The following is a 144179-nucleotide window of genomic DNA, read 5'->3' on the forward strand; positions in this document are numbered from 1 at the left end:
TGGAGAAGAAAAGCTTATAATATTTATTATTTTTCATTTCATTTATTATATTCCATAGATCTTACATTAGCAATGAAGCTTTAAGGTGTGGAAGAAGTCAAATCTTACAATATTATAATTACAATTTTTACATTATTTTACAATTTTGCAATTTTTTTACAATTTTCTACAATTTTTTTACAATATTTTGGCGAGATGTGAGATGAGGTGAGGCCCGAGGATTCACCAAAAGATTACCTGGCATTTGCATTATGGTTGGGGAAAACCTCGGAAAGAAACCCAACCTGGTAATCAGATCAAAGGGGGTGAAATGAGTCATTCATTTTAATTGTTTTTATACAATTTCTAGAAATAAAATACTCATTCTCAGTTTTTTTGGCGGAACGTGCCGGAACACCTTATTGTTATGTTTTCCATTAGACCAATGAAACTGAGAAATATGTTATTAATATGTTTTAAAAACATAATTATTCTTCGAGCTCCGCTTAGGCTTTGAAAGTTGGACGAAAAGAAGGTTAAAAACGACAAAATTCCCGTGGACTGAACAGTAATCATCTCCCTGTCCGCCATATTATATTTTACATAGAGTTCCATCACCTTTTTCTCTAGAAGAAAAGCACTGCTCATTTCATTCATACACTAAAATTTCCGTTTTACTTAAACTACTAGTATTTTTGAAAAGTGTGTTTCAAGAAAGTCTTCCCTGGATCCCAATTTTGCAGAAACATTGTGACAGGTCATGTTAAAGCTGGTTAAGATAACAAGCATGACTCTAACAGTTTCTAAAGTCATTTCGCATTTTTAGGATGTCCACATCATGTTTAATTAAGAAAAAACTATCTCCTACTGTTTGTGTGACACATAACCTTTAAAATGTATTAATATGATTATAAGAGTAAGAAGATCTTACTTACTTAATATATTCTTATGCACTATGAACAACGACTCCAATGGTATTTTCCTAAGTGGGAGGGGGTGGATGATGAAGATCACAGTTATCAGATTGGTGTTCAGTAATATGATCTTGTGAAAGCAATTTTAGATTAGCTGAAAATAATAATTATTGTGAGCTATTAAAGATCCCGGGACCTCTGGTTGAACGTACCAGCACTATACCAACTGAGCTACCCGGGAACTCCCATGTAACTATTCAAGTCTGCTTCACAGGGAGCATTACCTGAAAAACTAGACTTGCATAAAGGAGATTGATAATTTTTTTTTAATCTAACTGAAAGTAATTGCAATGGAGGGGGAAAGCAACTAACCACCCTATCCCATTATCTTCTGGCCTCATCAGCGATGCCTTACTGGTGTCATTATGAGGTTCCAATCTGCCTTCGGATAGCTGACTAAACAACAATGGCTTTGTAATAAATGAAAATAATAGAAATTGATACATTTTTTTAAATGAAAAAATACATAAAAAGAACGAAAAACAGAGTAGCCTAACCCTGTCAGAGTTTCAAATTGAATTAGAAAGCTTCTATTTATTTTTGAGGAATAACCCCATACTTTTATTTGTATGGATGACCTCAAATTTGTTTGGCTATTGTCGCTTATTTACTAATGCTTTTAATTCTATATACAAAAATAGGGTTAAAACATGGTTAGTACTGTCGATAACACAGCTCATCTGCCCTGAACCTTGGGGAAGTTAGGGATGTTGTTTAGAGGGGTGTGAGGCTAACTTTGGAGCAAGCGGCTGGCTAACTGTACTTTTGGTGTGAATACCCTCTGCTTAATCACCTTTATATTTTCTTAAAAAAAAAAAAAAAAAAAACATTTGTCTCTCTTCATTTGTACTTTGAAGACGAAGGTGAACGTTTGCTTAATAGAATTGCTGGTGTAAATATATATTCAAAGCTAAGACTTAGCAATATAACTTTCATGTGTAGTGTACTCCATAGTAACGTGGCGCGGAATTGGTAAATCAATGTTTTTATAATGCATGCTACATTGTACTTCTAACTTTCTCTCCAGTACTAGTGCGAGTCCACATCTGTGGAGTAACGGTCAGCGCGTCTGGCTGCGAAACCAGGTGGCCCGGGTTCGAATCCCGGTCGGGGCAAGTTACCTGGTTGAGGTTTTTTCCGGGGTTTTCCCTCAATGCAATACGAGCAAATGCTGGGTAACTTTCGGTGCTGGATCCCGGACTCATTTCACCGGCATTATCACCTTCATATCATTCAGACGCTAAATAACCTAGATGTTGATACAGCGTCGTAAAATAACCCAATAAAAAAAAGTACTAGTGCGAAACTATTACCCCAACTCCGCATTCCTTCCAGGGCAGATGAACTCTGTCACTGACAGTAGTAGAGTAGGTCTATTATTATGACTAGACGGCGGGCTTGGGATACTTTTACGGCGGCAATAGGTTGATGCACAACGGAGCTTAGACATGTGACGTTACTCTCGTAGGTACATTCTGTTAAGAACGCAAAATGACCTGTCAGCCGTCCCGTTGCGCACTGTAGGAACCGAACCTAAGCCAGTAGAGTAATGTGCGCAGTCATAGTGAACAGTAAGTCTGACGTTAGTGTCGAGGTTGTTTGCCACAGTGTTTATGGGTACAGAAGAGCGTCTCGTTTAGGCACAGTGAAAACGTAAACAAAGTGCAGGTAACGTGTGGGGGAGGTCGAGCCGTACGATAAACACGAGGAATGCACAAGGTTTTAGTTACAATTAATTACATTAATCAACATTAATTGACATATTTTCCAAAAACACAAAATAAAAGAACACAAATTGCATAACATTATCATATACACATTTTAACAAACAAGGAATTGTAATGTTGAAATAATTCAATATAACAAATGAAATTTTGCTACTTAGTCTATATGATTTTGTTTTCAAGCAGCATTTTTACGGTCATGAATTTCATTCTCTGTATGACTAACATAATAATATCACCGTCTTCTGTACTGTACATGAATAAATTGAACTTTGAGAAGGGATAATAATTATTATGTTTAGGAAATAGTATTGTCACTTCAGACCAATATATTGTAGTTTTGTTAATTCAGCCACAGAAGACGGTAATATTATGTTAGTCATACAGAGAATGAAATTTATGACCGTAAAAAATCCTGCTTGAAAGCAACATCATATAAGTAGCAAAATTTGATTTGTTATATTGAATTATTTCAACATTACAATTACTTGTTTGTTAAATTGTGTTTATGATAAAGTTATGCAATTTGTGTCATTTTGTTTTGTGTGTTTTTGGAAAATATAATTTCAATTAAGCTCCGCCATAAATGTTGCAACTAAAACCTTGTGCATCCCTCGTGCTTATCGTACGGCTCGTCCTCTCCCACACGTTACCTGCACTTTCTTTACGATTTCACTATGCCTAAACGAGACGCTCTACTGTATTTGGTAACGTGTATAGGTGCAATGTCGAAACACCAGTCGTATTATTTGGATTCACCATTGACATCCTGTGATGTTGAACGGTCGTTCTCAAAATATAAAAACTGTTTGAGTGATCGCCGCAGGACGTTTCAGTTCGTAAACCTTCGGATATATTTTGTTGTTCATTGTAATGCCGGCAACGAAACCGAAGAAGACGGAACCTTGCATGTATAAGGTAACGTATTCATGTACTTTATTTTCAATCATAACCAGCTGTATTACCTTTGTTTATGTCCGCAGTGAGTGCCCAGTACCGAGTGTGTAAAAGCTATAGTCCAGTGTTCCGCAACCTTTTTATACTCACGGCAAAACCTAGATGGGCCTAGACTCAACACGGCACACCAAAATATTAATTCCTTCAGAAACATATGATGCGACGCTCTTAATATAAATACGTAATGTAATTAAATTTATTAGTAATGTTGTTGTTAAATGTTATGTTTTATTTAACGACGCTCGCAACTGCAGAGGTTATATTAGCGTCGCCGGATGTGCCGGAATTTTATCCCGCAGGAGTTCTTTTACGTGCTAGTAAATCTACTGACATGACCCTGTCGCATTTAAGCACACTTAAATGCCATCGACCTGGCCCGGGTTCGAACCCGCAACCTAGTATTATTATTATTATTATTATTATTATTATTATTATTATTATTATTATTATTATAAAACAGAAATCGACTCTTGCATTTCTTAAGAATTCCTGAACTTTAATTCACTGTAGAAAATGCGCATTTTTATTACTAGTATTAAAGTAAATAACTTTACTCATACCTTCAATGTGATACTAGGGCCTCCTTAGCTGCAAGCAGGTGGCTGATCCGTGGCGGAATCGTTAACAGTGCAAGCCTCATTTCTTCATCGATGGATTTGAGTCTCTCCCTCTTTGATGTTTTAATTTTCTCTTAACGTCGAGAAGCCCAGTTCACAAACATATTATGTAGTTGAAAATGGCAATAACATACTAACTGTCGTCTCGAAGATAGCCGGATAGTCACTCCTTATTGACAACCAAAATGTTTCCAAAGGCATTTCGAGAAGTTTTAATTTCAATATTCTGTCTGCTTTTAAGTCTGCAAGTACAAGTATATTATACGGAAGATGTTTTGAATTCACAACGAATGAATCACGAACCCAGTAAAAATCTTGAACACTCTCTTCGAAATAATTCTTGAACTTCTGCTGTAAGATTACTAAATGTTCTTTAATTAAGTCCATCAACACTTTATTACCGTCAGCAAGGGACCATACAGTTGGGAACATCTCAAACGACCCATTTTCAGGTATTAACAACGTTTCAGCTGATATGTGTGTACGTGTTTTTTTTTTTTTGCGATAAGTTCGGCTACCTTCCTGTACTTTTTGTTAAACCTGTACCGACATCGTCATGAGCGTCACTTGTCTTTTTTTTTTTGTTCCAACAACCGACGATAATAATATAGGCTACATCTTTGTTTGACAGAAAAGAATGTTTTGTTACCAAATGTCGTTCAATTTACTTGGAACCATAGCATTACTGAGATTTTCACCACACACAACACACTCGGGGATTGGGCATGTTTTGTCAACACACCGTTTCGCGTCACACCTTTCATCTTGTGAAGACACACCGGTTGCGGAACACTGCTACAGTCAATGCTTGCGTACATTGATTGCTAAAGTATACCGGTTCCACCTTCTAATTATGACTATATCAACATATTTTGTTGTTTTTTTTAATTCACTGATTATGACGATATTTTAGTTGTTTTTAAGACTCATTCTGGTTATGTGAGTAAAGAGAGTAGTATACAGATTGAACCTTAAGTACTGTCATTAATTTTACGGGTTATTCTTTGAGATATTTCAAACAAAAATATTTAATACAATTTCGCTCGTTTTTGCTTCCTTTTCAAGATAAAAACAAAATTATTTCATATGAATCATTTTATAGGATTTTTGGGAAAGCCATTGATTGAATTTCTAATATGCTCAGTGAATTTAAGAGAGCAGTGTATTATAATAACCAATGATTGAAAGAGTATTAGTTTTGTCCTTCAAATGTGCAGAAATTTGATTCGAACAAATGTAATTTTTCGTTCTGCAAAAGAAGTTTTGAATATTACATTTGCTCGGATCAAATTTCTGCAAATTCATTCATTCATGCCCAAGGGCAGGTCTTTCACTGCATTCTCCAAACTTTTCTATTTTTTGCCTTCCTCTCTGAACCCGCGACCTACTGGATTTGATTGATTTCATGAGGGCTCGATCCGGGTGGATCCTTGCACTTAGCCGTTTAGGCCTATTGTACACCCTATATGCGATGATTGTCTAAGTCCGACGGATGGTCTGGGTGGCATTCGTGAATCCGACGCTGAAAGGCGGAATCGAACCCGGGCCGCCTAGATGGAAGGCCAGCGCGCTAGCACTGTAGCCACAGACGCGACAGCGTTACGCCTTTAATAGCGCTGCTACTGCGCATCCTCAATACAAAGCAACAAATATGATAACTCGAATTCTGTAATATGTATTCTTTAGACCATTTCCCCATTATTGCAGTTACGCTGTTTTTGCACACAACTGTATATACAGTAATTAATGTCGCCAATATAAAAACCAACTCGTTAAAAGCAATGCTAAAATATGTAGGTAGAAAACGTTGGTTAATATGACGGAGGTTAGGTTTGGTTTGTTAAGGTTTTTAGAGCTTGTTCTCTTTCGAATAATCAGATAACAAATAGGCCTATTGATAGATGAATTATAGGATTTTTTTTTCCACAGCCTGCATTAATTTGAAACTGACATCTTTATTGCCCATTATGATATGACGGAGGTTAGGTTTGGTTTGTTAAGGTTTTTAGAGCTTGGTCTCATTCGAATAATCTGATAACAAATAATGATAGATGAATTAGGGCCTATAGGAATTTTTTTTCCACGACCTGCATTAATCTGAAATTGGCATATTTATTGCCCATTACGATATGACCGAGGTTAGGTTTGGTTTGTTAAGGTTTTTAGAGCTTGTTCTCATTCGAATAATCTGATAATAAATAATGATGGATGAATTATAGGAATTTTTTTGTGTATCATATGCTGATTATCGCATAGTGTCTCTATGTTGCTTCTGTTGGTAACGCAAGGAAAGACAACATGGCGGATGTCAGTGGGAAATGATCTAAAGTTACCTATTTATTATAAGCGATTCTGTCATGATTTGCCAATTGATGCCGATTAACTATTGAGTCTACTTCTGTGTTGCCAATAGTTGCATGTGTAAATGTATTATTCAAGTGTGTATATACTCGTTAGATAGACAAGTCGTAATAGAGACACTGTCAATGACAAGTCCACCCCACTGTTAGTGACAAGTAACCCCACTGTCAATGACATATAGTCCAATATTATGGTGCCCATAATTTTATGAGTTGAAAACGGGGCACCTAGAAATTACCGTAAATAAACTTTTCACGTTTTTGCACAAATATAATTGAGTGTTGCTGTCTGTTATACTATCAGATTATAGCCTACTAAAATAGGAAAGGAATTGTTAATCATTCTATTAACAAGGCCAGTGATAAAACAAGAAGAACAGGTTTGTAAAATATAAGCTTTCAACAGATAAGAATGCTACGGCCTCCAACCTCCATAACGTTAGTTCAGTTTTCACAACTAAAAAGCATTCAGGAGAGTACTATATTAGTATATAGTATATTAAATCCGATGAGCATACCACATACAGTCGTAACCGTAACTCTCTTCTCACTACTTGCTAATTGATCTTTCCTGTTGGGAATTTGAAGTAGAAGAATGCCAGAAGTATTTCTGATGTGCCAGTTTTTCGGAGGACAGCCTTGTTTTTCAATATAATGTCATAAAACTTTGAACAACTATGAGAGAAATTCACCCTCACCATCAAAATAGATCGCAATGTTGAAACTGAAAGACGAGATTTTTTATCTGTCCAAACACTATTCATTATCGAAAATACACGTTCTACTGGAGTAGATGTGCCTGGTAAGCATAACACCATCTCTACTACTTTCTGAAGAGTATCCTAAAGAATTTGTCCTTCTTCCATTTTTCTAGAAACCAGCACCCATTACTCTCCCACACCACATATCAGACCAGGCTTGAAGAACTGGGCGACAATAATTTTATTGTGGCGTTACGTCACTCATCGGATACGTCACTCACCCCTTCCTTCTATCCCCGCGTCATTGACTTGGTAGGGGAGGGGATTTGTATTCAGTGTCTGTCTTAGGCCCATAACACACTTGAAGAGTTTTCGCTAGCGAGAAATGTGTTACGAGAAAGAGGCGAAGAGCCTTCCTCCACACACTTGGCGAGTTCTCGCTATCACAGATCACACCTCGCTATGATCACCTATGCACTGCCTTCATGCAGAAAGCATTTTTCTGATTATAGTAATGACTCGTTGGGATAAATATTATAGGTTATGTATTTACGTATATTGTCGTACTTAAATATATAACCTGTAAGTAAATTGTCGTACTTTACAAATAACGTACGAACGCTATGTTGAATCTGAGTATTCAGATGATGAGGAAATGGAGTTACATGAACATATGTTGTTAATGAAAAGAAAAAGTAGGCCTAAAATTAAAGCCAGAAATATCTGAAAATCACATTGTATCTCACGAAAATAAGGGGGAGTTTTGGACACTGGTTTCGATTTGAATGATGATACGTATAGGCATTACTTCAGGTTGAATGGACCACAGTTTTTTGCCCTTCATTATATGATAGAGGATTCTTTGCTATGTTCTGATTAAAATTATGTAAACGTTAAGACATATAGATACATTATTTCAAATGTTTAATTAACACTATTAAATCTCATCAAAATAAAATATGGCCCTATTTATTTTCAGATAATCTGATATTTGTCTCCAGATTTCTTCTTTAAGTTTCGTGTTTTTATAGTTTTCATCCCGTGTATCCTATAAATAGGCCTACGGGTGACATCATACAAGTTCGATAAGTTTCTGACTGCAATTATCAGCCATCTTTCCTCATTTTCAAATAAAAACAATACAATTCATCGCCACCTGTGATATTTTCTCTACATTCAATCGACATAAGAAGTATAAATGTCAAACATCTTTGATAAATGTGTCAAGAAAATTCGCTGAGCTATCGATCCCAGCAAGAAACTCGCGCGAGGTTTTTGCCTCGAACGAGAATCTCTTCCAGTGTGTGGACGTCCATTTGAATCCATGTTATCAATTTTTTAATTTTCTCGCAACACAATCTCGCTGGCGAAAACTCTGCAAGTGTGTTACGGGCCTTACGTGATTGCGTACGAGCCACAGATACGTCATTCAACGCCGGTGGACTGTGGACGGGGGAACCAACGCTTTCCCCATGCTTTCCACCCCTCTCTCGCCAGTTCTGTATCCCTGTATTAGACAGTCGATGAATTTATCTTGAGTTGTTTTGTCCAATAAACGTAAAATTTTATATTCGTTTTGCAAGGTTTCATTAAAATATTCATCGACCCTTATTTTGGTCAATTTTTTTATTTTAATTATTTATTTATTTTTTGCAAATAGGCCTATGGTAGCCCGATTTCTGTAGTTTAAAAAAAATATACCGTTTATTATAATTATTTCACTAATTGGAAGACTAATTTATATTCTTCATAACGTGTGCGCTGGTCTCTGAGAGTTGTAACGAGGGAGCAAATAGTTGGTGCTTGTTTCAGAAAGCAGTGGCCAATGGACGACGTGACACCTACAAACATAAAAATGGCCTCCCCATAGAGATAGTACGTGCAGTAAAGCCTATACCTACTGAAAATGAAATGTTGTCAAAATGCCTACATGGCAAAACACAAAACTGTAATGAGGCATTCAACGGTTTAATTTGATAGCGTTGCCCCCTCCAAAAAAAAAAAACTTATGTAGGACATACGAAATTGAAATTTGGAGTAATGGATGCAATTTTCCATTTCAATTGTGGCAACAGAATTAAATTAGACACCCTGCAAAAGCTAGGAATCTCTCCTGGGAAGTACACAATGGCTGGTGTTGATGCTGCAGACCAGATGCGAACCCAAAGAAAACAATCCACTCCACAATACAAACAACGCAGACGATACGTATGAGCAAGGAAGAAGATGAAACTTGGCCTGAAATCTCAAGAAGAAGGCACCACCAGGAGGATTTTAGGATGAAAAAAGTAAGATTTGAACGTTGTAAAACATATCTAATGTTTAACTCAATTTTTCTCGTACTTCAAAATTTTCAATTGGATAAACGAAAAGTACACTTAGAGTTGTATTGACTTCACTCAAACACCAAAATGAAGCTAGATAATGCAGCTATGTTCCTTAGCAAAGTCACATAAATCAAATGAAAAGCAAAACACTAGCCCCTTCAAAACATTTTTTTTGTGTGATGAAATGTTTAAGGTCTTTATTTAAAAATTAATATTTTTAACGAATGGTTGAAGAATAATTAGTCTGATTTACAACATTCTGTAAGTATATTAGATAATTTTGGAGAAAAAATGAATGATCTAGGCCAAATAGAGAGTTATGCTTCCCTAAAGATTTATAATTTTTTTATACTTTTTTATTCCGATGTGTACCCCTAATATTTTATTTTTGATTTTATGTGTGGGATTCTCTTATTTTGGCCCCAAACAATATATGGAAAGTTTATATATTGGACTTGTAGTATAGATTTTCACCCACAGTGTCGATGAATACCTTGAAACTACAAGTTCGTTTCGGCATACTATACTTCACTTTTCACGATATTGATTTCACTTAGAAAAGAAATCCTTTCCTAACAACGCAATCTACAACCCTTATGAGAATAAAAATGTAGACTGTGTTCAAAATCCCAATGTATTACAGTATAAAATAAATAATGAATTTAATCCCACGTGTTAATGTACAAAGAAATCGCAATCGTGTTTGTGTTTGGATCACGTTTAATTATTTGGTTACTGTTAGAGATGTCGCCTTGTAATTTGTCCACGACGCAGAAGCCAATTTCTGGTCAATCACTCCTACTTTCAAATCACGTGACGAGAGTCTTCCCCTTTCTACACTCCTTTCCCCGATACTGCTCCAAGCCGCTCATACATGCTCAGTTCACATGCGGCTGATCAGGCTGTAAACTCAATCCTCCCGTCCGCCCGCCGTCATTTGCCCACTTCGCGGACAAACTAGGCTACATGGCGACATTACAGTACGAAGACCTTGATATGCCTGGACGATAGGCAACCACCTCGCCTCACAAGTCTGCACCTTAGCATAACTATAGCCAGGCGTTCGTCGTCATCATCATCATCATCATCATCATCATCATCATCATCATCATCATCATCATCATCATCACCATCATCATCGGCATTACGGCCCTTGTAGTTAAGCCTTGGTCTCCCTCAGAACATCCGACCAATCACTTCTGTCTAATGCTCGTGTTCTCCACCTTCTACAGTAACTCCAACTTTTATTAGGTCAGCCTGAACGTCATCCAGCCATCTCAATTTAGGTCGTCCGACTTTCCTTCTTCCTACTGGTAATGCATCTAGTAGAGCTTTGGGTGTGCGATTGTTCTCCATCCTGGCTACGTGCCCCAGCCACTCTAACCTTCTGAGTTTTATGTCAACAACAATGTTGTTATCTTTATATAATTCATATAACTCAGCATTTGTTTTAATTCGCCAAAACCCTTGCTCATAAGTAGGCCCAAAGATTTTCCGTAATACTTTCCGTTCCCAGGCATTTAAGATCTTTATTGCCCTTTCAGATAGAGTCCAGGTTTCACTTCCATATACTGCTATTGGTTTAATAATAGTTTTATATATTCTTATTTTAGCTTTTCTAGAGATACACCTGGAGTACATAGTTTTATTCAATGCCCAAAGACCTGCCAGGCGTTCGTAGGGAAAATAAATCGCCTGAAGTATTAACAAATCTAAAAACATGAGATTTTTCCATGTCTAAAAATAACTTCGAAGATTGAGAAATTCTTTACATAATGCGGTTCATATAGTACATCCAATTCCATCTAAAAATATTTACACGTTGCACTCCCAATAAAATAGTATCGTAACTCAAAAATTATGATTTGTAAAGATTTGCTATATCCCAGTAAAATACTGCTGTAAAAATATTTTAATAAATAGGTACCAAAACTTTTGATAATTTGCTATTTTATTATTAGAATTTCATACCTCCAAGTAGCAAAACAGCTTTGGAAATAATTGAAGAAAGTAACATGTGATTTTCGACATACGACAATATTTTAATGGGGGGGGGGGGGTGCGATGTATATTCGTAACATTCTGTACAAGATCTTCCCTAAAAAATCTCGCCCCCGCCCAAACAAAAGCTGAAATAATACCCTACTGCAGGGTTCCCAACCAATGTGTCGCGGAGCCCCATGAAGTCTGTCGCGAAATTTTGGAATTGAAAAATAAATTTTATGGCATTCAGGAAGTCTCTTTACAGCGCATTTTTATTTACAACGAAGTCTTTGATATGGTACATTTTGAGACAGACTTTACCAATGAAACGTGAACACCTGCAACAATGCTCAATTAAATTTTTCTGCCTGGCGATAATTCGAATGAAAGTGAATACTTGCAACAATGCTTAGTAATTCGTTTACTCTTCCCATTTATAAAATAGTAATAAACAGAGTTTAGAATCATCAGAACATGTTGGTCAGTTTCAGTGCATACTTGTGAGCAGGTGGCAGTGTGTCTATTTTATCAAAAGTGCTTTATTTAAATTTTATCAGAGACAAATTTTCAGTTCGAAAAAGATAATCTGAATCAAATTCTGCGTTAGATGATAGAGGTGAAATTCAAATAATGTGAGCGAAAATTCCCTTCAGGGTTCACAAAATCGTACTGCCTTTCGTAAATATAGTGAAGAATACTTGCAATAATATGGTTTTACATTGCGTGGACATGAATATGAAGGGGTCAGAGCCATAATGGGCCAAGCGCCATACATTAAAAACGGAGAAAACAATGGTTAAAATTAAGTGTTTACCACATTTCAATGAAACATATAGCAAATAATATAAAGTGTGCATATTAAAACTAAATCATATGTCAATCTTCATTAAATTATGGTATTCACTTAACTTTAACCCTTGCTTTCTCCGTTTTTTTTTAATAAATGGCGCTTGGCCCACTATGGCTCTGAACCCTTCATATACGAGTAAACAAAATCCCGAGTGTCTTATATATGGAAATGTTTTATCAGATCAGTCGATGGTGCCGAATAAACTGAAAAGACATTTAGAACTGCCGTTTTCAACGTCATACTTGTGTGAATCAGCATTTTCTACCATGAAAATAGTGAAATCTAAACAAAGAAAGAGACTGATGCATCTTGAAGATGATATGCGTGTTGGCCTGTTAACCATAAGGCCGCGTATAGAGAAACTCTGTGCAACCCATCAAGCGCAGACTTCACATTAATTTATATAGGCGTGTTTTCAAAAATGATAACAAAAATCTTTTATCGGATATCCAGCATAGATAGGTTGGGATTTTTTACACATGCCTTTGTTTTTTTTTTCTAATACCATTGATGTTTCTGCTGTTTTTTTAGATTGCGTGTTAACATCGTATCTACAACATTACATAAAAGTTGTTATCAGTGCTTTTTTTTTCTGGCCGAATGCGCTGAAACGGAGTTCCGGAACTTTTTTGTTGCGTTTTTCATTATGGAATCGAAATATGTGTGAATAACTATGTTTTCAATATAACTTTTCTTTGAATTCCGCTTAGACCTTAAAAGTTTTAGTTGAACGAAAGTAGGTTTAAAACGACAAAATTCCCGTGCAGTGAACAGTAATCATCTCCCCGTCCGCTATAAAATATTCTACACTCAGTTCCACCACGTTTTTCTAAAGAAGAAAGGCCTGGTTATTATTATTATTATTATTATTATTATTATTATTATTATTATTATTATAGTGTGTCGCGATATCGTGGGCATTCAGTAAAGTGTGCCGTTAGTCAAAAAAAGGTTGGGAACCACTGTCCTACTGTATTCTGAAATATAAAACGAATAGAGCCTTTCTTCTTGGAGAAATGACTTCATGTCTCGAGTTCTAGATTTAAAGCACTGTATAAAGTAGAAAATTGTTGCCACTGAGCAGGCGTCCGCCCTTTCGGCAGACTTCCATTTCTCCCCTCCCTCTCGCTAGGCGGTCTGACGTGGTGTCAGCAGTGAGCTGTACAATACGAAGCTTGAAGGATGTCCGATTGATACCTTGCCAGTGATAAGGCAGTCGTGCTTTTTTTCCGCCGTGAATTAGTTCAGTTCTGTGCGCCTGTCTGTTGATGTGAATTGTGAACATTGTGTATTTAGATCGACACTCCAAGAAAACAATGAGTTGTTGTTTTGCGAACATTTATTTGTGGGCCTTCATATTTCTGCTCCTAGGTAGGATGTTCAGTGAAGTCAGTACTATATTCACCTCGCATGATCAAGCGTATTGGATACGCATAGTAATGTGATATATTATTGTACGTACTGCTTAATAGACATGGCACAATGGAAGCCCTTTGTTTAATTTCACATAGTAACGCAATGTGTCTCACCAACACGATCAATACCCTACGAAAAGCGTTGAAGACAACACACGTGTACGCGGATGTTATAGCCTTCGTTTCTGCTCCACAAATCACTGTGCAACTTTTAAAATCTCCGTAAAATTAAAATTTCATAATGGAATATCGCGGTTTCGATCCTAGGACAAGGATTTTTTTTGCTAATTCCAACTTTTTTTTTTAACATTAAATCAATCTTGTCTTACATCACAGGAGCATGGCTCTTTGGGAAAATATTTGCAGCATGGTTAACAATTAATACTCTAGAAAGTCCGTTAGCATGATGTAGCACTGTTCTCCGAATATGAAAGAGACTTAAAGGGGAACTGCTATTTGCGCAAATACCGCCGGGAAATACTCTTTCGGTGTTATTTTAAATAAAACGTTGAAAATAGGTTTTTTCGAACCCCGACCTATAGCAGATCATCAACTACGTTTCGCTTTTTCAAACTTTTCCTCGAACATGAAAACTTCAACATACCGCTCTTGTAACGTATATTACTATTGTATGCTTTGTCTAATGGCAGTCTCTAATTTGAGGAAGCACAATAAAATAATAATAATAGATAAAAACATTGCCATCTTTTGAGTCACAAATCAATGAAACAATTGAACATCGGTACATGTTAAGCAATTGTTAACCGTTCTTGCAGCTTTACATAAGAATAATATTATTCGAGGGCTTATTGTGAAACTAACGTAAGTACAAAAATTGACATTTTTAGGTCTTTACACCAATCGATAATAATTTGTTCTTTCACCTGGCCACAAAAAATCGTAACTCAGTTCGAACAGTCTTGTATATAACGCAATTCATAACTACAAAACATGATGGTATAGTTCATCTGAAATAGTATTGCCTGTTAAGAATTTTGTTGTGAATAAAACATCTATTGTAGTTACGTTAGTTTCACATTAAGCCTTGATATTATTTCACTGTAAAATAATTTTGTTGTGAAGATATGGAAGATAAAATTCCACCAATGACAGACTATGAAAGAAACATATTATCCTGCTGACAGTTGGCAGAGTTATTCCCTGCATGTCTGCAGAAACTATTTAAAAATTATCTGAAATCAATATGCGGAAAAAAATTATTATGACGACCACAAGGATTATAAATTAACAGAATTTCCAACTGTATAACTTATTCTTTATAGAATTAAATAGTAAAAATCAATATTAAGCTATTAATCCTTACCTATAGCGTAAAATCGCGATGAAATAAGTTGTATTATTATTCCGATTGTAACCTTAGCTGCATTGAAAGGATCAATTGCTCCTCTGAAGAAACACCTATATTCGAAATCAAACTAAGTTCAGTAGCATTCTTTACTTTTTTGTAACACTTACCTTTCTAAAAATAGGTATATTTTCACTAATCTAAAAAAAAAATATTTGCAGTTCTATACTTGTAGGAATTTGATTGTTAAAACAAAATCAATGTTTTTTCATGAACTTGTAAAAATTTCTACGGTTAAATACTCTTTGTCCCTTGTGGCAGCTCACGAATGGTGAGAAGATATAAATTTATATGGTTTATTGGTGGAACAGATTATTCATCAACGAAAGTTGAAACATGACGAGGGTATTTAATACTGTCTTGCCCGGCTTCTTCAACCTTTGTTAAAATGCACCTAACATAGCGTTAATTAACTGGAAATTAAAAGTATGAATTGCTGTTAAAAATATAGCGTTTCTTCAACTTTACATTTCACATTTTAACATTCTGTTTGTTAACTCTCTGTTAGGAACAGAGATTCTAGAGTTTAATCATAACATATACCCAAGTATAGGCTCACTTCTGTTTTCTGAACTCTGACAATTGCGATTCTCATTTGTTTCCGTTGTTTGATTCAGAGAGGATAGAAGTCTTTCTATTCTCTCAGGTTTGATTTCTGCTTCTTTCCTCGTTTGTATCACACTATCACAATAGCGTGGAGCGGCGTATTGGTATTGCTGTTATGAAATGGAAAACACTGGAACAAATAGAAATCGCGGGACTAATTTCTCTTCGTTCGAAAGAAACCTTCTGCTGGAGATTATTTCGCAGTATAAACCAATTAATGAGAATAAACAAATCGATCTACGAGTAAGTTGAAAGCGAAAAGTGAGGCTTGGCAGAAAATAGCTTATACCTTTGTATGAACTTCTGGTCTGTCAAATCACAGAAATCATCCCCTCTGTTTATGTATTCATGGATATCATTTTCTAAATAATCCAGATATATAAGTTCAGCATCTAACGCACCAGCCATATTGGATACTTCTATGCTAACAGAGAGTTAAATGATTTAACTGCATGAAATTGGGCAGTTAAATTAACATAGGTTTTAACAGCCTGTTTCTACTAACAGTAATTGAAGAAATGCTTCAACTGTTAAGTTTACAGTTAAAATGGAATAACACACTGTTATAATTTAACAAAGGTTGAAGAAATCGGGCCTCTGTTTATCATAGCTGTACCTTGATTTGAATTTATAATCTGTAATAATACGCTAAGGAATATGAGCAGCTTTAATAATCTCCTAGATGTCTTCAATATTCTCGGCAAATTCAACAATTTCCAAAATATCAGCCATTTTCCGTATGTCCACGAACGAAAGACAAAGTCAAAGTCTAGATTTTCGGCGACTTCGAAGTAAAGTCACGATTGAAGTTTACTTTGCTCAAAGTGTCGACTGTGAATAGGAAAATGGTGACTTTGTACTTTCCAAAGTCAACTTTGGTCCGAAGTCTCGTCTATGAATATGACCCTAAGATAACATTATATTGGTATTATGCTCTTATGCTTCGAAAACAAATTGAAGCGGGTAACAGCTGAACAATACACTTTAATAGTTAACTTGACTATTTCGCTCATGTATCAGCCTACCAACAGAGCGCAGGAATCCTTGAATTTTATCCGTTCAGAGTCATCTATCACTGCAATAATATGATTTATTATTATGATCACTTTTGATCTGTCGCAAACGATTTCCAATTGTTTCTGCCCAAGTAGATATAACAGAAAGCTATGGTGGCCTTCGAGCTATTAATAATTATTTAACATAAACAAATATAAACAGAAATAATGCAACAGTTATGAATTTATATTCAGAATTCTGTGTTGAAATAAATTACCGGTATGAGGTTAAATAAATATCAAGTAATGTAAAAATTGCTTATGTCCTATCACTAGATAAACTTAGGCCATCTAGTTTCGAAGAAAGTGTCATAACCTCAAATATTTGCTCAAATTTGATGTTTCATTAATCATCTGTGTGATACGTAAAATGAATCCACGTTGAATCTGTAGTAATTTTTTCTGAGCCCATTTTTTATCTAGAATGTTTCGAAGAGCCGAAGTACAGTAGAGTATAGAAGGTTCAAATGCTCCATGATAAATAATACGTAAAATATCAGAGTTTAGTCCCCAAGTTGGTTTAGCAGCCCTAACTAGTGATGAATGAAATTTACTGGCTATCTTAGCCAGATTATCGAAGGGTAGCCTGAATAGCATACGACTATCAATTACAACACCTAGGTAAGTGCTGCTGCTGCTGCTGCTACTGCTACTGCTACTGCTCATAATTATAAGTACACCTATTTATAAAATGTTTATTCATGAATTTCGTATTGCAGGACGCCAAGGCTGTGCCAGCCAATGAAATATATACTATATAACTTAGTAAATTTAAGTATTTGTACTAAAACTGATATTTTATCTTCTTCTTATTAATTAATATTATTATTTACTTATTAGATATTATATTCCCAAAACAGTCTTATTAAATACTAGCCGTACCCGTGAGCTCCGCTCCACCTGTTAGAAATAAATATAAAGTAATTACATAATTAAAATAGGACGTTTGATAGAAGGATAAATCGTTTAATATGTTACTTATTTTAAATTGTATTCAAATAATTAAAATGCGGTCATTTTGGTCCAGAGAGCAATCATTTGGTGCAATGACAATTCCTTTGACATGTTTCTTAATTGTTATTACATGTAACCATAGTTTAATGAAGATTTACATATCATTTAGTTTTAATGTATATACGTACTTTATATTACTTGCTATATGTTTCAGAAGTTACTCTAATAACATTGTAGAATTATGTCCATCTAGAGAAACTACACTTTCCAATGGTGAAATAATAATTAAACAATTAATTAGCTTCCGATATTACTTCATACAAACACAGAAACATTCTCTTAGGCTATGTTTAATAGCTTTCGATTGTTGTTGTCCAAGGCCCCTTAACAACGACTTAGATACTATAGAGAGGTCAAAGGCTTCAGAAAGTTGAAGACAATTGAACATTGGTCCGCCATGTTTCGGTTAGTCAAAACAAAGGGGCGTGGCTCGGATGTTGAAGGAAATGACTGTGATGAAGTTAGTATTATTGTGAATCGAGTTACATATTAAGACTATGTTAATAAGTAAAAAGTAAAATACACACAAAACTTTACGTTTTATAACAGCTGTAGGCCTATGTTTTATTAGTTTCACTAAATATAGCCCAGATATTAAATGACAAGCTATACTCGATGCAACCAAAGCAAAGCACCTAAAGACGGATGAATTTAATCGGCAGAAGAAAAATAAATAATTTTTTGACTTCGTCACAAATTTAATTACCTTACAGCTAATCTAACCTAATATGAAATTATGTAATTCAGTGCTCACCAGGTGATATCAAGAGAGACGACGTATGTAACTAATAGTAGTAAAATATAGGAAAGGTAGTGGCGAAAATTAAAAAAAATATACCCAGTAATTAAGTTATTGAGAAAAATTCATTTGAAATTGGAATTAACACAGAGAACTTTTGAAAACTGAAATTATTAAAACTACAAATAACCTCTTAGCATGCAACATAATAATTAAAGAATGACACTTATAGAAAGTTACTCATGATCATAACTCACCACATTTATTGAAACGATAAGATACTTATGATTAACACTGTTATCAGAAACAACAGGAGCCACAGCTAGGTACTCTTCTTTTCGCGTGATGGAGACATCATGTAGTCTAATATAGTTTGAAACAAATATTGTCGCGTGATGGAGACATCGTGTAGTCTAATATAATTTGAAACAAGCATTGATCTCACATGTGTCTCGCAACTAAGCAGAGGCTTTTGCAGAATAAAACTGTTCTTACATTATTTTGAACAATAATGACAAATTGTGTGTGATGCAAGTGCTAACTTTCCTCTTTGTTAACAAAAAGAGCCCTACGCATTAATAAAAAGAAAATTGGAGTAGGCCCTATAAACACAATAAATACTAAACTCTTGATGGCACAAACTTATTAATACAGATACTTCGCTTATGCTCAGTCCGTCTTATCTTATAATTCTCTGCGGCAATGGTACCTGTATTGAGAGGGGTTAATTATCCAGCAACGAATATTATGATTTACGGTACATTTCATTTAAATCCGAGGGAATGAGACATTTTTGGAAATTTTAAAGTCTTAATTATTACTTTTTCATTTATAAATCAGCTTTTTACAAAACCTATAGCGAAATGTTTAAATTAAATATTGATGTATCTGAAAAATATAATACATGTACCAACAAGTTGCAGTGTACCTTTGATAAGCACTCCTTGCGGAGGCTGGTGGTACTATAGACCGCCATTTTTTTTAGGGAACGATCCATAGTACTGTTGGCCTCCGCAGTGAGCGCTTATCAGAGGTCTTTAGCCTCTCTATAGTATCTAACTCGTTGCCCCTTAAAGACGAAGTCATTTGTTTTTATTTCAGTACAGCGCCTTAGATGGCGCTGTTGTTGTAATTTTAAAAAACACTTATCTCATTAAATATCAGCCCTATCAAAATTTTGTATAGAATAAAACTTATCGGAAATTATTTGTAAAGAAACTTTTGTTATGTAATATTTTTCATGAAAATCAATAATAAGCGAGATATTTCGATTTATTTAATTCAGGCCCCCTTATAACCCCCCCTTTTAAATAAAGTATTTTGAATGTCATGTAGCCTAAAATCTAAGTCACAACGAACTTAATTTATATTCTAATTTTCATATAAATCGGTTCTGCCATTATCGCGTGAAAAGGTAACAAACATCCAGACAGACAGACAGACAGACATACAAACAAAAATTTCAAAAAAACGATTTTCGGTTTCAGGATGGTTAATTATACATATTAACACCAATTATTTTTGGAAAATCGAAAATTAGCAGAAAAATTTTGGCTATAGATTTATTATTAGTATAGATTACACGACATTTTCATTTCCTTTCGATAAATTCACTCGCGTTTCGCGTTCATGAATTTATCGACAAAATGAAAACCTCACTCTGATATTATCTATGATTAAGTTTACCAGATTCTCATGAGTAAAAACCGTGACAAATTGGTTAAAAAAGCAGGACAAAAAACATTTGTAGAGGCTCTATATTGCTATATCTGTGATTTTTTAGATTAAAATGGCCACTTTAGGCATCATAATTGCATTATTTGTTATTTTATGTAGGCTTATACTAAATAATTGTACAGTGTGAGACATAAATCGCTATGCTCGATTGACTGCTACGCTTTCCTTAAGGTTACTGAGTGGTATGCAATTCGCAACGAAGCTGATACTAATTCTTAAGACTGTGGTAGTGTGATGGACACTTTCACCAGTAATACTAGTCATATACTGGGTGTTCATTTCAAAGTGTGTCATGACGTCACTGTTGTTGGGTCACCGATTTGAAGCGAGTTTCAGCTTATATGTCAGAGAAGCTGCCTATTATTTAAGGCGTTCTTCAATCTGAACTTGAGAACGTGTACGGTATATCTTGAACGTCGTAGCAACAGATGGCGGTCTGTACGGTTTGTGTGCTACCATAACATCTTTCGAACTGTGTTTTGCGTGGCAAGTCGTACGCAGGGTATTTGTTATCATCGGTTGCGTACGGTAACATTCCACAACAGAAATCAAATGCTCCGTGTCCATGTTGACCGTCGAAGTTAATGTCAACAAATACGTAAGTAATCGTCTTAACCCTCTCCCCATATCCCGACAGTACGTATTTCCAAACAGTTCACATTCCTGCCACTACCGGCGTTACCGTACGTATCGGTACGTACTCTTCAGAATGAACGCCGTACTTGCTAGGTAACTTCTCTGGCAGAAAGGTTATACACCTCTGCGGAAGTGTAGGAAGATTGAATTCTCTAGGCTCATCGGCTAGCCACATGACGGCATACAGCGAGCCATGACACACTTTGAACTGAACACCCAGTATATGTAAGTTATATTGTTTTATGCATGTACAGTTACCCTGAAAAGGAATGAGACGATTCTTGGTCGTCGGAAGTTAAAGTTTACAGCGCGGTTCACTCGATATCGACGTCACGATATATAACATGACAAATAGTACAAGAATTGTTACAAGGACAAGGACCAGAATAAGGATCACGAATAGACAGCCATTTAAGGCCAGGATTTTACAACATAGCTCGAGTCACAAAATATCATTGCTTCACTGTACCGAACGGCAAATGCCTGCTAAGGAATCTACATTCTGGACTGCTGCTGTCACTGTCATGTCTCGTTAGCTCATATAGTAGCGTGTCGGTTCCCCTGTATGACCGAAACATCTCGTGTTCGATCCCGGGTAAAACTTTTTTTTTATTGAGGTGTAATTAATTTGTTCAGAGTTCCTCGACTGTCTAATTTGTCGAAAAATATGGAATAACTTATGCCCAATTTCTGGGTCTTACAAGTGGGCTGAACCTCGTCAAAAAATAAATAAATCTTACTTGGAAGTTAAAAGTATTCTTCCTCAAACAAAAATCATAAGAAACAAAAAGAGACATGTTAACTTAAAATCTTGTCCACATGCCATCAGCTTCTATTACAGCTCTAAGTCGATCCGGCATGGATGTCACGAGATTGTGGAATAAGTTCTGATCCCCGACGAGATCTTCCCAGGTGTCAACAACTTGATCCCACAATTCGTCTCGATTTCGAGGGCGTCGGTGGGCATAGGTGGCTATCCCTCTCTTTTTCAATTCCGCCCATAAATTTTCGATGACATTCAAATCAGGTGACTTCGGAGGCCAATTAATGATTTCGATCTCGGGTCTCCTTTGAAACCATCTTTGAATGCTTGCAGCATAGTGCACGGGATGGTTATCTTGCTGGAACAGCAATGTTCCTTCGGGAAAACGTTCTCGAGCGGAGGGAAGGAATATATTTTCCAGAATGTGCTCGTAAGTTCCCACATTAAACCGGCCATCGATACGTTCTATAACGCCAGGTCCATCGTAAGACATCCACCCCTAACACGATATGCTAAAGCGCCCCGATCTTTCACGTCGGTGCACATAGCGCTGATCATGTCGAAGACCATCCTCACGATAGACACGGACAGGACCTTCGTAATCACTCGAGATGGTTGTTTCGTCGGAGAAAATTACATTTCTCCAATCGAAATCCACTCGATTGGTAGCGAAGGCAAGATGGTCGACAGCTTGTGCTTCCCCCAATATTTCCATTTGCGCAGCCCTCCGGCTCCTAATACCGCGGTTCCTCAACCTGCTGATCACAGTCTGTGAAGAGCCGGGAAAGTTAGATGCTGCTCTTATTTCGTTAGCAGTCAGAAAGGGGTCCTGTCGAACTGTCTCGAATAAAAGAGCATCCTCTTCCAATGAAGATATCCGCGAACGCCCAGGAATAGGGCGATTTTCGACCTCCCCTAAATTTTGGTAACGATGAACCCACCTCGCGGCTGTACTTCCAGGAACACTGACCAAACGGCCAGCATATCTAGCCCCATATCCAGCCTCAACTAGAGCTATAACTCGCTGTCTCATGTCACGTCGGTTCGCCATTACGATGAGAAATGAGGGATGACGATAATACTTTAGTGTAGACAATGACTATTTAACCTGATATAGAATTATTGAAATAACAGGCATCTTGCATAGTAACAGTTAATAAATCAACCCTAAATTAAATATCTAAATAACAGGATATAACAGGAAGTCCAATTGTTGCGAAACTAATCAAATTAAATCTAATTACATTAAGTAAACAAACCCCAAGTTATGACACCACATTGCTACAGCTGTTAATAAAATATTGTAATAATTAATTAACAAATGACTTAACTTAAGGACTCTAAACCTTTGTACAAGTTTGTCCATTATTACATATATTTTTTAATTTCATTTTAATTGTTAGTTTTTAATATATATGCATTTACATTGTATATGTGTGTATAAATGCATTCATTAGATTAACGTTTATAATATTATAACTTGTAATTTTGTATTGTTTGCGATCATTAACACTTAATCTCAGGACTTTGTAAAACTCTATTTCAACGTTACTTAGCTATATCAACGTTATTTAGACCAAAAAAAATCGTTGTGTAGACTAAAGATCGAACTCGCACTCTTCTACACAACACGCAGAAGTCTTACCGTCTGAGCTATTGAAACGACATGAAAGCGTTCCTTTCTGTGCGGAGTGTCGATCTAGTCATGAAGGTCCATTGTCGATTTAACTACACGATTTATGTATATATTTATCTTTTATTTACGTAATATTATCATATTTTTTGCAGTTTTTGAAGTGAATTTCGGAACGATGCTAGTAACAAACCAAATAGCCTGAATTTAAGTAACTCAATATTCGTTATCTTGTGTATCAGTGCTCTGGTCTCCGATCATGCGCAGTGTCTTACATCTGAGACTTAGGAATATTCAATCGTCTCATCCTTTTCCAGGGAAACTGTACATGTGAGTTGCTCAGTACGCATTATCGAGGTAGCGACTTACGCCGCACTCTGCATAGACAAGAAAAGAAAGTTATTAAAATAGAGTTTACCCAAAAATCAATACAATTAGAGTATAGTGCCAGACCTGTATACAGATGCAAGCAGGAAAATTTCGAACCAAATTTTAACAATTTTTACATGTAATTAGAGAATACTATGCTTTGGAAATCTGTGTGCGCAGTTTGAGGGAAAGTTTGAACATCGGCTCATTATCAGCTCCCTCAAGAAGCATTACTTATATTTATTTTTGTTGCATTAATTAATTTTTTTATCATTCAGTCTGCTGTCAAAAAATCTGGAAGTTAGATTTTATAACACAGTTATATTACCGGTTGTTCTTTATGGTTGTGAAACTTGGACTCTCACTTCGAGAGAGGAACAGAGGTTAAGGGTGTTTGAGAATAAGGTGCTTAGGAAAATATTTGGGACTAAGAGGGATGAAGTTACAGAAGAATGGAGTTACACAACACAGAACTGCACGCATTGTATTCTTCACCTGAACAATTAGCAACATTAAATCCAGACGTTTGAGATGGGCAGGGCATGTAGCACATATGGGCGAATCCAGAAATGCATATAGAGTGTTAGTTGGGAAGCCAAAGGTAAAAAGACATTTGGGGAGGCCGAGACGTAGATGGGAAGATAATATTAAAATGAATTTGAGGGAGGTGGGATATGATGATAGAGACTGGATTAATCTTGCTCAGGATAGGGACTAATGGTGGGCTTATGTGAGGGCGGCAATGAAACTCCGGGTTCCTTAAAAGCCAGTAAGTAAGTCTAAGATCACCTAAGATATTGTTGAAGACCATCAGTGGCCCGTGAACCATACACTCAGAAAAATTGACTTCAACCTTTCGAAATTATGCAAATAAATAAAATGAACCTAGAATGTACATTTCTTACAGAGCTAAGGAACATAACATTAATCCGTAATTTTTATTAAGTGAAGCATATTTACACTGCAAGAAATCTCAGTAAGTCGATAACGTTGCCAGGTTAATACGAGGGTCATTTCATAAGTCATGGCAACTATGTTATATCTTCCGAATAACCGAAAATATGGTTAGTTCAGTATATACGTTTGAAAACCTTTGTACACTGAACGGCAGCCGTGGCGAAAATGTGATCGCAACTTGCATAGCACGTATGGAGGGAGACGGAAACTCGAAGGGGAAGCGAAGCAACTGTCTGACTCAGTAACGGATTTTTATTTTCCCTTATGTTAAACACTTAAATATAATTTTATACAGTAGCCTACAAGGCTACAAACTAATGTTTAGTACGTACAACGAAGAAAGAAATGAACAAGAAAACAAAGGACACATTTTCACAACCTAAAATTAACTATCTTCAGAATGCCTCTGCAACAGAGTTTCAAAATGAAGAACTATGCAATTTACCAGTAGTCGTAGTTGATCACGAAAGTGTTTGTCTGTCAGTTGTGATCTACATTTGATTTTCACTGTTGAAAATAATTGTTCACAAACGTAAGTTGTAGCGAACATGGCTTCAACAGAGCAAGCGAAAGAGCGAAACTTCGGATACTTATTTTTTGGCAAAGATTTGAAAAGTTCAACATCTGTCAAGTCCTTACATCTAGCTTTCATTGTAACATCCCATTGTAAATCTGTCAGTTCAAATTGAAGATCTAACCGCATCATTTGTACATCTGTTGAAAAAGGGTCGACGTACAGAGATAAGGCGTGCTCTAAATTTCGTAAATCATGAAATTTGTGTTCACAAAATTCTTGTTTAAGGATGTTCAGTATCTCAATGTAATTATGTAATTTATGAGGAGCAATGTCCCGCACCGTGACGTCGCGGTCTAAGGCATCCTGCCTAGGACTCGCGTTACGGAATGCGCGCTGGTTCGAGTCCTCATGGGGGAAGAAATTTTCTCATGAAATTTCGGCCAGTGTATGGGACCGGTGCCCACCCAGCATCGTGATGCAGTTGGGGAGCTGCGATAGGTAGCGAAAATTCGGTTCAGCAAACCAGCTCTAACGGCTGGGGGGATCATCGTGCTAACCACACGATACCTCCATTCTGGTTGGATGATCGTCCACCTCTGCTTCGGCATGTGAACGTGAGGCCAGCAGCCGGCTGGTCGGACTTGGCCCTTCAGGGCTGTAGCGCCATGGATTTTACTTACTTATGAGGAGCAATATTTGAAAGAGACTGTGAACAAGGAAAGAATTGCAGCTGGGACTCGTTTAAGTGTTCTATCAAGAGCGTCAGCTTTCTTATGAAAGCCTGAAGTGTGCTGTATATTGCAAGTATTGCAACAACATTTTGCTTGCGACTTTGAAGTCTCACATTTAAGTTGTTCAAAGGCTCACAAATAAGCCAAATTACAGATCTAGCTTTCGTCGCTTAATTCTTGTATTTCCATACTCTAAAAAAATAATTATACAATTATCAGAAAGTAAATGAATGAAACAGCAAATAATACAATTTAATGACACAATAAAATATGGAAGTTTACTAAATTTATCTGCTCTCACATAAATGTTACTGCTACTTCACGGAGGTCAAAGAAACGTCGTAACATCGACCCTCTGCTAAGCCAACTAACATCGCAGAAAAACTTCAGATCTTCCATGGATTCTCCAAGATCTTTAAGCAGTTGTATGAACTGTCTATGCTTTTATTTATTATCTTAACAACAATATCCAGAACTGATTTCAATGACACTGGCTTGGCGCAAAGCGTCTCTTGATGTAAAATACAGTGAATTACTTCAGCTTTATTTAGTAATATATTTTTTTCAGCAAGAAAAGTTTTCAATCTTCCAAGAAAGCCCTTCTTTTCGCCCACCATTGCTTTCGCTCCGTCTGTTGCCACTGTCACTTGACCAATCTTAATTGTGACTCTCGACACTTATTCGGAAAGAATTAAAAATCTCTTCACCAGTAACATTGCCTTGTATGGGAACTAGGTCTAGAAGATATTCCTCAACATTAACTCTTCGTCAACTTCACGAATAAATATGGCAAATTGTACCGTATCTGTGATGTCAGTACTCTCGTCAATTGCAAGGGAAAAATATACAACACTTCTGAGTTTCATGTCCATCTGTTTCGTGACATCATTAGGAAGGAAATCAATTTTTGTGGCGATGATTTGACGAGAAAGATATACATTTTCAAAATTAGGAACCTCATGTAGGCACAAAGCTTGAGCAATTTTAATCATACAAGTTTTTATAAATTCCCCTTACTGAAATGCCTTACAACTCTTCGCAATTTCCCAAGCTACCAAATAACTAGCGTGGTTCCTTTTCTGTGTTATGCTTTGTGTATTACTAGTAGTCTGGGGTTCATTTCTTTCTTTCAATTCCAGCAGTCTATTTGCTCGGTCTAGACCTGTTAACGAAATAAGAGTATGACTATTCATCCACAAATAAAGATTGCTAAAAATTTTTATTTCGATAATAATAATAATAACAATAATAATAACAATAATAATAATAATAATAATAATAATAATAATAATAAAATTGTCCACACCTGTGGAGTAACGGTCAGCGCGTCTGGCCGCGAAACCAGGTGGCCCGGGTTCGAATCCCGGTCGGGGCAAGTTACCTGGTTGACGTTTTTTCCGGGGTTTTCCCTCAACCCAATACGAGCAAATGCTGGGTAACTTTCGGTGCTGGACCCCGGACTCATTTCACCGGCATTATCACATTCATATCATTCAGACGCTAAATAACCTAGATGTTGATACAGCGTCGTAAAATAACCCAATAAAAATAATATTAATTACCCTTCAGTGTTTCATAATGTAGGTGACATGTAGTATTAATGCCGTTTTATGTTAAACAACCATTTTCCTCGTAATACTTGTGAACAAATCATAGATTTAATATTCTCACCATGTTGGCAGCAAAAAAATGCGTCCTCCCATCCTACTTGAAACTTTCGTTTTGTAGAGGTACGTTTCGAGAGAGACAATGCGACGATACGCCACTCGTAACAGGTCAGAGACAAATACAAATGGAACACAGTTTGACTCCAGTGAGCGAGAGGGTGGGGGTTGGAGGCGGTAGGAAGCAAGAGAAATGCATAGCTACCATTGCGAGCCACAAAGTGCTCGCGAGTCACATTTTCACCACGGTTGTTGTACGGGATGCCACAGTCAGATTGCGTCTGTGTGCATTGGAGGCTAGTTAACAGCACACGCAAATGTTAGTATGCTAAATGCTGTGCTCCAAGATGGATGTAGGTAAAGTTGAACAGCGGTCATACATGAAAATTGCAGTTCTTCGTGGCAGAAATGCTCGTCGATGTCATTCTGAGCTACGAGAAACATTGGGTGATAGTGCGTTGCCTTATCGAACTGTTTCACGCTGGGTGGAGATGGAGGCCATGGATGAATATATATTTATCCATGTGGAGACCTTCAAACGTGGACACGTAGCAACTGATGACCTGTCGCAGTGGACGTCCCGAGTCTGCACGTGGCTGTTATCGAAAGATGAAAGGCATTGGGCTGTGAAGGAATTATCATCACATATGGATATTTGTTGCCTTATCGCACTGTTTCACGTTGGGTGGAGATGGAGGCCTTCAAACGTGGACGCGTAGCAACTGTTAACCTGCACAATGGACGTCCCGAGACTGCACGTGGCTGTTATCGAACAGTGTTCAACACAGCGATGGGCAAACGCCGAACCACTTGATAACCAACCCGCAGAACCATAAAACGCCAAGTAGTTGGGAACGAACTGATAGATGGAGACATGAACAGACAATGAGTGCAATGGCGGACTGCTGGTTTTTAGATAAATACTGATTACGGTTTATGTGTACTTTAGACCACAGTAAACAAATAATACAAAATAACATTTTATTACTTTCTTTTGCATTAGTACGGGAGAGTCGGGTAGTATCGGACATCGGGTAATATCGGACAGTGAGTTTCTTTCATCTACCACACGATGATAGTACCTGATTGACATGGTTACGTTTCTGTGATGTCGCATAGAGAAACGTAACCATGTCATTCAGGTTCTACCATATGGTGGTAGGTGAAAGAAACGCACTGTCCGATACTACCCGATGTCCGATACTACCCGACTCTCCCGTAATTATTTCGTCAAAATCAGGGTTTACTTCAGATAAAGCTATTTTTAGTTGCGCCAACAGATGTTCGTCAGTCAAACGAGATTTGTAGGCTACTTTGACTTACAACCACGTCCATTACGTGTGTCAACATAAAAGCCAAAAGACATTGTCTCCTTTGGGAATGCGGAAAACTGTTCTTCTCATTCACCTTAAATTTGTGTTTATATATAGACTTTGAATGTGCCATGACGACTTTCCAACTGGAACTGTGTCGCTGCCCGATACTGACTGCTATTCAGGTTACGAACACCGAACTCCCGCTTTGCCATCTCTTGTCCTTTGCGGGAACGTCAAGAATCCCTCATTTCTAGTTCGTAAAGCAGTAAATGTCCATCCATGACTTAACAGATGAAAGGCGTGGACTATGGAGGAATTATCATCACATATGGGTATTTCTGCATCGACAGTGTTCCGCATTTTACGAGAGGACTTGCAGATGGCCAAGGTTTGTGCAAAGTGGGTGCCACATCAGTTAACGGAGATGCAAAAATGGACTCGATACGAGAAATGCCGTATCATCTGGATCGGCTCCAACGTGAAGGAAACAACATGCTGAATCGAATTATTGCAGTTGATGAAACCTGGACACGAGCGTATGAACGTGAACTAAAGCGTCAGTCAAATGAATGGTTCCCCACGAAGACACAAGTTTTGACAGAATCCATCACCCACAAAGGTCATGATTATTTTGGCGTATGAAACCCCAAGGTGTTCACTCCTGGACAATGCCATAATTCTCCACGATAACGCAACAGTCCATACTGCAGCTCCTGTCAGGAACCTTTTGCAGCGGTGAGGGTGGAAGATCTTGAAACATCCTCCTTACTCGCCTTATCTCAGTCCATGCGAGTTTGATCTCATTCCTCAATTGAAGAAGCCGCTGTTTGGGATGCGGTTTGCAAACAGGGAGGACATCTTAACAGCGTTTCGACGAGAGGTGGTACACACAGACGAATCGGATACAGCCGATAGTATTTAAAACCTACATTATCGTTGGCAAAGATGTGTGGAAGCTTTGAGAGATTATTTTGAAGGCTGTTAGCTATGAGTAATGTATTTTGTCTGCAATTTGGTACTAGCATTGCAAAGCACATTCCAGTGACCTTCAATCGCATATAGCGAATTTCTATTCCTCCAGCTTTATTGGCTGATAAAATATAGTTGCCGTGATTTACGAAATGATCCTCGTAGTTATTTATGATACAACTTCATAAAGGTTTTCTTTTTGGCACAAGTGGTTTTTTAACCCAATGCCGGCAAGTTGTCATTTGACATTTCTGGTCTCTCCTGGGAGTAGCTTAGGTTGGGGCGCCTGAAAGGCGGAGTTATGCTGCCTCGATGATATTATGATAGGATGATTATGAAGTGCCAGGAGAGGTCTTAAACCTAAGCCTAACCTAATTTCCAGACCATGGACTAACATAGGAACATTCCTCTTTAAGGAAAAATTCCTTTGTTCTAACCGGGAATCGAACCGGGACCTCATGAACTGTAGTCAGAAGTTCTGACCACTAGCCCATGAGGCTGCTCAAAACTCAGATTGACCGGCGTCGGGATTTGAATCCGGGCCTCCCGAATGCGAGTCTGAGACGATACTGCCTCGACCAGCTTGCTCGGTTAACACAAGTGTAGGCCAAAAAGTCTATGAAACGAGGCTATTTCACAAACACACGGGGGCCAAGAAGATAACTTTACGAATGTGTATCATACAATGTTTTTTTTCTACGATAGCACAAATTCACATTAAATAAATATTTCAAGCTGGAAAGGTTATAAGATCACAATTTCACGGCCGTCTAAACTCGGAACCATTAAGAAATAAGTATCCATGGAATGTATGTAAGCAAAATTCCCCTAAAATAGGGGTTGCCCTAAAGGACAAAGTATACCAAATATACAAGTATTAGTAAATACGTACAATTTTATGAAAATGTTTTCGTGAGAAATATAATAATAATAATAATAATAATTATTATTATTATTATTATTATTATTATTAATATTATTATTATTATTATTATTATTATTATTGTGTTATTAATTTACTTTATATATGTAATTTCTCAGAAGATAGATTGAATATTTTAGAGCTATCAGAGAAACCTGTTTAATTCATGATCACGATTTCATGGCTGTCTAAATCGACCATATAATCAAAAACGCGGTTAGGAAAAGTCAAATGTTACATCTTCATGCATTGAATACTACTACAGATGTAACTTCAGAATAATATGGGCCAAAATGTAAATATTAACGTTAAATTTGACATTTATTTATATTAGTGTAATATTTACGTCATGAGAGATTGAAGTAATGCCTTAATTTCTTACTGAATGGAGTTTGGTACATTGAATATTGCATTTTCTTTGGCAGTACGTAAAATGAATAGTAGTGCGAAAAGTGACTACTTACTTTTTTCGGCATTAGTATTTTAAAGGCTCGTTTTACACACTGTTAACAGTGGATAAAATGCACTATTTCAGAAAAAAAAAGCGTTAAAAACTCGATTTTATTTTTATATGCAGTAACGCACGTACTGTTCTCGGATTCCGCAGGAGAGAGAGAGGTGGTATGACGCGCTTCTTTATTTATTCTGAACTTTCTTTCACAGGAATCAAGATTTACTTAAAGTTAACGACTGGAAGATGTACGAGCAAGAAAAGAATGGACGGCAAAACCGTGATCGTGACAGGAGCCAACACGGGTGAGTTATAGGTCTACCGTAATTTGTGATGCGGAGTCAGTGTGACCCCTAGATCAGAGCCGGGCATGAGAGCGGCTCCATTTAGTCGGCCAGAGCTGCTCTCGCTCCGAAAGGCACTTCAATTCCAAGCCAGAGCAGAACGCTCACGCAGTGGCGGACTCGCATTACAGCTACCTTCCCTGCATTAATGTAACAAGAGCCACGGTTGTTCTAGTCATTGTCTGTCTAATAGTTTATAACAATATTACATCAATCCATTGTACATTACAGAATTTATAACACTCTTATTAATTTAAAGAAATAAACTTCGCTCTATGCACACACACAAATCATTAGGCTTACATAACCCATACGCACATACTGCAATCTCCTCACCACGGTTCTACGAGAAGGCGTATGGCTTCCACTTCCCCTACCTGCTGTGGACAGAGTTCATCTGCCAATATAATTAAACATCGCTTGATAAATTCACCTTCGTTGAATGTTTTCAATTCCTTTGCAATTTCGTGGCAAATTTTGTAGCTAATTCTCATAGCCGATTCACTAAGTGCATTATTGCCATCCTGTTAATACATAATATACAGGGTGTTTTAAAAAATACGGGGCATAATTTCAGAAAGAAAGAAAAATGTTCCGGTGAATTTCAATGTTGTGAAGGCCATAACTCGGAAATGAAGCATTTCCGGACACATGTTGTAATGAACTATTTTGATTGTCTACATGTGGGAAATACATACCTGAAATTATGCCCCGTATTTTTAAACACCCTGTATAATATAATACATGGTATGATATGATGTGATATATGATATGATATGATATGATATGATATGATATGATATGATATGATATGATATGATATAACCATAAATTAATACAACTTAAAAAACATGTTTCTCAGGTACATTATATTAGAGTATCTATTCGATATTTATATTGCATTATAAGTTATTATAGTACATTTAGTAATATAACTTTAAATTATACAAGTATTATGATATATCATAGTATAGTATATTACAGTTCATGATATATATGATAGCCTGTATGATATTATCATGAACTGTAATATATTATACTATGATATACAGTATCATAATACTTATATAATTTAAAATTATATATTACTAAATGTATAATAACTTATAATGCAATGTAAATATCAAATAGATACTCTAATATAATGTACCTGAGAAACATTTTCTTTAAGTTGTATTAATTTATGACGTTCATTACCAACATATTTGTCATATTCAGTAGCATGTTGTAAAGAATAATGTCGTTGGATATTGAACTTCTTAATTAGTTGGAGTGTTTTATGCCAAATTAAACACTTTGCTAATCCACTGCTCTCTACCAAAAATAACTCCTCCTCCCATGATACATTAAAAGCATTGGGAGTAGCGGGACGCTTAAGTGTATGAGCGGAAGCTCCGTCTTCAAAGTTCGTCTCATACTGCAGAGTCACCACTGCACCGACACTGAATGACGTACAGTATGCATACGTCACACCGCTCGCGATACCCGCTCTTTAAAGCACACAGCGCTCATTTCTCAGAATCACGTAATGTGCCCTGCCCTGCCCTAGATCGTGTTTTGGTGCGTAACGTCTGTATTTGACCTACATTTAAAAATGTTAAAGAATTCTGTGGAACGAAAATTACACTTTGGTCGCCATGGAAATGCCTATGTCGTCGTATCCGATAAACGGTACAATGTGAACGAGACATTCCTATATACAAAGGGAATCTGCATACATCAGATGGTCTAATTAAGTTGATAATGCGAAATTAAAAATAAAGAAGCGTTTTAAATATAAATGTTTCAAATAAAAGTTCACTGACTTTAAGGGCGAAAGTATACTGCATTATTTATGTTTTATTTGGAGGACGTTTTCAAGGTCATCTGAAGGTCAATCTGATTTTTAAAGGCAAGCCTATAGTTTTTATTTCTTTTATTAATATTCCTCTTACAAAAATACACAAAATTTGTGTAGATCATTTTTAAATTTATCGCGTATTTTCACTGATATTCGAAAAGTAAAAATTGATTAAAGTAATTTAAGCAGTTCATAAGCATCTGAATTTGTATTACAAAAAATGATCCTAATGAGGGCGAAATGGGTCCGAGGTCGGTCACGCAAGCTAACCGTTACTCCACAGTGGTGGACTTACTTCCTATCTTAAAGTCAATTAACGTTTATTTAAAACATTTCTTTCTAAAACACTTCGTTTTTGTATATATTTCACATTATCAACTTAAATAGTCGAACCGGTATATAGAGGACTTTCATTTCAAAACTTTCCAGTCTAAATAACTAATTATTTAAATTGAATTCAATTTAAACAAAAAAACACGTCAATTTAGATGTTGAGGGAGAAGTTTGAATCCAGGCTTAATTGCATTTTAGATTTTACCCACCCAGCCATCTCGTTTAGAAATTTCAAATTATATTTAAATATGAAACCATTCAATTGCTTATACACCTCATTAATTTATTTCACATGTTTTGTTTTATATCGTTGTCTGACAACCTCTACTGTTGTTACTGTCGATTAAAGCTGAAGCTACAAATACCATTGAACATTTCTTTTAATAGTCGTGTTCGTGTATTAAATTATTGTAAAATGATGTATGCCCTTCAAGAGAGAATAGAAATCATATTTATTTATGGAGCTGAAAATCGTATGTCAACAAAATGGCATACATAGCCAGTTTTTGTGGTGGTAATAGATTTGTTCTAACATAACTACTGAGTTATTTCCATTTGAAAATCGTCCGATTCCTCTGCCGCACCTTGTAGAATTCAAAATTTCATTCCCCTCTAATGATTGTGGAAAGTACTAGGTTTAGCGGGAACCCGCTGATACTGTCAATTATGAGAACAATTTATATTTAATCTACATCATAATTTTTTTATACGTCTCAATAATAGTTTCACCATTGAGAACTAGCGGAAGTATTTCAAAGTTTGTTAATTTGTTATATTTTTGGTTCTGACTTATCCCGTGATTAGAAAGTTCACTTATACGATCAGAAAATTGTATCTCAGATATCTTTGAACGCCAGTGTACAAAGAAGTACGCATATCTTACGAGATCGTTTGAGGGCAGCACTGTTCATAATGAGTATATAGTTCTCTTGGCCTCATAGGTGGGCATGTTCTTCCAGCATGACGGAGCCCTTGTACATTTTAGCCGTTAGGTGACACACTGCCTAAATTTCACATTCCCCGAGCGACGGCGCGGTGATCACATGCATTTGCCACGAAGGTCCTAAGGCCTTACTCCTGTCGATTTTTTTCTGTAGAGGTGAATGAAGGAAGAAGTGTACAAAAAACAAAGTAAACACAAGGGTGAAATGTCACTCGCACCATGAATAGTGCCGCCCTCATAAAAGAACGACAAGGAGACCACAGAACGCAACACTTACTGTTGCCAACAAAGCGTAAAAGTGAACTGAACTATTGAAATGTGTTGATACATTATGTGTGTGTCTAATGCCGACACCACTTCACTTGCGTGATTCGGGTTCCGCATATTACAGATAGATGGCAGGACTGTGACCCACTTTCAATTTGTACCACTTCGGCGGGCCACACTGTACATGATGTGTTTCTGTGAAGAGTTATGTCGTGTACTAGGAGATGATGTGAAGGTGAGGAAGGGAGAAGGGGAAACCTGGTGCCGGCTCATAGTCTACTCCTGTCGAATAGCACCAAGGGGGCCATCAGGCTTAAAGTCCCCATCTGATGGATCAGTCACTATAAACAGTGACATAAGCCTTCTCTTCATATGCACTGCGGAGAGATTTGGGATTTAACCCAGGCATATTGGTGCACAATTTAGTGATTAGAAGTTGCTCACCGCCACCTCTCCTAGTCCCGAGGTAGAAATTTTACATGAATAACTTTCTTTTGTTTCTTATGCGGTAAAAATGGTGATACAAAACTTCCGTGCTTCAGTATCACAATGGAACTGAAATGAATTCGACAGTACCCCATTATAAATTTTAGTCACTTTATTTTATGTCTTCCCAAACAGATCAGACTGTACTTTAAACCAATTTATGCAACAAGCTTTTCGAATGATGTAGAGTCAGGTCCGTCGGGCGCATCATCATTCGTTACGTCTATCATGTATGTACAGCACTGTATTGTATTTTTTGGTTTCCCAGATTAAGCTAAGTCCGGATTATCGGTGTCCGGATCAAAGAAGTTTTACTGTACTCTGAAGGAAAAGGGCAGCGGATCCATAATACAGAATAATAGAGCTTGTGATGTTCAAATGTTAGTTTTCGTATTATATATTTTATTTCTATTATTTTCCATATACAGAAATTAACGATAATGTGTCAATGCATTATGTAACGATATTAACGCTTTCCTTTAACAGGTATTGGAAAAGAAACGGCGCGGGATCTTGCTCGAAGGGGAGCTAGAGTCATCCTTGCTTGTAGGGATATGAAGAAAGCAGAGGAAGCTCTCAGTAAGTAACTGATAATCAAATATACAGTGTGTCTCGAAATTAGACCGACAGATTTTGGGATCGGATAGATAACCTTATTCAAAACACTTTTTGTTAAGGAAAAAATGGGCTGAGACATTTCGTTTCAGTGCAACAAATTGTGATTGCAAGGCAAAAGGCGATGTCAATTTTTGGCGAAAATGAAATTTAACTGTATGTAGTGTATTCTGATGGTATCTTTACTGTGGCAAAAGATGACATGCATATCTATTATTTTCTCTCTGACCCGTTATTATGAAACGTGATTAGTATAGGTAATTTAATAGGTACAGTCATTCAAACTTTAAATGCACGCTCCTGAAAAGCTGCAAGAAATTACATTTATCACATTTTGTATTACAGTCACAAATTGGGCGATCTTACAGGACGAGATTGAAGTAATCTGTTATTTGCGATTTAATTAATTAATTTTTTTGTACTCCATAAACAGAATTTATCAATAGCGAAAATCGTATAATATGCGACATTAAGTTTGTTCCAGCATGCAATTCAGAACGCGTTACGAATACAGAACGTCTTTCGATGCATGTGCTATATGTATCCAACAAGGAAAACTCAGTGCGCAGAAACCAGCGGGCGTGACTGTCTCGCGCAGATGACGTATGCTCCCGTTCCCAGCATGCTCTCAGGCCTACTGCAGGGGAGTAAGAGGGGTATAGCATGCGCGCTGCGAGGAGTTCGAGCTGAATTTTGCTTGTAGGATATCTATAGTTGAGTACGTTCTCACAACTATTTCCGAATTTTACGTTGTTGGAACGTTTCTTGAACTGTTCTTTCACGGCCTTTTGAGTTTCTTCTCATATTAAAATTATATTCATCTTTCGAACTCAATTCTTCGTAAGATATATCACTATCCTCTTCAAAATCATTCATGATGGACTATTCTTTTTCTTTATTTTAACCTGCGTAGTCTGGAAGCATTTTAACCGGAACTTCAGATTAAACCATCTGCGCATGCGTCAGCAGTTCAGAATTCCCAGTTCCTGCTCTTAATCGAGAACCAATTTCACTCGTTTCGAACGAGTTCCAAAGCACGTTGGAACAGGAAACTCGAAGTTCAGAATCGGTTCACAATCCGTTTAAGTTTTATTGGAACGCACATTGAGGTGCTGCGCATGAGAAGGCAGTTCAGAATCGATTCTGAACCGTGCTGGAACAAACCTATTATTGTACCACTGCCGTAAAATATTACCATGCCAACTAAAACGTCATGACTTTTATTATGAAGGCATAACTTATGTCATAAAGTTAACATTATGAAACGATTTGCTACGCTATAATATTTAAGACGTCACTGTTGTCATAGCAACCCCTTTCTTCACAGACCATAATATCAAACTACCTATTATTACACACTTTATGTTTTTTCTTTTTTAATTACTGTATAATGCTGTCGTACAAAAAATAAGGTATGAAACAAGCTGATAATGTTATACAGTTAATGCACTTGTCAAAAATAGGGAACTCTCTTCGAAATTTGATCGGAACAAATGTAACATTTTAAACATACCTCACAGCAGTACTCTTTACCCTGTCCAAATTTCACGAGAGGATCCCTGCGAGGGGAGTATCGTCCTTGCGGGGTAAGAGAAGTAAGCCAGTAACTCAGCGTTCTTGAAGGAGCAGTGGATAGGAGTGATGTCATTGGCCGGCTGGTACAAACAAGACTCTGTCAATGGCCGGCCGGTTCAGAGCAGAGTCCTGCAGACTGGCCCTCAGCGCAGCACTGTTAGTTCTAATGTTTAAGCAGCCCAGCCCACCCAAGACCAACACTGCTTGGCGCGGCCGCTTGTTAGCCCATCACGCTGGGTTTCGCAGCCCAACTTAGCCCACCGCTCTGCTCAGTGCGGTGACGTCATCCCACCAGTTAATTGCATTCTACTCTTTTCCTGCTTGCGCGCATTAGTTGTGCTTTCGCTTTTCGTGTGGCATAAGCATACAGGACACAGTACAACATTAAAATATTTTCGACTGCTGTCGAACACAGATTTAAAAACTGTCCCTATGGTACTTTTTTAAATATTCATCCGACTTTGTATTTTTAAACTTTCTAGCAGCGATTTTCTCCTTCACTACTTTTTCTCTAGAGAGTTTGTATTTTAGAAAGTATGCTTTCACGGCCGGTGTCTGTGATGAAGTTTTTTCGGGCTGCTATTACACTATCAAAGTTGTTTGCAAAGATCTTTTTATAAAATATATATTATACAATATATGACAGTGTAATGGGTTTTCTTTTATAAAAGTTCCTTTGATAAAAGATCTTTTATTAAATGTAAGTGCAGCTCGTTATCTTTGATAAAAGATTTCTATACCTTGAAACAAATATGGCGGAACGCAAATATAACTAGATTGTTGCTACCACAAAAATTCTGATATCGGAGTATGAAGCAAATGAAATGTAAATAAATAATTTTTATAATATAATATTAATATTATTTGGGAGAATCCGGAAATGCATATAGAGTGTTAGTTGGGAGGCCAGAGGGAAAAAGATCTTTGGGGAGGCCGATACGTAGATGGGAGGATAATATTAAAATGGATTTGAGGAAGGTGGGATATGATGATAGAGACTGGATTAGTCTTGCACAGGATAGGGACCGATGGCGGGGTTATGTAGGGCGGCAATAAACCTACGGGTTCGTTAAAAGCCATTTTTAAGTAAATAATATTAAATTTTATAATAATTTGTATAACTTTTCAAGTCCTCTTATTGTAGGTCTTTCAATAAGTTCTGATGTATACCTCTCTCATCACGTCTTGCAATCTATGGTTTAATCCCTGAACACATATTTGTATTGTGATCAGGAGTTTAACCCAAAGGCGTTTCTTTCTCAGTAACATGCATATTGTAATAGCCTAATTGAACTAATTGCAGCTAAACAAGCATAATACTGTTCTTTATTCATGATGTTATAAACTTAACGCGTAAATAATAGTATAAACAAATCATAAACTTAACGCGTAAATATTAGTATCAAGTAATCCACGGAAAGCGTTTTTTAATAGTACATTATGCAACGAGCCTATAATGATAGTAATTAAGAAGCGAGTATGGATGTTTATGAAACGAGCGCAAGCGAGTTTCATCATTTTCATACGAGCTTCTTAATTACCATTATAGGCGAGTTTCATACGACTTTTTATGCTCGACCATATTTCTAACTTGAAATTACAGTATTCAGATGTATACATTTTATTTGTATCTGACAAGATCGGAAGTGACCTTGTTCTAGGTCGTGAATTGTGAGATGTGCGCAGACGCGAAAGTATTGATTTTTTCCGAGGAACAATAATGTCATTGACCTTGATGTAATCCCGTTAAACTTGGTATAACCTTGATTATTGAATTCGACATTGAAAAACGAGATGACAAATTGAATTTATTTGAATATTATTTACAATTAACGCTAATTATTGTAGTAACAGAACATAACCTTCTGCGACAGTATTGGATTTCCAGCCTCCGTGACTTTTCGCTAATTCTCTTTCGATTGCATATCCGAGAATAATCGATACTTGCTGTTTTATAACGGTACAAAGCTGACTTGTCATTGGCTGAACACCTGTAAGCTGAGTTGTCATTGGCTGAAAACACCTGTACTTTAATGAGTAGGTGTACTTTAATGGCATGCATTAAAGGACTGCTACCAGGTGCATAATTACTACATTTCGGCATGGTCAAGCATAAAAGATTTTATGTAGTGTAATATACCCCAAATCCTATCTTTCATCAAAGATCTTTGTTGAAATATTTTATCATAGTATTCTTTGTCAAAGAACTTTGATAGTGTAACAGCAGCCTCACAGAGACTGTATTTCTTTGCGATGCACCATTATTTGGACTCATCTTGAAAAACAGAAATCAAAAACGAAAACGTTTGAAACAGTAGCTGATCGTTGATCGAACCGCAAACACAAGCACAAACCCGCGCCAACTCAATTCATAAGTAACTGATAGAAGCGGAAGCTTGGGCTCATGCTTTGATACAAACAAGTTCACCGCACTAAACCGCTCCACAAGCAGTCCGCCGCGACCCGTGCGGTGGTGCAGGGTGACGGCACGGGCTAGTTCCGTGCGACACTGCTTAGCAGAGTGAGGTCAGCGGTGTATCAGCCCGTGGACTTGGGCCGATCTGCTCGAGGTTCAGAGTCGGAGATAGGTTATAAGAGTGGGGGAAAAACTCGCATTCCTTGCTCGGATCTTCTCGTGAAATGCGGACTGTACCTCATTGCACCGTTGCACGGCTATTTGCGCGCGTGCAATTTTGAGCATTTGTAAAGCCATGAAGTACAAAATGATGTGTTGTTATTTGAATTGCAGAGGATATTGTTGCCAGCACGGGCAACTCCAATTTGGAGGCACAACACCTGGACGTGAGTTCTCTGGCCTCGGTACGGAAGTTCGCCGACCACATCAACAAGACAGAAAATCGCCTGGACGTGCTCGTCAACAATGCAGGCGTTGCTGCTATTAATTACAAGCTGACAAGCGACAATCTCTTGATCGGAATGCAGGTCAATCACTTCGGACCGTTCCTGTTAACGTGTCTTCTGATAGGTAAGCCGTAGGCCTACTGTTGGGAGCTTAGGATATTGTAGACCCAAGGCCGGCACCATACTACATCGGACGTTCTGTGTCAGACAGGACGATTTTGTCTCGGACCGTCCGATGCGACACGCATTGTTAGGAGTAGACTACGGAACTTTATGCACCAAAAACAAAAACCTGAAAAATATGCAATTATCCAGTAAAAGCTGTTGAAACATGTGCTAAAAATTAAAATATATGCAGTAAAATACATTTTAGAGGTTTAATATTACGATACAAATGAAAATAGTTTAAAGTAATAAGTGTCAAGAAGCCATATTGCACAAAAGACGATTTTTCTATCAGTAGGAAAATATTGCATTCAGAAACCCATTTCTTCAATATATCTTGTCTAAACTTGTAAGCAGATCGATCATGCATTGGTTCTTAGCTTGAGTGTGCAGTAAAACTTGTTGAAATGAAAATTTACACTCCACGAGACTTCATTGTCGCAGGTGTTCAAATACTTTTGTTTCTATGAAATCGCAGCGCACTAGCAGCATTGTCTTCGCAGCAATTTCATGACCTCAATAATACGTGACTTTATTGTCACACGTGTCTAAATACATTCATTTTTTTTTTTTTTTTTACGAAATTAGAGTAAAAGTGTTAAAAGTTTGCATGACATCTAGGCGACGCATATTTTCGCCCTGACTCCTGAGAAATTACACTTACACGGCTAGCATGTATGTACACGAAGCAGAAGATAGCCCCATGTTAAAGTAGAAAACGACTCAACTTACACACTAGGAACAAGTAGGCCTATCCATTGTCGTCGCAGGAATATCATGTCTTCAACAGTATTTACATAATTATTGGTTTCACTTCTGATATATTTTTCTTATGGAAATTATTCTTATTTTTATAAGGAAGAAATTTTAAAATTAGATAATAAATCGGCAAAACAAAGAAAGATGTTAATATATGCATTTAAATATACGAAATAAAAATATATATGCATTTAAAAGGGAAATCCCTCTAAATACGCATTATGCAAAATAAAACTGACTTCATTTGAACGTAAAATCCTTGATTGGCAAAGATCCGCTTTCACTTTTTCAATATGCCAAGTCAATATGTTATGTTCAACTATGTAAGCAAGTTTTAATCCTGGTTGAGTGTAAGAAAAGGCCTTACGGCCTTAACTCTACCAGGTTAAATAAAGCCATTATTATTATTATTATTATTATTATTATTATTATTATTAAAAACATGCAACTGCATGAAGTTCCACGGTCTAGTTATGAGGCTTCAACAAACTGCATCGAACATTTATGCAGTTCGGAACGACATGCACATGAAGCTAGAATTAAGCCGCTGAGGTTACTCAAAGTCTTAGTATTACCACAGTCTAGTACATACAATCACGAAGCTCAATACGTAGGGAATATGCATCCAATGACAATTGAACTTTAGTTGCTAGTCACTAGGATCGCTACTACCGCACAGCCTATTGTTCCTTGTACTCTCAGTTGCTAACCGCTTGGAGCATTGTATCGCGAGAAATGCAAAAAATCACCTCAAGCTTCGTGACTGTATGTACTAGACTGTGGTATTACGCTGTCTTTCCCACTTTTACATTCTTAAACGAAGCCATTCAGAGCGCATAGTTGAAGAGTTTGTTGAAAGGGGAGGCAGTGTTGATACGGTACCGGTACTTCGCTGCTACCATCTGACTTGTTTTGTTCACTGATGTCTAATCGCGTACTTGCAGATTATGTTGTGATGAAAATTTTCTTGACAATTTTCCCCATATTATTTTAGCTTAGTGATTTTTCTACATTTTATAAAATTGCACTGATATAATCATAACATTTTCTGAAAAACTTCCCCTTCATAAGCAGCTCTTTTTAGCTCATTGATTTTCCTAAGTTTTATAATAAGAAACTGTAATGATATAATTATAAATTTTTCTAAAAAGTTTCCCTTTATTAAGCATTTTTATAGTTTCTTGATTTTGATAAATTTTATAATACTATATTTAACTGATATTATTGAGAGTTTTTCTGAAAATTTTCCGCTTATTAAGCAATATTTGAGTTTATTAATTTTTCTAAATTTTGCAATGTGTAGTGATGTATTATTTTCTTGAAAAAATCTGATTCTAAAACGGACATTAGATAGAGATTTCCTGTTTACTCGACCGAAAAAAGCGTATTTAGATGAGATGAGTGAGATTAGATGGAGAGAACGCATGTCGCATAGCTTCGAGTGGAAAAATGCTATTCACCAAGTGCCGATTGTGGCAAATATGTATTCAGTATTGCGTAGTTACACTGTTGTACTGCTAAGATGGAGATGGAGATTGATACGAGTGCAAAATTGCCCTGTAATGGCCAGGTTTTAAAAGTGTTGTTCTACAATATACGTAAAGTAAAACTGAACTTACGTTCTAGTGCACATCTGGTTATGAGAAAGCACGAATTCCTACAAGAAAATTTCAACAGAATGTCGAAAAACTGGGAGGCATTATATGAACTTTATACCCACTACGAGTATAAGGAGTGGAAAGTGCTACAAAAGAGTTTTAAACGCAGATCTGAACTTTAAGAACAATGAGAGCAGGCATCGTATCTCTGAAGCTATTTTGAAGGGCTAGTTATCACAATTTTCAAGAAATTCCAGAAAAGTTGATCTGAAATAAATACATTTTAGTTGAAACTAAAATACTAATGCTATGAAATGATGGAAAAGTCTAGAAGGAAATATCAAAAGTTATCAGCTGAATCAAAGTTCTAAGATCAATATTTAGGAAAAGGCATTGAAAACTTTATTTCTCAAGATTCAAGGAGATTTTTTGAATGGTTTTCAATAAATTCCGACTTCTTGGAAACACATCCATCAGAATGGAAAAGTAACGAGCTTTTTCCAGGAAGGGCTACATATCGTAAAATATTTTAAAGAACTTAAAATGATGCAGCAGAACGGAGAGTGAAACTGATGACAGACTACTCGTACAACAATATGATAACAAAAGAAGAAGAAAAACAATTTATTCTGCAAACTGTAACTGAATATCGGCACCAGTATTCAGATGTGAAGACATTAACATCATTTAAAGACTTTTAAGAACAATAGAAGCATTAATGGTGTAGGAAAGCGCACAAAAGTTCTAAATAATTCACTTCTGGTTGAATACAGAAACTTAAGGATATGTTTATAACTTTAATTCAAATGCGTCATGTCTTCTTATTACCCAATCTCATTTTTCAGGGAATTATTTTCTCAATAAGCTTACAGTTTTGGACGGTGTCTTCAAATTTTTACGAAAAATAAAAATCCACCTATATGGCTAGTGTACAGTTAATGCAACACGAATTATTCGACAACTTTTTTTTCACGAAACCATAAATTCTAATACGTATGTGAAAAATATACTGCACCCTTTTTTCAGAGAACTAACACCTAATGAAAGGACCCATGGTTACTTCATGCAAGACAATGCAACAGTACACACTGCCAATCAGTTTATGGAAGAATTGCGAGGTGTTTTTGATGACAGGATACTTGATTGGTCTGCTTGTTCCCCAGATCTAAATTCGTGTGATTTCTATCTTTGGGGGATGTTAAAAGAAAAGCTGTATGCAAACAATCCTTAAAGGTACACTCAAAGAATTAGAAGTATTCTGTTTGTGATTTCAACAATTTCGACAGCCGAAATTCGTCAAGTGTTTAATAATGTGTTGAAAAGCTGACAGGCTTCTCTATCAGCAGAGAGTCGTTATTTTGAGCACCTTCTGTAAATAAAGGCAAGCTTAATCTAGTCACATTACTTCTTAGTTCACGCACAACTCATGGGAGACAAGCCGGGTCGTGACGCGGCAACTGTGCTAGGCGTATGCAGTAGAAGTGCCGTGGGAGATGTGGGCAGGCGATAGCGTTGTACGTGTTAAACCCTGTATACAAGGCTCGTCCATAAAGTAACTTTCCCACTCGTCTCACAGTTAGCAAACCATTTATTGCGCGAAGCGACTGCGTGTATGTGATAGAGTAATGTCCTGGCATGGCGCATGCGCTAGCGGAACTTCCCGAGTGCTCTCAGTAGCTTCGTTGCATTGGCTGAAGGTGGACGTTCCTATTCCAACTCCCGCCGCCTGTGAAATGCGGTTAGTGATAAAGTTTTTGAATGCACAGGGCATAGCGCCGATTGACATTGATCGTCAGTTGTGCCAGGTCTATGAGCAAGCAAATGGTGCGTTGCTGCTGTAGACAATTTTCAGCAGAACGCCAAAATGTGCATGACAAGGAGCGTAGTGGGAGGCCAACCATCATCACAGACGCCCTTGTGGAGCAACGCACCATCTGCTTGCTCATGACGTTAGGCCCATAGACCTGGCACAGCTGACGATCAATTTCAATCGGCGCTATGCCCTGTGCATTCAAAAACTTTAACACTGACCGCACTTCACACTCGGCGGGAGCTGGAATAGGAACGTCCATCTTCAACCAATGCAACGAAGCTACTGAGAGCACTCGGGAACAGGGTTGCCAGATTGGTATAACTAAAAGTAGCGAAAGCTCGCTGAAAAAGTAGCCAACATTCAGAAAAAGTAGCCCAATATAAATGGCAGATTTATATTTCGCGGATTATAATGTTTAACTGAATCGGAATGTTTCTTTTTTCAAGTCTCCTTTATGAGCACTTACTTGAATTTTATAAATTTACAATCAGCTTTATTGCTGTAGTCTTTCACATCCTGAAGCCAGCTTGAGAATGAAGTATCATTTAACCACTGCCTATTAAACGTTTTGGTATACTTCTCCCACTTTCCCATTTTCAGCAATTACAGAACGAAATAATAAATATTTCCATTTTCAGTAAAATCACAAAACAAAATATGTACAAAAACTTATTCACTATCACAATTTAAAAATGTTACTGTATATCACATCTATAACATAGTTCTCTTAAAATTATTTCACTATAGGACTCAGAATTGAATAATTAATTTCCATTATAATTAGGGTACAAAAAATGTCAAACAATTAATTCTCGAATATAACTTAAAAATTGTATATCACTTTTACAACAGATCCTAGTTCCTAATTTAAGATTACAGTAATAAACCACATCGGCATTCACAAAAATACTAACGCTTGAAGTGAAGGAAAAACAGCAACTGATTATTATCTTCAGGCTGCACTTCGCCACGGCACTGCATTACTGCTGGCACTGGTCATAGTGAAACGAGAAAATCCCCTTACACGGACTTGGTCATGTGACATTGTGCAAAATATATATATATATATATATATATATATATATATATATATATATTTCGCATAGGTAGGCCTATTTCGTTTCTCGTGGTTAAGGTGGTGGTGGTTGTGGTGGTGGTGGTGGTGGTGGTGGTGGTGGTGGTGGTGGTGGTGGTGGTGGTGGTGGTGGTGGAATAAGGCGAGACGTACACTGTAACAGGTTTTTTTTTCACGGAGAGGAATACTATTACTACACCTATTACTATTAATTTTCCACAATTTCAAATCAGAAAAAATAGCCCAAAAATAGCCCTGAAAATTTTTGAGTAGCCCAAAAAGTCGCAAGTAGCCCAATGGCAAAAATCAATAGCCAATTCAAATTTCAAGTAGCCCAATTGGCTACTTGTAGCCCAATCTGGCAACCCTGCTCGGGAAGTTGCGCTAGCGCATGCGCCATGCCAGGACATTACTCTATCACGTACACGCAGTCGCTTCGAGCAATGTATGGTTTGCTAATTGTGGGACGAGTGGGAAAGTTACTTTATGGACGCGCCTCATACATGACGCTTCAGAACACGCGGTTACAGTGGGGAAGTTTTATAGGTATTTACTGTTATTTTATATTATTTCGGATCATCAATATTCGAGGTAAAAAGGGAATAACACATACTTCTTACTATTACACAATTAGGTGTAAAGTAATACCACAACAATGGTAGTTACTATTAATAATTTCATATTTTCACTTTTCAGAACTTCTGAAGAGGTCAGCTCCCAGCCGCATTATCATGGTATCTTCAGTATTACACGCGTATGCAAAGTTCGATATCGATAATCTAAACTCAGAAAAGTGGTTCAGTAGCACTCAAGTATATAACTGCAGTAAATTGGCCAATATCATGGTGGCAAATGAGCTTGCAAGAAGGTTGAAAGGCACAGGCAAGTATAACTTCCTTTTTTTCAGAAATAAATCCTTTTGTTATTTTTTCATTAAGAAATCAATAAAATTGTATAATTTAGTTCATGATTAAATCGTTTTTTTTTATTTTAGGGTTAAAGAATCAAGAAAATCTTATCACTTTGTTCGAGATTAAGTTGTTTCTGTTACTTTGTAGTTAAAAAATCAAGACAATCTTAATATCTTGTTCAATACTATGTCGTTTTTGTTATTTAGTCGATAAAGTGTCAAAAAAATATACCGATCTTATCATTTCGTTCAAGATTAAACCGTTTCGATTCATTCATTTTTCCACTGAAAGGGAAAGGCAAGTATAACTTAACATTTCAAGAATAAGCCGTTTTACCATTTTTTCGTTAGAGAATCGAGAAAACATCAAGAAATCTTATAATTTTGTTCAAGATTAAATAGTACTGTATTCGTTATTTTGCCGTTAACAAATCAAGAATATTTTATAATTTTGTCCAAAACTGTTCTTTGTGTTATTTTGCCGTTAAAGAATCTAAGAAAATCTCATCACTTTGTTGAAGATCAAACCGTTTCGTTTCATTATTTTTTTCGTTAGGTAATTAAGGGAACACGCTACTGAGATTTCTAATCCTCACAATTTTGACGATCACTCCAAAAGGTTTTCTGAAGTTCTCAGATTATATGCCGGAAAACAATCATAATTAGAAGTTTAAGAATATAAGCTTAGTACACAGTACATATATATACAGGGACATCATTTTATTTTTACTAACATTTCTAATATTAACCTGGCTATACCTCTGGATCAACGATTAAGAACCGGAAACACCGTTTGCTACCCTCTTCCACGACTGGAGTACGATGATATTGTCGTAATATACAAACAAATCACTTTACTAGGTATAGGAGGGAAGAAAATTAGTTCATCCATTTACGTAAACTAGGAAATATAGCGGTTTGAGTTTGATAATTTTCATTATGTTTTTGTTTAATCAAAATTCAGTACAGTATTAACAATGAGTGTTTTTACTCACGAACTGAGCTATCCATGCGGACGTATTCATTATGCAGTGTATATTATACTGTCTGCAGCACATTAGCGTACACTATAGAGAATGAAGTTAAATTGAAAAATAATCATAATATGGATGTTTAAACACATTTTTGAAAATGGTGGCCGTTCATTTCGATACAGGCTTCAGTTCTTTTGTGCATATTATCGCACTATAGACTATTGTACGTAATTCCAATTACCAGGTTCGTACTTCGTATTAGTAACTCATGTTGAAATAATTCTGTACCTGCTCCATAAAAGAGACTTTTACGTACTGTAAATCCAATCTTCACTTCTGCCCGATCCGAAAAGATAAAATTACTAGACATGCTATCTACTGTCCGTCCAAGTGGTTACGTCGCAGCTCGTAGAAAGGGAGGAAATCACGTGAGAATTAATTACTTAACGAGGCCCTTTTATTTAAGTTATTTTAAACAATCTTATAGGTATAATATTACGTAGACGTCCAATTCCTAACAGAAATTAATGTTCTCAGAAAAGAGTTAAGACAGCCCAGCCACTAGCATTTACAGAGAGGCGAATAGAAGCAGGTGGGGGAAACCGGGATGCGACGTAGGCAAATGGAAAATGATGCAATATTGAAAGGTCTTTCGTCACTGGAAAACGCGAACATATTTTTGGAACGTACTGTTCACTATGACCGTAAGGCTACTATGACTGTATATGCGGTCTTGGATCTGTGTGGAGGACGGTTGAACTTCATTAGTGGAAGGGGTGGGAGTGAAGTACATTCAAAAACTCAGGTGCAATAAAAATTAAAGTAAAAATAAAATGATGTCCCTGCATTATGCTGTACACACAGGGAGTTCCTATGCAGCCCGGTCCCAGGTAGTAATGTTCCGTCGGCTTAATTAAGGTAATGCGGACTGCGGATCTCCCGTTCCGAAGAAGCTAAGCGGTGAAGGGTAGAGTGGGACCGATCTGCGTAGAGAAGTGTGTACAGACTTGTCCGTATGCCGGCGTACGACCACTCGCCACCCGCCAAAAGATTTTGTTAGGTAGAGGTTGGAGTGGAACCGTTCCGCATAGGAACTCTGTATTGTACGTATGTAACCTTTGAGTAAATTAAAATGAAACTATATACGTATAGTCTTCTCCAGCCGTTGAATCCAAGATTCACTGCTATAAACTCGGCATGGGGCAATGGATTTTGTAGGATGATAATGTCCTTAGGAGCAGTGTTGCCGACAGTTGTTCGTATAATCCCGCTAGATGGCTTTCGAAAACCAGCGATTTTCTAATAAATATCTCTAGATTTTAATGTATTCTTATTCAATAATAATAATAATAATAATAATAATAATAATAATAATAATAACGGTCAAGATAGAGCATCCACCAGCCAATGCAACGAATATTGCACACTATTATCATTGCCAATGTGGCGCTATAAAGCAATTTTGAACACTTTGATCACAGACACAACATATTTAAATTCTTATTGCACGATATATGTTACCGTTAAAACCCAAAATTCGGCAAAACCAGTTTCAACTAGTAAAAACTAGTTTTAAAATATAGATAGATAGAAAGTGAATTTCCGTAATATCTAGAATCAATGACAGATCAGAATTGGTTTGTTTAGGTTTTTTTAGGCTTTTACCAAACAAAAACTTAAACAAACCAAACCTAACCTGACATTGATTCTATATCATAAGGAAACTCCCTTTCTATCTATCTTTATTTGCTTAAACTAGTTTTTACTAGTTGAAACTGGTTTTGACGGATTTCGGGTTTTAACGGTAACATATATGGAATTATCACTACATTAACACATCCATTATTTCAAAAAACACACACTGAACTAATTAAATGTAATTATGAAAGCCACTTATAATGCTAATATGAATTTCATTTCAGAAACTTTAAAGATTTAAAACCGCTAGTATTCCCGCTAAGCGGGATGATATACTTTTACTCGCGAGACGGTTATCCAAAAAAGCTAGATTTAGCGGGAAAACCGCTGAATTGGCAACACTGCTTAGGAGGGCTTTCCCCGAGAGGAAAGTATTGTGGTCGCAAAGAAAGATACAACTTCTGACGTCTATAATAAAGCACATGAAATGTACAGACTCAAAGCGCGACGTTGCAACTAAACAGCATTCCCCTTCCCTCACCCCGATGACAGTTAGCTGAAGGGTGGGCGAGCAGGCGGACAGACAGATAAGCGCAGAAGAACATTTAGGAAATATATTATGTGACAACGTCGTGTACACTTCGTGTGTGGCTGAGGGATTCGGCGAACGGATGAAAAAAAATAAAAAACAAATACATTACGGAACTGTCAAAAGTCGCTTCTGTCCTTACAACCATAGTAATGCTAGGGGTCCCATACCATGAATTTACTGCATGTAACAGAATTCTCTCCCTGACACAGGCTCCAAGCAAAATTCGCCGGTAATTTTCTCGTCTACGTTGAATAACGACGCAGAATGATCTCTGCAGTTGAAAGCGTCGTTAAATTAAATATTACTACACGGGATTAATTTCTTTGTATGCCATACAATATTATGTAATTTGTAAAAGACACCCAGACATTATTTTGTGTTAGATTACCAATATTCTCAACACTCAATACATTGTGTTTAATAAAAATAAAGTAAATGAAAATTTTAATTTTACGACAGGTGTTACTGCTAACAGCCTTCATCCCGGTGCTGTTTTAACGGATGTGTGGCGCCATTTATCAGGAGTAACAAAAGCAATTGTTACAAGTGTCCTGAAAGTTTTTTGTAAGGTAAAGTATCAATTAGATGTTGTAGTATGAATTTACCTTATAGGTATTGATATTTTCTCTGTTTGTAGAATGTGTGTAAGATCAGGTAAAGTATATGTATTCCCTATCTTACACCATGAAGGTAATTGGAGGCCAAGCAAGTACAGCAGGCCTGCACAAGGTTTGCGCTCTCCGAGCCGGCTCACAGCTCATGAGCGAAATGCAGGTATTAGCTGCGCTCTGTATAAGGGTGGACTGGAAGAAGGGGTGATCACGTACAAAATATACACAAAAGGAAGTACTATTACGAGTTCAGTGTTTGCAAAACTGTCTTGGACTATTATTAATTAATAAAGAAATATTTATTTTACAGAAGTAATAGAAATTCTATAGCTACTTAAATGTACAATATCATTTTGTTATATTTTTATTTATCAGTACATCAAAACGAGGTTTTATGCTGTTGGCAGTTGAAAGGAACAGTAGCCTACTGATCATAATGAAACATCAGTTAGAGATGTTCGATGTCTGCCTTTTTAAAAGTTGATTATAGAAAACTGTTGCTCACAAATATAAATGTTGAGCCAAACATAGCAATAATTTTCACAGCCAGCCTGTATAGTCGTGGATATTATTGCTAATGTTTAGTCTTGTAAAACTCAACCAGGCCAGTAGTATTATTCAAACGATCTTTAGCCCTTAGGTCATATTGAAGATCAATAGGTTCGAGCTGTAAATCGTTAAATGTTAAATGTTATGTTCCGTCTTTTAGATTCCTCCATACTGTACTGTAGCAGTAGGTAAGCAACGTGAATCAGTTACTGAGAATAGGCCTACACACTGCACTCCACTAGATAACTGAGTGATCGTTTCCCTCTCATCTACCTATAGCAAGTCTATGTCATTCTGACGTATCTTCCTCTCCGTTTCGGCGAGCGGTAAACACCGCTCTCCCGCTCCGAAGGAGCGCTGTTTGTGCAGGCCTGAAGTAGAGCTTCATACTTTTTTTGGCCTCGGTTTGCATTCGGGAGGTCCGCGGTTCAAATCCCCGGACCTACCAACCTGGCTATGATTTTTCTGTGGTTTTCCATAGTTACTAGGGTAAATGCCGAGTTGGAACTTTTATTGCCACGGTCCATTTCCCTTCCTCTTCCCTATAGAAAAAGAATTTAGATTTCATTCTCATATCATTCATCTTCTTCATCTCATTCCATAGGCAAATTCAGGTCACGACCCATGTCTTCATTCACTTACAAGAGGAGCGTCCTCTCCGAAACCGTCTCTGGGTTCTAAGCCTTCCGCAATATCACTGCCAAGATTCATTCCTAAGAACACTTCGACACTTTGAAAGGACAGTTGGAATGGATCCTATGCTGCTTGGTTACATTGGCGGTATGAACTTAGGGCTGGGAGGTGTAAGAGGCCCATTGGGTGAGAGGGTGACGCAGGGGCGGTTATTCAGGTGAAGTGCGACTTCACCTATTTACGCGTAAAACACAATTTTATCTCTTATTACTAATTAATTCTAGTTATTACCGGTACCACATTCTAAAATAAAAAAAGTTTTATTGTCAGTCGTTATCAATAGTGTTTAGTTGTATAAATAGTACCTGTAATCGTCCGCTGAATAGAATAGTCAACTGTTACCGAGCGCCGAGCGTGTCTATTGGAACTTACAATACTGTAGAAGTGAAATTATTTGGGCTCCCATTCTCATACAGCACTTGGTTGCCATGGTGACGTGACGTCACGCACTAAAGAAAGATTGTATGAGTGAAGTGCGTTTCTGAGTCTTTCAGTTACGGAGAACTGTCAAGACTTGTAGGTGGAATAACCAGTTTGCAGATCTAACGGTAGAGAAGGGTTGAAGCTGGCCTCCAAGGCCGGAGGCTATTGTTTAAGGGCTGTGAAATTTTAGAGTATGTACTACCTGACTCGAGAATACTATCATTCCTTGTGTCCAAGCAGCCACCCCTGCAGCAGTAAATTAGCTGACTATGTTATTTTATCAGGAATACACCACACATACATTCGTAAAGTTTAAAAGTTATTTTCCGCAGCATCTATTATTTCTTCTCATGAACTCATGAGCTTGCCAGTTTTGTATTTGAAAGTAAATACGAGCGTTAATTATACAAATACTTAGGTACCAGTACATAGAAAATATTTATAAATCGGTGTGAAATATGTATCCCGAAAATGACACGGTTTGTAATTTATTAGAAATGCCGTTTTGTACACTTAAATATGAGGATAAAGAAGACGTTTTAAATTCTGGACGACCTACAATTCCATTTGTTCTTTGTTTTAAAAAGAGTTAAGAATATAGAGAAGTTGTATAAAGTAACTTTAAAAAAAATCTTTCGATGAAAGAAGCTTTTCTGTTTGAAGAGATCGAAAATTTCACTCGGAATGCTACATCACAGGAGAGACTTTCATCATTAGCTCCATAGCTTTGCATAGAGATATACTGTCCACCCTGAGTTAAAAGTCAGACAGTTTATGAAAACATCATCGACAGGTTTGCTGCTTTAAAAGAAGGAGGATTGACTTTGTATGCAAGAAATTGAGTGAGTCCTGAAATAAATTAATTTTCCTGTTTGCATGTGTTCTAGAACTATTAAAATTGCACGCAGTTTACGAATAGTAGGCCTATTCATCATATTGGTAAATCTGTTTATGCATTTATGTATGCGAATAACACTTCACCTTTTTTTTTACGCCGAGTCGCTACTGGGGTGACGGTGATATTATGTTAGTCATAAAGAGAATGAAATTCATGACCGTAAAAATGCTGCTTGAAAGCAACATCATATAAGTAGCAAAATTAAATTTGTTATATTGAATTATTTCAACGTTACAATTGCTTGTTTGTTAAAATGTGTATTCGATAACGTTATGCAATGTGTGTTCTTTTGTTTTGTGTGTTTCTGGAAAATATAATTTCAATTAATGCTCCGTCATAAATGTTGTAACTAAAACCTTGTGTATCCCTCGTGTTTATCGTACGGCTCGCCCTCCCCCAGACGTTACCTGAACTTTGTTTACGTTTCCACTGTGCCTAAACGAGACGCTCTATTGCAGCAAATTCCTAAATATAGATCCACTTTTTTTACATTCTTTTCCATCGTGAGGTTCATATTTAGGCTAAAAAAACAAAACTCTAAGAGTATCGATAATGTAAAACGATGACTAACTTTGCTTAGAATACGCATACCGTTAGTAAAGAGCAAATTCAAAAGACGCATATCCCCCATTTGGCTGTATTTGAATCATGGTTCATGAAATGATTGGTGGTTCTGATTTCAGGATGCTGTAGAAGGTGCACAAACAACGATATATTTGGCAGTGTCTGAAGAGGTGGAGGGAGTAACTGGAAAATATTTTGTCGATTGCAAGGTAAGCAACTAATATCAATACCGGTATTAAGCCACGATAATCAGTACCACTAGGCTACACTTCCGAATAAGATGCATAGTTTATGACAATTTGTCAAACAGACAGACAGACAGATCAGTGAATGAATGAATGAAAAAATGAAAAAAAAATATATAAATAAATGAGCCGTTCAAAGCAAAATTGGTGTAAGTCAAAATTGGATAATGAGGTTTAAAGTAAACATTCTGTAAAATACAGCGCAAACTAGCAGTTAATAAGTTCTTCGTGCTATCCACTGACTACTAATAGTTTAAATAAATTGAATATTAATTGTTAAGTTTACTTTGCGCTGTATTTTACAGAATGTTTACTTTAACCCTCATTACCCATTTTTGACTTACACCACTTCTGCTCTGAACGGCTCAAATAAATAAATAAATCAGTGAATGAATCAATCAATGAATGAATGAAAAAATTATAAATAAATAAATAAATAAATAAATCAGTGAATGAATGAATCAATGAATGAATGAATGAAAAATGAAAAAAAAAATTAATTAATTAATTAATTAACTAAACAAATGAATAACTAAACAACTAACTAAATAAATAAATAAGTAAATAAATAAATACATTTGTTGGTTAGTGGGGTTTAAAAAGGGCGCGTCAGCTACTCTGGAATTTCAAAACAATACATTTCCGGATGTAAATGTCCGAAATGTCAAACATATTAAAAGTACATATAAAACAACAAATGTAACCTCCGGATGTAAAGGGTCCGGAGGATATGTAAAACGGGTCAATAAAAAAAACTAAATCACCCTGTCTAATCCTGTATTCGATAGAAATCTCAGACCTGCATTTGCACAATTAAAATCATTTCCAAGTGCGTCACGTAGAGTCGGCCGAATTGCATATTCTCGACGGTCACGGTCATATTTCCTACAATCCAATAAAATATGCCCGACCGTAAGTGGTACATGGCATACACCACATTCCAGCTGAGGCTCGCCACGTAGAAGATACATTAATTAATAAATTTTAATATGCACTATGCGGTGAAATTAATCTATAGAAGGGTAATCTATATGTCGAGTACTCTCAATTTTTTCTGAACTTAAGGAAATGTCCCTATTCCTTCCCCCCGCAGTCTCAGGAAACAATACTTGAAAAAATGTTAGAAGAAAATCACCATCCAATTAGTACTTAAATAGCATCATTATCATCCCGTCAAGTACTAGTCCTAAAAGAATTGTTACGGTCTATGAAGGTGATTTGTATGCCATCTTTTCATGGGGCGTCCCGAGGAACCTGAAGGAGTCCACTCTAAAGACATGCTCTTTCCAGTTCTGCTATGTATAGATAATCTGGAACTGATAATATATTAAGTTCTTGTAGCACATCTTCATTTTTCTTCCGCTCCCATTTAGTATTTATTTGAAAAACAACCTCCTGAATTTACAGACTGCCATTTATTGACACCGTAAATTTGTATATATTATTATAATGTACCGAAGTACATATGATATTTCCATGCAGATATTCTGCGTCATCATACGGAGAAAGAGTAATGGAACGGAGAAAAATTCTCTCCGGCGCCGGGATTTGAACCCGGGTTTTCAGCTCTACGTGCTGACGCTTCATCCACTAAGCCACACCGGATTCCACCCCGGCGTCGGAAGAATCGTCTCAGTTTTAAGTTCCAACTCTTGGGTTCCCTCTAGTGGCCGCCCTCTGCACTACGTCATAGATATCTATGAACCTAGGACCGAAGTCCACACACTTCGTGACTTAAGACGGCGCTTATTCCGTCGGATCCCGGCCAACTAGTCACTCATCACGAGTGCACCTCAACACATGTGTGGACTTCGGTCCTAGGGTCATAGATGTCTATGACGTAATGCAGAGGGCGGGCACTAGAGGGAACCCAAGAGTTGGAACTTAAAACTGAGACGATTCTTCCGACGCCGGGGTGGAATCCGATGTGGCTTAGTGGATAAAGCGTCAGCACGTAAAGCTGAAAACCCGGGTTCAAATCCCGGCGCCGGAGAGAATTTTTCTCCGTTCCGTTACTCTTTCACCGTAAATTTGATTTCAATAAGAGAAAAGAAAAAGAGACCATAATTAAATATGTAAATGAGATTGATTTTTAAATAATTGCTGATAAGTTTAATCGAGCGAAAGATTTACTTAGTATAAAGTTGCAATTGTAATTTAAAATTAATTCCTTACTGCTTGCTGTTAAAAAAATTAAATTTCATTGCTATTGTTAAAAAGAAAAATCACTCCAATTACAATTACACTGTAAGATCTAAATTGTAATTTAAATTATAATTATTTTGAATAAATTTTATTCATCTTCCTCCAAGTGAAGGCTGCCTAGAAGACAAAGCTTACCAAAAAAATTATAAAAGTATTAATAAAGAAGTAACATATCAAATTTCTAATGATGAATAGTTTAATATCATGAAGAATGAGTTGCTATGACAACAGTAATGATTTAAATATTATTGCACGGATAATGGTTTCATAATAATAATAATAATATAATAATAATAATAATAATAATAATAATAATAATAATAATAATAATAATAATAATAATAACACAGTCTAGTATATACAGTCACGAAGCTTGAGTTGTGAGGGTGCTAGGAACAATAAACTGCTGCTGGTACTATTTCGCATTGTCTGTAATGAGGCGGCATTAGCGATCATAGTGGTGAGCAACTATCTATGGATGCATATTTACTACGTATTGAGCTTCGTGACTGTATATACTAGAATGTGATAATAATTTTATGGCACAAGTTATGCCGTCATAACGGAAATTATTACGTTTTAGTTGGCACGGTAATATCTTCCGGTACTACTAAAATTTTTATGACATATCTTGAACGATTTCGACTAACAATAATAGTAATATACGTTACAAGAGCGGTATGTTGACGTTTTTATGTTCGAGGAAAAGATTGAAAAAGCGAAACGTAGTTGAGCTTTTTAATTTCCGAGAACATGAAAACAAACATACCGCTCGTGTATCGTACATTATTTTGTGCGAAGATCGTTTATTACATACCTGAAAGACGAATTTCTAATTAGTTGCAATGAAATCTCCATCTTCGTTTATGTTTAATGACGGCAACTTTAGAAAACAAAAATATCTATAGGCCTACTCCAGCAGGCCGTGATATACGTCTGTCTTTTTTTTCCCCCAGTCTATAAATGCGAACTTAAAACAAACGGTAAGGTTATGTAACGATTTATTTTTCATTCTAATATTTTAACAATATTATTTATATAACATATTGCAGTAATAACATCGGCATCTGGAGTCTTGTTGATTTTTTCATGGCTTCCTTAATGTTACTTGTATCAGGAATACAATAGCTTTCGTGGAGTAGTAGACTTTACTTAATTTTTGCAAATATTTAAAAACAATAATTAACAGTGCAATTTAGGTGAAATTGCAGTGGTAAGTTTCCAATTTATAATTATTACTATGTTAAACGTCTCTAAAAATAATATGTTAAAAGCCTAAAGCAGTAAAATGAATGTCGGGCTTAAGCGGTAAGAAGAGGGAAATTGTTATGTGTGTTACGTTGGGAATACTGAATGTGGTATTTCACACTTACCGCGTATTGGTTCTGTGCGGAAAACAAGCAAATACGCACGATCTCGCACAAAGACTGTTTAATTAGCTGGTGAACAAAATAAAAATACACTACAATGTTAAAAATGTAGATATTGCATTTTATTACTTTAATTCTTGTACACACGTTTCACGTAATCAATGCAATTTCCATAAATCCGTACCAGTTTTATTCCATAATATTTTAGTTTTATTTATTGCGATGATCATAACATGATTTTTATGGAAAAATAGTTTTGTCTTGTTGTACAATATTTTAACTAAGGTCAGATTTATATTTGTTTCTTCAGGAAAAACAACCACGGAGACTAGCTTTGAATGAGGGAATTGCCAAGAAATTGTGGGAGAAGAGTGAGATCCTCGTCGGCCTCAAGCCTGAAGAAAATCTCTTTTAGATAAATGATTATATTCGTGTTTCCTTTCAGATTATTTCTTAGATCTTCATCAAAACAATTTCAGGAGTGTATCACTTCACCACCGCACAAAACGTTTCTTTCGTAACAAACTCGTGTTAAAAATAAAATCAAAGTGTTATTTTTATTTATGGTTTTATTTAACAACGATTCTAACTTTTCAGTAGTGATGAACTGATAGAAGACCATGAGCTGAACGTATGTTACGTTTGCATATCTACAGTTTTTTGATAGGCAGCCACCGCCTGTCCCTGATTCGTCGGAATTATCCAGGAAATGGTCAATGTAACACAATCTTACAGCAACAAATTTTGCATAGAAACTATTCAGGGTGTCTCTAAATTAGATCGACAAAATCAGGGAGCAGATAGATAACATTCGTGGAAGCTTATTTTGTTAAGGAACCCATGGGCTGCGACGTTTCGTTTCATTGCAAGAAGGCGGGAACGGATAGTCACTCTTTTCAGTCCAAGAAGGGTGTGTTATACTACTATCAATCGGTTTGTTTACGTCTGGAGCCAGTATCATTTGGTACGACCTCTTGTTATCCGTGTTATTCGTCTAGTAGTTTAGTACTTGTACTGCGCTCATTCTGTTGTAATGTTCAGTATAGTTTAATGCGTCGTTGGTTTCGTTTTTCTGTACGTATTTTTTCTTTGTTTGGATTAACACACAGAATCATGTGACACAGAATCGGTTGTTATTTGCATATACCTACTTACTTTATCCCTACCTGTAATTCCTTCTTGCACTGAAACGAAGCGTCGCAGCCCATGGTTTCCTTAACAAAATATGCTACCACGAAGGTTATCTATCTGCTCCCTAATTTTGTCGGTCTAATTTAGAGACATCCTGTATATCCAAGGTGTTTCAAAGGTGGTGGTCGATAATTTATAGATGAATAGTACGGCCTCTTGTTATCCGTGTTATTCGTCTAGTAGTTTAGTACTTGTACTGCACTCATTCTGTTGTAATGTTCAGTACAGTTTAATGCGTCGTTGGTTTCGTTTTTCCGTACGTATTTCTTCTTTGTTTGGATTAACACACAGAATCATGTGACACAGACTCGCTTGTTATTTGAACATACCTACTTACTTTATCCCTACCTGTAATTCCTTCTTGCACTGAAACGAAGCGTCGCAGCCCATGGTTTCCTTAAAAAATATCTTTCCACGAAGGTTATCTATCTGCTCCCTAATGTTGTCGGTCTGATTTAGAGTCACCCTGTATATACAAGGTGTTTCAAAGGTGATAGTCGATAATTTACAGATGAATAGTACAAATTAACCCAAGCAAAAAGAAAACATCAATACACATTAATCACCAAATTAACCGTTGTCGAGACAATGCACATTTTCTGCTGAGATTTCTCGCTGACTGAGAGCACATTCGTAACTGAATTCTATCTAGAGCAGGTGTTCAAAATGCTGCCCATGCATCTGAACGCAACGTTGTGCTCTTCTCTGTAGTAAGCTGCGAATCCTTTCAGGCAGTCCTGGATTATGTCTTATTTGATGAAAGGCATGTTCAATCCTAAACCCCAATTCCTGAAGTGTGTTGACCTCAGAAGTGTAAACCAAACCTTTTACAGGGCTCCAAACACATCCGGTGACCTAGGAGGCCACGGCACAGATCCTCCTCTGCCTAAGGGAATATCGCATGAACGGTGAATTTGCGGTCCAATGTTTATTGGAGATTTTTTTGCTTATTTCAGTTTGTACTTGTCATTTGAAAATTATTTACCATCACTTTTGAAACACCCTGTATATACATACCCTTTTCTGACAGCTTTGGTTGTATACCTGGGGTTACTGGTCACTCCATATATTTTTGGGCCTACTTTGAAGTTAAATAGGCAAATTTATTTTATAAAATTACTAAATTATAGAAATTCTGAACTTAATAGCTATAATGAAAATGTCAGTGCTTGAAAATTACTGATAACTATTTATTTATTTAATCATTCTGTATTCACGTCATGGTGGATTAGATGTATTCCAGTTCTTAATCCGCCATCACTCTCTATATAATGAATACAATTATTTTTATATTTAGATTGCTGGTAATACGATTATTTTTCATGCATGTGTTTTAAAAATTTATAACAATTTATTTGGGATATATTACAGTTTGATCCTCTGAGGTTCTGGCTGATATGTACATAATTATATTATCAGGCAGTACATCTCACTTGACGATATGTGTAAGAGGAAGAACAATCGTTTGTAAACATCTGAAGTCAGATTAGTGTAACCTGTAGCTAATCGGCGATGTATGGAATGGAGGGAGAAAGAAAGTGGCCACTCTACCCCATTATCTCCTGGCCTAGTTACCTCATAAGTAGTGCTTTTTGGTATCACTTGGAGGGTCAGACCTGTCTTCGGACAGTTAACTAAATAATAAAATTACATAATTCCTAGGGAAAAATTGTATCGGGGCCGGGTATCGCTCCCGGGACCTCTGGTTGAACGTACCAGCGCTCTACCAACTGAGCTACCCAGGGACTCCACCCGACACCATCTCAATTTTTTCCCTTATATCCACACAACTCCAGTGGGCTGACAAGACACCAGAGATCCACATCAAGTGCACACAAACTCTGTGTGACTTGGAATTGTAGTTTTCTGTTATCGTACCTACAGTAACGTAGCTATATATTATGCTTCACAGGGAGCTTTACGTGAAAAACTAGACTTGCAACAACATTACAGTTTGCTTACAAATTGAATACACCATTTTTGGATGAGACATGTTTCTAACAATATTGCGTAATTTGGAAGTAATCTTAGTATTACCTTGAGGCTTGCAGGATAAGAACATCCTCATTTTGAATATTCAACGCAGATATCACTCCTGTGTTCTGAGCATGCCAATTTGTTGCACTTCACACAAGATATTTTGTTTTCCTGTCTTTAGGGCGGGGACATAAAGCATATCGAGCCTGTTTCATTTGTTTCTGTCCACACCTGTGGAGTAACGGTCAGCGCGTCTGGCCGCGAAACCAGGTGGCCCGGGTTCGAATCCCAGTCGGGGCAAGTTACCTGGTTGAGGTTTTTTCCGGGGTTTTCCCTCAACCCAATACGAGCAAATGCTGGGTAACTTTCGGTGCTGGACCCCGGACTCATTTCACCGGCATTATCACCTTCATATCATTCAGACGCTAAATAACCTAGATGTTGATACAGCGTCGTAAAATAACCCAATAAAATAAAATAAAAAAATTTGTTTCAAGTGTGGAGAGTAACTTGAGTACCGGTATCTTCCAAGTTGAGTACCTGGCTATATCAGCCTCATCTTCTGATACAGCACTCTGTTCACTTGGATGGTCTGAATCCACTTCCACACTATCTTCACATTCCTCGCCATTATCATCACTATCATAAACTTCACAGTTCATATCTTCATCAAGCCATGCCCCGATATGTATATCAGTGTTTATATCATCACTTCTTACAGCCATCACTAACACAATGACAAGAAACAGCTATAAAAACTTACAAACGTGCCTGTATACCAGCGGATATTAACCACTCACAGGCTACTGAGGAGTGGAAACTAGAGATGGGTAAAAAAGCTGGAACAGTTTATTTGGAACTAGAGTATTACATGCTCCAAAGATGCACATGGTTCCAAGAGATAAACAGTTCAATTTCTAAACAGTTTTCCTCTTCTTTGCTGTCTGCAAAGGCCTCGTGTAGCCCTATCATTGACCTCCAATCGAAAGTATAATATATATAATATTATCTATGTTCCACACGGCCTTCGTACAACAGTAGCCTATGTAGGATCGCGCAATTTAATTGTACGAATCAAATTCCCTAATAAATCTGATATTAATTATTAGCTGCCCATTGATGGAGAATATGTTCATGGTGCCCAAACATAGTGTTAATTATTAATATACCGCGAAAAATATCATCGGCTAATGTCATCGTTATTAAACTATTTTATTATTTTTACTAAAATCGATTCATTTTGAATTGCAGTTATTTGCTGTACTCTTTAACAGTAACCTACGAAAAATAACTTTCGTCGTCACAATACACTGAACAGCTGATTAAAGACGATTCAAGGGCTTTGAAACATGTTCCTGAAGCAGATGAGAGGTTGAAACAGTTGGAACACTTGGAACAGTTGGCACTGATGTTGTAAACATATTCTTATGAAACTGTTTCTTTGAAACTGTTATTTTGGAACAGTTTCGTTCATGAAACAGTTACAGTCGAAACTGTTTCTTAAAAAGAACAATTTATCCCATCTCTAGTGGAAACTACTACTGAATGAATGTGACAGCTGTTGAAACCCATGCAAAGATATGGCAACAAAATGCAGTAGAATCCCGATTATCCGTCACTCTATTAACCGATTTATGAATTATCCGACTGTCTTTCTCTTGCCTCTTACTTTCTTTTCTCTCTCTCTCTCTCTTTTTTTTTTTTTTTTGCTACAGATATACAGTACGGTATATGAAGTAGATACTGCACATTATATTAGCACGTTTTTTTGTAGAGTATGTTATTACAATCATTTACTCTTACCCAGTGTGGTCTAACGTTCGAGTTGTACTTCATAGACTCTATAACTTATATATAAATTATTTTTCACCGGGTATGAAAAGAAACCGTGTTGTGCTAAGTATCGAAAAATGTGCAAATCATTAAATGGTTTGGGGAAAGAGAAACTGTGGTTCATCTCGCATCAGAATACGAGAGTTATAACTGTGTGCAATTTAATATAAATTAAGGAAAAGTATGTAAGTCTTCAACACGAGACCTCCACTATTCCTATCTTTCCACATACAGCCATTACAATGGATTTACTTGCCCCTTAAAAGTCGTTGTTGACAACCTAACTTAAATGAGTGAACTTCTGACCCTCTATCTAGAGTGTTACATACAAGATCATGGAGGAAAATACGAAAGTGTAAGTATTATTCACTAAATTTACGAAAATCCTTTATGGTACGGATTATCCGATTTTTTCGATTAACCGTTTAACCCATCCCCTTGGTTACCACGGATAATAGAGGTTCTACATATGTCTTTGTGGAGTGACGCGTCACCTCGGTATCTTTCCGCAGTTGTTAGGCGTTGAACATCTGAGTTTCGGACAGTCCAGGTCTCACTACCATACATGAGGACAGGTCTTGCTAGAACTTTATATGCTTTTAACCTGGTATGTTTTTGGGTTTTCGTGGTTGTGAAAACCTGGTTGATGGTTCTTCAGGCTCCATTAAACATCTCTTGTCCTTATTTATCGCCGGTTTGTCATCATTTGTGTCAGTCGGGGTTATTCTGTTCGGAGACTTGAAAGCACATAAATGTCCTACTAATCGGTTGCTGGCCGAGGAATAATAAGTTCAGTGGTGGGGTTGCCACCTTATAGCCTCTGAACCGGCTTTGGGAATGGCATTTCCTCCATTCTAGATGGAACGGTTATACCGCCGTGGCTCGGTCCGCAGAGCCTCGTTAGTATTAACAGGTTACACCGCGAGAAGGTGAGGGTGAGAAATGGGTAGGAGAGGTTATAGACATCACATCACTACCCCTTGCAATAATAATAATAATAATAATAATAATAATAATAATAATAATAATAATAATAATAAACATTACACAACAACAAACTTATCGCTGTTTTTAATCTTTGAAGCAAATCACGTCTTTCGTTTCCAAGAACATGCCCATATTAAGATTTATAGTATCTGTCATAATGTCGACTAATATTACTAACCTTAATATGCCTACTTGAAGACGATTTCAAGCATAGAAGACAATGGATAACCATTCTCTTCTATAAACAAATACTTTTCCTCCCACTGATATTAAAAATATATTCTACACACTTTCGCCTGTTTTGTACGTGGTCTTGAATTGGTGGAGTCGGACATTCTACAATCCACCACTGTGCGCATGTAACTGACGGGCTCCAACTGGCTCCGAACTCCGAGAGTACAAGTGAAGACTCTAAACTGAGAGGCGTTTCATAGTACGATCATTCATAAAACATCAGACCGTAAAATGCGTGACACATTTGTGGAAAAAGTATTAGATCAAGAACAAAAGTAAATAGGACGTTGTTTTATATGCATTTTTCTTAAACAAATATCAACATATTTGCACGTATACCCTCAACACTCTGTATATGTGGACTCACTTTGTGTATAGGAACAGACTCTTTCACTTGACATTTTATCGGATATAATGTAATGTTTCCCATTGAAACTTTAAAAAAATCCACAAAATACTTTCATTTTTCTATTAGTGTATGTCGAATATAGACATTACATGTCAAAAAACTCTGAAGTGAAAGAAGTTTTCATCGAAAGAAGCAGACGAATGTGGAGTCGTTCGCAGGTAAGACAATTTTTACAAGACTTGCTTTACGGTCGTTGTTCTAACTGTATAGAGCTAAAAGTTGGTTATATTCAATAAATAAAATACTGTCCTGAGCTAGAGGCCTAATGATTTTTTCCACAGGCTGATAACTTATCGCACATCGTTGCACTATTCTGCAATGTCTCACTCGCATGCAGAAAAACTGAAGAAACAATTGAAGGGAGTCTGCAATAATTAATACACAAGCTCTCCTTATTATACAGGGCCATCATTTTGTTTTTACTAACATTTCTAATATTAACCTGGCTATGCCTTTGGATTAACGGTTGATAACCGGAAACACTATGTTACCCCCTTCCACGGCCGGAGTTTGATACAAACAAATCACTTTACTAGGTATAGGAGGGAAGAAAAGTAGTTCATCCATTTACGTAAACTAGGAACTATTACGATTTTCAGTTTCATAATTTTCGTTAGGTTTTTATTTACTCAAAATACAGTTTAGTATTAACAATAAGTGTTTTTACTCACTAACTGAACTATTCAGGCGGACGTATTCATTATGCAATGTATAATATACTGTCTACAGCACATTAGCATACAATATGGAGAGTGCATTTAAATTGAAAAATAATCAAAATCTGAATATTTAAACAAATCGTTGAAAATGATGGCTGTTCATTTCTATATGGGCTTCAGTTCTTTTTTGTGCATATTATCGAAAAAGGTTTTAAGCATATCTTCTGAAATTGAATGTATTGTTTCTGAAATGTAATTCTTTAATTCTTCTATTGTCGTAGGATTTTTAACAAACACAACTGTTTTACAGTAACCCCAAAAGAAATAATGCAAAGTATCAGTCGACATGGGGTGGCCATAATCCTGGGCCTCTTGAAATAATAATTCTGTACCTACTCTATAAGAAAGTACCTTACTTACGCATTGTAATCACTTCACTTCTGCCCGATTCGCACAGATAAATTTACTCAGATTGCTGCCTACTGTCCGTCCAAGTAGTTTCGTCGCAGGGTGTAGAAAGGGAGAAATCACGTTACAGCTACTCAACGAGGCCCTTTTATTTAAATTATTTTAAACAGTTGTATAATATTACGTAGACGTACAATTCCTGACAGCAAATGTTTTCAGAAAAGAGCCGACAGCCCACCCACTAGCCTTTACAGACGGACCAGGAGAAACGGGTGGGGGAAACCGGGAAGCGACGTAACCAAACGGACACAGTACCTGTGCGAAAATATGATTCGATAATGAATTCACTTTATTCACTGGAAAATACGACCGTATTTCTGGAACGTATTATACTCACTCAATACTGTATACTGTATATGGAGTACATTTCGAATCTAATCTCAATTGGGATACGCATGTTAAATATACATGTAAGAAGGCATTCTCTATTCTCCATTCACTAAAAAGATTGTATCATTATCCATCTAAATTAAAACAGACGCTGGTACAGACACTCATTCTACCTCACTTCGATTATTGCGACGTTTTGTTCAGTGATCTCAGGATTGATTCCGCTCAGAAACTACAGCGTGTTCATAACGCGTGCGTCCGCTTCATTTGTAATGTTCGATACTATGATCATATCTCACCTTCTTTCAAGAAGTTATCATGGCTTAGGTTACATGAGAGGAGAAATCTGCACTCACTTTCTCTCTTATATCGAATTATGCACTCTTCATTCCCGTATTATTTATTCGCTCGATTTCATACTCTCTCTCGCTATCATAATATTAATACTCGATCACAACGCGATAACACGCTAGAAATTCCACTTCACGCATCGTCTCTGTATTCCTCATCCTTCACTGTTGCTACCTCTCGTCACTGGAACTCTCTGCCGCCTGAAGTCAAGGGCTGCCGAACATTGAATTCTTTCAAATCCAAGTTAGAAAATTATCTTATGACGAGTTGCCAAACTAACTTACTATTATGACAAGTGTTGTATTGCATGTTTCCACGTATTCACATTTTTTTATGTTCTAATGATATTCAACTTATTTTATATTTTTGTTTTCATATTTTCCGATAATGTTATATCGCTAATGTGATAAGTTGAGCTATATATAATCTTAATTTTTCTTATTGTGTGTACTTAGAAATATTGTATTCACTGTATACTTTGTACTGCACTATTTTATTACTACTATTATTATTATTATTATTATTATTATTATTATTATTATTATCATCATTATTACTATTCTTATTTATTATTATTATTATTATTATGAATAATTGTCTTTTTTTTGTATGCCTCATTTATTTTGACCTGCTGTTCACATATTATTATGCTTTTTTCTTTCTTTCTGTATGTTATATATTATGTCTGATTTCTTCTTATTTGTTGTTTATATTTTATTATTATTATTATTATTATTATTATTATTATCTTATTCAGTTTTGTGTGTAAAATTGTAGTGTAATTTGTAAATTTGTAGTGTTTTTGTAACGCAGTCTTTACTCCTGGTTGAGTGTTAGAGAAGGCCGTATGGCCTTAACTCTGCCAGGTTAAATAAATCATTATTATTATTATTATTATTATTATTATTATTATTATTATTATTATTATTATTATTATTACTGTGACCGTAAGACGACTGTGACTGCATATGCGGCCTTGGGTGGAAGTTCATTAGTAGATGGGATGGGAGTGAAGTACATTCAAAAACTCAGGTACAATAAAAATTAAAGTAAAAATAAAATGATGTCCCTGTGCCTTTCAAAGTCTTCTCTTGTGGATAACTCTGCTGTTTTAAAATAAAATTTCCACAGAAGAAATGCTACGGTATCCGAATAATGGGCTGCGCTGACACAGAAATAGTTGGATTATACAGAGCGTTCGCCTACGGTGAGGCCAGGAAAGCGGCATGTACTGATACGCCGCTTTGTGCGCGCAGTTGTTGAGACACGATCGACAATCAAGGACATCAAGGTCGACAAGTTATCAGTTGTGAGTCAGATGTTGCAGTATTTAACACGTACAGTGCAGTTTCTTGACACAGTTGCTTAAATATTCAGCGTTGTGTAAAATTTGTTAACAATGCAAAACGCAAAATTCATGCTTGAACAGAGAGTTTTTATGTATGATGCATACATGTGAAAACAGAGTCATGTAGAGAGATGCGTAGGCAGTTTGAAGTGAAATATTCGGGTGCTCCAATTCCGGCTAGAGAAACTGATGCTACAATTCCTAAGCGAAAACAAAGAGTATTAACGGAAGAAAAAATTGATGAAATCGGTGCATCATTTACACTCTCTCCTAATAAATCTCTAAGACGTGTTTCACAGGAAGTTAGTGTTTCAAAAACATCAGTCTTTACTGCTGCTAAACTTTTAAAATTAAAGCTCTACAGAGTATAGTATAGAAAGAGGGAGCTAACGGATAGACGATTTCCGCAAGCGACACCTCAGGCAGGCCGCTTTCCTGGCCCAACCCGTAGGCGAACGCTCTGGTGTACATACAGGTATAGATATACGGTACATTCAGTAGATAGATATCATATATAGACAGCTAGATGGATGGATGTATGGATAGATGGATCGACAGACAGACAGACAGATAGATGGGTGGGTGGGTGGGTGGCTAGATAGACAGACAGACAGACAGACAGACAGATAGATAGATAGATAGATAGATAGATAGATAGATAGATAGATAGATAGATAGATAGATAGATAGATAGATAGATAGATAGATAGATAGATAGATAGATAGATAGATAGATAGATAGATAGATAGATAGATAGATAGCACATTCAGAGAATCATTTATTAATTTCTGAAATTTTAAAAACTGCAAAGAGATTGCTTACGCATGCAGTCATCCTCTCCGTAGTGCGACAGGTGATTAAGGTCGGAGAACCCAAGTCCGAAAGCTCAAGGTGGCTGCGTGGACGCCGCTCCTCTATTGGATGTTCACAAGTGATATCATCCACGCCTTGATTCGGAAACCAGCGATAAGAGGCATTCAATTAACTTCCCGGCGTGAAGGACTACAGCTGCGTGTGACAGTGAATTTATCTGTGCTTACTACTGTTGAAGCGAAACTGTGATACTTTTACATATTACACCAAACACAATGAGTTTTCTCACGAACATTTATTTTTGGGCCTTTATTTTTATACTTCTAGGTAGGAGGTTCAGTGAAGTTAATATTAACCCCGATTAAGCAGAGTAATATTTCTGACAGTGCTGCGTCATTGTGATTATCACTAACGGACATAGAACACGCCCATTAATTAAATTAGTGTGTCTGTAATAAAAAAATCAGATTACTGTTTAAAACTGTGATACATTAAAAAGTTATAATTTTTAGTTTAAACCCCACAAATAATTTATAAATTATTAATTAAAATTGCAGTTTTGCTTTGAATAGCTGTGACCTCGATCCTATGGAAAAAAAAAAAACTTCCCGCTGTTTTCAAAACCAATTTTATAAAACATCAAAGCAACTTAATCATATTAAAATGAGAGCCCCATCACTGTGATAGGCTAGATTGAAGAAGACATTGGCATGTGCGAAGAAGTAGCGGAAGACCCTCGAAATTGTACAAAAAAGAAAATAATAAACCTTTCACGGGTTATCGGACACAATATAGTCATAATTTAGTAAAAAAATCTTTCCGTATAAAAAAACTCTCAGTAACTATTATGACTGCCGTGTAAAAATTAACTTGAACTCAGTTCCATTTTCAAAACCAGCAGTGCATGTCCTGTTCTTGGTTGGAACAGGAAGCACAGAACTGATATGATGTATTTCTTTATTGTCTAAGTTCTGCATATAATAAACATTTCCCTTCACACAGGAATAAAACTTTACTTCAAGATAACGACTGGAATATGTATGAGCATTAGAAGATTGGACGGCAAAACTGTTATCGTGACAGGAGCGAACACGGGTGAGTTAATGTCTGTCTTATTTGTTACTGATTACCAAGGCTAAAGCTAATATCTACTAAAAAGTACACTAAATACAGTTAATATGTTCGTACAGTGAAAGTGAAACCTCTCTATAAGGAACACTCAGATGATCATGAAACAGTGGTATCGCCTAGAAATTAAAGAGCCAAAAATGAGAAATACTTCGCAGTAATTTGCCGAGAGTCACAATGCTTTTCACAATACTGAAGCTTAACAAAATGCGTAGATTTTTTATTATATTTATTAGGTCTAGGCCTACTATTATTGCTATTTTCATGGGGCCATTATCAATTGAAACTTCGATCTCGTTACACACACACAAAGGGGACTGGCGTCTGATTTGCGTTACGTTCTTTCATGACCAAATAAAACTGAAAGATTGTACAGGGACATCATTTTACTTTTACTTCAATTTTTATTGTACCTGAGTTTTTGAATGTACTTCACTCCCACCCCCTCTACTAGTAAACTTCCAACCGTACTCCACACAGAACCAAGGCCGCGTATGCAGTCAAAGTCGCCTAGTAAACAGTACTGAGTTGGTGAGTATAGTACGTTCCAGAAATATGTTCGCGTTTTCCAGTGACGAAAGAGCTTTAAATATTGAATCATATTTTCGCACAGGTACTGTCGTCCGTTTCCCTACGTCGCATCCCGGTTTTCTCCACCCGCTTCTGCTCGCCCCTCTGTTAAGGTTAGTGGCTGGGCTGTCTTAGCTCTTTTCTGAAAACATTAATTTATGTTAGGCATTGGACGTTTACGTAATATTATACAATGTTTAAAATAACTTAAATAAAAGGGCCTCGTTAAGTAATTAACTGTCACGTGATTTCCCCCCTTTCTACGACAAAACCACTTGGGCGGGCAGTACATAGCATGTCTGAATAATTTTATCTTTTCGGATCGGGCAGAAGTGAAGATTGAATTTACAGTACGTAAGGTACTCTTTTATAGGCTAGGTACAGAATTATTTCAACATGAGTTATTAGTACGAAGGATGAAACTGGTAATTGGAATTCGGTACAATAGTCTATAGTGCGATAAAATGCACAAAAGAACTGACGCCTGTATCGAAATGAACGGCCACCTTTTCAAACATGTGTTTAAATATCCATTTTATGATTATTTTCCATTTAACTTCATTCTCTATATTGTATGCTAATGTGCTGTAGACAGTATAATATACACTGCATAATGAATACGTCCGAATGGATAGCTCAGTTCGTGAATAAAAACACTTATTGTTAATACAGTACTGCATTTTGATTAAACAAAAACCCAATGAAAATTATCAAACTCAAAATCGCGATATTTCCTAGTTTACGTAGGCTAAATGGATGAACTATTTTTCTTCCCTCCTATACCTAGTAAAGTGATTTGTTTGTATTTTACGCCAGTATCGTCGAACTTCAGTCGTGGAAGGGGATAGCAAATGGTGTTTCCGGTTCTCTACCGTTAATCCAAAGATATAGCCAGGTTAATATTGTAACTTTTATACTAAACAACAATGTAGTTTATTCTTCCAACAATAACTCTTCACCTTCTACAATTTAATTTCACTCTCGTCAACAATGGGATTTGCTCTCCACACAGTAACACAGTATTCGTTAGTGCACTCCACTGACGACAATGACAATAATTTACTTGGACTATTACGAACAACAATGAACTGTTAATCTTAGCTAATATTCACAAAGCACTATTTACAACACAGAACTGTCAGTTCTCAGTTCACAGCTCGTCTATCTTGGCTAGTTCTTCTAGCTCAGTCACTCGCGTTCACAGAATCTCGAGCCCCAGACCTTCAGAGACGATCCGCTGAACTTCGAACTCAGGTCCCCCAACTGCGGTCCACTGCACTCGAACTCCGGGCTTCAGGCTCCACAGTTACGGACACAACTCAAGTCGCGCTCTGGTCTCGAAGCTTCACTGCTACACAACACTGGCTTACTGACTGACTGACGTTCACTTGCGTCTTCTCTTTTATAACCACAGCGACGTAGACGAGAAAGTTCCACGCGTGTCCAGAGATAGCACTCTCGAACAATCCGGACCCCTCTCCTCTCTGCCAGCACCAGATGCGCGCGCAACCTCCCCTCGCCGCGTCGTAGTACACCGCCCCTCTGCCCTCTCGGCTGCAGACGCTCTGTCGGACATGCGTTCGAATCCCGACGCAGCTGACACAATATTATAAATGTTAGTAAAAATAAAATGATGTCCCTGTATAACTTTACAAATATACACAGGGTACATATTATATAATATATACAGGATGGAAGTAACGTAACACTGCAGTTTTTAACAGCTTATTTCTTACATAGAGCACAACAAAAATTCTAGTACCGTCAACGGGGTAACATTGGCCCATTAAGGGTAACTTTGGCCCAATAGAGGAAATATATTTGAATATCTCCCACAAAATGTGGTACATAGCTTTAGCTTCAACTGTAGTGTACATGACAGCTTCAGCCAATATTTTGTGACAGTTATAAAAATTCAAATATGTATTCTCAATTGGGCCAAAGTTATCCTTCATGGACCAATGTTATCCTCGTTGACGGCACCATATTAATTCCAAAGGAATACTTTTCTCACACAAAAAACTCTTTTAAGTATTAACACGTTATCATTAGAGAAACTGGTACAGGATGATTTATCTCTTTATCGTTTTTAAATAAAATGGACCGTGTTCTTGCAAATTAAAATAAAAAATTATTTCCTGCCATAAAGAAGTCTGACAATCTTACTGCAGTGACTAAGAGACGCAATGCTGCTATTCAGACCGAGTGCATGTATGTATTCGTAGGTGACTCGAAGATGCGCTGTTGCCATATTACGCAGACTTCCAACCTAATTGTTTTATTAACCACGGATTTAATTAAACATGCATACTAAGCCTAAGTTTTTGTATTTATTTTCATATATTCTATTTCCCCCTTCAGTATGCACAGTTATATCACTTTCATTCTGTACATTCCGTTTCATACACTACATTTCCACAATAATTTTACACAAGAAACATTTACGAGGTTTATACTGAAAGTCAGGAGTAACCCACTGTTATAAATCTGAATTTTTATTTTTTAGACAAACCAGACTTTTCTGCCACTTTTCAACATAGTCTCCATTTCTTTGCATACATTTCTCCCGCCGTTCTGTAAATTTGAAAGCTCCCTTGCTGTAGAAGTCAGTTTCATTTTCCCGAAGACACTGACGCACTGCTTTCCGGATGTCCTCCAGCGTCTCGTAGCGTTGGCCTCGCAGCTGCTCCTTTACAGAACCGAAGATATGGTAGTCGGAGGGTGTCAAGTCGGGACTGTAGAGAGATTGCGGAAGAGTTTCTCACCCACATGTTCTGATTTTCTTCACGTTGACACGATCAGTGTGAGGCCACGCGTTATCGTGTTGCAGGATGATCTTCTTTCCAGGGTGTCCAGAATTCATCAACTCTTTCCTTGTTGCGTTCCGTGGAGGCAGTTCGAAGGTGACCGCTACGAGGCTCATCTTGGATGCTCGTGTTCCCATTTTCGAAATGTTTCACCCATCTCCTAATACCGCTGGTGCCCATGCACATATTTCCGTATGCAGAAATTTAATGACAGCACGCTGTCGAAACGAACCATCGTTGTCGACCATTTTGCAAACATTGCCTGTGGTCACATGATAGGAGTTAATGACGTCACAATGTGTCAATACATAGTGTAAAATCTGTAGATTATGATCATATAATCGTTCCTTTTACATTGTTGAAATCGAAATTATAGCAATGTGTTGCTGTATTTTCATGTTAAATTGTGCGTTAGATATCTCAGACATAAAATAAGTAATAGTTCTGAATATATCTGGTAGATGACAGGAATACTTATCGCAGTGCTGCAAATATATGGAAAAATAAGTCAGTTTTCGTAAAGTCGATTATCAGTGACAGGTTATATTTGGTTTGGTCAGGCTTTTGATGTGACTTACATACACGGTTTTTGGTAGGTAGGTAGATAGTTTTCGTAAAGTGTAGGATTAGTGGAAGGTAAGGTTTTGTGTGTTCAGTCTCTTGGCATGCCTTGCACTTACGCTTTTCGGGAGATAGGTAGGCAGATATATTTATCCTGGACTGTAGCGAAGAAAGGAAACTTTATCCTGGACCGAAGGAGCGCTTTCTCGCTTAGTGCATTATGGAGGTACCAATGAGTCACGTGGTCATGCTATGTGAAAATTTCGAATATATTCTTCGGTCGTGTATATAAGAAGTGAAGGTATTTGTGGCGGATTGGATGGGTTTATAGCTTTCGCAGTGATCACATTGTGTCTATAAAGTGGTGTGCTACAATTATGAAGTTATTTTATATGATTTATGTGAGTTGTTTCTTTTCATGAGCTGATTAATATATACAATAATGTGTCAATGAATTACGTAACGATATTTATTTCCAACAGGCATTGGCAAAGAGACAGCACGTGATCTTGCTCGAAGAGGAGCGAAAGTCATCCTTGCTTGCAGGGATTTGAAGAAAGCAGAGGAAGCTAGCGGTATGTCACAAAGTTCGAGTATATCTTAAACTCACGAAAAGTACACAGTGTACATAAAATAATGTAACAGAATAATACAAAATATATATGCTAATAACTAACGTAAGACTAATTTTAATCAATCCTGGTTTTTGTACGATAACAGAACTTGCGATATTTTATGGATTGCCTGAGCCGTAACGATAAAATATTGAACTAAATGTCTTATAACATTTTGGAAAATCGCAGAGGGCATGTAACATCAGATCTGCCAACCTACGAGAGATGAAGTGTGGGAGATGGTAATTTATTAGAAGATATCCTTTTAATAACAGACTACTACTACTACTACTACTACTACTACTACTACTACTACTACCACCACCACCACCACCACCACCACTACTACTGCTACTACTACTACTACTACTAATAATAATAATAATAATAATAACAGTAATTCGACGAAAGTATAACATTAAACATGAAAGTTATGCGACCACCTCAAAGTCTCGGAGTTCATCGTGTCAATGCGGGAGAGTGAAACTCGTCAACTAATAGAATCGAATCGCGCATTATGCGTTTTAGTTGGTAGGTATGTACGATAATTTAACCACAAACTGGCAAGAACAAACCTACAGCAGCGACCTGCTTCTGATACGAATCATCTCTTGGTCGGACTATACTTACTTACTTACTTACTTACTTACTTACTTACTTACTTACTTACTTACTTACTTAATTACTTACTTACTTACTGGCTTTTAAGGAACCCGGAGGTTCATTGCCGCCCTCACATAAGCCCGCCATTGGTCCCTATCCTGAGCAAGATTAATCCAGTCTCTACCATCATATCCCACCTCCCTCAAATCCATTTTAATATTATCTTCCCATCTACGTCTCGGCCTCCCCAAAGGTAGTATACTTATGTATATCCTTATGGGGAAATGTTGTACTCTTGACAATTACATTTTTTGATGTGGCAAAGTTGACTAACCTAACTCCATTGTCATTACTACTTATGTGTAGCCTCTCTTTTCCAATTGTTGGTTTAAAAATATCCTCCCGTCCTACTTTAGCGTTGAAATCCCCCAATAAAACTTTCATGTGATATCTAGGTACTTTACCCGAGGTAAATTACTTAGGCTGTTGTTTAGTCAACTGTACGAAGACAGATCTGAACCTCACAAGTAATACCAATAAGACACTACTTATGAGGCAACTAAGCCAGGAGATAATGGGGTAGGGTGGCCAGTTCCTTTTCCTCTCCACTGTATACATCGCCGACTAGCTACATATTACAGTAATCAGACTTCAGATGTATACAAACAATTGTTCTTCCACCGACACATCGTCAAGTCAGATTTACTGCCTGATAATAGATGTACAGATAAGAAAATATAATTTGGAGTTGCCTTATTGTATAGGTTTTGTTTCCAACACACTGCGCATGTGCAGTAAAGAAGAGCCCCTGTATATATGCTGGGTCATTCCATACAAAATTTTAAGAATATGCCAGCGATGTCATGAAATTTTTTGAGCTTTTACTATACTAATGTTATTATGAAAACAAATTAAATTGTCAACTATTAATATTTTAGTCATACGGATGACTGAAAAATGGGTGGCAGTTATATGTTATCCATCATTTAAAATATTCTAGACACCCTATATGACACATCGAAACTAAACAGACACCATTATAAACTTGAATAACCATATTTTAATACCGTAAAGACTAATCCGAATAGTATTAAGGCATGCTCATAAAAACACCTCATTGAAAAAAGAAACAGCTTTATATTCGAATGCAACTAATTAAATTCTGCGAATTTCATTTGCATTAAAGAAAATATTATTCCTAATCCATCTCCCAAGTTTTATGACTTTATCTAAAAAACCTGTGAACAATTAAATTAATAAAATTATTAATTTTTGTTCCGACGGTTGAAAATCGCTTGCTATGTGTGGCGGTCGCAGCGATGAGTAATCTCAAACGTCCGTCTCCCTGACCTTGATCGCGCAACATTCTGTACGACGGGAGAGCCTACCTGCTGAGCTCCTTTGTTCCAGTGAGTTATTTTTATTAAAAACTGACATGATATTTAAGTCAACATTCTGAAATTTTCACAGTGGAATCAATATATCCTAAAGAATTATTAAACACATGTTTTTTCGTCTGTAAAAATTAATTGCATTTTGTGTTCTATATTTTTTTAAATTATTTTACGGTGGTTACTATTTAAGAAATTATATATATTTTTTTTCATTTTAAGGGCATTTATAAACAAGGATCTCCTTTTCCGAATTGCATTGAAATTATTTTTCCATCTTTCTTTACATAATAAGAAAACTTCAATGAATGAAACCGTGTTCTTTGTTAAACCAATATTTTAAATTCTGATTGCTGCCAAACTATGAAAGATATAAATATAGTATTGCTTGAAATTCATATTTAGAACATACAAAATAACCTACTACAATATTTTTAATTTTTGAGACATCATGGTTCAAAAACATACTTTTTTGCTTGGAATGATCCTGCTACTTGTGAACATTCGTATGAAATTGTTGCCTACATACAGGTGGACTCTCATCAAGACTCACTCCAAATTTTAATTCCGTATCAGCCAGAACCTCAATCAGAGGTAAATTACTTATGATTGAAGCTAAAACATTAGGGCTAATAGAAACTAGAAACAAAGGTGGACCTAAAAGTGATCCCTGGCGAACTCCATGTTCAATATTGCTAAATTCTGAATTAATAAATTTGAGATTATTAAAATTAAAAAGATTGTTCTTAATGTTTTGCAGACGAAATTATTGCCAGCACTGGAAACATCAATGTGAAGGTACAGCACTTGGATCTGAGTTCTCTTTCGTCGGTACGCCAGTTCGCTGAACACATCAATAAGACAGAACTTCGCCTCGACGTACTCATCAACAATGCAGGTGCTGCTGGTATGAATCACAAGTTGACACGTGACAATCTTTCTATCGGGATGCAAGTCAATCACTTCGGACCGTTCCTGTTGACATGTCTTCTAGTAGGTAAGACAAATTTACGTAAATGTTCTTTTTTATTTATTTACTCTGATACAGGTATCAGGTTACAAGTGGTCATAGGATATCCCCCAGCCTGAAGACCTTTGCCATAACGATTTCGATTCTTGGAAACGGACTTGCGGGAGGAAGAGACGGATGTAGATGTAGAGACATCATCTGTATAAAAAGAAATCCTTCGCACTGCTGAAAGTAAAAACATCCACTCACTGTCACTTTTAGACTCAATTACTTCACTGTAATAGAGGAGCAAAATGCTGGCCTCTTAATGAATATGAACAAGACTAAAGTTGTGATTAGGGAAAGGAAGTTCATGCATTTGCAGTGAGTGTGAGAGTGCGAGTGCGAGTGCGAGTGCGAGTGTGCGTGTGTGTGTGTGTGTGTGTGTGTGTGTGTGTGTGTGTGTGTGTGTGTGTGTGTGTGTGTGTGTGTGTGTGTGTGTGTGTGCAAGAAGAATAGGTGACAATGCCGAAACAAGTGTCTGCTTTAGCAGGAAAGGTTGTAGCGATAGTTCAAAGAGCGTAGGAAAGTGTAGTATGAGGAAGCAAACTACTACAGATGTGAACTAAACTTATAACTCTTGTGGACTAGCTCATCATGAGTTCTTAACCGAGCTCTCCCTTTCTAGAAAGCCTTAGCCCTTCACGGGATAAAATACTCATTCATTCATTCAATAGAGGAGCATAAACCATAATTTGTTTTTATAAGTGGCATTCATGTCGGCAGTAGACCCACTAGCTACATCATATGTTCATATTGTGATATTAACTGTAAACTTCAATTGGTAGTTATCAAAGTTGCTTTCTTAATGTTGGGCCAGTAAGCTTCCCTAACGTATGCATAATCTTTATTCTGAGGTAACAGTTCCATAGCTGCACACATTACAAAATTTTTTGTCCATTCTTTTACTTCATAATTTTTTGTTAATATGCTTCAAAAGTACCGAATATTATATCCTTTGATGATTCATTATTCATATTGATTGTGGGTATAGATAATTTGCTTTCAATCGGTGGAATTTCAGCCGAAAAGAGAAATCAAAATCAAAACAAGAAACTTAGACGTCTAACCTTAAATAACAATACCTACTAACGATTATAAACAAATGAACTCAATCAGCTGATTAGTGAATGAGATCATGTGACTAGTGAAAAATTATTACAAGTTACTAGACTGGTAAAATAGTTTGAGAAACAGAATCTAGTAGAGCTAGTGAAATATATACTCTGGTAACTAGTAACTATCAAAAGTCTGTTCCAATTCCTCATAGAAGCTATCCTTTATATGGTCGTCTTTCTCTTCTGTACGGGCATGAGCATTTATAACTACGATATCGTACCATCTACCCTTAAGTACTAAATACGATAACCTATCACTGATAAATTCGACCTTTTTTACTGCTGATTTTATTCTTTTATGAATAAAGAATCCTGTTCCTAATTGGTGATTATCGTTTCCTTCCCCATAATATAACAAATAATCTCCTATTTGTGTTATGCCATTCCCATCTAACCTAACCTTCTGTACTCCCACAAAGTCTATTCTATATCTAGCTAGTTCTTTTGCTACTAATGTTACCCCTCCTGTTCTATATAGACTTGTAACATTCCAAGTACCAAATCTCAAAACATTATTCCTTTGCTGTGGTCGTGCCAGAGAATCAGTCCCATTCCGAGGATTATTTGAAGGATTCGTAACAAGCTGTTTTTTACGGTGATGGGTTGTTAGCCCTTCGCCCAACCCCCAAGCTGGAGGACCACCCCTCATCGGCTGTCCGCGACTGCTTATTCAATATATTCACAGCTACCCTCCATTGTGTATTTAGGCTGTACAATTTATGTGTGCAATTGGTATAGGTTTTTGTGTATTTAGTTGTGTGTGAGTTAAGACTATGTATGTGTTCAGTTTGTGTAATTTTTTCTTTTCTTTTTCTTTTTATCGTGTGTTTAGTGTGGACAGTTGTGTTCAGATTATAATTTATGTGTTTAGTCTGTATTGTTTTTCGTGTTTAGTTGGTATAATTTGTTTATGTCTTTAGTTTTTGTAAGTGTATAGTGTAAGCTCTCTTGGACTGGCTCCCCAAGTGTATTAGACCTTCAGCTCATCCTACACTCTCCGGTAGGAGGCCGTTGCCCTTATGGGATTTGAGGCTTTTCATATTTCATATTTCATATAACTAGTAACTGGTGAACTATATTAAACTACCATTTTTGATAAACAGGCCCCTGGAGGTTATCTTGGTCTAGTCATGGTCATCGTGACAATCGCCTATTATAAATACATGTTCAAAGTTCTAAAAACAAAGAAATTACTATATTAAACTCATGTTAAATGTGCATTTATATATAAACTTGTTCAATGTTGGCCATGATAAGACTAAGAATGTGACGTCGCGCCATAGTCTTTGTCGTCTCTGCTTCGAGCTCCTTAAGGGGAAGCATAGCTATAAAGTAGGAGGTAGCAGCGGAAGGGATGTAGATTTAAATAGTGGAGACACAACATTACCACAGTCTACTATATACAGTCGCGAAGCTCAATATGTAGTAAAAATGCAAACATGGGTAGCTGCCCAACATTATGATCGCTACTATCGCCTCATCATCACACATCTCTTCTAGCAGATGACAAAATATGTTACACTTTCGTTCGGTTCTTTTGGAAAAATTAACACCTTCTTTCCATTATTGAAATATTAAATGGATAAAGTTCATTTATTATTTTAATGAAGTATATTAAATTCCGCCATAAACTCGAAGATACCTGCAACAAATAGGTTAATATTATTTTTGTTTGTGCAAAAAGAACTGAAATTTACTATAATCGCTTCACTCATTCAAGATTATAGCGATAATGAACTATGAAACCAATAAATATTAATTTGCATTTCCCTTTACAACAATAATACAATAACAATAATAATGGAAATATGAATTAACCCATTTGATCCCAAGACACTTTCAATGATTGGAATATAAATATTTCAGAATTGATATTAACCCATTTATGCCCAAATTATTTTTTATTAAAAATGGTGTTTCTTATATATTCCTACTTATTGACACATAAGAAACAAAATAAGATGATTATTGGTCATCTCAAATCATTTACGCCGTAAATAATGCATGTTCCCATTTGGGAACAGTGGGAGTAAAGGGGTTAATGGGAGTAACTTACGTGTACCGGTACTTGTAGTGTAGGCTTACGTAGTTAACAAAGTGGGATGAGGTTAAGCAATAATAATCACACCAGAATTGCAAATAAAACGTGATCAATACATTTTATTGTAACAGACTTACTTTTTCTACGTCTCTAGTAAAGTAACAAATAAAAATAGCAACAAAATTAACAGCTATAATTAAAAACATATCCTTTGAAAAAAAAAGTAGGCCTAAGTTGTCTGAAAATGTACAATTATTCAAGGAATCAGCTGATACAGACGTAGAATTAATGCAAAGCTTTTGTTTCTCAGCTGCAGGTAATAACAGAACAGGTTTATTTGAAACATCAAATAAAGTTCGAACTGCATTCCAGATTAATTTATTTTTGTTTTCATTCATAAATTGTGTGTTTTCGAAACGAAGAGAGCAAAACTTTATATTATTATAAAGATATGCTTCATTCTTTGTCATTAGATCTTCCCTCCTGCTGTTTATTAACCACTTTTTGCATCTAGAAGTAAAATAAAAAATAGATGTTAGGATTTTTCTTCACAAGCATCAATGCGAAATACGCAACGACCTAGCACTCGATGGAAATACGACACAGTCCACTCTAAATCCAAAGTCGACCGTGGACAGTCTATTGTTTCTAGTTGCTAACCGCTTGGAACGCTTTATCGCGAGATTTGCAAAAAATCACCTCAAGCTTCGCGTCTGTATATAGCAGACTGTGGTAGTACATCATTCATAGCTGACGACGGTAACTGCTATTATTTTGTTTTTGTGATTATGACTAAAAATAAGGTGTTTTATTGATCACACATCTTCACTTTACAGGACTGTTGAAGAAATCAGCGCCCAGCCGCATTGTAATGGTCTCATCAATACTGCATAAGTACGCGAACTTCGATATTGATAATCTAAACTCCGAAAAGTGGTTTGGAAGCACGCAAGTGTACAACTGCAGTAAATTAGCAAATATTCTAGTGGCCAATGAATTGGCAAGAAGGTTGAAAGGTACAGGTAAGTTTAACAGACATGAATTATGTAGCTTTAGTCTTAAGACAACAGAAAACGAAGTTGCAAAAGTGAAGTAAATGAAAACCTATAATAAAAAGTAATAAGATTATTACATCCATTGCTTTTTTATGTTTATTACCACACCGCAGAACTTCATGCAATAGTATATTTTCATTGATTTTCCGTATTAAAAATATTAATATAGGCTATCTTTGCAGATCTTAACAATTCTTAGGTTGGAATAAAGCAACATGATTCAGCATGAACACATATTATTCCGTATTTTAATCTTAAGAATGCATATATGTTTATTTAATTTGGATATTTAACTGCATATCTTAACACGTGTGTTTCTTGTTTTACGAAATTTTTTCAAGAAATATAAATAATTTTTGGATTGTAAAAAATACTTATGTACTGTTGTGTTTAGATAGCTTGGCTGGTGTTATGCGCTAATATTTGAGTAGGGATGATGTATAGTGAGTCAGATTCTCAGCATATTAGGAGGAGGAGGAGGAGGAGGAGGAGGAGGAGGAGGACTGCATGTATGCTGACGTAAGTTACAGCTATGTTGAAAAACGTTGGTCACGTACCTGCACGCAGTGGGAGATTACAGTTCTTCCACTCACTGCTAACCAACCGTTCGTACTTAACACAATGCAGTTTTCTATTTTCACTCTTCCACTCACAATAAACTAAACTACAATGTCTTTATTATTTTCTTTACGGTACTAATGTTTTTTCAATAGTTAGTATACTACACACTTGTACAAGGAAAAGAAGTGAACTCCACAGGAGCTGCACAGCGACTAACCATACACCCCTTTTTTCCGTATCAGTACCAAATAAATTTGTCTGGTTTATGCGCAGAATGTTATGACCGGCCAAGCCATCTAAACACAACGGTACGTTAAGGGCGATATCATTGGTAATGATCAAACATTCGAATCTTTAATTTTACTTTCATTTTATTCTCTGATGTTTAAAGATTAGATTGCAAAAATTTTATTTCAAAATTCCATCAGGAAGTGCCTCAAAATAATAAATGTCATGGTGCCATGCCATTCTTCATTAGAATGCTAAATCTTACGCTTCATTTTCTGAAAAAAAAGTAAGGAAATCTATTTTTAATTTTATTTTTATTTTAGTTAGCCTCTGATATTTAAAATATCTATCAGGTTGCCAAAATTTTATTAATAAATTCTTTCACGAAGTGCCTCAAAATAATAAATGACATGGTCCCACGCCAATCTTCTTTATGATCCTAAACTTAACGCTTCATTTTTTGAAAGATGCATTTTTTTAAGAATGTAGTCATATCTTAGAAAACTAATTGATTTTATTAAAATTTGCAAGCTTGCTTACCTTTCTATTTGTTTTATTTCAATGTCATGCAAATCTTCATAGCTGGTATGTTTTTCAATTAGCAAATATTGAATGTTGTAGAGAAAAATAAATTTCGGAAAATTATATCAATATCATAAGCTAACCCAAGCGTCTCAGAAAAAATCCTGATAAGCAATTTGTTTGATTATGAAGGCCGAGTGCACAAAATTTCATCCAGTTATCTTCATTGTTTTTTAGTGATAGATCTACATGAGAAAAATGAAAAATTACTAAAATCCTTTAAGGGGAGAGGATGGTATTTTTTGGTGAAAAATGAGTAAATTAAAAAAAATTCTTTAAAATATTCTGTGATATGTGTGGAATGCCTAGCATAAAATTTTGTGGGTATTTGTGCCCTTATCGAATGTTGAGTCGTCATTTTTAAACTTCCTGCGTTATGGATTTTTAAATCACTCGTCCATTTTTATTGTTGTTTCCGGTAAATTAAATTTTCAAAAAAAAAAATTTTTTTTTTTAAATACACTTTGATATGTGTGGAATGCATTGCATAACATTTTGTGGGTATTTGTGCCCATATCGGATGTTGAGACGTCATTTTTAAACTTCCTGCGCTATAGGTTTTTAAATCACACGCCCGCTTTTATAGGTTTCCAGTAACTTCATTTCTTTTGCTACATTGCCAGACAAAAATGGATATAATTTCTGAACTTTTAAAGATACCTGCATGACATTTAGAACACACATTCTTTAGACTATTAGGAAACTTTTCTCTGTAACAGAATTTTGTTAATTTCATTTCATTTTAAAAATACGTCCGTTTGTTTGCAAGAAAGGAAATCAGAAAATTGTTATTAAATTTTAATTGTTTATTTTACAAACGTAGGGAATAATATCAAAATTCTGTTACAGACAATTTGTAGAACATGCTTTTGCAAATACATTGCAAAAAATTGTTTGAATCTATCTTCAAAAACAGTTTAGATATATCGGTTTTAGTACAACCCTGCATTGGGCATATATTTTTTTTCAAATTTGGGTCCCCAAATATTTTTTTTTTTCGAAATATTTTTATTTGGTTGAGTTGCCACAGCCATGAGCTCTCTAAATACAAAAAATTAATATTTTACACCAAATAGGAAAAAAGTTTTAAAAAATACCATCCTCTCCCCTTAAGCCTTTCGTGCCCAAAATAATTCTTCAATTTCCATGAAAACGTTCATACATGCTTCACATGTTAACTGCTTGGTGTTAAAATTTCATAACTCTATAGCACAAACTACGAATATTATGAAGTTTATAGCAACATATTGCACTTGCTCCTCAAGTTACTAAAATGTAATTAATTTCAATTCCACGACAGGGGTCACCGCAAACAGTCTTCATCCTGGTACCGTTATTACAGATGTGTGGAGGCGCGCATCACGAATAACAAAAGCATTTGTTTTTGGTATTCTCAAGTTTTATGTAAAGGTGCGTATGAGTAGAATTCAGTTAGTATTATTCTTATAGTTTACCTTATGTAAGTGTCGAATGGCTCTAACTTGGTTTATACTACGAAAAACTGGAAATATAACTTCAGCTACATCAGCTATCTACAGGTGTCTCAGGAAGAATGTAAAATACTTCATGATGATGTAGTTTGGATTAACCCACAACGATTTAACCCGATATATCTATGTCCGAAGTCTTAACAGTTGGGGAGAAATACCGGAACGTCTTGCGATTCCGTGTACTAGACATGTTACGCCAGATGTTTTCACACGGCAGCATCTGAGCACCGCAACGCCAGCACAACACGCACCACTGAATACACGTTCACCTGGTATTTAACCCATGCATTCGCATAGTGAATATGCAGACTGCTTTTTACTTATGGATTTTGTGATGGCAATGCACTGGCTGATGTTGAGGAATTCAGACAACGTTTTCCCGATTATAAGGGTTTCATCTAGCTATCTGTTTTCCCGTGTTTACCGGATATCTGAAACTGATAATCTACCAAGTGTTTCATTGAGGTTGGAAAGAGAACAAGTATCGGTACTTGATACGAATTTACAATTCATGGAATCCATAAGAAAGACAACCTTAGTAATTTATTTTGTGTAATTATTTTATTTTATTAATGAGTTTGTACTTAATTACGAAATAAACTTATTGGAACAATACAAGATGAAGCATTTTTAACAATGTGTCATATGACAATGTTCTAAAACTTAGAAATATGTGCCTCTCTCCATGTAGAAGTTCGCCTACCAATAACTTCCCAACCGTTACATGTCGGACATAGGTAAATGAGCTTAAATCGATATAGGTTTATTTATTTAAATTTAAATATACAGAATAAAGAATATAATTACAAACAAACAAGAGAAATAGAAATAAAATAATACAAACAATATAAAACAGGAGATACAGTAGTATTAACAAAATTTGAGCCCGAATGAGCAATGCTCGTGTTCGGTCGCAGTTCAGAAATAATATTAATAGGCCTATAAGAGAAAATAAAATAAAATAAAATAGGAAATAGAATTAAAATTACAGTTACAGAAATTATATAATACAATATTAATATAAGAGAAATATAGAAAATAAAAATAATAATAATAATAAATAAGTAAAATAAAATAGGAAATAAAATTTAAATTACAGCGGCAATGGAATTATATAATATAATATTAACACTAGAGAAGAATAATATCGCACGTGAAAGGTAGAACTATATATATATATATATATATATATATATATATATATATATATATTCAAAATTATAGAATACAAATATAATATAGGTTGATTAATTCATACACATAGGCTATAAATTTATTTAATCAAATTGAAGATATTAATACGTTTCTAATTTTCTTGTTATATGTTAGTGGGTTACATGTTAGAAGTTCTGGGTGTAATTTAGTTAAAGCATTGTACAATCGAGGGCCAAAATTAATGCTATGCTTTAGACCAGCAGATGTAAGACATTTAGGTTCTACTAATGTTAAATTAATATTTCGTCTTGTGTCATAATTATATGTCTGTAATACAAATTTGTTACGATTTTTATGATAAAATTTTAACAGCGTATACTTATAAATTTGTTCAATATTAAATACATTAAATTCAGAATAAATTAATTTAGTTGGATAATTGAAATGTTTCTTCAAACAAATTTTAATTATTCGTTTTTGTAGTAAATTTAACGGACTAAGATTAATTTCTGTACTTCCACCCCAAACAATTATACCATATTGAATGATAGACTGAATAATGGCCAAATAAACATTTTGTAGAACTCTAATAGGTAAGTAGCATCGAAGATTAACGAATTTATAAATTGTTTTACGAAGCCTCTTACAAAGATAAGTAATGTGATGAGGCCATTTTAAATTCTGATCAATAATGATACCCAGATATTTGACATACGTGGCTTCTTTCAATGGTGGACATTGTTTAGATCCCAAAAGTTGTTTAGGTTAACCCGAACTACATTATTGTGAATTATTTTATATTCCTTCTGAGACACTTTATGGCCCATTACAAAGAATGTCTCACTCAAAAGCGACCAAAGGAGCGACCTCTCTTTGTAGACTACTAATAGCAAAGTCTGCCGACTTGCAAAGCTATGGCCGTGGCTATTTTGACACCAGTAGTAACGCTGGAACTATAGAGCTGTTTCTGATGAACTGCACAAGATATTATTTTTTATCATATTTCTTCACGTTCATACGAACAAAAAAAATTAAAAGTATCAATCAAGCCATTTGATCACCAAGGCTGCTTAGTACAAATTAGGTCTATAAATGTTTATAATAAAGATATACACTCGACATTTGCATTAAACCAATTTCGCTGTATTTCCTTTTAGTAGCGTTCAACAAACGACAATGATTTCCATTTCAGGATTCTGTGGAAGGTGCACAAACCACGATACATCTGGCAGTGTCCGAAGAAGTAGAGAAAGTATCCGGAAAATATTTTGTTGATTGCAAGGTAACTAATAAATATTTAATCTAACAGAGTTACCAGTAGAACAAGCGACACAAAAAGGAATATCGAATAGCATACTTAAAACAATAGTCGAATATTGTGTCAATAGGTCAATACTACAGGGTGATCCGTTTGGGTATGGGTAAAATTAAAATACCGTAAAACATTTACCTACTGAACTTTATTTGTTGAAACTTTGTGCATACAACACTGAAAGATGGGAGAATCCTCAGAGCTCAACATGACTTCCATTGCGCAACTTGCACAACTCATAACGGTGATGTAATTCAGCCCATGTCCTTTGTAACGTAAGAGGGGGTGATTTGTTGAAAAGCTTGAGTAATTTTTACTCTCAGATCATCAGTGTTCCTGGGTTTCTGTGAATAGACGATGTCTTTAACAAAACCCTACACAAGGAAGTCAGGAGGGGTTAGATCTAGGGAGTTTGGGGAACAAGCCAAGAGATAGCTGCTTCTCGTACTGGGTTTCGCCTGCGACTTCCTGCACACACACACACACACACACACACACACACACGCACACGCACACGCGCGCACGCGCACACACACACATATTTTGACACAGAACCTGTTTCTACAAAATATTCGATATCACAACATTATGGAATCGTATTTAGGTACATTACGCACACAATAATCACGTCGAAATTCCCTTTGAACTCTTTTAACACTCTCAAATTTAGCATACCAAAGAACATATTGTGCCCGCTGTTGATTTGTAGTAGCCATTTTAATCATCTACGATTTTCATTTGTCCTTTCAGATTATGCATTATTGTTTGTCATATATGGAAACTTCCATCTTTTAATCATAATATAACCAGCAAGAAATTGTTCCTATTATCATAATAGCTTTATAATAGTAAATTAATATTATTCATACCCAAACGGATCAGACTGTAGATTACCGGTATCTCAAAGTTCTTTTCCTATAAATGTTCTAATCGTATTTTATTTGCTAGCCATTGTTTACATCTGTCGTTGATATTGTTTTGAAACACATTTAAACGAACATTTAACTTCCTGTATATTATCTTCAGTTTCTCATTGAAAATAGTCTATCCCCAACGACACAATCTCAATTCGAGTGCTGCCGCTTTTGTTAAAAACATGCCTGTCAAACTTCTGCTCCGAAAGAGCAAACGAATACGGAGGGAGTGGTTACTAGTCTCCTGACTGCTTCGTGCCCCTTGCATTGACTCAACGCAAAATAGGGCCGGGCGCGTGAACGTAAACAGAGCTGTTGTACTAGTAACAGTGGCGGCTGGTACTGTGTACATACTTTACACCCCTATTTTGGTATATACTTATTACTGTAACAACTTCATCATCCTCTTCTTTCTCAGTAGGCTTATTGGTCTGTAAACTGTATAAAGGGTGGTTCACGAGCAGCTCCACTTACGGAGATCATTTCTGAAGAGTCTGAGCAAAAACTGCCATATAAACATGTGTTCTATCCTAAATATTTTCAGAGTTACACCAACTTGAAGTTGTTAAACATACCTTTTTTCTTAGTTCTAAGGGTAAAAGAATATTACAATTTAGAGAATTAGTTGGCTAGTATTCTGAAGTTAAAAATTTATTCTTAATTCCTTAGTTGCTTTGTACATTTTTTTTTTTCCCCCCCCAATTTTTAACTAAAATGTACATTATTCTTACACGCTCATGACAACAAAGAGATCACACAATTTCTAGCAACTTGATTTTTTACAGTTCAATTTTGCATTCTAATGTAGAGTCTTAAAGAGTGTACAAGAATGACGTGATTTATGGTTAAGGAAAATGTAATTTTGTGGTTAAAAATTGAAAAATAATTTCTGTTCGAAGTAGCTATGAATTTGACTACACACTTTTAGCTTCAGAATACTATATATTATTTTAATGTACCGAAGTACATATGATATTTCCATGCAGATATTCTGCGTCATCATACGATGAAAGAGTAATGGAACGGAGAAAAATTCTCTCCGGCGCCGGGATTTGAACCCGGGTTTTCAGCTCTACGTGCTGATGCTTTATCCACTAAGCCACACCGGATACCCACCGGCGCCGGAGAAAATTTTTCTCCGTTCCATTACTCTTTCATCGTATGATGACGCAGAATATGTGTGTGGAAATATCATATGTACTTCGGTACATTAAAATAATATATATGATATGCGTAAAAATCACTTCGTGATTTAAGACGGCGCTTATTCCGTCGGATCCCGGCCAACTAGTCACTCATATCGAGTGCACCTCAGCACATGTATGGACTTCGGTCCTGCGTTCATAGACATCTATGACGTAGTGCAGAGGGCGGCCACTAGAGGGAACCCAAGAGTTGGAGCTTAATCTGAGACGATTCTAACCGGCGTCGGAGTTGTATCCGGTGTGGCTTAGTGGATAAAGCATCAGCACGTAGAGCTGAAAACCCGGGTTCAAATCCCGGCGCCGGAGAGAATTTTTCTCCGTTCCATTACACCTTCAGAATACTAGTCAATTAAATAAATTATACTTCTGAATAGTTCATTGTCTAATGGTAATATTCTTTTACCCTTAAACTCAAGACAATAGGTATTTTTAACAACTTTAAATTAGCGTAACTCTGAAAATATTGAGAAATGGACCCATGCTTATATGACATTTTTTGCTCAAAATGTCTTTGGGAATATGCTCTGTAAGTGGCGGTAACTCCTCGTGAATCACTCTTTATGCATTTTACGAACAAATAGGCCTTCTGAGATAGCCGAGGATTATGATAAAATTATTACAGTAATAAGTATATACCAAAATAGGGGTACAAGGTATATGCACAGTACCAGCCGACACTGTTACTAGTACAATAGCTCTGTTTTCGTTCGCGCGCCCGGCCCTATTTTGGGTTGAGTCAATGCAAGGGACACGAAGCAGTCAACCCCTTCGTAGTTCTATTCGTTCGCGCCTTGAGAGCACGAGTTTGACAGACATAACCTAGAGATTAAGCAATCTTCAGAATGTCAATCTCTGTAACGGATATGAATCTCAGTTTTGTTTCTGTTTCACTGCATATGATTCTTACGAAATATACATATAATATACCCATATAATGACATACTGTTATATTACATTATATTGTAATATGCATACTTTTTTCTTTCTTTTGCCAGGAAGCCAAACCTTCAAAGCTAGCACTAGATGAAGGTCTTGCCAAGAAATTGTGGGAGAAGAGCGAGATGATGGTTGGTCTCAAGAGTGAAGAAAATCCCTTTTAGTTTAATAATTACATCTGTACATCCATCAAAATTACTTCCAACAGCTTCGTTCAAGACAAACAATCGCAGGAGTGGCCCACACTACTCAACTACCGCACAAAACACTAGTTTCGTAACAAATTTGTGATAAATATAACATTAATGTGATATTCTTATTTGTAGTTTTATTTATTATAGTCCTGACCTCCGCTGAGTTTGAGTTTCAAGCCATTTCAAAACTTTATATGACACGTTTATGGGTGGTAATAACATGACTGATCCATGTTGAATCTTTCGTACACTACTTTTAACACCTGAATATAAATAATTGATTAAATGGCGATCTTACTCGTGTTAATTGTGTAAGCATGTGCGGCTTACAGCTGTTTCGGTGCTTTTTCACACTATCCTCAGAGTAGCCTCTGAGGATAGTGTGAAGAAGCACCGACACAGCTGTAAGCTGCACATGCTTACACAATTAACACGAGTAAAATCGCCATTTAATCAATTATTTATCAACATGACTGAATTTTTGTTCTACAGTTTTAAAGTTATACTATGAGATTTTTATCGCAGGTTTATGGGCTTATTAGTATATGCTGTACCAAACTTGGATTATGTAGGTTTATTGGTTCTCAAGTTGTTTTGCACTTATTACCTTATGCTTACCAGTAAATAAAAAAGTTGGGGGGTTGCGATCAAAACCAGTCATTTCCACTCAAAACAAAAACTGAGTTTTTTTACGGTTTCGGTATGTTTATATGTTTCTTTCTCAATATGTTACATTTTTTATTATAACTCGGTCATTTAAATGAGAAACAGTGTGGTAAAATTAGTATCTTCAATCAAAACCGGAAAATTCAATATCATACTAATCCCAATCGCGCCGTGGCGTCGTGCTCTAAGGCATCCTGTTTAGGACTCGCGTTACGGAATGCGCGCTGGTTCGAGTCCTCATGGGGGAAGAAATTTTCTCATGAAATTTCGGCCAATGTATGGGACCGGTGCCCACCCAGCATCGTGATGCACTTGGGGAGCTACGATGGACAGGGCATGGTTGCGCCCCACGGTCAAGTAAGATGCAGCAGATAATAAAGGGTCCCTGTTTTGTGGGCATAGTTGCGCCCCGTTCCCATCAGGTAGAGAAAATGGGCATGGCATAGTTGCGCCCCAATGAAATAGGTAGAGAAAAAGACATTACGAGAACTCGAGCCTCGTAATCAACCAACCTTATTGATTTTTTATTCGATTTAATATTCATTAGCGATACCGTTAAAATGAACACCATGAAGTTGGCAGTACTTTATTAACTATTTTTCTACTGTTATGCAGTGATTATCGATAGCCTGCCGTAAAAATGAACACCATGAAGTTGGCAGTACTTTATTAACTGACATTAAAATGAGTGAGTCGTTGGAATATGAGACCTTAGCAGTCTTGACATTTTTATTAGTGATTTTCACACCATCTGTGGCGTATAGTGAGGTTAATTTAAAATGAATATTATGTTTAGTGAAAAGGGTAAAGAGTTAATAAATCACAATGGTTTTAAGTTTCGATTTGCGAAACCCTGTACCGTATTTTATGGCAATCATTTCCGTGTGTACTATGGCCTCTCCATTATGCTACCTGATTTCAATGTAGCTACCACTACAATATTTTTATAATATTTTTAAGTAATTTATTTATTTTATGACAATCACTTTCGTGTGTATTATGCCCGTAGGGAGCAACTATGCCATTTCCATTCTGCTACCTGATTTCTTCGGGGCGCAACTATGCCTAGACCTCCCAATTGACCGCGGGGCGCAACTATGCCATACCAGCTACTGTCCACATTTCACGAGATGATCCGAGCAAGGAATGCAAGGTTTTCCCCCACTCTCACAACCAAACATCGAGACAGAACCGGATTTGTGTGCTCAAAACTTGCTATCAACTACAATGAAAACATTGTCCCTCAGTAAAACATTAACTTTGTATCCGGATTATTAATTCATACAGGCTACATATTATACATTTAATATCTATAATTAAGTTAATTACGGAAAGCAATTATTCAGTGACAGTGTTATACCACACCAGTCAATGTAAATATTATATTTTTGGTTTACAATGTAGTAATTACTACTACTACTACTGCTGCTGATGCTGCTACTTTAATTTATTAATTTAATTATTTAATTTATTAAGATTTTTTAAATATATAGAAATTAAAATTTTTACGAGTATAATGCTGCATGCTATTTAAATGAAATATTAAGGCTTCATGTATACTTTTGAGCTAACTAAAGTTTTAAATTTGTTCCCCTCTCGAAGTCACGCCCGTTGTTAACTGAAGTTATTGTAAGTTTCAATAATTTAATGTTGGCATTATGAGAATATTATTGTCAGTGTAAATAAAATTAGTATTAAATTTCAAAAAATAAATAAATACCTGCGTATTTAGCAGCCATTTCTGTAGCATTCATCAAAGGACACAATAATCTCTTCTGCCTTGCTTCTTCATCACACATCTTTATTACATTCGCTATACTTTGTCGTGCTTCACTATGTATAGTTTTTCCATTGTTACACTTTGTAAACATTATGATAACTGATATGTGACACTATTGAAATCAAACAGAAGTCTACTTCGCTTTAAAACTACTTAACTAAATATTTCACTGACTAAACAACTTCGTAACTCATTGCTTAACTAAATTACTAATTTAAGATAATTCCCTAATTAAAGCGTAATGCAGCCAATCTGGCACGATCTTTAAGTTAACTTAAGAAATTAAAATCTGACTTAAGAATATTTTAATATAAACTACACTTGTTATCCACAGTATTCACAATACCAACATTATACAATAAAATGTCAACAGTAACTAAAATGTTTGCATAGTTTGCAAAACCAACGTTTTCAGGTCGAGTGTCACTGAACTTTGTCCCAGCCAGTCAATGGCACCACCCTCATCTACCTGCTCTTTCAGACGCGCTGAGTTATTGTACATTTCCTTACCCTCGTCTCTTACCCCGCAAGGACCATTCCCCCTCACAGAGATCATCTAGTGAAGTGTGGACAGTACGATAGGTAGCGAAAATCTGGTTTCGCAAACCAGCTATAATGGCTGGGGGGGATCATCGTGCTAACCACACGATACCTTCATACTGATTGGATGATCGTCCACCTCTGCTTCGGCATGTAGACGTGAGGCCAGCAGCCGGCTGGTAGGTATTGGCCCTTTATGGGCTGTAGCGCCACGGATTTACTTTACTAACGCCAATATTTTCATTGCCTTTTCTGTATCAGAAATAGACATTTCCAACACTTCATATGTGTTGCAATTACCAATACATTCAAAATCGATCACTTCCACTTCTATGTGTAAGTCCACAACTGTGGAGTAACCCTTAGCACGTCTGACTGCGAAACCAGATGGCCCGGGTTCGAATGCCGGTCGGGGCAAGTTACCTGGTTGAGGTTTTTCCGGAGTTTTCACTCAACCCAATACGACCAAATGCTACAGGTACCCCTAGCAGGAGACTTCGACCTAGGATACCTAACCACTGAAGGTGTCTGCAGCAGTAGTAGACGAAACGTCTGGGAACATCTGCACCAGTAGACCACGGCATCTTAGCCCGGAAGCTCCGTTTCAAAATTATGATTTATTTAACGACGCTAGCAACTGCCGGGGTTATATCAGCGTCGCCGGTGTGCCGGAATTTTGTCCCGCAGGACTTCTTTTATATGCCAGTAAATCTACTGACATGAGCTTCTCGCATTTAAGCACACTTAAGTTTGCACAATTCTTAACAACAGCTTTTTTTTTTAATATTTTCCGGAAGACACTCATAACTAGGGACGACACTTTGTCCCAGTTCGCCACGAGGTTCACTGGTGCTGGTGTATAGAGTACCTGTGTTTACTAGTTGATAGCAGCAGTCCAGCGACAGCACGCGACTGTTTGCTGGTATAGATCGGCGGAACGAAAATGCAACGTTTCTACAGGTTACCACTGCCATAAAATATGTATGCGCGTAGCATATGCCTTGATTAGTTACATGTTTACAATATTACTTACACATACTTACAACAACGACGAGTTAGTTAAATTACACACAAGTATTTGCAATTGAGTTACGTACATTATACTGATACAAACTGTAATCCGTTACAATATACTGTATAACAATATGCATTTTTAAGTGTGAAAAAGAGAAATTCCTTCTGTTTTCACTAAACGTTTGCTTGTACTGCGAGAAAGTTCACTCAACATCGCACGATGTTATACATAGAAAGATTAAGAATAGTTGCACTATTTACTTTTTCTAGTATTTCTGATGCCAACAAAAATTTCTTTCCTGTTCCACTGGAGAACACCATTCCTACAACAACGTGATCTACTTATCGTCCCACAGCATCCGATGTTTCATCTGTAAATACAAATATTTTGTTACTACCTATAGCCGTTCGAATGGGTTCAGAGTTTTTTCATATACAGACGATAAATAGGTTGTGCGCATTGATGTTATACTAGGCAGTTTTCTAGACCTGTATTTTTCCATAAACCGCTGAAAATGTGGATTACTGAGCTTGCGTATTGGACTATTCGCCGATATCATCATCTCGCACAAATCATTATAAAACTCAAAGTTTGTATTTATTTTATTTTTATTTTAGTAGGTTATTTTACGACGCTTTATCAACAGCTTAGGTTATTTAGCGTCTGAATGAGATGAAGGTGATAATGCCGGTGAAATGAGTCCGGGGTCCAGCACCGAAAGTTACCCAGCATTTGCTTATATTGGGTTGAAGAAAAACCCCGGAAAAAACCTCAAACAGGTAACTTGCCCCGACCGGGAATCGAACCCCGGCCACCTGGTTTCGCGGCCAGACGCGCTAACCGTTACTCCACAGGTTTGGACTCAAAGTTTGTAAACCGAGCAGATGAGAGAAATAACGGCAAACGTTCACTATGCTTTTTCGTTTCACAATGCTTTTGCAAATCTTTACTAACGTTTACCTTTAGTTCTGTATTGCACACTTTACAGATTAAATTATCGTCCTCCACACTAATATACTCACTTCCAAACGCAGTTGCAATTGCATTCAATTCAGAGCTCTTGTCTGACTACATTGTATTATGTTTACATTACTGCACACAGAGTCACGATCACCATCACATTGCCATTAAGTGACAACGGCACCAGTAGTGCTGTAGGAACTGTAGGTAAGCCACTGCAATGAAAAACAAGCAGGCAGCGGCAGAGAGCAGCATAGGTTCGAATCCTAAACAAATCAAACGTACGTACGTTCGTGCTCCGGTGCAGCACACACAGGTTGCCCTTTCCTTTCACAGTGCAGTACCTTCGAACCCATGGCCTCCGTGACGTCAATATAGGCAAGCAACAACCAACCTAAAATCCGTTCACGCTGGGACAAAGTGTCGTCCCTGCTCATAACAATAGTCTACTACAGTCAATATTTTTTATGGTGAAGATTGGTGTAAGTCCTATGTCCGTAATATTGAAGATGTAATAATAATTTTGGTACAGTGTGTTTCAGTGTCTTGGCTGAAGTAAGTGGCTAAAATTTTAATTCAAGGTGTGCCATAATAAGTGAATAGAGTGCACCTAATCACAGGCATGTAGTGAATTTATAAAAAAAATTATGTTTGAATTCAAAAATTATTTTAAGGGGAAAGATTTACTCTACAGTAACCATTCTTTTATTATTATTATTATTATTATTATTATTATTATTATTATTATTAGTAGTAGTAGTAGTAGTAGTATAAAGCTTAGTACGTATACATTCATCACTAAAAAAAATGAAAGAGCTCTGATAAACAGTATTACATTTATGTCTATTTGAAGTTAGGTTATTTTTACCAACATTTTGCATGCGATAAAGAGGAACTTCCAACCAAGATTCTTCTGTATATCAAACATTTTAAGTACGTAGTAATGACAGAAAATGTCTCGTGACGAGAATATCGTACGAAATGGAAATATAAAAATTGGAAATTTATCCTTTGAAGAGGTGGAAAAATTCAAATACCTGGGAGCAACAGCAACAAATATAAATGATACTCGGGAGGAAATTAAACACAGAATAAATATGGGAAATGCCTGTTATGATTCGGTTGAGAAGCTTTTATCATTATCATCCAGTCTGTTGTCAAAAATCTGAAAGTTAGAATTTATAAAACAGTTATATTACCGGTTGTTCTTTATGGTTGTGAAACTTGGACTCTCACTTTGAGAGAGGAACATAGGTTAAGGGTGTTTGAGAATAAGGTGCTTAGAAAAATATTTGGGGCTAAGAGGGATGAAGTTACAGGAGAATGGAGAAAGTTACATAACACAGAACTGCACGCATTGTATTCTTCACCTGACATAATTAGGAACATTAAATCCAGACGTTTGAGATGGGCGAATCCAGAAATGCATATAGAGTGTTAGTTGGGAGGCCTGAGGAAAAAAGACCTTTGGGGAGGCCGAGACGTAGATGGAAAGATAATATTAAAATGGATTTGAGGGAGGTGGGATATGATGATAGAGACTGAATTAATCTTGCTCAGGATAGGGACCAATGGCGGGCTTATGTGAGGGCGGCAATGAACCTCCGGGTTCCTTAAAAGCCAGTAAGTAAGTAAATAATGACCATAATGACAAGCAGAACGTCGATAAGAATTAAACGGATGAGGTGCTGTATTTGTGGCTAGGAACTTCCGCCTTCTTCGCGTTGGTGAAATGGTTGTCATGTTGTCAGTGACGATTCTGATAACAGTCCGGTACCTTCCACTTGATAAATTACGTCAACTCTAAGTGAAGGAATGATGAACATGCATGCTAAAACGTGCTGTAAGCGCTTGATATAATAATTTGACAGCTGATTGTTCACCGTTACAGGTCTCGGATTTTATCTCTGCCTCTGTGCAACGTCACATTTGCGGTGGGGAAGTGAGGGTATGGGAGGAAAGTTGTAATGCTTTTCAATACGCTGACGTCCACGTTGTAAGATAAGTCATTTGAAATTTAACGGTCACTGACCGGCAGAGATATAATCTGAGATCTGTACTTTCTAGTCTATTCGTGTCTATTATTCCTATGGCAGTATCAGCTAAGCGTACATAAAAGCGTCGTGAATAGTAGGCGAAGTGGTCGACGACACAGGGCCTCGCGCATAATAAGTCCCTGAGCCCCACGGAGTGCCAAACGAAGAACAGTAAGAGTAAAAAATTACAAAAATATTCGGAAAAAATTATAATACTAAAACAATAGGTAAATTGAATATAAATAAATAAAGCTTTATGAGTTATTAGGTCTACTTGATGAAAGTTTCTACTGATCAGTAAAAACATTTAGGGTAATTTTCAATTGAATAATAGTTTATTTTAAGTAACAAATGAGGTTCGGATAAAGTAGCTGTATCAGAATGGGCTGTGCAGTTATATGGAATAGGGCCTTGACTTGTTTCAGACTAAGTAGACACTATCTCTTCCACTAGCTATTCTGCTGGGAAGAGCGCTCCCCACCCCCTAGCTCAGGGCTGGGCACATTACGTGATTCTGAGATATGAGCGCTGTGTGCTTTAAAGAGCGGGTCTTGCGAGCGCTGTGACATATGCATACTGTACGTCATTCAGTGTCGGTGTAGTGGTGACTCTGCAGTCTGATGGCCAACTTTAAAGACGGAGCTTCCGCTCATACATTAAAGCGTCCCGCTACTCCCAATGCTTTTAATGTGTCATGGGAGGGGGAGTCCCTTTTGGTAGAGAGCAGTGGATTAGCAACGTGTTTAATTTGGCATCAAACACTTCAACTGATTAAGAAGTTCAATATCCAACGACATTATTCTTTACAACATGCTACTGAATATGACAAATATGTTGGTAATGAACGCCATAAATTAATACAACTTAAAGAATTTTTTCTGAGGTACATTATATTAGAGTATCTATATGATATTTACATTGCATTATAAGTTATTATACATTTAGTAATATATAATTTTAAATTATACAAGCATTATGTTATATCATAGTATAGTATATTACAGTTCATGATACATCATATATCATATTATATATCATGAACTGTAATATACTATACTATGACATATCATAACATTTATATAATTTAAAATTATATATTACTAAATGTATATTATGTTATATCATAGTATAGTATATTACAGTTCATGATATATTATATATCATATTGTATATAATGAACTGTAATATACTATAATATGATATATCATAACATTTGTATAATTTAAAATTATATATTACTAAATGTTTTACAATAACTTATAATGCAATATAAATATCGAATAGATACTCTAATATAATATACTTGAGAAACTTTTAAGTTGTATTAATTTATGATCATATATCATACTATATTATATTATATTATATTATATTATATTATATTATATTATATTATATTATACTATATTATATTATATTATATTATATTATACTATATTATATTATATTATATTATATTATATTATATTATATTATATTATATTATATTGCATTGCATTGCATTATATATTATATTATATTATATTATATTATATTATATTATATTATATTATATTATATTGCATTGCATTATATATTATATTATATTATAATATATATTAACAGGATGACAATAATGCCCTTAGTGAATCGGCTATGAAACTTAGCTACAAAATTTGCCACGAAATTGCAAAGGAATTGAAAACATTCAACGAAGGTGAATTCATCAAGCGATGTTTAGATATTGGCAGATGAACTCTGTCCACAAGAAGTGGAAGCCATACGCCTGTCTCGTAGAACCGTGGTGAGGAGATTGCAGTATGTGCGTATGGGTTATGTAAATAAGCCTAATGATTTGTGTGTGTGCATAGAGCGAAGTTTATTTCATTAAATTAATAAGAGTGTTATAAATTCTGTAATGTACAATGGATTGATGTAATATCCTTATAAACTATTATGTTCTGACAGACTGAATGACTAGAACAACCGTGGCTCTTGTTATATTAATGCAGGGAAGGTAGCTGTAATGCGAGTCCGCCACTGCGTGAGCGTTCTGCTCTGGCTTGGAATTGAAGTGCCTTGCGGAGCGAGAGCAACTCTGAGCGACTAAATGGAGCCGCTCTCATGCCTGGCCCTGCCCTAGCTAAAACATCAATGAATGAACAGTACAGCCGATAGGAACTGAATATATGTCGTCACTACTGTCAGCTGGGAGACACGCGACTAGTTAATGTTCGTAAACAAAACGCACGGACCAAGAATGCCTATCCTGACACAGTTACTTTACCCGAACCTTAGTAATAAGTAAAATTGTAGTATTTATTTAATGAACAAATAAATAGCTGCAAGAGTTTTCGCATCGCGTACATACGCAATGCACTGCCAGCTTATAAGGACGATACACCTTACTCTTTCTTCCATCCTTGTCCTTGTAGGACTAGAATAGTCATATACTCAGTGCTGACAAGCGAAAATGAACTTTAAGAACAAAACTTGACTTGCCCTGCGGAGAGATTAGTTGAACGCACAGTAGTTGTCATTTTAACTGGTTATTTTATGACGCTTTATCAAATACTATGGTTATCTTACTGTCTGAGTGAGATGAATGTGTAATGCTAACGAAATGAGTCTAAGGTCCAGCGCCGAAAGTTACCCAGCATTTGCTCTTAATGAGTGAAGGGAAAACCCCGGAAAAACCTCAACCTGGTAATTTGTTCCAATCAGGAAGTTGTCTTTATTCATACACAAGCAAGTGACCGATACACAACAAAGAAATTAGGTTGTATTATATGGAATTACTATTTTTTGCTTCATCCTACATTAATTAATTATAATTTAATAAGTTTTCCTAGATCAACAATATAATGTGAAAAAAATACCTATTTTCTGCAGTTAGCTTAAAACCTCATCTCTTATTTCATCTTTGGTAGAAAATATTCTGTTAATGTTCTTTTTCAAAACTTAAAGCTTCTTACAAGTGTAGAGCCTGATATTCTTTCTTGTCGTAGAAGTAGAAAAACAGCCATTTCACCTCCAAGCATACACAACCTAATCTAGTCAAGTCAACTCTTCAGCGGCCTTAAATATGTGTAAATAATTACCGTACTGGATTGTTACAAGCAATTGATTAGCTTAATTCAACACAAGTGTTACCGTAGTTTACTCTAACTATGGTCCACATTTGTCACATTTTTCTTTGTACAGTATATTCAATACTATTTATCCAGATTAAGTGAAATTTTGGCTTCGGACTCTTGTAAGTGTATATTAAATAAAAATTGACATATGTGTTTGAAATTATTTAATTACAAGTGTTGAAAAAATAATAAACATTGGTACATAGTTGTATTCTGAGTTGCCCAACTCTGGTCCACTCATATATTCATGCTTGAAAACATGAATGGGCTATAACTGGATCTGTAATTATTCGTAAATCAATAAATTGAGTTTCTAATTTAAGGGTAGAAACATAATCTAGCACAGAAATATTAAAAATAAATGAAAAGTACATGGATTCTTTTTATTAGTACACACTGCATAAACACACAATAAACAAGTGAAATCTGAAAGTCATTTTCCTGCAATAATGAACAACTACACTCACCGGCAAAAATACCGGGCCACCTAAAGTTTCTCAATTTTTTTTTATGAGGTGAGAATCAGAAAACCCATTATGAAATGAAGAAAACATTGCTTCCCAGAAAAAAAAAACTCTTTTTTTATTATCACTTGCGCTATTATTTTCAACGCCAAACAATGGATATAATTAAAAGGTGTAAAAACTTACAAATTGTTTCAATTTTCTTCCAAATGTTCAACTGATTTTGTGGCCACCCAGATGTTACTAATTGCCGCTTCTTACTATACATGAAACAACAGCTCCATTGTTCTTCACTTCCAAAACTTTCCATGGCCACAATTCTTCCTCATAAATAACTACCATATAACTATGTGCCTTTAGCATTATTTTAATAGATTTCGTCTTCTTTTCCACATCTGACTCACTGTCTGTAAATATGGAGAGTACACCGGAAACATCATAATCTGTATCCAATTCAATTTCATCGCTCTCATAGTCACTTACAGGAACGGTTGTGATCCTTCTACCCTGAAGTTTTCGTTTTACCGGACCATTATCCGTGCTAGTACCATTGATGCTGGAACAGCCTGTTTCTTTATTTACTGGACTATAATGTTAAATGGTGGTTTAGAATATACTGAGATATCGTATTTGCAGAAGTAAATAATCAAATTGTTCACATTTCATTAATACAAATATTTCAAAATGAAACACAACTATGGTCCACGAAAAATTGTGGTACATAGTTGAGGACTGACTTGTAGCCTTGAGGTTAAACATTTTTCACGCAGAGTCCTTAATCTCTGCCAGTCTAATTATTACGTGAAAGTAAACACTATATAGCCAGGTTTAATTGTACAAAAAATCATATATTTATAACGTACCAATTCTACAGAGGAGAGCTTAATAAAACAGAAAATCACAAACTGAATGATTTCGTGTCTTCACACATTCAATAGAACGATGCACACTGGCCTTGTTAAGCATCCACATCATTGCCACGTGTAATGGTAGATAGAAGCAGCTATGGGGAACATAATTCCATCACAGTGGCGCCTTAAATGGCAAACACCGAACTCTTAGCGGACTAAGTAGTACATAATGCGTTTTGGACCATAGTTGGGTGCCTGGACCATAGTTATGGGAAATTACGGTACTGTTTTTTATCCTTGACTGGTATCTAAACAGGTCTTTATTTTACCGTCCTTAGCAACCTAAACAATGGCTTTATTCACAGAAGAGACTTAAAAGTTTTTGATTCACATGTGAACAAAACGAAAATAATAAATAAGTTATGATGTCTGGATTTGTGTCTTCGTTTTTCCGCTTCTAACAGTTACGTACAAGGTTTAAAGTCAATTCTATAAGGACATGATTAAACTGACGAAATATGCTTCGTAATGTGGAGAATCATTATGATTGTGCACATTGAATTTTTTGTAAATACATGAGGGGCTCACAACCAGGATGAGGGGCTCACAACCAGGGTGGACCAAGTCCACCAGTGGTCAGTTTGTGGATTAATACAATCTCGGATGAAGAAAACTTAGATTTATTCACTGCCGTAACAAACAAAGGCCATAACTCATTTGTTACTCCACAGAGGGCAGCATTTCCTATGGAAGGTGAATGTTGCTAAGCGTGAGCCAGGAACTATGGGCCATATCATAGACATTCTTAGCGCGGGCTTCCGGTGGATGATCAGCGAACTAACGTTTTTCGTATTCATAAACCAGTGTTATACTTGTTTTTTTTTTTTTTTTTTTTTTAAGATGGGACATGACAGTTAAGCGGCTGAGCTTGGAACTACAGTGCCATGTTGCCAATATGGACTACCAAGCTGCCAGCTGATGTAAGCTAGCAATTGTCATTAAGATATGGCTGACGTTAAAACATTCATTGACAATTGCCGCGAAGGTAAGAAAACAATACAAAAATCGACAAAGAATCAAAGACGAAACGACCAATGCTAACATTATGTGCACAGTAAATGTCGCCAAGAGAGCTATTAAGCACTCGCCACGTGCGAACTGTAAGTTTGGCAACTCAATCGCTGTTACCATAGCAACAGGCCTATCACGCTATGTGACATTTAGTTGTTTTTCCGATTGCAACGCTCCTGTCACGTCCCATCTTTCAAAAAAACAAGTATAGCAATATAATATGATATGATATGAATCCTGTACAAGTAATCACTCGATATCCGGGGCTAGTTTAGCACGCTCGTAGCGCGGGCTAGCGAAATGTCTATGCATAGCACCCAATAAGACTCAATATCTCAGAACTATTCCAGATGGACTTGGTCCACTCTGGTTGAGAACCCCTCATATAATAAACAAAAGGAAATTAGCTTGTGCATGTCACCATCCTCTTGGTACTGCAAGAGCTGATTCAAGGTTATAGAAACTGCGTCAAAGTGCAGTGAAAGACTGTAGCTTCTCTATTTGATTATCCTGTTGATAACACGCTAATTATTATTTAGTTTGTTCCTACAAGCAATTCAGAACATGATACCAACTAATACTCAACATATTTCGACGCATACGCCAATTGAATACGTTCTCAGAGCTAGTTCGGGATTTTACGTTGTTGGAACGATTCTTGAACTTAATTCGTCATAAAAAAATATCACTATCACCTTCCAAATCAATCATGATCGACAATTTTTTTAAACTTTAACCTGCACAGTCTCGAAATACTTGAACCTTAAGCTCAGATTAAACCATCTGCGCATGCGTCAGCAATTCAGAATTCCCAGTACCTGCTCTCATTTCGAATGAGTTCCAAAGCACGTTGGAACAGGAACTCGGGAGTTCAGAACCGGTTCGGAATCAGTTCAACTCATGTTGGAACGCGGTTATTTAATAAGTCTACGGTTGGAATGTACATTGAACTACTGCGCATGAGCAGGCAGTTCAGAATCGATTCTGAACCGTGTTGGAACAAACCTTATGTTGCTTCGGCCTCTTGCAATGAGATAGGCTTCGAGCAATAGAATTAGTTCAGTTGTGTGTTGCTGGGAACCTGTGGAATTTGTATTATACTCTCGTGCTCACAAATGACCGGAAAGTGTAAACAGATCACTTGAGCTCCAAGCTTACTGTTTGAGACAGAGCACGCGTGCGATAATGTTGATATGTAAACACGACAGACCCAGCAGTGGATTGCAGGAAAGGAATTAGTCTTTGCCTATTACCTCTTCTGTAAGACAATGTATTTAATTAAAACCATAAAAACTAATTAATCAAATTTTAGTTTGACATATTGACGTAACTTACTGCATTCGAGTCATTTCAAGCCAAATGGTCTTGTTCCTAAAAAAAATTATTTTCCATAAGAAATCTATTTCTGTAGGTTAAAATAAGCAACATATTCCAGGAGACATGGATAATTATTAGACCTCGGATTTTTAGGCTCTAAAAAATGTAGATTTAGGTACCTAAAATAGGCTTCAAAACTATAAAATAAGTTCTAAAAATACTATTTCAGGCTTCTAAAAATGAGTAATACACCGAGCGGCCTAGCGGCGTGATAGATAGCCGGCCTTGCCTTCGGGAGGTCCGGGGTTCGATCCCAGGGGCCGGAAATCCTAACTGAGGTTTTTCATGATTTCTTCAGTTATTTACAGGCAAATTGCGGGATTGTACCTCTTGAAAGTCCGGCCATGGACGGTGATCCTTCCCTTAATCCGGTCATATGTGTGAGTGAATGCTGTGTAATGTCTTAAATGTTTGTGTTGTATCAGCATTGAGCTGATCCCTCATCCGGGGAGGCCCTCCATGTCCTTGTGTGGTCAAAAAAGTATGTAGGGTAAACTGTATAGTGATTGACCACATAAGCTAATGAATAATAAAACAATGAAATAGCTGAAAACAGTGATAACTTATTGAGAGAATTTTAAAGGCATTGGATCAAGTGAAGATTCAGAAACAAATCAAAATCAATAAACGAAAGGAAAAATAAAATTTTAATGCAAAGATAAATTAAATAAACACAATAAGTCCACTTTTACAGTTATTGACCTCCTACGGCACAGTTATTGACCACACGCTTGTTAGTGATTGACCGTCTACTGCACGGTCATGGAATGCTCACTTATTAGTGATTGAACAACACATTTTCACAGTTTTCACTTTTTTCTTGTTTGTTTCGTTTCTCTTGTTCTGATCTTTCTCATTAAGAACTTTTCGCCACCAACGTAGCTCTGTCGGCTAAGGCATTTGCCTGCCGATCCGGAGTTTCGTTCGGGCGCAGGTTCAATTCCCGCTTGGACTGATTATCTGGTTGGGTTTTTCTAAGGTTTTACCCAACCGTAAGGCAAATATCAGGTAATCTATGACGAATCCTCGGCCTCATCTCGCCAAATACCATCTCGCGATCATTAATCCCATCGACGCTAAATAATCTCGCAGTTGATACAGTGTCGTTAAATAACCAATTTAAAAGAAAATTAAAAAATATAAAAAAACTCTTCTCGCTGCCTTTTCTTTCATCTCTTATTCGCTTCCTTTCTTCTCTTGCCTCTTCTTCCATTTTTCTCTTTTGTGCCTTATCAGAAGCAAATGTGTGCCATTCCTCTGATGTTATTACAAATGGCTTCACCCAGCACTGGGCGAGGACCAAAGGACACTTTTCCTTCCACGGGATATTTGTTTCTGGACGCTAAGGTTGCTTTTAGGACACCAATTCTTGGCAGCTTCATTTAAACCAATTCCATTGCGGACAGTTCTATAGCGTTTCGTAAAGATTCCTCTATATAATTCACTTTACCTGTATTAGGCATTATAATATAGTATAAGTCCTGTAAAAATCCTCATCATTTAACCGAAAACATAGAATTGGAGCACATTGGTCATTATTCTAACAAATAATTTATAAACGACCAATCACTGTAGTTTGCGGCCATTCACTTTATAGTGATTGACCGCGGGGCATTTTTATGTCATATAAAAACTTTTGCAAAATAATATTCTGTGGACGGAAACCTTATACCTCTTCTCACACTATGAGTGTAAAAACGAGCACCAGAATTTATGTATTCTTTGCAGAATAAATAAATTATTGCGTGCATTATTCTTAGCAATTACTCTAGTTACTTACACTTGTTTACGTTCAGTTGCATTTCCAATCGATTTCAGTCCTCTCAGACAACAGACACTAACTCAGTGGGATGAACAGCGACAACTAACCACAAATAAGGGTTGTTACTAGAGGTATATGCAGCAAAAAGTGAAATCACGATCGTGGTTTATTCACAATATGCTTGAAAAAAGGAACCGGTCAATCACCGTATACTGGTCAATAACTACCTAGTTTACCCTATGTGATCCAATAGATTAATTCCTCTCCCGACAGGTCGCGGCCCTGTAAGGCCTGTGTGGCGTGGGTCGTGTAAATGAACTTAAAAGGGAGAGGTTAAACCAAGGTAAATAAAGAATGAAAAATGAGTACTACCAAATAATATCACTATCATTAACAGTAAAATGAATGTAAGATAAATGAAATTAATAAAATAAATAAAGTTAATTAACTATAATAAATCTATTTATTGACCAAAAAGTAAAATCATTATGTTTTTACATTATTTCGATGCTCTCATTCTCCTGGTGCTATCCTGTTCATAATTGGCATTGGAATACATCACAATTATTACTCGTAGAACCAGTTGTGAAGTCATAATAATAATAATAATAATAATAATAATAATAATAATAATAATAATAATAATAATAATAATAATAATAATAATAATAATAATTAAACGTGATCAAGGATGAGAATGGTGACTTGCTTGCAGATTCTCATTCAATTCTCAACAGATGGAAAAACTATTTTGGGCAACTACTAAATGTACATAGGCCAAATAGAAATGATCGGGACGAAATTCAAATACAAATTGCTGAGCCATTTATACCCGAACCCACACTTTCACAAGTCGAAACTGCGATAGAAAATCTGAAAATGTACAAGTCTCCAGGTATCGATCAAATTCCAGCAGAATTAATACAAGAGGGTGGAAGTGCATTATATAGCGAAATTTATAAACTTGTACTTGCTATTTGGGAAAAGGAAATTTTACCAGAACAATGGAAGGAGTCAATAATTGTACCTATTTTTAAAAAGGGGGACAAGACTAGCTGTGGTAACTTTCGAGGAATATCACTTTTTTTGACGTCGTACAAAATGTTGTCCAATATTCTTTTGAGTAGATTAACTCCGCACGCAGATGAAATTATTGGGAATCATCAGTGTGGTTTTAGGCGTAATAGATCGACTGTTGATCAGATTTTTGTATTCGACAGATATTGGAGAAAAAATGGGAGTATAACGGTACAATACATCAGTTATTCATAGATTTCAAAAAGGCATATGACTCGGTTAAGAGAGAAGTATTATATGATATTCTTATTGAATTTGGTATTCCCAAGAACCTAGTTCGATTAATTAAAATGTGTATCAGTGAAAAGTACAGCAGAATCCGTAAAGGCCAGTTTCTATCTGATGCTTTTCTAATTCACTTCGGGCTAAAGCAAGAAGATGCACTATCACCTTTACTTTTTAACTTCGCTCTGGAATATGTCATTAGGATAGTTCAGGATAACAGACAGGGTTTGGAAATGAACGGGTTACATCAGCTTCTTGTCTATGCGGATAATGTGAATATGTTAGGAGAGAGAAAACACGGAAATTTACTTGAAGCAAGTAAAGCGATAGGTTTGGAATTAAATCCCGAAAAGACAAAGTCTATGATTAAGTCTCGTGACCAGAATATTGGGAACATAAAAATTGGAGATTTATCCTTCGAAGAGGTGGAAAAATTCAAATATCTTGGAGCAACAGTAACAAATATAAATGACACTCGAGAAGAAATTAAACGCAGAATAAATATGGCGAATGCCTGTTATTATTCGGTTGAGAAGCTTTTGTCATCTAGTCTGCTGTCAAAAAATCTGAAAGTTAGAATTTATAAAACAGTTATATTACCGGTTGCTCTGTATGGTTGTGAAACTTGGACTCTGACTTTGAGAGAGGAACAGAGATTAAGGGTATTTGAGAATAAGGTTCTTAGGAAAATATTTGGGGCTAAGAGGGATGAAGTTACAGGAGAATGGAGAGTTACACAACCCAGAACTGCACGCATTATATTCTTCACCTGACATAATTAGGAACATTAAATCCAGACGTTTTAGATAGGCAGGGTATGTAGAACGTATGGGCGAATCCAGAAATGCATATAGAGTGTTAGTTCGGAGACCAGAGGGAAATAGACCTTTGGGGAGGCCGAGACGTAGATAATATTAAAATGGATTTGAGGGAATTGGGATATGATGATAGAGAGTGGATTAATCTTGCACAGGATATGGACCAATGGCGGGCTTATGTGAAGGCGGCAATGAACCTGCGGGTTCCTTAAAAGTCATTTGTAAGTATTAGTAGTAGTAGCAATAATAATAATAATAATAATAATAATAATAATAATAATAATAATAATAATAATAATAATAATAGTATTTTTAAAAGTTGTTTGTTCTATGAACATTTAAACATACGACTATTTTGCGTTAAATAAAAATATAATAATTTTTTTTTAAACTTGATACCAAATTTCACATTGTTATGTCTACATTCTATTCTACACATTAAATCAGGGGGCCGCACTGATATAATTTGCGAAAAAGTGGCGTGCCTCTTCACCAAAAAAGTTGAGAAACGCTCCACCAGTAAGCAATATAAAGAAGAGGTAACAATATTTTCGTGACGACGACGGCTATACTGGCAAGTCATACGCTCATTTAAATTCAATGGCATGTAATTCAGAGTGGTGACGTGAACAACAGTTTAAATTTATTCCTCTGGGAAGATGACCAAGCACGTAAGCAGACAGACATTGTTTCTCCTGCCATTACAATACAATTTATGCAGATTCGGAGTACCGTTTTTAGTACATTCAGAAGAAGAAAATTTATATTTTTATACAATTCGTCAAGTTAAGCCCGATTCACATTTGACAAGTAGCTTGGATACAATTAAATTGGGTTCTAACTGAAATTCATAAATTATCAACCCATTTTTGTATGAAGTTACAAGAAAAATTAAATCGACAGAAGTTAGCGTGCTCGAATTTCAACTGCAGCAATGCTTACTGCCAGTGAAGTATTGAAAACAATCAGCCCATTCTCATTTCACTCGCAGATAACAATCAGCCCATTTTCATTTAACTCGCAGATAACAATCAGCCCATTCTCATTTAACTCGCAGATAACAATCATCATTTAACTCGCAGATAACAATCAGCCCATTTTCATTTAACTCGCAGATAACAATCAGCCCATTTTCATTTAACTCGCAGATAACAATCAGCCCATTCTCATTTAACTCGCAGATAACAATCAGCCCATTTTCATTTAACTCGCAGATAACAATTAGCCCATTCTCATTTAACTCGCAGATAACAATCAGCCCATTTTCATTTAACTCGCAGATAAGTTTTCTCATTGCCGTATCTTGAGCATTCCCACCCCAATATAAACCACTTTTTATGATCTTCTTAATCGGTCATTTAAAGACACTGTATCGACTACTATAGACTATTCCGAGTTTATAAAATACCGTAGGGTATAGGGTACGTACGCGTCTTCTTAGTGGACATTCCCCTTCTTTGTAATATAACTAAAATACCGTAATTTCACACAACTATGGTCCTAAGCCACAACTATGGTCCAAACACACGCACTCACGAAAACAGTGATATCTCAGTTCCTAGTGACAGTTAGTGACTATTTAAATACTAAAGCATAGAGCATAGATATAGTAATATTGTGAGGGTTATGAAACGCATCCTGTCTGCCATGTTTTGTCGCTAGTCAACTGTCAATTGGAGTTAGGTTTTACATGTTATCTCGTCCACTGGGAACTTTCTCTGCCATCAGTTACCACAACAAGAATTTCTGTGTTCTTGATGGTCTATATGACAGGTAATTTAGTATTTACATACATTTAATGAATATTTTTACAGTTGAATATGTATTTTCATATTTATTGGAAGAATAATAAAAAATGGTACTTGGAGTTCAACTATGGTCCTATCATTTTTGTGGACCAGAGTTGTGTTCCGACTTTTGGTTTCGGTTCTTACATTACAGAATGTTTTTTATAGCTTCTGATGGTGCCATCCAATAAAATTTTTCGTAGAAAGTTGGCAGGAAGGTCCTATAAGCTATATGATGACAAAAGTATGCATCTTTGTATAAAAGATATCACCAACAAGGTACTGACGCAGCGGGAAGCCGCAGAAAAGTACAAAATAACTCGTAGTTCTATAATACCTAAATCGAGAGCGCTGCATGAAAATAAACTAAACTCACCTGATCGACAATGGTTCTTCTTGTCTTCAGAAGAAAAAAAGCATTCGTGCATTCGTCGAACATGCTATATCCATGTCCAATCTTGGATTTCTGATAACGTTATTCTATTTCTGGTGTAATGTGAAAATGTACCTGGATAGCCAAGACCGCAAAGTACCAGCATTCTCTAAGAATCTACCTGGAAGACGTTGGGCAAAATGCTTTTCAGAACGTCACAAGAATGAATTATCACAGGTTTTGCAGTCTCCAAATGTGACCGATCTGATGCAACCACTAAACAGAACCTGTTTTCGAAATTGAAATACCACTGGCGGCAAATACTTGACGAGTGGAAAGGGACACCAGATGGAAGAAGCATGCCAACAGATTCCAAAAATGTATTTCCTCCATTGTTAAATAAGCTCTGGAATAAAGTTACTGCATTCCGATATCGCAAGCAAATTTGCAGTTGGATTCAGGAAAGTTGCAATCTTTCCTCTTTGTGCAGTTGAAGTTCTAGGAAGTGTGCCATCATGTTTTGATCCTAACGTCAGAAACCCAGAAGGAAGTGCTGTTTCAGACACATTCATAAAATATATAGAAATGATAACGAATCAAGCAATAGAACAAGGAACATCATAAAGAGGAGAAAGAAGAAACTTGATGTTGAGTCAGGTAAAAGTATTTCAGCAGCAGATATTGAAAATTTTGCATTACCATCTACCTCCAAAATTGCAATTTGCTCAAGCAGAAACAAAGGTTATTGCAAGGGGAAGGCAGTAGAGAGTTCTACCGTGAAAGATGAAGATGGATATTTCTTGGCATCAGATCTTCATTGAACTTGTCAGACATTGAAGAGACACCCGAAAATACTTCAAACCATCCTTAAAAGATATTAAATGATCTATCAGTAAGCCAAAGTAGCGAGGTACGAAAAGGAAGCTTTTCCATGTGCCTGAACTTGAAGGTCTATGGAGTTAAACAAAAAATTAACCAACTGATTACGTATCTGTTTGAGAATGTTTGATTTTGATTAAGAATGGTTGTCTTAATTTTTTTTGTTTTATATTGATTTCATTATTTGATACAATTTAAAATTAAGAAATAAATAATTTTTCTCACTGTCTTCTGCAAAATCTGTATTTTATATTATAAATTATTGACTGCTGTATGACACAGTTGCAAAACATCCTCTCAACTGTAGTCCATGAGCGATTTATATTAGGATATATTCAATGGACTATAGTTGTGACTTCATAATACAACTATATTCCACAGTTTATGAAAAGATGTTCCATATACCAACTACATTTCGAATAACAAAAGTGTTTGATATTAATTGCTGACCTTTCTAAAGTTGATATCAACAAAATAAATTCTTCTGATAGTTTTATTTTGTAAATTACATTAAGAAATCTAAAAAGTGATGAGATATTGGACCATAGTTGTGTGAAATTACGGTATGTTATTTACTTATTTTCTAACATATATTATACAATCAAGCTCGGAATCTGATCGGTGAGTTTGGGAACTACAACCTCCTATACACTTGCATTCCGGCAGTCAGCCCTCTCGCTCGCTATAGTAGCGCCGCCAGTTCATCCTATTCCGAGCTTGGTTGAGTAATAAAATAACATAAATAAATTTATTCCAGTTATTCGGTTACTGGATATACAAATTATGTATATTTACAAGCAATATAAAGCGTTTATATTTCAAGCAGTGCTTACAGTATTTATATTTACTTCTATACTGTGGATGGAGTCCCAACTAGCTCAGTGGTAGAGCATTCAGTGAGTAGAATTAAAGATTCTGAGTTCGATTCCCAGTGTCGCAGCAAATTTTTCTCCTTTAATAATGAATAATAACCATAACAGAGAATTCTATAGGCTTAATAAACTATCATCCTATAGATAGTAGGCCTATAATTGAAGCGTAGGTCTGTTGTAGCACGTAAAGAATGAACCGTAAGTAATATTAATTTCAGGGGCTATTCTTTGAGATATTTCAAACAAAAAATTTAACACAATTATTCTGCTCGTTTTTGTTGCCTAAAACTATTCTGTATGAAACATTTCATAACATGTTTTGTGAAAGTTATTGATTAAATCCCAATATGCTCAGTCAATTTAAGACAGCAATATATTACGATAATAAATGATTGAAAGAATTTTAGTTTTGTCCCTTAAATGTGCGGCATTTTGAGGCGTCTGAGGGAAAATGTGAGACGCAAACAGCCTGAGATGGGGAAGATCAGAGACTGGATGTTGCACACACCTCGCTGTTTGTGAGAAACCTCCTGATAAAAATAACATGGAAACTGCCCCCCCATTCTGCCCCTACTCGCCTGACCTGGTCCCCTGTGACTTCCACATCTTTTCCCGAAAATGAAACTCAAGTTGAAAACGCGACATTTCGACTCCAATGAGGAGATCCCAACGGAATCGCAGAAAGTACTGTACATGCTAAGACCGACAAACTTTAACACCTGCTTCCAAATATGAGAAAAATCACTGCATATAAGCCCTAGTGACTGACTACTTTGAAGGTGGCGGTGGAAATCAGGACTTCAAATAAATATTCTTGGTTAACGAGCAAATTGTCGGATATTTTGGCTAGCATCTCGTACATTATATTTTGCGGGGGAAAAAAAAAAAAAAAAAAAAAAAAAAAAAAAAGGCAGAGAATGGACTACTCAAGCGTTAAGAAAAAATTAAAACTTCAACTATATGTAAACAAACCTATTCACTGTGAATAGCGAATATAACACGAAATTGCTTAGAAACAAAGTGAAACCAGCTTTACTATAAATACGTCGTGGAAATCAATGGAAGAGGTTCGTCTTTTTCATAATAACGCACTGTGCCAATTCCACCGTCAGATTCATTGAACAATTGGGAGGTTCCCCCTATAGGCACTATCAGACCGTCACATGTTTGGCCCAGTGAAAGACGCTTGCACAGAAATCAGATTCGATAACATTAATCAAGTGAAAACAAGAATGGCTACGATATCACGATAAATCAATGTCTCCAGAGATTAGGAACCCTGTAGAATGACGGAGTAAACGCAGGGTCTATACTCATACCGGTTGTCCAAAACTTCGAGCATACGGACTACATCCTGTGAATTCTGAATGAAAATGGAGACGAAAATGTTAGTGACAATATTTCATCCCAAGAAATTTTAATTTCGCATTGTGTTAACATTGTGTTTTCTAAGTAAATGTTGCTCCTGTGAATCTAGTTCAAAGCTATGCGTATGATGCTTTGTAACTAAAGTTTATGGTGCAAACTAGCTCCCTCTTTACTTTTATTTATTCTTTTTTTTTTCTTTTTTTTTTTTTTTTTTGCAAACCACCTCGCACTCCATTTTTACTTCGTTATATTTTTTTTTGCAAACCACCTCACTCTTTATTTTTATTTTGTTATTTTTTTTCAAACCCCTACCTATGCTTTTAATTTTTTATTTTGTTATTTTTCTCAAATCACCTTCCTCTTTACACTTTATTTTGTTATATTCTTAAAAACACCTCTCTCTTTACTTTTTATTGTTATTTTATTTTTTCAAACCGCCCCCCCTTACTTCTTTTTTTCAAACCACCTCCATTTTTACTTTTTATTTTGTTATTTTTTTTCAAACCATCTCATTCTTTACATTTTATTTTGTTATTTCTTTCAACCACCTCCCTCTTTACTTTTTATTTTGTTATTTTTTTCAAATCATCTATCTCTTTACTTTTTACTTTATTTTATTTTTTTCAAACCATCTCCCTCTTTACATTTTATTTTGCTAATCTCTTCAAAACACCTCTCTCTTTACTTTTTATTTTGTTATTTTTTTCAAACCACCTCCCTCTTTACTTTTTATTTTGTTATTTTTTTCAAATCATCTATCTCTTTACTTTTTACTTTATTTTATTTTTTTCAAACCATCTCCCTCTTTACATTTTATTTTGCTAATCTCTTCAAAACACCTCTCTCTTTACTTTTTATTTTGTTATTTTTTTCAAACCACCTCCCTCTTTACTTTTTTGTTATTTTTTTCAAACCACCTCCCACTTTACTTTTTCTTTTGTTATTTTTTAAACCACCTCCCTCTTTACTTTTTTGTTATTTTTTTCAAACCACCTCCCTCTTTACTGTTTTTATTTTGTTATTTTTTTTAAACTACCTCCCTCTTCACTACTTTTATTTTCTTATTTTTTTTTCAAACCGCCTCCCTCTTTACTTTTTAGTTTATTTTTTTTAAACCACTTCCATTTTTACTTTATAATTTGTTATTTTTTCCAAATCACCTCCCTTTTTACTTTTTATTTTGTTATTTTTTTCAAACCACCTCACTCTTTACATTTTATTTTGTTATTTTTTGCAAACCACCTCCCTCTTCACTATTTTTATTTCATTATTTTTTTCAAACCGCCTCCCTCTTTACTTTTTAATTTATTTATTTTTTCAAACCACTTCAATCTTTACTTTATAATTTGTTATTTTTTCCAAATCACCTCCCTCTTTACTTTTTATTTTGTTATTTTTTTCAAACCACCTCACTCTTTACATTTTATTTTGTTATTTTTTTCAAACCACCTCCCTCTTCACTATTTTTATTTTATTATTTTTTTCAAAATGCCTCCCTCTTTTTTAATTAATTTATTTTTTCAAACCACTTCCATCTTTACTTTTTATTCTGTTATTTTTTTTTATCACCTCCCTCTTTACTTTTTATTTTGTTATTTTTTTCAAACCACCTCACTCTTTACATTTTATTTTGTTATTTTTTTCAAACCACCTATCTCTTTACTTTTTATTTTGTTATTTTTTCAAATCACCTATTTCTTTATTTTATATTTTGTCATTTTATTTTTTTCAAAGCACCTATCTCTTTATATTTTATTTTGTTATTTTCTTCAAAACAGCTCTCTTTTTACTTTTTATTTTATTTTATTTTTTTCAAACTACCTCCCTTTTTACTTTTTGTTATCTTTTTTTCCAAATCACCTCCCGTTTTACTTTTTATTTTGTTTTTTTTTTCTTTCAAACCACCTTCCCGTTTACTTTTTATTTTATTTTTTTCAAACCACCTCCCTTTTTACTTTATAGTTTGTTATTTTTTCAAAACTACCAACCACTTTACTTTTTATTACCGGTATGTTATTTTTTCAAACCACCTCACTCTTTACATTTTATTTTGTTATTTTCTTCAAAACACCTCTTCATTTACTTTCTATTTTTTCAAACTACCTCTCTATTTACTTTTTTGTTTTGTTTTTTTTTTTTCAAACCGCCTTCCTTTTTACTTATTATTTTTTAAACCGCCTCCCTCTTTACTTTAAATGTTGTTATTCTTTTTTAAAATCACCTTCCTCTTTATTTTTTATGTTGTTATTTTATTTGAAACCGCCTCCCTCTTTACTTTCTATTTTTTTAATTGCCCTCTTCTTTACTTTTTATTTTGTTTTATTATCAAAACACCTCTGTCTTTACATTTTTTTGCTATTTCATTTTTTCAAACCACCTCGTCTTTACTTTTTATTTTGTTATTTTTTTCAAACCACCTCCCTCTTTACTTTCTTTTATTTTGTTATTTTTTTCAAACCACCACCATTTACTTTCTTTTATTTTGTTATTTTTTTCAAACCACCTCCCTCTTTACTTTCTTTTATTTTGTTTTTTTTTTTCAAACCATCACCCTCTTTACTTTCTTTTATTTTGTTATTTTTTTTCAAACCACTTCCCTCTTCATTTTCTTTTATTTTGTTATTTTTTTCAAACCACCACTCTCTTTACTTTCTTTCATTTTGTTATTTTTTTCAAACCATCTCCTCTTTACGTTTTATTTTGTTATTTTTTTCAAACCACCTCACTCTTTACTTTTTTTTATTTTGCTATTCTTTCAAACCACCTCTCTCTTTACTTTTCAGTTTGTTATCTCTTTATCTTTCTGTGATGCAAGAATTATTGTTGTATTATATTATGTTTCTTCGTAACTTTTTAATACGTTATTGTTTATCCATTTCTTGTAATTTTATTGCTTGTTAGTTATAATGATGAACAATGTAAACATTACATTACAGTAAACTACTGAGACATTCTATGTTGTGCAGTATGGCTCAATTGTGTAATTAAAAATTCTTCGGACGACATTTTGTCATTAACATTTTCGTCTCCATTTTCATCCGAATTCACAGATTATAGGCCGTATGCAGAAATTTTTAGACATCCTATACAGGAATGCGTACAATGAATAGCTACGAAAGTTGCAGGTTCCGAAAATGAATACGTAGAACTTGCCAGAAGTCAACATCATATACGATGAAATGCGTCTGCATTATAGGCTACTAATTTGCTACGCATAACCTTGAAGTGCTTTTCGAGAGTGATCGGTAGCGACCGAATTATCCATTGTCCTTATGTAAATATTCATAACTTTGAAAGCATAATGAACTGGACTCTCATTTGTGCAGCGGTATAGCACGAGTGAACCCCTTTTTGTAACACGACAGACGGAAGAGCAGGAAAAATGATCAGTTTTCCTTTTTTCTGGATTGGATTTATTGGTCTTCTAGCAATAGGTAGGAGATAGAATAAAAATATTAAAATACATACTAATCTAGTGTTTATCCTATAACAGAATCATTTTCAAGTTCTCAGCTGATGCAAGTTAAAACATTTTGCCTCAAGCTTTCGAAAAGTTAAAATAATATTAATTTCTTTAGTGTCAAAAATAACTCACAATGGTATAGCATGTGAAAAATATGTGTATAGGCGTATGTTTGAGTTAAAATACTATTGCACCTTCAACAGTGAATACCAATAAGTGATACTTGTTCCTACTCCTGTTTTACGAGATTCCCTCCGCGCTTGTTGCTGTGTACGATAACATTAAGACAACTGGATAAACAGAAGACAATTGGATTTACCATGTCTCTAGGTAGGAAATTAAGCTTTCAGCTGTGTCTAGCAATCAGTACAAGTGTGGATTTATTTTTATAGTAATCGTGTGATTGGAGTGGATATTTTTCGATTTACTATGCAACAGTGAGTGTTTATGTTCCTAAAGTACCTATTAATTATGCCCGACAAGTGCAAAGAAGCTTTCAAGAAGATGTCAAAGTCCTTAGTCATCCTACATATTGTTAGAACATTGAGAGAACTGTAAATACAAACTACAGGACAAAAGCATACGAAGCGACTTAAATCCCTAAATGATGTAACATTTGATATAGAACGTGTTTAAGTAAAAGAATATATTTTATATTTATTTTATAGGAAGAGGATGGTTGTAATGCGATATAAAACAAGTGAATTTAAAAAATCCTTTAAATTCCACTTTGAAATGTGAACATACTTGGTATGTCCAAGTAAAAAAACTTAGAAAAGTGGTTTGTACCAACTAGTGCGTCCGTCTGGATTTAGTGTGTTGTTATACTGTAGATATAGCCAAAAGCGTACGTATCAGATATGTTAAAACAATTAGAGTTCCTAAACAGAGACAATAAACAAATGAACTGCTCTCACTCAAGTCTCAAAAACTTATTTGGCAAACCAGATAGTTTGTGGCCATAAACACTATACGTTCGTCAGTTCGAAATCTGAAAGAATTCTTATTCTATTTTTCTTTAATCTGTAGATACTTTCAAATTTTCGGTATAAAAATGTGAGGTATTGTATAGTACTTTAGGGGTTAGATACAGCTTACAGCAGTAATTTTTTTGGAAATATTCAACATTTTTCCCTCCATTACTGTATCTTGTACAATAATGAAAATTGGTATGTGTAAAACACTGTCCTTCTGCTATATGAAAAAAATATTTTTACGATTTAAGAACATTATTTATATTTTTTAAAATTCAAAATGGTGCCAGTTTACTGTGCAGTGATGAAACGTTTCACTCATAACTCATAAACTTGTTAACTTTTTCATATTCTCTCTCTTTTATTTTATTGCTAAAACTCATGTTTACAATATCATGCTCTTTCAACTACATTCCTTAATAAATAATATTTGTTTATTTTGTGTTAGAAGAAAATACTGATATTTGATCATTTTAAATGAATTTATTTTTTATCAGACAATCTATCAAAGGTAGAGAAGTGATTTTTCCATCATATTGTAGATATGACATGCATAAATATACTCAAAAAATTTCAGCACATAATGTTGGGTAGTTTTTGAGTTATGTGGGAAACGTTTCATCACTGCACAGTGAACTGAATTAAAAAAATATATAAATAATTTTTTTAAATCGTAAAAATAATTTTTTCATCTAGCAGAAGGACAGTGTTTTACACATACTAATTTTCATTATTGTACAAGATAAAGTAATGAATGTTTTAGCAGGTACGAGTCAATATGTCTCCAGCGACTATATTATGTACAAAGGATAGGCCTAATTCCAACACATAGGGACAAACTTCGGGAGATGAAGTCTACAGCGTTAGCAGAACTCTAGAACGTCCGCTTTCCACGCTGGTAAACCAGATTCAAATTCCGGTGGGTCCACGTGGAATTTGTGGTGGGCGAAGACGGTGTTAGGTGATGGGTTTTCGCGGGGTACTCCCGTTTCCTCTACTAACATCCCACCACTGGTCCATTAATAATCATAATCACACTGGTGCGCTGTATATCATCTCCACTAAAGCACCAAGATTAACGCTCTGAGGAAAAGTCTACAGATTGGTGTGTTCTCCCTAAATGGATGGAAAAGTGAAATATTCGCCATTGCAAAAAAAATTATGTGAAGTAATTTCTAGTGCTATTTTAATATATTATGTACCAAAAGTACCTGTACCGAGATAGTTCGCAACATTGTTGTTCTCGGTGTCAGTTCTTATCATCCAAAGTGACAGTGAAACGTGTCTACATATCGTGTCGTGTGTCTGTACCATTGACAGTAAGACGAGGTTTGTGACTGATACATAATTGAGCTCCAGCACACTTCTGTGTTACCGTTTGATAGTATCTTAACAACACTTTTCCAGCCAGATGGATCGGTAGAGAAAGTCCTTTCGCATGTTCCGCCCGATCGTCGGACAACGCCTCGGACCTAAATCTCCTCGATTTTTCTGCGTGTGCTAGTGCTATGAACATAATATATCCCCAAATGCATTTGTTCTGAGATATATTGCAACACAATTGTTTACGAGTCAGTTTTTATAAAGCGATCATAACGCATATCCAAATCTACTACACCGAATAGTTTATTGGTAATTTAGATGACTATTCATTACAGCTAGACCGGCAGCATACTTCATCGGACATTCTGTCTAAAACAGGACGATTCTGTCTCGGACCTTTCGATTTGACGGTGATTACACTCATTCTTATGAGTAGAGCTAAGAAGTTGGTACCAAAACTATTAAGTTGTGTGAGCTTTGACTATATCTCTACCGAATGAACAGTAGTAAGGGAGCTCTAAATGTAAAAAAACACGTAGTCGGGTGATAAGTAAATTTGTCTTTGTGCCAATGGTCCATGGCCATAGAACAAGAAACACAATAAGCAAATAATATGAAAATACATTAATTTTATTGTCAATTAGAACATTCGCAATTTTCAGTCTAAAATAATCTACGTATAAAAATAAGAACTCGAATACACAGTGATATGTCTCAAGACTTGTTAAATAGTTAATAATGTACATTTTCAGTTTATCAAAATAAATATTCCTATATTCAGAAACACTATTAATACACAAGAAGTGACTGAAGCAAATCTGCAACATGATAAAGTATTCCTTACTAGTCTATATCAAGTGAACAATAGTTTAGTGAATATAGTAGTGCTTATCGCATTTGGCACATCATGTTACAACCCATAATTCTTTTCAAGAATATTTTTCATATTTGCTTTAATGACTATTGGGATTTCTGTGGATTGGTAAATATACTTGAACAATATTATTCTTTCACATATCTCACGGTTTCAGTAATTTCCACATTTCTTGACTACAGTAGAATGACTGTTATAGACAACTCAATTGTTTGAAGAGATATTACAACATACCAGCATTATACATTTATCGAAAATAATTATGTATACTTGACTTAGGTTTTGAAGAAGACGGTTTCTCATCATTGAGAAAGACAGGTATTTCACGTGTTTTTTTTTCATAGCGCAGTGTTTCTGAACTACTATTCGTTTTGTAGATTAAACTTCCACATTACATAATTTCCAGTAACCGACGCGCTCTTTAAAACTTGTTAACTAACCAAATTCCAATAAAGTGTTTCTCCATTTGTTACTATGATTACCACCAAGTTCTTGAAGTATTGCATTCAACTTCTTGTGATTGGAGGATTTAACTTCTGTCTCTTTGAAAACCGCTCATTAACTAACTACACAACCTCACTGCGAACGTTAGTACATCATTAAACTGTTTCCCTACTGTGCATGTTATTGTAGTGACTCAAACCATTCACCCATAGTTGTGGATATACTGTGAGCTGTTTATATTAATAGAGTATAGTATGGTAGTGCAATAGACCTATAGGTCTGCTCCACTCAACCTGAAAGCAATGTTTTGGCACGAACTTCCTAAGATTGCTTATGAGGCTGCAGTATATTGCATCGGACAAGTGTCCGATGCAGTATGCTGCAGCCTTACAAGAATGCGCATAATCACTGTCACATCGAACAGTCCGAGACAAAACCGTCCTGTCTGAGACAGAATGTCCGATGCAGTATGCTGCAGCCTTACAAGAATGCGCATAATCACCGTCACATCGAACGGTCCGAGACAAAACCGTCCTGTCTGAGACAGAATGTCCGATGCAGTATGCTGCAGCCTTACAAGAATGCGCATAATCACCGTCACATCGAACGGCCCGAGACAAAACCGTCCTGTCTGAGACAGAATGTCCGATGAAGTATGCTGCAACCTTACAAGAATGCGCATAATCACCGTCACATCGAACGGCCCGACAAAACCGTCCTGTCTGAGACAGAATGTCCGATGCAGTATGCTGCAGCCTTACAAGAATGCGCATAATCACCGTCACATCGAACGGTCCGAGACAAAACCGTCCTGTCTGAGACAGAATGTCCGATGCAGTATGCTGCAGCCTTACAAGAATGCGCATAATCACCGTCACATCGAACGGTCCGAGACAAAACCGTCCTGTCTGAGACAGAATGTCCGATGCAGTATGCTGCAGCCTTACAAGAATGCGCATAATCACCGTCACATCGAATGGTCCGAGACAAAACCGTCCTGTCTGAGACAGAATGTCCGATGCAGTATGCTGCAGCCTTACAAGAATGCGCATAATCACCGTCACATCGAACGGTCTGAGACAAAACCGTCTTATCTGAGACAGAATGTCCGATGCAATATGCTGCAGCCTCATAAGAATGCGTGTAATCACCGTCACATCGAACGGTCCGAGACAAAACCGTCCTGTCCGAGACAGAATGCCCGATGCAGTATGCTGCCGGCCTTACAATACAGAATGTAGGAAAGCAATGATTTACCCTTATTAGTGCATATTATATAGATTGAAACAATTAAGACATAATATTTTAAAAATATATTCACTTGTGAACTCAGCTGAGGCTTTCCCGCGCATGCGCAATTCCGCTTATCCGACAGAAAATTCCAGCCGGTCATTTGGCGGGGGATCACCGTACAAATGAGAAAAATGGTAACATTTTGACATGAAAAGCTTACTCTGACATTACTCGTGCTACCATGGAAACAGAATTGAGGGGATCAGAAGCAAAGTGATATAAGTGGGCTTAAGTTATTTTTGAGAAAATGTGATTGAAAGTACCTAAGCTTTCGTAAATTCCGTGATTTTTTTTATTTCAATATTAGTGTGTGATGTGATTAAAAGATATATCCACCTACCACTTAAATTTTAATGTTTTAGCTTGCCCTGGATGCACCTAACTCATGTTCTTAGAAATGTCACTTGTACCCCTTTGCTTCTGATCCCCTCAATTGTAAGTAGTTTTTCACGCTGTCCATCTCGCCTCATTCTCAATTTAATGGACCTCGAAGTTATACGGAGTAAATGGGTTAAGTGAAAACATGAATATCAAATAAAATAGGCTACACTACAGTGATGAAGAAATCACCTGTAGGTCTACATATTGTATTTTATTACTTTAAGTTGAGTATATACGTTTTACGCAATCACTGGGATTTTCTTAAATTCCCTGCCATTTTTATAATACAGTTTCTGTTTTTTCGCAGTGCTGAAATTGTACATCAAAGCAACAAGTGTTAGAAACCTGAGTATATCTCGATTATTCAGGTCTACCGCTATTGTTACTGGAGCTACTTCTGGTATGTACTGATCTACCAATTTACTTATTAATTATAGCTTTTTCCCTCGATGAATGAGTGAGTCTTAAACCTAGATTACCAGCATTCTTACCGAGCCTAAAAAATGAGGTTTAGAAGGCAGTGTGTTGTTCCCCCCCCCCTCAAATCATGCTTGCTATCAGCGTATTCCCAATCTCGGCGTTGAACAATCAGATGGCATCACGGTGTTCAGCGTTTCAGCGATGATGTCACTGATGCTCCAGCGCTGTAGCAGCGTTTCTACTAGCTTGTGGAGATGGTGGCTGTGTCCATCAGTAGACTTCTGCGTTTGGTTACTTTGAATACAAGTTAGGTGTACGACGATCATACTAGCTTCGTACGGAAAGCAAGTCGCAAGTCAACAGTTCACGCTCCAGTGAACCAAGCTGTCTTCCTGCATGCATCTGTACTGTATGTCTACATCTGTTTATTCGTGTACCTGTGTGTAAGTCGGTGAACAACAGGAATAGCCACTTGGATTTAATAACAACAGTAACGAAGTATGTAGCTCATATGCAATAAAAGTTAACTTTTAATAGAGATAGACGAAACTAAAAAAAATAATAATAATAATCAGGAGCCACCACATTTCATCCAGACATGCAATGAGGATACCACTTGAGCTAAGATAAAGATACATTTATTGAGATATATTAAACAATATTAAATATCTATGCAATGCAAACACACGCTTTCAGAGACGCTCTGCAGCTCTGTAGGACAATATCTTGAGATGCGCAACAAATGTAACTATATTAATTAAAAAAGCGCATTCGAATTTCTTCCTACAATCGCTTTTGTTAACATTATGTATTAGTCCTAGTGACATAAGAGAAGTCTAAGTCTTAAAAAATGTTGACCTCAATAAACAATTCAGGCGCCACATACAATTTTTAGCCGCCATGGCTACCTGGCGCACGGAATGTATCTTTTTTCTTTTAAATAAGTAAAACACAACTACTAGGGTTGGATAAAAAGTAATGGCAACAGTTCGATATTTCTGACATGGCTTTATTCACAGGGGTACAACATTTACGTACCTTCTATATAGTCGCCCCCCTTATTTATTTCCTTTTGCCAAATGTTTGGAAGGCGTCGTACACCATCAGCGCGTCCATCTTTGTTGATGTTCCGTATTGACCGCCCTAAAGCACGGATAAGTTCATCTCTGGTATTGTACCGGGTCCCTCGCAGTGGTTCTTTCACTTTGGTGAAAAGATCGTAATCGCATGGATCATATCGGGTGAGTACGGTGGATGTTCCAGTAGTCCGCGTTTTCCGTCTGCCTTGGAGGTACAGCGTGGTGCAGTATTACCCCATCAATGTCATACGCCACATCTCCTGCACAGCACTTTGTGTAGGGCGCACTTTCTTTGGACGAGGAGAACCGGGATGCTTCCATTCATTTGATTGGCGTTTCAAGTTTGGTTCATACGAGCGAGTCCAGGTTTCGTCCATAGCGACGATTCGTCCAAGAAAGTAGTCACCTTCCCTTTGGTACCGGTGCAACAAGGCCTTCCCGGAACGCTTTAACCCATCGTGCAACTGTGCGATATGGCAACACTACATCGCCACATGCTTCACGCAGTCCCTGAAAACATTCTTGTGCACTATGACATCGTGCCATTTCAATTTTGATCCAGGAACGTTGCTCTAGTTTTGTAAGGATGGTCTTAGGGCGCTCGAACTATTCCTATGAAAGTAAACGTTCTACACACTGCAGTAGATTGACAGAGTACTGTCGCCGCTGGCTGCACTAACTCATCTAACAGTCCTTGTTCATGTCCACACAGCTGGCAGCTCTCGAACGCACCATCGTCACGTGACAGCAGTGTTGCCATTACTTTTTAACCAACCTATGTAGATACTTTAGATATACCTAATGAAAGATTGGAATTAACAAATGAAAAAATATAAATTTCAACACAACTTACAATGAAACACATTATGAGTGCGTACTTTATGAGTCTCTACAAATTACAGTAATTGACTGTAAACATTTTAAGTGTTACAAATGAACAAGTTTTGCTCCTTTCTAATAAAATACATTTTCTTCTTTTCTAATGACGTTCTAGCTACCAAATTCTTCTATTGTAGTACTCATTTCCAACCTTTTACCCTAGATCATATATACCCCAGATAGGTCGGCCTTATAGGCTTTGATCTTAACAACTTTTGTCAGGTTTACTACGCTGCCATCTAGTTGTTACATAAGGAGTCACGTCATAATTCCCATTTGAATTGCATTAGCGACTGTACTACCATCTCGTGTTCGTTTACGGCGGACGAGTGGCGATCCTGGCGGTTGTTCTCTTCAAAGTGCAAACGATTTTGACATAGCGATGACCTATCTGTTATATATATGATCTAGGCTTTTACATAATTTTAAATTCTGTAGCGGAATGTAGCGGAATTTCGTTAGGACCGTAGCGACAATTCGACTTTTCGTGTCGGTATCACTGGGTGCCACCAAAATTGTGTCGTCGGCTTAATGCAAACAATTAAGAAATTAAGAAAACCACACACTGTGTCTTGCGCCGAGCTTAGAGAAAAAAAACTAATTGAAAAAATCCAACGAGTTGCCAGTCAAAAGCAACGTGGTGGCTGGGTAAGAATGCCGATAACTTAAGTTTGAATCGCTTTGTAGTATTGGTATCTATTTTTATTGTTTTCCTGTGTAATAATTTGAATTTATTGACCAAATTTGGCATGCCTAATCATTTTTACTGCATTTCGTAGTAAATTTAAGAGTCGTGAAATTCGCAGTCTTCATTACAACATTTTTTATGTTTCAGGAATTGGAAAGGAGATTGCATTCGGTTTGGCATTTAGAGGAGCTAAAGTAATACTTGCCTGCAGAAATCTGGAAAAAGGGAGAAAAATTCGAGGTACTTTGTCTCATTTTGCTGTCTATATAACTATGTTCTTGTTTAGTCAACTGTACGAAGACAGTTCTGAACCTCACAAGTGATATATGAACAAGGCACCGCTTATGAGGCAACTAGGCCAGGAGATAATGGGGTAGGGTGGCCAGTTCCTTTCCCCTCTATTGCATACATCGCCGATTAGCTACATATTACACTAGTCAGACTTCAGATTCATACAAACAATTGTTCTCCCTCTGACACATATCGTCAAGTGAGGTGTATGTACTGCATGATAATAGACGTATATATCAGCCAAAAACTCAGAGGCAATATAACTATGACCCAAGTAAATTTTAATATTTGAAATGCTCAATGACAGTACCAATTATAAGCTTTATACAGAATTTAGAAAAAAACGACGCATGAAGTCGTACTACTAAAATAATTCATTCAAGTAATGGTAGCCCGACTTCAGTTAGATCATAAATGCAACGTACCGGTGTAGATTTTTTAGATAGAACTATGGTGCATCATTCTCGGGACTAGGTATGGAGGGGTGTAAAGGCTGGTTCACAATAAACCGGGAACAAAAACGACAACAAAAACGAGAACGGAAATAATGTTAAAATGAATATATTTAAATGTGAGCATTCACAATAGTTAATTGTGAATACTCACATTTAAATGCATTTATTTTAACAATATTTCCGTTCTCGTTCTCGTTGTCGTTTTTGTTCCCGGTTTATTGTGAACCAGCCTTAACTTGGGAATTGACAGTAACGAAAAAAATGCAACATCCACTTGCCGTCAGGAAAGGGAAGAAATGGAGACCAAGAGACGAAGATATGGAGAACATAAGGAGAACAAGGGGAACACACGGAGGACAAGCAGAAGACAAGAAGGGGAAGACAATTATAACAAGAGAAACAAAAGGAAAAGAAGAAGAACAACAACAAGGAGAATACAAAGAGAGCAAGGAGAATCCAAAGAGAACAAGGGGAATACACGCAGAACAAGGGAAACACAACGAGAACAATGAAACATAAGGATAGCAAGGAGAATACAAGGATAACAAGGGGAATACAAGGATAACAAGGGGAATACAAGGAGAAAAAAAGGAATCCAGGGAGAATAAGGAGAAAGCGAAAGGAATATAAGGAAAACAAGGTGAATTGAAGGAGAACCAGGGGAATAAAAGAAAAAATAAGGGCAATACAAAGAGAACAAGGGCAATACAAAGAGAACAAGAGGAAAATAAAGAGAACAAGAGGAAAACAAAGAGAACAAGGGGAATACAAAGAGAACAAGGGGAAATACAAAGAGAACAGGGGGAATACAAAGAGAACAAGGGGAATACAAGGGGAACGAGGGAAATGCAAGAACGAAAGGAATGCAAAGAGAACGAGGGGAAATGCGAGGACGAGGAGATTGCAAGGAGAACGAGGGGACTGCCAGGAGAACCAGGGGAATACAAAGAGAACAAGGGTAATACAAAGAGAACAAGGGTAATACAAAGAGAACAAGGGTAATATAAAAAGAACAAGGGTAATACAAAGAGAACAAGGATAATACAAAGAGAACAAGAGTAATACAAAGAGAACAAGGGTAATATAAAGAGAACAAGGGCAATATAAAGAGAACAAGGACAATATAAAGAGAACAAGGGTAATACAAAGAGAACAAGGGTAATATAAAGAGAACAAGGGTAATACAAAGAGAACAAGGGTAATATAAAGAGAACAAGGGTAATATAAAGAGACCAAGGGTAATGCAAAGAGAACAAGGGTAATAAAAAAAGAACAAGAGGAAAATAAAGAGAAGGGAAATACAAAGAGAGCAAGGGGAATACAAGGAGAACAAAGGGAATAGAAGGAGAACAAGGGGAATACAATGAGAACAGGGAGAATACAAAGAGAATTAGGGGAATACAAGGAGAACTAGGGGAATACGAGGAGAATAAGGGATATACAACGAGAACAAGACAATATAATGTAAACAAAGGAATGAAAGGGAATCAGGAGAATGGGGGGAATATAAGGAGAACAAGGGAATACAAAGTGAACAAGGGGGATAGAGGAGAATAAGGGACATGGATCTACCATGGCAGCAAGGTAAATTTAAGGAGAACAAGGGGAAGACAAGGAAAACAAGTTATACTCTTGCTAATAGGTGGTCACATCCACACGCAGCATAGTAAAGCTATGCATCTGCCGATTTTTTCTTATTTCTTGTTTCTGTTTTGCAGATGAGATAATAGAAGAAAGTGGTAACAAAAACGTGGAAGTCCAGTATTTGGAGCTGACGTCTTTGGATTCAGTACGCAAGTTCGCACAACATGTTATTGCTAATGAACCACATGTGGAAATTCTAGTCAACAACGCGGCAGCTACTGGGCTTGGTAACAAGTGTACAGTTGATGGTCTTCAGATAGGGATGCAAATTAATCATTTTGCACCCTTCCTGCTCACCTGCCTCCTAGTTGGTTAGTCTGTTATTATTTACAATACACAGTATAACATACAGCAGTGGTGATCCTTTGCAGAACGAAAAGTTATATTTGTTCGGATCAAATTTCTGCGCATTTAAAGGACAAAACTAAAATTCTTTCAATCATTTATTAGCATAATACACTTTCCTCTTAAATTAACTGAGCATATTGGGAATTAAATCAATAGCTTTCCCAAAAATGTAATGTTTCATATAAAGCAATTTTTATCTCGAAGAGGAAGCAAATACGAGCAAAACTCTGTATTAAACTTTTTCGTTTGAAATATCTAAAAAAAATAACATTACTTACAATTCAACCTGTATATCCAGGCCGTTATAACCTTGCAACTGATAGCTTTGCTAATATTGGGAGTGAGATAGCAACGTTGTCACACTGGCCACAACGCAACAGCTGACTTAACTTATGGGGAGTTTGCTATTTTGCAGTATTACATTATCTGCCCTTGGAGGGACGCCCATACATGCGGACAAATTCCTTCTCTTACTCGTAAAATTGAAGAGTCCTTCGCAAAAATTCTGACGCCTGACTATTTACGTAATGGATTCTCACTACGGAGTTATTTTCTGAACGATGTCATTTTACAGCAGAACTACGAATTATTTGTAACTTTATAATACTAACAGACGAATTACGTAGGTAGTAGTAACGTAGCAAATTGATAACACAGCAACGCTCCGCATAGCAGCAGCAGCTGATAAAAATGCTACGTTGTGGTTGGTTCAATGCACAACGCTCAACTTTTTCATAGGAAGGGTTATCAACGGAAATAACTGTGAAGTGCAAGATTACAACGCCCTGGGTATAGGTAACAATAATTATAGGGTAGGAAAGGTTGGCAATAATGTGATACTAATAATATTATGATGGTTCTTTTTGAGAATTTTTTACAATTTTACTGAGCGAAAGGAAGATCGGTTTTTTGCGTCAACGTATTAAGGGAATGTTCGTGGACAACTTTCTGCACAAAACCGGTCCTTCTCTCGCTCAGTAAAATTGTAATAAATTCTCAAAAAGTACTATTATAATATTATTAGTATCACAACATTACCAATATTTACCCTACATTCTAATATTTAGGTACAGTACCTTGATTCTATTTGACGAAATCATAAAATGTTGTAGTGTTTTCAGTCGTGATATCACTTTAATTCAATCATATGCACCATTTTAGAATCGTGATTGTCTGAAATGTGTAATTATTACAAAGTGAGTGCCTAAACCTTGTATCTTTGTTCTAGGAAAGATGAAAAAATCAGAACATGCTAGAATTCTGATGATCACATCCTTGCTGCACCACTGTGCAAAATTCGATATCGACAATATTAATTGCGAAAAGAGTTTTAGTGAAAGTCAAGTTTATTTCTGCAGCAAATTATTAAATATTATTGTGGCCAACGTGTTGGCCAAAAAACTACGAGGAACAGGTAAGAAATTAATGTCCTGAAAGGTGACATTTGTATGTGTACACCTAAAAGTAAAATTTCGGTTGCCCATTAAGTGTGTGCACTTCTGAATTCTGGTGAAACATTTTAATTTTTACCAATGTTTAATTTTCCCTCCAAAGAATAATTTTGTCTATGAGAAATATTTGTGCAACATTTCATTTTATTATTCGAATTGTAGGTGATCTGAATATCACTTTTTTAAGATTGTAAGCTAACCTGATCGTCAGATAGTTACATTCAAATGCAATTTCCGAAATATAATTTTTTACATTTTTTTTTTATTATTTAGGAAGTCAGATTTCTCAAAAACTAAGTAAGATGATGCAATGACATTTTTATCATATATTTTAAACACTGCATTCTATGGAAATGTGCATTACTTTTTATGTCACTTGAAAAATACAGCCGGTATAATTGCAGTACGTAAATATTAAATTGTTTTATGCTCGACCATGCCGAAATGTAGTAATTATACACCTGGTAGCAGCCCTTTAATGGACCTCATTAAAGTACACCTATTCATTAAAGTTCAGGTGTTCCACCAATCAGAAAACACCATTGTAGCAATATGAAAGCGCAAGTATCGATTATTCTCGGATATGCAATCGAAAGACAACTAGCGAAACGTCACGGAGGCTGGAAATCCAATATTGTCGCAGAAGGTTATGTCCTGTTACTATAATAATTAGCGTTAATTGTAAATAATATTCAAATAAATTCAATTTGTCATCTCGTTTTTCAATGTCTAAATCAATTTCAAGGTTATACCCAGATTAATCTTTATTTTACTCTCTAGATTATATCAAGGTCAATGACATTTGTTTCTAGGAAAAAATAAATACTTTCGCGTCTGCGCACATCTCAAAATTTACGAGATATTGCATAAGGTCAGTTCCGCTCCCCAGTCAGATAAGAATAACATGAATACTTATTAATAATTTCAAGTTAGAAATATGGTCGAGCATAAAAAGTCGTATGAAACTTGCCTATAATGGTAATTGAGGCGCTCGTATGAGAATTATGAAACTCGCTTGCGCTCGTTTCATAAACATACTCGCGTCTTAATTACTACCATTATAGCCTTGTTGCATAATGTACTATTATGTTATAATTATAGTAACTAGTCTCTATATGCTTACTCTAATAAGACTTATATCTGCAGGTGTCACAGTAAACAGCGTCCATCCTGGTTTGGTTTATTCACCAATTTGGAAACATTTACCAATCTTACTCCGACCAATCTTTCAATTGTTCTTGGTGTTATTTTTCAAGGTTAGTAAACTGCATTAATATACCGACAAGCGATCTGTTAATAAACCATCCATTCAAACTACGTGTATAATAGACATAAAAATATAGAAAAAAAACAGCTGTCCGTACTAACAATGTCTGTCTGTCTGTCTATTTATTTATTTATTTGTTTGTTTATATATATATTTATTTATTTATTTATTTATTTATTTATTTGGCTGGAGTGAGTTACAATGTTTAATGACAGCATTGACATCCGGTCACATAGCTATCACTCACTTATCAACGTACAATTTATTTATCATCCTATTACTAGTAAAACCAGTTAAGATCAGTAACACAAGTTTTGTAAAAACAGAAATTAAAACTTTATTAATGCAAGAAAAATCATAATAAATTCTTCAAATAAAGTAATTGGTTTGTTGCCTGCATGCAACATTTCGGACTTATTTCATTGTAGTAGACTACAGAGCACGGAAAGACAAGTCGGGGACTGTACTTAAGTTATTTTACAAAAAAGTGGACTTAATCGGCTTTACTAGTAATAGGACGATATATACAAAGGTAGACCTTCTTACATTATATGCACACATATATTTTTAAATATATTTTACATATCTTTTAATTTATTTATTTCCCTCATTCATTTTTCTCTTACTTTCTAAAGGTATGTTCCTAAGGATTTTATTATCTGTTCATTTGTAATTCTTGATAGCGTATTGTATATCTGCCGCTGCGAGAATGATGCAGCCGAGTGTAACTGGAATGCCATGACCGCACTGGTAGAAAAGATGGGTGGGGTAAGAAAGCAGTCGCTCTGAGGAGCTACAGTTCTGCAGGTCTGTACTAGACTGTGGTATAACCTAATCGAGGCGAGTGGGAACGCGGGCGTAATGTGAACTATCGTGATGAGTTGACGCTATACGAACGCAGGAGAAGTACAAGTGGCGCTCCGGGCTGCAGGACTCCACTGTTATTGGTCAAGTAATACTAACAGTAAGACTTCCTTTCCCTCTATACTACGATACCACCATTAGGGTGAAGGAAACTTTATACAGTTACGACATGTCGAAGGTATGAAGTGTCACAACACGGTTAAAAAAACTCATTTTCCGTTCACAAGAAAATTATTATTTTCGGAATAGGTTAACAAAATGATGGAAGGCAATAAAAAATAAATTACAAATATAGCCCAAACAATCTAAACGCAGTTGAGCACGATAGGTCATGCTTATGGAAGTAGAACAGATCATTAAAATAACAAATTCCCCAGACTTAGGAAAACGTCTGTTTCTTTTCATTTCAGGATGCACAAGAAGCTTCACAGACTCCCATATTTGTCGCTTGCCATAAACAGCTGGACAATGTAACGGGAAAATTTTTCGCCGAATGTGAGGTGAGATTTATATTGGCAAACAGTAGCTTCAAATAGTGTGTTCATTGAAAAAAAAAATCAGTCTATATTAAAGGAAATGACATTCAAACAATCATTCATAAACACAGCTGCATGAAATTAATGAAAATAAGAACTTAAGACGTCACGGTCACCGTTATCACAATCACTGTGATCAGAATTTATTACACATTTCACAGTTACGGAGCTAGAAGATTACACTGGCACTGACAGCATTTTTTTTTTTTCGTAGATAACTGTATTTTGTTTGAAATTCTGAAACTCGCGAGAAATGATAAAATAATTAAAGTTGTCTTTAAAGATGCATTATTTCAGCGTTTATCAGTTTATTCGGTCTTAGAGAAAAAAATAGACTTTGTTATCACCAGTATGTACGGTAGTGGCAAAAAAACCGGACCGACCCTTGTAGCTGATACAAAAGAATCCTGTGCTGTGTATTGTGTCAAACTGTGGTAATTTCAATATGGATAGTGAAGCCAGAGGTATGTACTGCCATTTAATGTAAAAATACGCAGTTATCTTTGCCGAATAGAGGTAGAAATGTAATACTGATGCCAGATGAAAATAAAACTCTCAACATTTTTTCGTCTGTAAGTTTGAGGCACTGAAGGAAACAAAAGACGGTAAGAATCGAATAAATGCAATCATTTTCATTGTTACAATTAATTATACAAGATGGATGCGTTTTGTGACTAGCAAAATTTTAATCTGTGACTCTGAAATCAGCTACAAGGGTCGGTCCGGTTTTTTTTGTCACTACTGTACATACAGGGTGTAACTGAAATGTATGTCAAAACTTCAGGGACATATTCCTCTCATAGAAAGAATGTAAAAATAGTATATGGACATTGGTTCGGAAACGCTTTATTTCCTTATTACAGTCATTTTTTCTACAACTCTGCTTACATTGATGCGATACATTATGAAATAAAAATAGCATACCACATGGAAATATCAATGTTTGTGGTGCGTTCTGGTGGGACCTCATGTTCTTCAACCCAGGCTCAACTGAGAAAGATACGAAGAGTTCTGATCTTCTAAATGGAACCCCGGAGTAAGACGAAGACAGTCTTCGAGTCCGTATTTTGGAAGGCTGCGAGACAAAACGGCATTCTGCAGGGAACATCAGCGCATCCAAGATTCAATGCGACGATGGGTTGGTGCATGTATTCATGCTAACGGGTACCATCTTGAACAATTTCTGTCAGACAGATTTTCATATGGTATGCTATTTTTATTTCATAATCAGGCTTCGGCCTAGGGACACAGGGTAACCAGTATGAGATTTAGAGTACACGGAGTATAAATGACGTCATGACCCATGTGAAGGGGTGACTGCATCCGACAGGTGGGTTCGTAATGTGCATTACCGTTGTGTGTATTGCTGCTTGGCTGCGGTACGTGTAACAGGCTTCGGCGTAAGGACACCTGATTGAAGGTTACAACTCACATTAATACTTTAATGGTAGACATTTATTGTCTACACTAGGAATGTACTGTATATACTGCATCTGTACAGAGTGAAATATATTTTGTGCCGTACTATGACGGACTGTTTACATGTTGAGACACGGCGAGCTCCATCTCCAACTCCACTCGCTCAAAACAACACTATCGTCCGTGCGTTCTGAACTTCATGAGTTTCTGTGCCCAGGACCGAGGCCTGTTCATAATGCACCGCATCATACAATGTAAGGAGAGTTATATGAAAAGGGCTGTAATAAGGAAAGAAAGCGTTTTCGGATCAATGTTCATATAACATTTTTACATCCCTTATATTAGAGGAATATGCCCTAAAGTATATATATATATATTAGTTACATTCTGTATTTTTGTTTGTGTGTATTTATTAGGTAGTCTCACTAGTAATGTCGGTTTTTTAAGTTTGGTGTTTGTAAGATTTTAATGATTTTCTGTAGTTGGGTAATGCAATTTGCAGGACGCTATGATTATTATCGTATGTTAACAATAATCAATTGTTAATGCAAAGGATATAAAATGAGATAAGAGTCCTCCCAAAGCACTTCCGGAAACATTATAAAATTGCTCCACGGTTCGGAGAATATTTGAAATCGAGGGTGAAGTTGTCGTGTTGTGAGAGTGTAGCACAAAGATGATTCCAGTGTCTCAATTTTGGAAAAGCATACATTAAAGATTTACAACCTCCTGGAATAGGCCTACCTGAATATAGAGGATTGTGAGAAAATCCCCAAAAAAGTATTCGTAGTTTGTCAGAATTTGGTGCTTCAAAATATACAATACATAGCCACATTAAGGCGCTTAGAAAATCATATAGAAGTTGTAGATATGTACCTGAACGACACTTGAACGGGCTCAATGCAGAGAGAATATCTGTCGTCAGTTGACCGCTAATCCCATAGATGATAGATTTATCAGAGGAATTGTCACAAGTGATGAAAAATGGGTACATTACCCAATCCTGACACCTCGAAAACAGTGACTCGATTCCCATCAATCTATCAAAGTCATCGTTAAACAAAATCGTTTCGACCCCAAAGCAATGTTACCTATAAGTCTAGTGGAAAACTGAAGGCTTGAGTCACTGGGAGTTTGTCCCAAACGGACGTGCAATCGATGCGGATGTCTATTCTTAACAGTAGAACAAGTTCATTAAGTTTTTTGAGAAACAACCACGGAAAAAATCCAGAAGTTGGGAGAAATCGAACTGCTATCACACCCGTCATACAGCCCTGATCTTGCGCCTTCAGATTACACCTGTTTCGATCCATGGCCCACTTCATGCGTGGAAGAAATTTCCAAAATTTCGAAGCTGTTAAAATGGGTATCACCGAAATATTCGCATCAGAAACTGGTACCACCGTGAAATAACACATCTCTCTGAAAGGTGGCTTAAGACCATAGAATCTAAGGGCCTTTGCGTTGAAGATTATATTAATTTCTTGCCACAACACATTCAAAATAAAAATTTTGCTCCAAAATCGGCATTGCTTATGAGATATTATCTGTAATAACGCTATATAAAATAAATGTTAATAATAAAAATTATCTTTCTACAGTTGCTGACGCCTTCGCCAAAAGCAACGAACGACGAACTGAATAAGGCGGTGTGGGAAATGAGTGAAGCTTTGGTCCATCTGAAGCCCGAGGAAAAGGATTTCTAATACAAGACTGATTATATTCGTAACTACACGTTTGCTTTAACGTGCATTATTTGTGAATGATATGGATCATGGCACCTAGTGCTAGACGTGTGTAACTTTGTAATAGGCCTAACTGTCTCCAACGGATAGTGCATGAGCAAAAGTAAAGACACGTTTGTAAACATAAATTACAAATATTATATTTCATTGCCATAATAGTACCTAATGATGAAGAATGTCATCACTGTCAATTGTCCTTAATGTATTATTGTAATAAAATATTTGTGCGCAAAGGCATGGTTCTCAATTTGCTGTTATTTGCCTCGACTCTAGCGTGGCTCACAGATATCGCTAGTGTCGAGAAGCGTAGACAATTTAGTTCGTCAGAGACTATCCAGAGTGCACCACAAGCGGTGATTCTACATTGCACTCGTAATGGATGATGACAGAGAATGGGATGTTGAGAACAATCTTCGGAGATGTCAAATATCTATAGAGTCAGGAGGAGGACAGTTCGAACCTTTCTTGTAACACAGGTAAGACGTACTTGTAGGCCATATATTTTGAAGTTGTTCATAAACAATTTACCCGCTAAACAGCTTTTAGAAACTAAGGGCCGTATTCATAGACATTCTCAGCGCGGGCTTTCGGTGGATGATCAGCGAACTAACGTTTTTCGTATTCATAAACCAGTGTCAGCGATATATGATATGATATGCAGTAGCGGACGGTGGGTTTGAAAGTTGGGGAGGCCAAGACGTGAATGGTGAGAATATAAAAATATAAAGCCTGTGACGTACCTCATTACCAAGCACAGAAGTTATAGGTTTTAAGAAATTAAAATTAGGTTTTCCAACTTATGTTTTAGGATTTTAAATCTTATGTTTAGGAATTTATATATTTTTACGGGAAAAAACAAAAATAAACAACATACTATTAATATATTACAACAGCTTGGTAAAGATTGTCTCACTTTAGGACACTCCAAGTCCTAACCTACGAATTAGGTCTTTTTAGGTCATATTGAAATTAAGAATGTTACGCTTTGCTATATAAAACGAATAACAAAAGAAATATTTCGAGAGTAAGGAGACAGCAACAAAATTGATTCGAACCTAAGAATCCGGGGCTTGCTCATTACTATTACATAGTCTAATTTTACAGCAAATTAACTCGATGTTCCTCTTTCTTCGCAAACCGATCAAATAGGTCACAGCATACTGAATAATTGCTACTAGAAGAAGCTAGAGACAAATCTGCATTTGTTTCTAAACTCTCGATATATTTAAAATACTGTATAAGTAAATATATCATATACATCTCATAACACAAAATAATAAAATAACAAGAACACCAGCAAACAAGAGAAAATCTAATAACATAAATGAAAACTTTTACACAGGGAGAGAAAACTAACAACACGTGACTCAATTTTCTAAAACCAAGAAGAGAGAAAGAGAGAGAGCTTCCCAATACAGCCGAAACCAGCCGTGACTATAAGCAGTACAGTTGTCAGCGGTGGGTAGGACGTCTCCAAATCGGCTCCCCTCGCGCGTTCTATCAAGTTTAAACACTCTTTTAACCAGCTATCTTATTGGTTGAACTGCTGTTGTCATGGTTACTGCGGAGTAGCGTCATGTAGCCGACTCCTCTCTCCCGCTCTCGCATACACAAGCAGGCTGCTAGATGTCGACTACACAGGTTACAGCGCTATCTGTTATTTTTCAATTCGAATTATTTGTACTATCTACAGTATAGCGAGTGGTCATCACCAACTGGATGTGGTCGACTTTACGTAACTTACTGTACATCTTAGTCGTAGTGAATAGTAAAATTAATATAAAAGGAAAAATGTTCGTCATTTGCTATAATTTGTCTGTGATCTTAATTCAGCTGAAATTATTACTGCCATATTGTGTTCTGGTAAAATATTAGGGGAGGCACGGCCTCCCTTGCCTCCCCTGAAGATCCGCCGCTGATGATATGAATCCTGTTTAGTACGCTCGTAGCCCGGGCTAGCGAAATGTCTATGAATAGCACCCCTAAATTTATGCTGTAGAAACGGAGACCAATTTCGCAGGTAACTCCGAGGCGTATAATAACAGAAATGTCGCAGAGCTTACGGTGTGAGGGAAGCATCGTAATGGACAACTCCACTGTGCAGCAGTAGTAAAAGGAGGAGCAGTACTGTGTTCATTATTTATTTATCCTCTTCTTTCTTATCCCGAGGTCCATGAGGTTGTGTTGTTGCAGCTGGTGTACCCTTTTTTTATCTGAGTATATGTTGTCTGAAGTGAGGTCTGTACACGTCAGGATATGATTTGGTGCGGCTGCATTGTGTTCCCACTTTAAGTTTTTCGCTGCAAATACAGAATCCCATTCTCATACCTTTAGTAGTAATCATTTTCAGAACTCAAAATATAAGACGCACAAACTATACACTTACCACACTTTGATTCTGACACACTTTAATCCAAACGCCATGTAACAATGTTAACAATACTGAAATACCCGCGCGGGAAGATAACATGCCTTAGGAGTTATGCAGGAGGAAAATCGGGCAATGTTGTCAACTTCATTTCGAACAAGCCGCGCACCTATATTTTTTACTTTTATATTTCGGTAAAAGAAAAAGTGCGCGGCGTATTCAAGAAAATACGGTACTTCTTTTTTGTATTTGGAAAGTACTTCAGAGTAGGCGAGTGGGTTCTTCGCTATTTTTCTTAGTTTACAGTCTTTCTTATCTATGATATCTGCCCGTTTATTTCCTGGTATAACGATATGTGATGGGATTCATTGTATACAGGATATTTCAGAATTCAACCGAAAACATTTAAGGCAGCGTTTCTCAAACTTTTTTGAAGTGGGGACCACTGTTTAAAGTCAGAACAGTTCCGCGGACCACCTTGTTCCCTTCAAAAGCAAATTTATCATTTTCGTAGCATATTTTAATACAAGTATACTTATATTTTAAAACTGAATTAAAGTTCGGTACTTTGGTCCCCTGTTATGAATTCAGGTGGTCCCTGGCTGGGTTACAGGCGCGGTGCCAGATGTGCAGGGAAAAGATGGCGAGAAACACCACATGTATAGTGCTTTAAATCCCTCTTTTGTTGCTGAGAGTAGAGTGGGAAGTCGACAGACGGATAGGGTAATAAATTTCATAAAATGTCAGTACTGAGAGAAAAAGTGAAATTCGATTACTATGTATCATTTCGAAACTCTGATATTTTAAGCTATAGTGAGATACGCAATTCGTTTGAAATTTTATTTTCTTCTGACTTTTTTTAAGGACTACAAGGGCAGACCTCGAGGACCACAGGTGGTCCGCGGACCATAGTTTGAGAAACGCTGATTTAAGGGGTTCTACAGGTAATAATTTTGAGGTAGGAAACTAGGGGTCTGCAGCAGGTTCAAATTTCCACGTAATTGCGTGAAACATTTTTGGGTCAGTACGCCCCTGACTAAACCTGCACGTGGCATAGCGATACATTCTGAAATGTGTCGGGTGCAATATTTTGATGTCTCTGTGCCACAAGCGGTAAACATTGTATATGGTTTCTCTCAGAGGGTGAGGTCGGAAGTTCAAAGTTCAGTAAGTTCTTTTTTTAACTTAAGGTATGTAACTTTAAACTAGTGTTGTAACATTGAAAAATAAGCTCTAATAATTTTGTAATGTATGTAATAATGACAATAATTGTTTAGATGAGTGAAGAAGGAATGTAGTTTGAGAAATGCATATTCACTAATCTGGACAAATCGCAGTATGTTCATCCATTAACTTGTAGTTTACATAAATTGTGCATGCATATCTTGTGTTTAACTAGGCTATATTTAACTATATTCATTTATTATTATTTATTCGCGAAATATTCGTATTAAATATCACGCAATTACTTTTTATTTTCTTTGAATAAATTCACATGCGCTTCGACAAAATGGAAACATCTTCTCATGTCACCTATTATGATCATGCGGATTTTCCAAGGAAATAATATTAAAATTTCCATGCACTATCAGCAGCAAGGATATACTATTCTAAATGCTACTATACTCGTACACTCATTCGTGTTTGATGCGTATTGAAATTAAATTCGCGCTATTTTGGTGCAAGCGAAACCCCTCTGGCTGGTTTGACGTATGCGTGTATGCAGCTCTCTATGGTAGCACTGTAGCGGTTTTACGTACCCGTGTACGCGTCATGCACGTTTGGTCAAAATCAGGCACAATTCGTAATCTATTGGAGATATTTTCATGCGGTTGCTTGGAGTGCATTGCAAAGAGTCCGGTTTTGACTGACATATGTTTTTATTATGTGAACCATTTCGAACAAAAAAAAGTGACGTTATGTAAATGTTATTCTACTAGGGGATTTAAATGCCGCTTCAGCGCTTAGCGCTGGAACTTTTAAAAACGGATTGAGAGATTGCGCGACAGAGACACTCTGGTTTTGACTGCCATGTTTGTATTATGTTGAATCATTTCTAAAACATAAATATAAAGTGACGTTATGTAATTTAATTCTACTAGGGGATTTAAATATCCCTTCAGCGCTTAGCACCGAGACTTTTAAATACAGAGTTGAGGGATTGCGCGACAGAGACAGAGTCTGGTTTTGACTGCCATATGTTTGTATTATGTTGAACCATTTCGAAAACAGAAATAAAAACTGGCGTTCTATAGGCTAAATGTAATTCTACTAGGGGACTTAAATACCGCTTCAGCGCTTAGCATCAGGACTTTTAAAAACAGAGTTGAGGGGTTGCGCGACAGAGACCTCTAGTTCTCAGCTCGGCAATTACATTGATCTCCAGCTCCGGTCAGCACCGTTAACGTTGATAGCCGTGAGGTCAAAGCCCCGTCACGTTGACACACATGTGCCAGTTTAATAGCTGTAGACGTGCCACTTCTTATTCACGGTCATGATGTAGTCTGCATGGACCACAAAGCAGCAGTCGGGTTCTACTCACTGGGGTTCAAGGACGTCCATAATACTGCGGAAACGCGCATAGAATAATAATTTGACTGCTCTTCGAACTCTGGCCACAGGTAAGTTAAATATAGCATTAGATTTTCAAAATACTACAATTTTCGCACTTATTTAGTACAACGGGTGGGTACGAAAGAATAATACTTTAATACAGTTCTAAGATTAAGGAAGATGGTAATTATTAAATATTAAATCGTGACTATGACAAACTAGAGAGATAGGTAAGGTTACAAAGGACGGATAGGACATCACTAGGCCTATATGTCTAGATATTTTAACAGTATCAGCATTGGTCCGTCTTTAAAACAGTAACATTAGGTAATATTGCTCCCCCTTTTAAAAATTAAATGAAAAGTAATAATTTAGTAGGTATCACTAAAGAAAAAATGTGAGAACTGTACTTTTAATATTAAAATATTCCATTTTTATAACCGCTTAAGAAAAATAATAATTGAATAGTAGGTACTACTAAAGAAAAAAAATGTGAGAACTGTACTTTCAATATTAAAATATTCCATTTTTATAACCGCTTAAGAAAAATAATAATTGAATAGTAGGTAGGCCTACTACTAAAGAAAAAATCTGAGAACTGTACTTTTAATATTAAAATATTCCATTTTTATAACCGCTTAAGAAAAATAATAATTGAATAGTAGGTAGGCCTACTACTAAAGAAAAAAATCTGAGAACTGTACTTTTAATATTAAAATATTCCATTTTTATAACAGCTTAAGAAAAATAATAATTGAATAGTAGGTAGGCCTACTACTAAAGAAAAAAATCTGAGAACTGTACTTTTAATATTAAAACATTCCATTTTTATAAAAGCTTAAGAAATGAAAAACGAGTTAGTTATCACTTTGCTCAAATGAAACCAAGGTGTTATTTTTTGCTACATTCGTAGTTGATACCTATTGCAAATAATATATATATATATATATATATATATATATATATATCCCGGGGGTAAAAGGCGGTCAGAGCGTGGTGCCGACCACACCACCTCATTCTAGTGCCGAGGTCATGGAAAGCATGGGGCTCTACCTCCATGCCCCCCAAGTGCCTTCATGGCATGTTACGGGGATACCTTTACCTTTTACCTTTTATATATATATATTATACACACATACACTACCGGTCAAAAGTTTTCGATCACCTATCACAACTATGGATTTGTGGTTTAAACAGGATTTCGTTTTGAATATTCTATCATATTCTAATGACAGAGAGAGAAAATATTTATTTTGTTGGTCTATTTAGTTTTTCCGATATGTTCGTAGATTAAAATAAAGTATATAGTTGTATTTATAGCTGATCGAAAACTTTTGATCGGTAGTATATGTATGTATGTATGTATTTTTTATTTTCTTGGGTTATTTTACGACGCTGTATCAACATTAGGTTATTTAGCGTCTGAATGATATGAAGGTGATAATGCCGGTGAAATGAGTCCGGGGTCCAGCACCGAAAGTTACCCAGCATTTGCTCGTATTGGGTTGAGGGAAAACCCCGGAAAAAACCTCAACCAGGTAACTTGCCCAGACCGGGATTCGAACCCGGGCCACCTGGTTTCGCAGCCAGACGCGCTGACCGTTACTCCACAGGTGTGGACTGTATGTATGTATGTATGTATGTATGTATGTATGTATGTATGTATGTATGTATGTATGCGTATATATATATATATAGCTAATTCAAATTAAAATTTCCTTCTCATTAAAACTGTGTATGTTCATTTGTTCGCACCTATGTCATATCAACAGCAAGTCCATGTAAATTAAGTACCGCTTAAGTAGGGTAAGAAGTTAAAACTAGGTCTATGTGTGTAAAGTAGGGTAGACTTACCGTAAAACAAACAAACCATGGTATTAGTCCAACTTGTGACTCGAAGTAATAAAAAAATAACGGTATGAGGAAATCGGGAGGCAGTACACAACGCAATAGGCCTATATCCTATACGATCTTCCCTAAAAAATCGTACCTCCTGCAAATAAAAAGTGAAATTACGCCCCTGACTGTCAATAGTTACACATTTTCTCAGTGACGGTTCGTGCTATTACTGTTTTCTCAAATTTCCTTGGTAGCTGAGAGTGAGATGAGCGGTGAGGATATATCACTCCTAGTGATCTGACTATTTAATGATGCGAATGATACGGTTTAAACTGTGGCAAACTTATTTAAACACTTAATTCCATAATCGTAAGTCGCTCACATAGGCCCTAATAATTATAAAAGGAGGTTTAATAACAATGGTCGGCCTGGGTAGTTTAGTTAGTATAGCGCTGGCCTTCTGTGCTCGAGATTGCGGGTTCAATCCCGGCCCAGGTCGATGACATTTAAATGTGCTTAAATGCGACAGGCTCATGCCAGTAGACCTCCTGGCATGTAAAAGAACTGCGGGATAAAATTCCGGCACACCGGCGGCGCTGACATAACCTCGGCAATTGGGAGCGCCGTTAAATAAACCACAATTTAACCATTTTAATAAAATGTCTGAAAATTTAGGATTTCTGTCTAATTATAGCTAGTCAGTTCATCGTGTGAATTATTATTCTTCATTTCGTTTTTATTTATCGCGTTTTATTAATTACACTATAATGTACATTTTCATAAGAATGAAGTTATTTTCTTTTTATTACAAAGACTTATCTTCCATATCCTTCCCGAGCATAACACACATATTACACACAACACACTGTGTAAAAAAAATCGTATGACGGAGCTTAAAAAAAAAAGCCGCCACGTCACAATCCATTAATGTAACGTAGGCCTAACAAATGAGCAAGTCTTCCAAAGATGCACGGACAGACAGACAGATTGAATGACAATCCATAATATATGCATTTCGTACCGATAGAAGCGCGAAAGTGCCTAATATAAATGCCTAACGATATTTTTTAAACAGTCACTATAAAATAATATTTGCAGGAACTTCGTCCTCGACAAAATGTTAAAAATAATTAATGTACTCGTAAAAGTTTTGAAAATAATTGTTCCGGTAACTTAGTACAGTTTAAAATAATTGTGCCGGAAATTCAGCGCTCGTCAAAGTATTTAAAATAATTGTATCGGTAACTTAGTACTCGTCATAGTGCTTAAAATAATTGTGTCGCTAACTTAGTATTAGTCATATTGTTTAAAATAATTGTATCGGTACCTTAGTACTCGTCATAGTGCTTAAAATAATTGTGTCGCTAACTTAGTATTAGTCATATTGTTTAAAATAATTGTATCGGTACCTTAGTACTCGTCATAGTGCTTAAAATAATTGTGTCGCTAACTTAGTATTAGTCATATCGTTTAAAATAATTGTATCGGTACCTTAGTACTCGTCATAGTGCTTAAAATAATTGTGTCGCTAACTTAGTATTAGTCATATTGTTTAAAATAATTGTATCGGTACCTTAGTACTCGTCATAGTGTTTAAATAATTGTGCCGGAAACTTAGTACTCGTCAAAGTGTTTAAAATAATTGTATCGGTACCTTAGTACTCGTCATAGTGTTTAAAATAATTGTATCGGTACCTTAGTACTCGTCATAGTGTTTAAAATAATTGTATCGGTACCTTAGTACTCGTCATAGTGTTTAAAATAATTGTGCCGGAAACTTAGTAAACGTCAAAGTGTTTAAAATAATTGTATCGGTACCTTTGTACTCGTCATAGTGTTTAAAATAATTGTATCAGTACCTTAGTACTCGTCATAGTGTTTAAAATAACTGTGCCGGAAACTTAGCACTCGTCAAAGTGTTTAAAATAATTGTATCGGTACCTTAGTACTCGTCATAGTGTTTAAAATAATTGTATCGGTACCTTAGTACTCGTCATAGTGTTTAAATAATTGTGCCGGAAACTTAGTACTCGTCAAAGTGTTTAAAATAATTGTATCGGTACCTTAGTACTCGTCATAGTGTTTAAAATAATTGTATCGGTACCTTAGTACTCGTCATAGTGTTTAAAATAATTGTATCGGTACCTTAGTACTCGTCATAGTGTTTAAAATAATTGTGCCGGAAACTTAGTAAACGTCAAAGTGTTTAAAATAATTGTATCGGTACCTTTGTACTCGTCATAGTGTTTAAAATAATTGTATCAGTACCTTAGTACTCGTCATAGTGTTTAAAATAACTGTGCCGGAAACTTAGCACTCGTCAAAGTGTTTAAAATAATTGTATCGGTACCTTAGTACTCGTCATAGTGTTTAAAATAATTGTATCGGTACCTTAGTACTCGTCATAATGTTTAAAATAATTGTATCGGTACCTTAGTACTCGTCATAGTGTTTAAAATAATTGTGCCGGAAACTTAGTACTCGTCAAAGTGTTTAAAATAATTGTATCGGTACCTTAGTACTCGTCATAGTGTTTAAAATAATTGTGCCGGAAACTTAGTACTCGTCAAAGTGTTTAAAATAATTGTATCGGTAACTTAGTATTCGTCATAGTGCTTAAAATAATTTTACCGCTCACTTGTTGCTCCTCAAAGTATTTAAAATACCTGTACCGATAACTTGCTACTTGACAAAGTGTTCAAAAAAATGTACCGTACTTGGCACTCGTCAACGTCTTGAAAATAATTGTACCTGTGACCTGGTACTCGTCAACGTCTTGAAAATAATTGT

At 36.2% G+C, this 144179-nt stretch overlaps 4 protein-coding genes across 6 annotated transcripts in view; all 4 read left to right on the forward strand.

Moving 5' to 3' along the window:
- The first annotated feature begins 13618 nt into the window (after window positions 1–13618).
- LOC138695176 (retinol dehydrogenase 14-like) lies at window positions 13619–58239 on the forward strand. 2 transcript variants are annotated; one of them, XM_069819638.1, is made up of 8 exons: window positions 13620–13843; window positions 31545–31637; window positions 36032–36124; window positions 40485–40721; window positions 46704–46889; window positions 50581–50690; window positions 53979–54068; window positions 57990–58239. In XM_069819638.1, exons 1-8 carry the CDS (start codon window positions 13789–13791, stop codon window positions 58092–58094), a joined length of 969 nt encoding a protein of 322 aa, XP_069675739.1. In that variant the 5' UTR covers window positions 13620–13788; the 3' UTR covers window positions 58095–58239. The 2 variants fall into 2 exon arrangements, with proteins under 2 accessions (XP_069675743.1, XP_069675739.1); XM_069819642.1 differs by lacking the exon at window positions 31545–31637 and having other exon boundaries at window positions 13619–13843.
- A 9198-nt stretch (window positions 58240–67437) lies between these two features.
- On the forward strand, window positions 67438–89879 carry LOC138695191 (retinol dehydrogenase 14-like). Of its 2 annotated transcripts, none has more exons than XM_069819661.1 (8): window positions 67438–67941; window positions 69283–69375; window positions 73829–73921; window positions 76715–76951; window positions 80959–81144; window positions 83849–83958; window positions 86386–86475; window positions 89620–89879. In XM_069819661.1, exons 2-8 carry the CDS (start codon window positions 69321–69323, stop codon window positions 89722–89724), a joined length of 876 nt encoding a protein of 291 aa, XP_069675762.1. In that variant the 5' UTR covers window positions 67438–67941; window positions 69283–69320; the 3' UTR covers window positions 89725–89879. The 2 variants fall into 2 exon arrangements, with proteins under 2 accessions (XP_069675762.1, XP_069675754.1); XM_069819653.1 differs by lacking the exon at window positions 67438–67941 and adding an exon at window positions 68334–68607.
- Window positions 89880–116076: 26197 nt separating this feature from the next.
- Window positions 116077–134866, forward strand: LOC138695209 (retinol dehydrogenase 11-like). Its single transcript, XM_069819672.1, has 8 exons — window positions 116077–116225; window positions 121851–121943; window positions 124757–124849; window positions 127074–127310; window positions 128576–128761; window positions 129945–130054; window positions 131340–131429; window positions 134486–134866. Exons 1-8 carry the CDS (start codon window positions 116174–116176, stop codon window positions 134588–134590), a joined length of 966 nt encoding a protein of 321 aa, XP_069675773.1. The 5' UTR covers window positions 116077–116173; the 3' UTR covers window positions 134591–134866.
- Window positions 134867–139452: 4586 nt separating this feature from the next.
- The window catches only part of LOC138695256 (retinol dehydrogenase 13-like), a 27185-nt gene continuing 22458 nt past the window's right edge, over window positions 139453–144179 (forward strand). The window contains exon 1 of the mRNA XM_069819701.1: window positions 139453–139618. The gene's annotated coding sequence lies outside the window, so the exon portion shown is untranslated. The remainder of the gene's footprint in view (window positions 139619–144179) is intronic.

Source organism: Periplaneta americana, chromosome 1 (assembly GCF_040183065.1).
Source record: "Periplaneta americana isolate PAMFEO1 chromosome 1, P.americana_PAMFEO1_priV1, whole genome shotgun sequence".
NCBI lineage: Eukaryota > Metazoa > Arthropoda > Insecta > Blattodea > Blattidae > Periplaneta > Periplaneta americana.

What these genes read in the sequence shown, in the direction of transcription:
- LOC138695176 (XM_069819638.1), top strand. Translation starts at nt 13,789, where the DNA reads ATGAGTTGTTGTTTTGCGAACATTTATTTGTGGGCCTTCATATTTCTG. An exon ending in AAGAAGGTTGAAAGGCACAG is followed by an intron (nt 46,890 to 50,580) that starts GCAAGTATAACT and finishes ATTTTACGACAG; the next exon opens with GTGTTACTGCTAACAGCCTT. An exon ending in AATATTTTGTCGATTGCAAG is followed by an intron (nt 54,069 to 57,989) that starts GTAAGCAACTAA and finishes TTGTTTCTTCAG; the next exon opens with GAAAAACAACCACGGAGACT.
- LOC138695191 (XM_069819653.1), top strand. Translation starts at nt 68,556, where the DNA reads ATGAGTTTTCTCACGAACATTTATTTTTGGGCCTTTATTTTTATACTT. An exon ending in CTTTATTTTTATACTTCTAG is followed by an intron (nt 68,608 to 69,282) that starts GTAGGAGGTTCA and finishes CCCTTCACACAG; the next exon opens with GAATAAAACTTTACTTCAAG. An exon ending in GTTGACATGTCTTCTAGTAG is followed by an intron (nt 76,952 to 80,958) that starts GTAAGACAAATT and finishes TTCACTTTACAG; the next exon opens with GACTGTTGAAGAAATCAGCG.
- LOC138695209 (XM_069819672.1), top strand. Translation starts at nt 116,174, where the DNA reads ATGATCAGTTTTCCTTTTTTCTGGATTGGATTTATTGGTCTTCTAGCA. An exon ending in AAAAGGGAGAAAAATTCGAG is followed by an intron (nt 124,850 to 127,073) that starts GTACTTTGTCTC and finishes TCTGTTTTGCAG; the next exon opens with ATGAGATAATAGAAGAAAGT. An exon ending in AATTTTTCGCCGAATGTGAG is followed by an intron (nt 131,430 to 134,485) that starts GTGAGATTTATA and finishes ATCTTTCTACAG; the next exon opens with TTGCTGACGCCTTCGCCAAA.